Source organism: Pyrgilauda ruficollis, unplaced genomic scaffold (assembly GCF_017590135.1).
Source record: "Pyrgilauda ruficollis isolate IOZ18807 unplaced genomic scaffold, ASM1759013v1 scaffold85, whole genome shotgun sequence".
In the NCBI taxonomy this organism is placed as follows: domain Eukaryota; kingdom Metazoa; phylum Chordata; class Aves; order Passeriformes; family Passeridae; genus Pyrgilauda; species Pyrgilauda ruficollis.
In genome coordinates this window covers 552,994-696,849 of record NW_024530488.1, presented here as the reverse complement: position 1 = coordinate 696,849, position 143,856 = coordinate 552,994, and the positions used below count along the sequence as shown (strand labels likewise).

Here is a 143,856-nt window from a genome sequence, read left to right as displayed (position 1 = left end):
TTTTTTTTTTTTTTTTTTTTTTTTTTTTTTTTTTTTTTTTTTTTTGTTGTTGTTGTTGTTGTAGTGATTTAGCAAACTGGCATTTAAATATTAAACACAAAGCCCAACCTTTACTGGCATTAATGAAGTTGGGTTTTGCACTCCAACAGCCTTGTTGGTCACCAGCACAGCCCAAAAACCCCAGCTGCAGGAGCCCAGAATGAAGAAGGCACCTGAATGTGTTGATGCTGCATCATCAGCCAGGACCCAGGTGTGAAATGCTGGATGCTGGTACCAGTGAAGGGAGATGTTAAATCCCTCCCTGGTTTCCCTGCAGCTGAGGTATTGCTGACAGCAGATTTAATTGCCTTAGTCCTAGCAGGCAGCTAATGAGCATTATGAATAATGCCGTGGCTTTCCAGCCCTCCTGAAGCCTTTTGTGGGACCTGACTCATAATTCAGCTCGAATCAAAAGGCTGCCAGCTCTTTGTCGATATGGGCCGCTGTTTTTTTTTTTTTTTTTTTTTTTTTTTTTTTTTTTTTTTTTTGTTGTTGTTGTAGTGATTTAGCAAACTGGCATTTAAATATTAAACACAAAGCCCAACCTTTACTGGCATTAATGAAGTTGGGTTTTGCACTCCAACAGCCTTGTTGGTCACCAGCACAGCCCAAAAACCCCAGCTGCAGGAGCCCAGAATGAAGAAGGCACCTGAATGTGTTGATGCTGCATCATCAGCCAGGACCCAGGTGTGAAATGCTGGATGCTGGTACCAGTGAAGGGAGATGTTAAATCCCTCCCTGGTTTCCCTGCAGCTGAGGTATTGCTGACAGCAGATTTAATTGCCTTAGTCCTAGCAGGCAGCTAATGAGCATTATGAATAATGCCGTGGCTTTCCAGCCCTCCTGAAGCCTTTTGTGGGACCTGACTCATAATTCAGCTCGAATCAAAAGGCTGCCAGCCTCCTGTATTACCCTTCTGTTCATGCTTCATGCTTATTACTCAGACCAGTCTTTGGAATTAAAGGGGGGCAATGGGATAGGGAGGTGGTAGTAGCTTTTGTTATTTCACTAAAATTCCTCTTGGTTATGTGGCCTGTAATGATCTTTTGCTGTGTTTGCAACTAAACTTATTTATTAAAGGAAAACAGGGATGAAAAGAAGTCCACCAGGGTTAAACAGCCTGCCCCATGGAGAGGGCTGGGCTTTGGGACAGGAATGTGAGCCTCCAGCCCCTCTCACCCTCAGCAGCACTCCTGGGGCATCAACAGGGCATGCAGAGCTCAAAGGCAGAATGAGCCTTTCTGTCACAGGTAAACTCCCTGTTCAGAAGCTGAGTTACACCCAAAAATTCTCCTCAGAGTCACACCCACCTCCTGAGTCTATTCTTCCTTACATTTTGTTCCCCCTGGCTGTCTGATCTCTGCACCATCCAAACCTGTCCCAAGGGGACTGCAGGAGCAGCGTTTCTCACCCAGTTCCTGAGCCTCAGCTCTCCCAGCTGACTCAGGAAAGTCCTGGCTGCCCCAGTGACCTCCTTTTATTCAGGAGACATTCCTTGTTTTTCACAGACCCCCTGGGGTATGCGGATAAATACAGATATAGAGAGATACAGACAGATACCACAGAATCACAGAATGGTTTGGGTTGGAAGGGATCTCAAATATCATCCAGTTCCAACCCCCTGCCACAGGCAGGGACATCTTTCACCAGACCAGGTTGCTCAGAGCCCCATCCAGCCTGGCCTTGGACACTTCCAGAGTGGATGGAGCCCTGAGCATCCATATAGAGATGGACGGAGCTGGACAGAGCTCTGTGCACATCTCTATATAAACCTGATGGATGCTTCTCTTTGCCTGTGTGCACCCGTGTGAATTGATTATGATATCATTGTTATCATGGATCTGTAATTTAGTCACTGTTATAATTGTAGCTAATCCTATTGACTCACTTTTTAAGTGTTAAATTAGCTGATGATTAAGAGCTGCTAACCCCCTCTGCACCCTTATCTTTTTGTACCCACGTCCTTTACCCCCTTACCCTTCTGCATCTCTGGTCTCTGTGTAAATCATCCTAAATTGACTCAAATCTGATTTTCTTACATGTGCTTCATCCATGGCCTAAGTAATGGAGTCACCTTTGCCACTGAACTCTAATAAACGTCGCACTCTCTTAAATTCATGTTAAAACCTGCTTCTTGCCAAGCTCTGGCAGTGGCTCTTTGAGTGCCTCCACTGCTCATTCTCACAGGGCTGTGAGGAGGGAGCAGCTTCAGCCCTTTCCCCTAAAATAATTCAAATCTTTTCAGACCCCTCCCCAGCTGCTGTTTGTATGAGAAATGGGAGAAACAAATAGATGAGGTGGAAGCATTGGGCAGCTCCCAGAGCTCTGATATCTGATTTTGGTGAGACTTGGAATGCATCCCATGTTGGGATGGAGGGTCCAGGCTCAGGAGAGGTGTAAGGGAGAGGTTGTGATGAGGTTTCAGTCAGTGATGATGTGGTTCAGAGCCTTGCAGTGGGGACTGGGGGGATGGAAAACAGGAAATTTGTAGTGGGTGTTCATTACTGATGGCCCAGCATCAATGAGTTATTCTGTAGGCACTTAGGAGAAGTTCCTGGACCTTCATCCCTGTGGAAGATTTCAACTTCCCAGACACCAGCTGGGAATATCATTCTGCTGAGATGAGCAGGTCACAGAAATTCCTGACTTTTGTAGGAGATAACTTCTTATCACAGACACCAACTGGCAGAGATGCCCTCCTAGACTTGCTCTTTGTGGCAAGCACAGGACTTTTGGGGGATCTAGGGGTTTGTGGCTGCCATGGCCAAAGCGATCATTAAATGGCAGAGTATAAAATTTTCAGTGTAATGAGAAAAATATTCAGTGTAATGAGAAAAAAGGACAGCAGAGTTGTTAGCCTGGACTGCAGGAGAGCAAATTTTAGGCTGTGCAGGGAGCTGATTTAATGGAATCCACTCAGTCTGCTTCTGAGATTTTAGGGAACCCACAAGTGTAGGTCAGACTTTAGGAACCACCTTTTAGAAGCTCTGGAGCAGATGATTCCACTGTGGTTTGAGTCAAGCACGTGGAGCAGAAGGCCAACTTGGCTGAACAGGGAACTCCTCATGGAGCTCAACAGGAAAAAGAAATCATGCAAGGTCAGGCTTCAGAAGACACAAAAAGCCAAAGCTCCATTAGAGTTGAAAGAGAAACATCACCAAGAGAAAAAAACAGAGAGCCCTGTTTAGGAAAGGAAATGTATTTTATTGAAAAAAAAAATTACATTTCACTTATACACCATGAAAATACTGAGTTGTGTGTTATTTTCATAAGAAGAGGTCAAGACTTGCACAAGAAAACCACATTCTTTATTACAGCATTACTCCATGAGATGAGGCTCTGGTGGCATCTGCACTGGGCATTTTCACTAAACAGTAGAGCAGGGCTAAATGTGCTTTGGGCAAAAACCCTAAATATTGGCCTCTTCCAGGTGCTACTGCCCATTGAAGACATGGCACTCATTTGGTGAATACTAAATTATTTCTGAATTAGAGACAAATCTCATATTTCTCTACTCACATAGGTCCTAGGCAAATTCATAGCTGTCCCTCCCCTGCATTTTTAACAGTCTCGATTAGTTTTCCACATTCAGCCAGATAAAAGAATTTAAAGCAAAATATAGGATGCCAATGTGCCATCTCCCAGAAACACTGAAAGGGGATGCATTGCACCAGCAAACACTGACAGCCAATGGCAGGGTCACTGGATGGTGCTGAATTCTCCAGGGTTTCCTCCCATCACTGCAGCTCCAGCAGCAAGCCCGAGTTTCCTCCCTCCCACGGCATTTATTCACACCTAGCACATACCCGGCACGGGAATAGAGGTGCTGCACCAAAAGCAGGACAGGAGTGCCTGCAGGCGGCATCCCAATGCCATCTGTCACAGCTGTGTCCCAAGGACCGTGCTCCAAGCCAGCTGGGACAGGCTCCATCGCACCTCTGAAAGCCCCTGGGACCTAGAGACCTCTGGGCTGGAAAGTCTTATCAGTCTGTCAAGGAAAAGGAATATTAATGCCTCATAAATTCCCAGGAAACTGCCCTTATTTATTTATGGATTTACTGATGTCATTTTTTCCTTGTTTAAAGGGGGTGGGAAGGAAAAGAGCCGAACCTGGACAACTCTGACACCCTTCAAGTGCTGTGAAAACAAACTGGACATTTTCTCCACCTGGATCTCCCCATTACATTCCCTGTTTAGAGCACTGATTTATTCAATGCTATTTCCTGCTCTGCTAGGCACAAGCATCACACAGATCATTAAGAACAGCCACACCAAATTTTTCAGTACTATAAATATTAATAGTACTGAATATTTAATAAATATTAAAACTAATATTTTTGCTACACAGGGGATGGGATGGGTTGAGAACACCAAATCCTGACTACTGCATCACCAGCTCTTCTTTCAAGTACTTCACTCACAAAGATTTCTTTTCTTTACCACTAACCATGCAGCTGTGCAGAGTTAGGTTCTGCTCAGCCAGCACCTCACTGCCAGGGAGAGGAACTCCATTCTCCCTCCTTTTGAGCAGCTGCATTGGCCCAGACCCTCCCTAGCATGGGCACTCATCTGTTCCAGCATGAGGAGGTTAAGGGAACTAAAGAAAATTAAAACTTCAGGGGTTTTGGCTGGATGAATTCCCCATTGATTTTAGCTCCTTCGTGTCCCTTGTTATGGGGACAGACAAATCAGGGACAGCAGAGATGATGGGGGAGGCAGGTCAGGGCACAGTTTCGTGGTGTAGCTGAGATGGACAAGTTAGATCTACCACAGCAGCTGATACCTCTTTTACCTTTCTTTCCAAAAGCACAAAAGCCAAGCCTGAATCATCTGGATAATGCACTTCCAGAGTCTCTTGGTTCTCCATGGCCTGCAGGAGAAATCTAAGGGAATTATGCCATGGCCAGGAGAGCAGGGGGCTGCACACCAGGAGCTGAACCACAGCCTTGGGACAGCACTGCCCAAGAAACCCAACAGCTCCCCAGCACCCTCAGCTCCCACTGGCCCAGAGTAACTCCTCCACATTTTCCCCACAGCAGGATGCAGGCACAACAGTCCCTCTGCCACCACCACGGGGATGCTGCACCCACAGATTCCCAGGGGGAGGAAAGCCAGGCACAACAAACCCCCAGCACTGCTGTTCCCTGCCACAGCCTCCCTCCTCAGCCATGCATTATTCATTTCAGTGACATTTCTACTGCTAACTTAGCAAAGCAGAAGTGCTTCTTTTTTAACACATCCAGAAATCAGGAACTCTCGGGAGAAAAACTCGGGATAAATTCTCCTCTGCTTTCTGCAGTGGTGATTTATTCACAAGAGTGAGGAGGATGCTGCCATGTTAATTATAAGTGATGCTCAGTTTTGCCAAATCACCAACTGCTCTGGTAGGTAATGACATTTATCACAGGACAATGCTCCAAAAACTCCTTTATGATGCAGACCCTTGTGCTTTTTACAGAGACCCTGTAGTTCAACCAAAATCATTAATCTGGACAGTTGTGCTTCAGCCCTGGTCTCCCAGCCATAAGAAACAAAGACTCACTATGCTTAGCAGGATGAAAAAATCCTGTTCTGGTTTTGAACCCTGTGAGCAGCTTTGCCTTTTGACTGAATGGGATTTTATCAGTAACTCAGCTCTCCTGAAAGGTATTTATGAATTTGAATTCAGAACAAACAACCGAAATTCATCACGCTATTACAGCTGACAAACTACAAGGAAAAAATCTTTACTTTCCCCATTTGTCTGTTCAGTTGCCTGTGCACAGGTTTAGCACAAGCTGTGAATGAGCCTGGTCAGGTCCATACAGTGGAACAAACCATTTTTCTTCCATCTCTTGGCTTGTCCATGTTGCTATTAAGCACTTTTAAGACCTCCCTGTCTTATTTAATTAAATAAACAAACCCGTCCCAAATTTTTAACCTAACCTAGATGTATTTCACACTTCTTTCCAGTGCAAAATTGCAGGCTTATGCCACAAAGCTTTCCTGATTTTAAAGTGGATAAGGTAGCAATATTTAGGGTTTTCTTTTTAAACAATGGTTATCTACCATCCTATTGCCTCTCTCTACAAGGTAGAAGCCTTACTGCAGGAAGGATACAACTTGTAATGGCCAACCAGAAAAATACACAAACACTAGAAAGCCTACAGTTTCATCAGAAATTAAATCATTTGCTATTACACAGAACTTCATTGTTTTTTCTGGCACAGAAGTAGTTGAATTACTACACACACCTCAAGGACAATCATTTAAGATGTGTAAACAAATAACAGGTCCACCTAGTCAGTACAAAGCACCACACAAACTTTAAGTACATAGAAAGTTTGCTCATAAATATTTCTTTGTTTAACAATTCAGCACTAAAAAAATATTACTTAAAAAGGCATCTTTTATTAAGTTATTCAGTTTGTCCAGGGCTGGTGGGGTTGTACTATCCCTACTATATTACAGCCACCTGACTCTCTTTCCAAACCATTTTACTTCTCTGGAAGAAAAGGCTATGTGTGGCTGGGACCCAAAGCTTCAGCACAATCTATAAAAATATAATTCTTTTAAGACCTTCTGCTCACATCCTGAAGGCCTACTCAGCCAGCCCCCCAAATTCTGTTTCCCACCCCTACCACATTGCAAATAAAGCTTCAACATACACACACACACACACAGAGTACATAAATTACACTCTTCTACACACAGATTTTTTTTTTCTAAACAGCAATGCAACCACGAGGGCAATAGGTAAGTGTGATTTCAGTGGTAACATATGGCACAGCCTTCTCATATTGCTGGTTTTCTCTCTGGGAATAATGTGCTGCCTTATTCACTGCTCTGCACGCTGGGGGATCCATTACCATTATTTGCACCGAGTCAGGAATGTGTGCACACCTAGGAGCATCCCACCTGCCTCGAGGTCCTCTGCTGCCAGAGCAGCAAAAGCACCAAGCTGGTGGCTCTGGGGCTATCACCTGGCACTGGTTTCCTAGTGAAGCAGATGGAGTTTTCCCTGGCTGTTGAATGCCACACCACATTCCTCCCTTCTGGGAATGCTGAGAACTAGCTGGGTCTGCCCTGAGAGCAGCAGCCCTTGCTCAGGGCACGCTCCTCCAGTGGCCGATTGAACCTCGGGGATGCACCTGAAATCTGCTCCTGCATGCATGTGCAAACTCACTGTTTACTCGTTTATTGACAGGAATGCACTTTCAAGAGTTTTCATTTCCTTGAAAGAGCTATTTTTGGGCTGTGGTTGAACAGCTCGAAGCTCAGTTTCCATGGCTGACAAATGTCTCCAATGGAGGTGTTTTGGAAAGCTACAGGACTGCTCAGCAGGCTCTCACTTAGCAGGAACACGAAGAACATGTGCTTTCAGGAAGAACAGCTCTCTGGATGTCTGATCCTGGGATTCTACAATGACTACAGCCAATAAGCCAGCACGGCAAGGGGATGTAAAAGGGATGTGTTTCCCTTTATGAAGAAATATTTTAATACCAGAGTGACCAAAATTTGTAACGTCTCAGCTTTTAAAAGCATCCTTCACCTGGACAAGAACCTTTACTTGGGAGAGGTGTTTTTTCCTTCGGTATAAATAGAAACCAAACCTCTTCAGGACACAAGTGGAATGACACAGCACTTCCTGCTCTCCTTAACCTGGATCCCTGCTCTCCTCCTCCTGCAAACCACCACGCTGGCAGGGACACTGCTGAGTGCTGGCAGAAGCTCTTGTTCCCACATGAGGAACATTTGTTTCCCACCCTGCAGCCCTGTGTGCCCTACCCTACACAGTGAAGGTAAAAAATCAGTGAGTGGAGTGCAGTTAAACCCTGCACAAGGAAGAGATCTCAAAATGAGTTATGGTTCTTACTCCAAGCCTCTCTTCTCACCTTGTCTGCAGGAAAACAGAGGTCCCTACTTATATGTAGGACCTCAACACAATGAGGATCTACACATACAAGTAAGAGGAATGCAAGGGAGTGGTGCAGAATGCCAGAGATTTTTTTCCCATGAAACCTCTTAAAAAAATAAATTAAGACAACAAGGATGTTACTCACTTGCACATCCACATCTTTACAGTAAGATGATTACAGGGCACAAATGTGCTCTCTTCCATTAACTACCCTTTCTCTATCCTAGGACATAACTAAGGAAACATTTAATTACATCCACTTTATTCAGCAAGACTATCAAACCATTCTTGTGCTGTTTAATTCTGAAATTATTAACATATTTAAAAATAGGATCTAACAATTTGTGTGTGCACAGTATAATAAAGGTAGATGCTTTTATTACAATCTTCCTTGCCACATATTTAAAATAAAATTAATCAATACAATCACCATAACAGTCTCAGACAACAAATTAACACCATCCAATCAGACACAGTTAAGATACTCAAAAGGCAGTATGAGTAGCTGGAAACCTTGGTCCTCCAATTCTTTTGTGTAACACATGGATTATGGATTTCTCCCCATCTGAGATAAAAATCAGCACACAAACATTAACAATTCATACTGCAGGTTTCTGAAGTGTTTCTCTTGAGTGTGAGTAGCACTGATTTTAGCACAATGTCTTTGTGCAGGTCTCAGTTCTCAGCATTCTCTAATCCAGGCCCAGAATAGATGGTCTGTAAACAACTTTTGGTCTCTCCTGCACAGGTGGCTCCAAAAACGAGTGGCTGGATTGAGCAGTGGCCACAGGCACTGCAAATCCCTCCAGGAAAAGGGGATCTGACACAAATTAATTGCAGAATGGAGAAAGAACGTGAGGGCACAAAGCATTCCCCTCTCCCACACGTCCATGTGCTGCAGCCTCCTGTGCCTCTGAGCTCACACAGGTGGCACTGAAGCCACCAGTCCCCAGCAGGTGAGGGCTGCACTGCTGGCTGCCACCCTTCATGCCCCCACGATGGCCAGGGAAGATTATCCATCATTACAGACTCCATCTCTGGGCTAAAGTGCTTGCTCTCCTGTCATCAATTAGGACCTAAGCTAGTTTAGATTAACTTTTTATCTTTAACTAAAGGTTTGCAAGTCAATCAGACAATGCTGGTCAGGCTCCTCCAAGCCCTAAATAAATAGTGGGCACTGTGTGACACTGAGAGAGCTGCATGAGACAGACAGCAGGAACTCAGGAAAAGACACAGGTATAATATGCAGGAGGAGAGGAGGGGTGGAATATTAGACAGGACTGTGCTGAGCCTTTGAATTTTGTTCTGCACATGAGCTTTGTGTAACTCCAAACAAATAAAAATGCGTACCTTGACATTCAAAAATACCTGTTAGCCTGCTGTGGCTACAAACCATTAGCTACAGAATATATTTACAGATAATTTCTGATGTTTGTTCCTGGCAAGAGATGTTAAGCCCAATTCTTCACTGAAGATATAAACCTGACCTAATTTAGATCAGGTCAGTGGGAGTTTAAAACAGGTATCACATGAGCAACCCTCGGGGACTCAAGCAGATGAAGCCACAGCCCATTGCTACAGGATCCAGCTACTGTGAAATGGGAACTGTTGCAAATTGAGCACATTAGTATGAATATTCTTTTTTTTTTTTTTTAACATGGGTATGTCACAGATTCTAAGGAAGGTGTGAATTACTGAACAGATCCATCCTCTGAAGAAGTGGGAAAAGATGACACCTGACAGGTATAAACTGCTCCAACAAACATATCACTTTGTCTTTTATCTCAAGATCATGGCTCATCATGGTTTATAATTAAAACATTGTTTGCAAGGTAGCTCCAAGCTTCCCAAATTCCAAGCTTCTTTATTTCAGAGAAAACAGCCCTTGCCTTGCTCTCAATCCTCTTGTGAAGTCTGTTTAATGGCAAAATAAAATTGTGCTGTCTCACACATAGTAAATGGGCATTGAGCATTGTCTGTACAGGCAGGGAAGTTCAGGATGTTGATCCCTCCTTCCTAAGAGGATAACAGGGATTATACACTTCCACATGAAATTTTAAATTTAATTTTAAGATATTAATAAATTCATAACCTTGTTTGAAAAATGGCATGCAGCACTTGGTTAATCAATGTTAGAAACAGTTAAAATCCTTTCCATGTTCAACTGCTGAAACATACCACCAGCTACAGTATTTAAATATCTTTGCTGAAAGCAAGTATCTCAAAAGAGGCAATTGTCTTCCTGGCACAGCTGCCCAAGCAAACTGTAGCTTATCTAAAAAGGGGGGGAAATATTATTATGAGTGTTTTCCAGCCCATCTGGAAGTTTGTGTTGCAGGGAGAACAAAATTTAAAAATGCAGTGCTGCAAAAAAAGGTTGTCCAGTGTGCTCAGAGAATCATGGAATGGCTGGGGTGGGAAGGGACCTCTGGAGATGCTCTGCTCCAGTCTCTGAGCAAGCAGGGTGCTCAGGGCCATGTTCAGTCAGCATCTGAGTATCCCCAAGAACAGAGACTCCACAACCTCTCTGGGCAACCTCTGCCAGTGTTTGATCACCTTCACAGTGAATTAAATGTTTCTAATGTTTAAATGGATTTTCCTGTATCTCAATTTGTGCTCCAGTCTATTTATCACTTCCTTGGGCACCACTGGGAAGAGCCTGGTTCCCTCTTCACTGCTTCCCATCACATGTACACACTGTCAAGGTAGGTCACATCTTTTTACAGGTTGGGTAGCAGCCATGAGCTCATATCTCTGTTACTGCTGCTGATTTTAGCAACTGTGCACAACACCGAAGTTATTATTGCTAGAAAGTTATTTCATTACAGTGGATACTGAAAACTGGCAGTAGAGTCCCATTTTGTAGATAAATTCCTGCTGATTTTTTTTCCTTAAATTCTCAAGTAACATAATTTTTTTTTTCACTTGCGATGCCAAATGCAGGAGAGGAAATCAATCAGAAAAGCAATTTCCATCCCCTTATGTAGTCTGAGACAAGTAAAGATCCTCAACATGATCTGGATTTAACACCACACTAGACTTTATCTTGGGACAAACAAGAACAGGGATCCCATGGAGAAATCCTACAGGAGTGTGAGTGTCCAATACCTCTCAGCAGACTTCCCTGCTCCTTTAGTATGTGGCTATGATCCACAGGACACTGAAATGATTAAAAATCCCATTCTGAAGCCTTATCAAGCAGAATCGTGCATTAATAATAATAATAATGTATTTCTGTAATCTCTAATTGGTGTTGCTTGCACAGGCATTGTGAACAAGTTGATTTTTCTGTTTCACTGCATTTGGTAATCAGTGACCAGATCTTACTAACCCAAAAATACTACTTTTGCCACATTGCTTCATTGCTAGGGCTGCCAGCAGTGCTCACTAATGTGAAGTGCCCATGTAGCTCCTAAGTACATCCACCCACAATGAACAAACCAGGGCAGCCAACTCCAGGGTAAGAGCTGCTTTCTCTTTTGCCCTCAGTTAAAAGAGAATCAAACCTGGCCTCAGAGGCCGCCCTTCTAACCAGTGCTACTGAATAAAGACATGATCTTGTTGATGAAGATGTTTCTGGAGCAGCTTTTGGAGGAAAATCATGTGGGCACCCACAGATATGAGAAATAAGCAGCCAGAACCTGTGACAACTGAAACTGTGCAGCTGTTCATGGGCAAGCAACAGGAGCAGAGATCAGCAACAAGAATGACACCTCAAGGTCACTTCAGAGTACTGAACGTGCCAAACATCTTCAAAGTACTCCTACACACGAGCAGAGCTGTGTGTGTAGCTTTAACCCTGCTTAGTTTCATAGCAGCTGAGATACTGAATACCAGGGCAGGTAACCAGGTACCTCCAGGAAAAGGGAGCATGGAGCCAGCTCCATTGGCACTAGATGCCATCTTGAAATACATTTTCCAGTCAGTCAAGCATTCCATTAGCAAATTCACATCTACAGTCTTTGGCAAGGCAGGAACATTGCTCTCTTGCCCTGGGTAATCACACAGACTAAGTGAATCTGACAGACATTGGGATACCTGGGAATATGCTTCAATGCACACTAACTGTTCTGGTTTTAAAACTGAGCAAGGCCAGCACATATGTTTGAGAGTGGATATCTGCCTATGCTGGGCACTATTTCATGAAAGTCAGGTTTCTGTCACAGATCTAAGGCAAATATTACAATTTACAGGAAAGAAATGAGGACATCGATACATTGTGCGTTATTGGAGACGTGGAGCCTTTATAACACGGTGGCTTTCACTATGATCTCTGGGTTTTCTATGTCCTTTTTGCTTTGGACCATTCTCAGTTCCAGCTGGGCTGAGTTTGGTTTGTTTCCTTCTCCAGCTTGCACTAAAAAGATGACATCAGAATGTCATTAAAAACAGCAGTATTACAAGAAACAAGTTACATTGTTCTGTAACCCCACAATTTTCTCTGCCTGCCTCCCTTCCCCATTCTCCCTTACTGCTCCCTGCTGAAGGCTTCCAAGGTGGAAAAGCCAGGTCAGCACTGATCTCTTACCACTGTTCCACACCTCTCTCCAGGAAAGAAACATAGCTCTGCTGTTCATTAGGAAGTCACACAGACATGCTCAGAGAACCCACAGATTTCCTTAAGAACTGAAAGATGGGAACTCCAAGGGAAGCTGAAAAAAAATCACTCCTCATGTGGGCCAACACAGCCAAGAAACTGATTATTTGATAAACCCCTCTCAGTGCTAAACACACCTTCAGAGGGGCAGTGGGAGAGCTACACTGAAGCAGGAGCTCTTTGGCACACCACACTCAGCAGCTCCTCGAGTTCTGCTGGTTTTGCAGAGCTGACTCAGGCACAGTCAGCACGACTGTCACCCAGCACAAGCTAAACAGTGACATCTGCAGTCAGCTCTGGTCAAAAATGGCCCTGCAGGACACAGCAGGAACATGCAGACAAAAACACCAAGCTCTCATTATGTAAATTCTCTGCCTGCCTCAGCAGTCAGGGGATGCCTTTAGTCAGGAGACCCAGAAAGCTCCTTGAATATTTCTTCTGATGCCAATGCAGCCAGAACATGGGAATGAGGTCTGGATGAATTTACCTTTTGCACTCTTAATGGTCCTTTGCAGAACGTGCTGCATGGCTGACACAGTCTTTTCACATGCCACCTGCAACAACATATTCAGGGTTCAGTAAGACTTCAGCTACCTACTTTAATATTACTTAATATTAATTAACATTGTTTCAAAAATACTGCTATTAAGAGGAAAATGTGACTGACAAAACAAACATGATGACAACTATGCAATGCAGAGTTTGGGGAAAAAAATATTTTACTTAATTGTCCCCAAACAGGTGTTAGAAATCATAACTGTATCAAGGACTCTATGTCCTTAAGGGAAAGAAACAGAAAAATGGATTTGAGAAATTATTTTCAGTGCTTATTATGAAGTGAAGATAAAAAATGTAATTGAAAACATGGATTCAGTCTGTCTCTCTAGAAAGAACATCTAATTTGGCAAAATTACAAAATCAATCTAACTGGAATGTGACTGTTTAATGTCCCTTTTGGCCAAAGGGAAACTCTGTGGCTTTTTCTGAGGTGAGGAAAAAAAAAGCCAAAACACAAGACAGTATTTAAATAATGTCACAGATCAGAAGTTTTTTAAAAAAACTCAAGAGAAACAAGGTCCAAACTTGCAGAGAGATGAGTAACTTCTCCCCCACCTTCAAATTGTTTGGGTGCTTGTGTGTCCATGCCAGAAGCATAGCAGCAAACAAATCTCCTGTTCCCACAAAGACAGCATCCACTTTGGGAGACTCCACTCGAATTCTCTGTGTTATCCTGGTACCATCTGCTTTAGCTACAACACAGATCCACAGTTAAGTGATAGCCCCAGCCACTAATACAATGGCAATCACTAGAACTTAAAAAGAAATCTTTTTAAAAGTCATAATCAGATTTGAATTCCTTTGCTGTTTGGAACATAAAGGAGAATTGTAGATTTTGTACCAGCTCTTTTAAAAAGGTACAGCCTTCCAAAACTTGGCCAGCTTGGGACAGCATTTACAACTTCTATACTGTACATACTTCATTTAAGAGCGAGGAGGGAGCTACCTCCTTCATTTTTCATCCCTCATAACTGTGCCCTTCTCAGGTGGAAACATTGTGTGACAGTCTGAACACACAGTGAGTCCTGGTGACAGCACAGAAGGGGACACAGAGAAGAAGCAGGAGGGTATTTTATAACCTATCAAGGGAGGAACAATCTGCTAACAGGAAGGACAGAGTGAATTTTCAGAAAAGCATTCAGACATGCCAAGTTCCTGTTTTACATCCTCACTGCCAGTACCAGGGGCTGTGAGAATCCCAACAAACCTTGCCTAGGGCATCCTCCTTCTCTGCCCAGGAGCTGCATGGAAGCTCAGGACAGGGCACCTGAGATATGGTGCAGATATTCCTGTGCACAGCCCTGCTGTCCTGATGTACTTACTGAATTTTCCAGGTTAATCTCAGACCTATCTTGCTTCTCTAACTCTGGACTGTCACTGGGACCTGTCTGCCACCACCCCCTGTCCTGCTGACCTGTGGATGGGGACAGAGTCCTGCCAGGGCTATGATCACACTCAGCTCTTGTCCTCCCTCTGGAGCAGCCCCAGTCTCACCATTCCTGATATTACTGCAGGACAAGGGGCTCACTTAGGAATCTGTGCTCCTTCCATGCAGATGGAACTACTTCTTCAAGGAGTAACTGCAAGCACTGACAGGTGAAAAGAGAGCACAGGTAAGGAAGGAGCTCTTCACTTACTTTTTCTGTGGCTTCCCAGAGCAATCAGGTAGTCATTTCCTAGAGGTGCCTGTAGATCTGAGCTTGTGATCACCACAGTCTCTGGTCCCATGGCATGGAGCATATCCATCACCTTTCAGTGTGCAAAAAGGCAGGAATTAGTGACTGCAGTATGTGTGCATTAAACTTTCATTCATAGTACTGAGGGTTTTTAACAAACACCTTATTTTGGCATCTTTTGTAAAGAGAAAAAAACCCAGTCTCTATTCAAATAATCTACTTGAATTAGGGGCATTGCTTTGAACTAGGGGAATCAAAACATCCACATTTAAATGTACACGCTTGTTAAAATATACAAGCATTTCTGTTTGTGTTATCTTTGGATGCTCTTCTGGAAAAAATACTCTTGTTTCAGCTGTGATGAGAATTTTTGCCTGCATCATGTTTTCAGAACATATTGTCAAAAGAATAAGAGAATAAATATACAGATATGTGTACCTCATCTGGCATCTTGAAGCATTTTCTAGAAAGCCAGCAACTCCAGGTCATGAAATCTTATTTAGCTACTACTTTTAGAGTTACCAAAAATTAAAAAACCTGAATCAGAGGCAGAAGTGTGTCTATCTCAATCTTCTTTTCTCATTCTGTTTCAACCCCCAAACTACAGCTGTAAATTATATACCTTTGCAGATGTATTTCCACTCTGTGTGCTCCTCACTTAAACTCATTAATAATCTGCTTCTGACATCACAATTGGTTGTTACAGACAGAAGTGATTTTGATTTCACAGAAAAAAGAATGACTTCAATAATGAGTTAGTATAAAACATGGATAAAATTTTAATTCTCCCAGAAGAGTTTAACTAAAAACCCTCCCAGGCTAGCTATGACTCATGAGCAGCTGAATGATAAGGATTTATTTCTGCTAGTTTTTAATACTTTATTGCTTTTCTTTCTTGTCTAAGCCTCCAAGTTTCTTCAGCTGTCAGACCTCTTTGCACAGACATCAGCTGGGTTTTGGAGAAGCAGTAAATCCACCAGCACACACTGACACAATCAGTCTGTGCAGGAATAGTAAACTAAGTTTCATTCCTCAGTCACAGTTCACCAGGACCCTCATCTCCACTGTCTCTAGCTGTAGGACTTAGTCCTTTCTACATTAATATTACATCATACTTAATTTTATGGAAGAAGACACTACTGTCATCACAGGTCTTGTTAAGGAAAGGAAAAGCAAGCATGAAATCATGGAAATCGATGCCAGAATTCCTACCACCTTTAAAAGGAACTAATTCCAGCATGGATTATTACTCAGATGCATGTATGACATGTAGCTGGAAAGACAGATTAAAATATCCTGCAAACAACTTCTTTAAAAATGTTTCCATTTCTAAGTATAATTCCATCTCTTTGGGAGAGATTTTTTTAAAGCCCATCACAAATCAGAGCTATGGCATGAATCAGTCAGAAGACTGACTGGCAAAACTGTTTAGCACATGCAACTCATGTTTGCAGCTGAAATATGCAAATTTAGAACTAATGGCTGCTCAGCTAATTATGTTCTTCTCAAGACTGGTTCCACTGGTGAGATAAGAGCAGAAGAACTGAGTTGCAGGTTGCTGTTATTGGCATGAAGCACAGCTCACCACCCTCACCCAGCACAGGGGGCTAATGTAGAACTGGGGGCAGTGGAAATTCAGAGAGATGAGATCTCTGTAGCTGCTTCCTGCTGTCAAGGGATGGTGACCAACCCGTGTTGTTTGACGTTGCTACAGCAAAAAAACAATAAACATTTGGGCTGACAGACCCTCAGCTACTCTCCAGGGGGCCACTGCAGCTGCTGCTTGTTTGAAGATTTTGTGTTCTTTTGAAGTTCAAAATCAAACTGGAGGGAATTACATCAGTCCATTAGGAAAGCACTTGAGCAGCCAACAAAACAAAGAGCTCAGCCCTTCTCAAGACATCAATAAAACTATATTTCTATTTTGTCCTTCACCACCAAGCCCTACAGGTTTTTATTTTCTTCACTTTTTGTGAAAGGGCAAATCATTACACCTCCATGCAATATGTTTGCAGGCCATCTATCAGCTCTGTATGGCAATGACAGCATCTGTCAATGCTGTGGATTGTTCTGGGAGAATGAGGAAAAGCTGTCCTCACACTCAGCACTACTGAATGCGGACAGCAGAGCCCCAAACAGGTTCCTCATGCCTGGGGTCCCCTGGGGTCTTCACCCCAACCAAATAAAATCCACAGAGCTGGCAGTGTCTGGGTATTTGCCACGTGTGCTGCTGCCACTCCTCCTCCACTGCAGAAAGCAAATTCAGAGGGATGTACTCACTGCCAAAGTAATCCCTTTATCTGGAGCTCTTTTGGGAAGTTTCTTTGGAATTCTGACACTAAAACAGGAAACCTTTTGTGCCTGAAGTGTACAAGCTTTAATGATGAACACATGGCAAGGACAGAGGCCAAAGTGACTCCAAGGTTGAAGGCACACTGCAGCACTGCAGGCAGGAATGCAGAGAGAAGTCACACCCCACCCTTTGCCCACTCACCTCCAGTGCGTCTTTTTCTGTGTAAATCTTCCTGCCTGTGAGTAACCTGAGAATGAAACAGAAACCTTAAAAGAGCAATAATTCTCCAGGCAGTGACTGTCTGCTTGTCCTTTCAGAGGAGGAAAGCTGGGACTGCACCAAACAGGCCAAACCCATCTGTAGCTCCACGGTCTGCTGGAGCAGACCTCAGTGTTTGCAGGCGACGTGCACAGACACACAGTGCACTCACACCAGTCCCACCCTGCCTCCTCCAGAGATCCCTGCATCACAAACATTCCCTCACAAGTGTTTTCTCTCCCTCTCCCAAGCAGCTGCTCCCTTCCCTTAAGGGCACAGCCAGTGCTGCACCACCAGAGATTATCTCCTGACCAAAGAGTCACAGCTGTGTAGACAGGACAGGCAGGAGACATTTAAATTCTTAGCTCCCCTGAGATGTTGCCGTGTTGGTAATTCTGAATCTAATTATTTTTTTTGGGTGGGGAGAGAATTTGAACCAAACTATTTTAGTTCTGATATTCTGGCACGTAATAAAAATGTTCATAATAATGGGAAAGGATGGAGAAGGTACTTCTTTAACCTGTCCAAGAAACAGGCCTCTGGTGATAACAAGAAATAATCATGAAAATGAGACACTGAAGAAAACAAGAAAAATCTTTTCCTCACATAACTCCTGAGTTTTTTATTGGTTTTGACATGCAGCAATTGAGGTCATCTGAAAAACACCACTTAAAACTAACAGCTAAGACCCAAAACCCAACATATACATACATAAGACACTATATTGAGACAAATAAAATTAAGGCCTATCAGTCTTCCCTGCTTTTTTCCACAAGTTATTTGGCTAGAAAAAGAAATAAGCACTTACTCAGCCTCAAACTGGTTAGGAGTGATTATATCTGCAACAGGTACAACTTTGTCCCTGTAGACTGGCAGGAGATCCTTGGGCACATACTGGGGAGAAAAAAAAAAGTGCCAGAAGTTGTCAGCAGTGTCTGAGGTTGGGACTGCAGCTCTCCTTCCCTCAGCCACCTCTCCTGCTGTCACTGAGTGACCTGACAGCCCCAAGCTCTGCAGCTGCAGTGGCAGAGCATCCTCCAGCTGGGGACACTGTCACAGTCAGCCCTGTCCTCCCTGGAGGTGATGGGAAGCACCATTTTTAAGCAGATGGACCTAAACTGGCAGCATTAACAGGAAATGATGCCTGGGTGAAGAACTTTCAAGTTCTCTCTCACCAGGGTGACACAGCAGCATTAGGAATACAGTGTCCGCAAAATGCTTGTGTATATTAAATAAAGAAAGTATTATAATGAAACAATAAGACAATTCATGCCAAAGTAATTGGTGTAATGATATTAACACATGTTTGGCACAGGTTCTGGATCACCAGCAGTACTAACAACACACTCCAAGTGTCCTCAGTGAGGATGGAAACAGCCTAGCACTGCACTTCAAAAAGGAACATTGTGCATTGTATTAAATGATCTTTAAGCGAGATCAAAAAGCAGCACAAATCCAAAGATATCAAATCAATGTCAGTATTTCAGGAAGTTTCTATGAGTAAAAAGAGAGCAATTTGTACTACATTTTAAAAATATTTTCTTTACGTTAGAATCTATTTGTTAAACATACAGGATCTTATAAGCCTCATTGTGATCTCACCACCTGACCACTTCCTTCCTGTTCTACAGTGAGATGCCTCTTTCTGTTCATATTCCAAAAGAGTCTTTAGCTTTCACACATGGCTATTCACAAACAATTTGACAATCCAATAGTATAAATAAAGGCTAGAAAGCAACAAAACCCAGACAAGATTTCTCTGCTACATTTTGCTAATTAAGACCTGTGCTTTGTTACTTTTAAGTCAGGTATCACTGCTCAATACAACACCCTGCCAATCATTCTAGGTGTTTCCTGGCCACACTGTTTACAGAGCTGAAGATGACAGCTCAAACCATCATTCCCAGCTTTTTATCCCACTAAATCCTCACTGACCTTGCCCTATCACTCTGCAAGCTTTGCTCAATTCAAGCCTATGCTGGTTATATTCAAAATTCCATAAACACTCAGGGGAGGAAGGAGGGGAAGGGAACAAATCTTTTCTCCCAGGCTGAAGCCTGATGTGACATATTAGTGACAACAGCTGCTGGAGCCTCTTGCTCCCTGGATAGTCCTAGGGAATATTAAAAGCAGCAGAGCTAAAAAAGCCCTGGAGTTCAAGGTAAATCATGAAACTTATGAGGCAAAGCAGGACATTTCTGGGATGTGACGTGGAACCACGGCAGGGTGACATGGGAGAGCCTGTCCTGCTCTGGCTGACTTGGAAATCGAGGAGAGGCTTCATCTGCCAGCACACACAGCCTCTGAACTGCCAGCAGCAGCAGCAGCAGCTGGCTGGGATAGACGTTTTTTCCTGGATACAGACAACTAGTCCTCAATGCACACTCTCCTTTGGATGGCATAATGCAAGAACCACCCTGAAAGGCAGCAAATACAGAGATAAAAACCCAACTCCCTGACCACCTAAAGCTGAAATGAAACATCACTGGGGGCCCAGCTGGCTCCAGACAGAGCAGAAGTGTTGTGTAACATCAGAACAGTGTTGCCATCCTAAAATGTGCAAATGATGAGCACACTGAATGATAGAATAGAAAGGATTTTAATGCACATCCTTACCATACACGAGGTTAGAATTCTGTTGCTTCAACTCCTGGACAATATCCACCACCATTGCAAGAAATGATGTGTCTCTTGTATACCCTTTCAGGGAAAAAAAAAAAAAGACACCTTTGAAGTTCAATTTCATGAACACTTTTGCTGGTTTTAGTTTTAGATAGGAATACTGCACACTTCTCATTCTTTGGATAAATGCATTTTTAGACCAGAGGCATTTCAGTAGTTGACTCAGGAATAACAGGTTGGAATACAAATTCAGACAATGCTTGCACAACTACAAGTATAACCTTAAAAATCCATTTACTAAGGATGTTGTTTAGGAAAGGCTCATATAACTTCAAAATGCTGGAACATATATGAACAAAGGTCAGGTTAAAAGGAAAAACATTCCCTTTAATAAAACCAATGTTTTGATCAGTATTATTTTTCATGCAGAAAGTTTTTTAAAATTCCACATACTTTTCTTATACTCTGTTTTGATGCAATTTTTTATTATTAATAGTGTTCATGCTGATAGAGTCCAACACAATAATGCAAAAGAGATTTAACCTTGATCATTTTAGAGCAATCTCCAAAATACCAATGAAGTTTCTCTTTTTCAGGCTTAGCAGTGAAATAAGTTGGAAATAAGTTTTACTGTATTTCAAGGCCCCTAGCACAACGCTAGCACCACAATATTGTTATTTGTTCACTAGTTTTTAAATTTTATAGATGTTCCTTAATTTACATATTTATGTATTAACTTCAGTTACAACATTTATGAATTATCAATTTGATTTTTATTTATTGTAGTTCATTTCTTGGGGATGGTGCTGGGCAGGGCCAGGAGCTGGACTCAATATTTGTGGGTCCCTTCCAACTCAGTATATTTTGTGATTCTGTGATTTAATACTATTATTTTTAGCATGGCAGCTTCTTTCAATGTCCTTGGAAATGTCCACTCTAATAAAATATTTTAAAGTACATTAAAAATGGATTTTGGAGATTTTTTTTTAACTTTAAAAATTGATCAATTCTTGGATGCTGCAGAGAAATGGAAAATATTTTTTTTTTGCCAAAATGCTGGATTTTATCCATGAAATGCTGGCAATCAGTCAAAAGAGGCACACAAAGATTTTTTTAAAATGACCTGTGATGGCAGACTGGCTGGAAAATAATACTGAGTTTAATAATAATAATACTGAGTAAATAATAATACTGAAAATAATACTGTACATCACTGTACATCACAGAGGTGTTTAAAACTGTTACACTGAACTGCAATTAATCTCTTACCTTGAGTGTCTTACTGTAAATGAAACAAATACAAGAAGATCTAAAATAACTAACTGTCACAAAAAGTCCAGGGAGTGTTACTTTGTTACTAAGTGGCCTAAAGATAATAATTTTAATCTCAGCTGAGATATCTACAATCATCAGACAATTAATAGTCTGCATAAATTTTCCCTCTGCATAAAGAACTTTCCTACATGTGGAAGCCATGAAATAATCAAATCTGGTGATGTATTTCTGCTTACCTTTAAAAAGTCCCTGTTCACTGCTGTAAGAAATTGATACTGTTATCCAAACCAGATGCACAGCTCTTACAGAGGTGAAATCTGATCAGTAACCTACTTTTGAGAAGCAGCAATTGAGTGAGAAGAAATTTTTAATAAAAATTTTTTGTAGAATCTCTCCTTTCTATGAAGTATTCTACAAGAAGTTCTCTTTGCCTGTATTTATAAACACTTAGTACATAGTGCAAGCACAGGAAAACACTGCAGAAATGTATTCACTCAGATGACCTACACAGTAACAACAGAAAAAATCAAGATATATGACAGTCAAAAGCAAGACCCAGCTCTACTCATACTTTGCTCACTGTCCAAAGCACTAAGCCTTAAAAATGAAGTTAAAAAGATCAAGGACAGAAAAAAAATGTTCATAAAATCATGCTGTAGTACCATAGAGTGCAAGTACTGCAGACTTAGGAGAAAGGGTTAAACTCATGCCTTCCTAATAAATTTAAAAAAAATATTCTGACATTCCACATCCATTGTTCCAATAGAGGCACTCCCAAAATATCAAGTGAGCCTGTACATGCCTGGCCTGTACAAGTCTGTAAATGATACCGGGGGATCAATTCACCTCCCCAGTTACAACCTCCCAGCTGGGGAACTCTGGCTGCTCCAAACTGAACAGCACCAGCCAGTTCAGACTACAATACACAGCTGAAATTTTAATTGCCTGGCTTGCACCAAGGAGGGATATGTTTTACATTTCTTCAGCCCTGTTTACACCTGCAGGGAGCTGCAGGGAACAAGCTCTTCTTACCTGTGAGCACATAATCGTAGCGGTTCACCTTGTTCAGCTTCAGCCCTTCGTAAAGTTCGTGCAGCTCATCTGAATTCAACACCTGGCCCTTCCAGTGGGCATAGCCTGCAAAGCAAACAGCAGGGCATCTCTCAGGAGATGGATCTTCTCTTTCAGATCACACAGATGAGACACGTGGTGGGAGCACACCCCCAGCATCAGCACTGGAAGCATTTTCACCTCCTCTCCTGTGAAATGCTGCTGCTGAATGAAAGCTGCTGCCAGCAGAACAGGTTGTGTGCTCAGCTTCTCCTTAGCACCTCTGCCTCCCAAAGGAACTGGGGTGACTACACTGCAGTCTGAGAGTGGCTATTCACCAGCTGAGCACACACAAGCTCCTGCAAGGTTTCCCATGGAGCTTCTGCAACTATCCCTTTCCTGTGTGGAGGAGGAAAAACATATGTTTTAGACTTCACTGGAGGAGGGTGTCAGTATAATCTATTTTTGTTATCTTATACTATATATAAAAAAAGGGAAATATTGACAGTTAGATGACAATCTTAACAGGCTTATAGATCTGTCTGGGCAGAGGCCTGCACCCATCAGATAAAGCATCCAGTGGGACCTGCATGTCACAAACAGAGTGACCACAGCAGAACACTGCCATGGATGGTCTTCAAATGTACACGGTCACCTGACAGAGTTTCTTCCAAAAATAGCACAGCTTCAGTGCTGAGGATCCTGGAGGAGGAGATGAGTAGCAGAAAGACACTACGAACAGATAAATAATATCCATATACTCCATATATCCTTGAATGATCTCTAAGAATTGCAAGCAAATATGCTCTGCTGAGAGAAGCAGATGGAAGGTGGAAGTTACTTGGGATAAACTCAACTGATTTCAGCAAACAGTGGACCAAGGTCCATGGCAGCCAATTCCAAGGAAAATAAAATTGTCTTCCTTAACAGAATCTAAACATTTGTTGAAAAATGTAAATGCGCCTTGCACCTTGTCATCAAAGCCTGCCCATCTGGATGCACCAATCACTCCTTTGTATGTAAGGATGGGGCTCCCTACAGGATACTGGATGAGGAATCCACAATTTAACTCTTTCAATCTCCATAAATTCACAGTTTGTTAAAAAGATTATATTTTTATTAACTGGAATGAGGAAAAGTGGAAAGTTAAGTGAGGTATCTTCTCCCATACCTCCCCTGTGTAAAAACAATGGTATTTTGTTTGTTTTAACTTCTGCTCTTGCAGTTAGAAAATTCTGTAATGAAAACTGTTGGCTTTGATTATCACTCTAAACTGACTTATTAGAGTGACTGCCAAAAGGTGTCTAGAGCCTGGGATAAGCACATTTTTCAGCTCTCCTCCTTGTGAATGCAAACAGACCCACGGTATGGTGAGCAGATGGATCATTTTGCTCTCCTCAGCTCACAAAGGCCAAGCCTCTAAAACACAACTCGCTGCCAGCTGGCTGGGGGCCTGACTCACATCAGCCACCACCTCTCCCTCCCAGGAAAATGCTGCTCACAAAGCCCCTGTGAAGAAAGGGGCAAAGTAAGGGATTTCTGTTCTGAAGAACCCCTGAGTGTGTGTAAATCCAGGGTTTGGTTTATTTAAGACAAATGCAGATATTTGTTCTGTCACATCTGCAGCATCACACAGAAATAATCCGTCCTCTCCTCTCCCCCAGCCTCTGTAGCACTGAAAAGCCAGTGAAGGGACACAAGAGAGTCCTTCCATTGTGACCATCAAGGAAACTGGGTGCCCTTTTCACCCTGAATCAAGGCAAAAAATGCTGACATTTATCTTAGACATGGCCATAAAAATAACTATTATAGATGGCCCAGGCAACCTCGATACTTTCAGGAGCCATTCCTACAAAGACTCTGCAAATTCACTACTTAACCAAAAGTTCACCTTCCCATGTCAAGCTGTCTTAAATGGTCAGTGCACAGGGTTCATGTAACACTGATCCTCCACTGAGGGAGAGAAATAAATATAAAAACTCAACTTTAGGCAGCAGCCCAGCTTATCTCTGGAGTTGGTGTCACCCACACGGGGTAGGGACATTGTCTGAGCTCTGCAGCAATGACTTCCACAGGTAACTTGAGGATCCTTTTAATTACCTGGTAACGTGTAATACAACCTAAAGTCTAACTACACGACAGCCAGAGTTAAAAGCAAAGCCCTAGGGAAGCTCTCAGGGAAGCCCCAGCTACTGAGATATTAAATAAAAAAGGGGAATGCCTTCAGTGGAGCTGCAGAGAACTGTGATGTCACTAGGAACTGAATTATGTTCACTTAATAACCAAACCAAATCAAAGCTGGCAGCAAGATGAGAACCCCCTATGCCCTTTCCCCAGAGTAATTTCATGTAACATGACAAACAGAAGGGGCAAATCCCATGACCCTGCATTTATCCTACTTTCCTGGCAGAATGTAACACAAAAAAGCAGGAAGAGGAAGAAAAAGCCAGTTACTCATGTTCAGAAAGGGTTTCATGAACTGGAGGATGGAGTCCCAGGAAGAGGGACTGTCTTGAAAGGGGAAAGGCAGAAAGGAAGAAGACTGAGTCTTCCTTGTTTTGGGTACAAAACCACCAAATAATTCCCCTCAGTGCTGCTCTGAGAGAGCAGAGAGAGCACTGCCAATCATGACACAGCTCTTCAAAACCCCTCTTGGCTCAGACTGCATTAGTCTCCCACGTCTGTAATAATTTTAAACACACAGATGAACATAAACACTTAAATAACCTCACACCCCTTCTGCCTGGGTTATTAGCTTTTATTGCAAATACAGGCTACCTATTTGCTTTTAGCAGATAAGGCAATGACAAACAAGCAAGATACAACACCTCATGTCACTAAAATGATGAACACATTCATCAGTCTCCAAGGAAACATCCTGGTTCATTGGTATGAAAAGTAAATAAAGTAACCAAAACCACAACCAAGAGAGGCAGCTAATACTTCCCCCAAGATGAATTTATGTACTTTCCTTCCTCTCCTTTTTTTCCCCCCTTTGGAATGTATTGGAATAATCTTCTTAATTACTTTCAAAACCAGGGATGAAAGAGAATGAAAGTACCAGGCATATCAGAAGGAAAAAAACAACCCAACTGACCAACACAGCAAAAGAAAAACAAGCTACCACTTTAGTATAGCAAAGCATGTACAATTGCTTTGTTTTCCAACCCAGAACATTCTGTTCTTCCTGTGGTGCTCCCTGCAAAACTATTCCAAGTGACTCCAGTAACAAAGAAGTTCACATGGGAAAAAGGAAGAAAGTTCTAGTGTTTAAGGCTCATGATGGACAGGCAGTCTGGGCCCAGCTGTGTCACAAAATTCCCATTGCACGCTCCAGCAGACAACCTGGTCTGAACACATGGCTCATCTGCAGCCACCAGGAGGCCTCCAACAAAACCAGAAATTAAGTACCAAATTCCCCAGTGGGTTTTTTATAGCTGGTCACAGAGTGGGAGTAAAATGTTACCAGTGTCAGGCACAAGTGGAGATCTTTTCTTCCTGCCCTGCACACAGAGGGGTGAATGAATCACCTGGGTGGGCAGACTGTGCACAATCACATCGAGATTTAATTGTAATTTCTCATGTGTTAGACCTACCAGCCAGCCCAGCCACCTACTACACACCCACTAAGTGGAAGTCAAACGTGCTCAAGAATAAAAGGAAAAGTAACAGAAAAAAACCCTGGCTGTTTGTTCCAGAGCTGTTTCAAAGGCAAGATTTAGATGGCAGAGTAAGCACATTATTGCTTAAAATTAACCTACAAATGAGAAACAAAGCTGGAAGAATTAAAAAGGCACCTCCAAAAAAATAAATTCTACAATTAAAAATAAATCTAGATTTTTATTTTTGCACATCATATGAGGTGATGCTTCTGCAAAGAGTATATAAGATAAAGAGCACAGTCTTAATAGGCTGCATGACAGCTTCTTTAATTTCTATGTGAAGCATGATGCCACTCAAGTGTGAGTCACTCTAATCACTGAAGTTCCTCACGAAGCAACATGACAAACTCTTCTCCCAGGGGCACTGATTCAAAGCACATTTTCCAAATTTCGGGATTATCAGAGACTAAAGAAAGCTGCATTTTCTGAGCAGGAGTCAGCAGAAAGAGGCCTGTGGTATCTTACTAATTTGTAGACAGGGCAAAAAAAAAGAGCAATAATGATTCACCCAAGTCTGTTAGTCATAAATTCTCTCTGCATTTTATTTGCTGCTAGTTCCAAATTTAAAACAGGGGAAGAAGGAAAGAAAGCATACCATGTCCAAAGCCCACATTCTTTCACCTGTGCTCCTCTGGCATTCTTCCAGAAACTAAAGTTCACAGCTAGATTTTGAAGAAGGAATTTGTCCCCAGCTTTAATGATGAAGGCAGAAATGGTTCTTGTAAAATTTTATTTTTATAGGAAAACCAAGTTACCTTCACCCATTCACCCAGCACACCACACCTGTGTATTGCAGGACAGTGCCAGACACAAGCTCTGCTTCCCAAAACCATGAGGTTGCGTGGCAAACTTTGGGATTTTGTAACAGATTCAGTTAAAAAACAAACAAACAAAAACCACACAAAACCCAAAAAACCCCAAAACCAAAACACACAAACAAACAAACAACCCAAAAACCAAACCAAAAAAAAAACAACAAAAAAAAAAAAGCAAACAAAACAAAACCAAACAAAACAAAAACAACCCCAAAAACCATAACAAAAACAAAAACATAAGTGCCTCCTAAACATCAGGAGTAGTTCCAGTATTTTAAAGACCTGTGATATTTGAGATATTTTTGGGCTTGGGATGGTCATTTCGGTCTTCATGTGGGTGGAGGAACCACAAATTTAGTGTTCCTTCCACTGTCTGCCAAACCTTGAATGAAACACTGGTAACCTTTCCTTAGCTGTGATATCATTAAAAACAAATTTTAAATCATCTTTTTGTTTTAAGAACCTGGTCACCCTACTGGTAATGTAATTTTCCCACCTTCAGACACATTTAGTTTATGGACAATAAAACCTCTATTAAGCTCTTGCAGTGAAAAAGCTGATTTAATCTTGAAACAGAAAACATCAAACAACATGTGCTCATGCATTTCAAGTGTCAAATAATTTGACATGAAAAAATTGCTTAGTTTCTGGAAGATTACAACAGTTTTACCCAGCTATTGAAAGCAAACAACCGAAAATCCCAAACTCCAAAACGAAATAAATTCTTTAAATAAACAGAAGTCACACTTAAATATCTTTGAAAAACACAAGAGAACCTTTGTACTGTGCCAAAGGGTGCAAGCAAAATAAGCAGATTTTTGCCTAAGCCAGGAAAGGCCTCATTCCCTTGTTTAATTATTACCTTTTTTGTGCCCTTCCTCAACAAGCAGAGATAGCTTTCAAGCCACCTTTGAAACATTAATTTTTTCTTCCCAAGGTGACACTAAATTCCCTCCTTGACAGTCATCTTACGATCTTTTGAAAGCTGCGTGAACAGAGTCTGATCTCTGTTTCCAAATTAGTAGTTTATTAACAGAGCTGCACCTGTAGAGATATTGGAAAAGTACCTCAACTTTTGCCTTCATTTTCTTTGTCAGAAGCAACTTTTTGCTCTTTTCCAAGATGTTGAAGCCAGAATTTGCTCCCAGATTATTTTCTGAAGACACCTATAGATTTTTCTCTATCTAGAGTAGCTCCTCTCAAACAACCTGCCACCACCACGACAGCACATGAGTCTCCAGTGATCCTAAAATAGCAAGTCACTTGGAACTCCTTTATGGGTGAAAGGTATTACTAAAATAAACATAAATTTCAGCTTTATTTTAAAAAATCAAGTCCCCTAGCACTGTGAGTATTAGGAGGTCTGAACATATTAGGTGAGTGCACTGCATTCAAGCTTAGAGCTTAAATAAAAATACAAGGTATTAAAAGGTATTAAGGCCTTTCTCCCCACCAAAATGAGATTTTGGGACACTTGATAGTAGCTGGATGGGCACAGAGTGAGGAAACATTGCATCTACTTCAGTATTTTTCTGATGTTTGGGTTGGTGACTATGTGACTGTGACTCTCATAGAGCCATCATTCACAGAAAACCATTTTGAAGACTCCCTTATTCACATGCCTGGCTGTGTAAATGGCTATATTTGTATTATTTCGCTATCTGACTTAATTAGATTACTGCCTAACAAGAGAAACTCACACTCTGAAGGGCAGAAATAGACATTACCACATCTATCTTATCAATGCCCTACTCCCATATTCAGGTTTCTGAGAGATTTGAATCAAAACATGAAAATTACATTCCCATCCTATATTGTGAAAATGTGAGACCAATAAGACCAATGTCCTCTTTAACTGGTTTGTGGCTCCCAGAGTCTTAAGTCTTTCCATAAGACCAATGTCCTCTCCACCACCATGGGATGAGGTGAGCCCCATGCCGAGTTCAGTGACTGTGGAGCAGATCTGTGAAATTTTACCTGTGTGGTTTGAAAACTGGACAGAGTTCACCGTGTCAACTTCAAATCCCAAAACCTGTAACAGAACACAGGAATATTTATTTTACTAGCACAGCTTTGTTAATACATTACCCACATCACAAAGCAAGGGGAGGAACTCCTGGATTTCCAGCGCATACTTAAAAATCTTGGGAGCTGAGTCAACAAATATGCAACATAAACAAACAGCACAGTGCTCAACTACAGCAACAAACAGGGAACAAAAGTGCCACTGGCAACAGCACCAGAAAAACACAGCTCAGGATGCTCAGGCTGGAGTTCATCTGGGGATACGGCCAGAGAGGCTGCTCCAGCAGCAAGCACTGAAACCTTGAAGAAAGCCTTGGCCGGCCTTTCTTGGCAAGAAAAGAAGTACAAGGTACTAAATTAATGCACAATATGGAGGGATGATGCTGTTGGCATTCCAGAAAACCAATTTTTCTAAAAGGAGGACAGAGAGATCTTAAAAAGGATCAATATTACAAGCCATACTTGGATGTCACAACCAGTTCCTTTACAACTAAAAGAGAATAGAAAGAAGTCACGGAGAATTAATTTGGGGTATGATTGGGCAATAAAGGGGAGGAACAAACACAGAATAAAAAAGCCTAAAGCATTCTCTGAAAACCACCTGCTACATTGCATTAATAGCAATCCAACTACTGAAATACCCAATAATTTCCTGGTGCAATCAACAAATATTCTTGTTGCCCAAAAATATATAAATAATATGAAAATAAGAACATCCAATCAGTAGAAAACTAATGAGGATTTTTAACCTGACAATACCTGTTTAACACAGACAGGCACTGCTAGTCAAGCCATTTTTAGACATTTTTATGTGTCACGCAAGGAATTCTAATGCAAAAGTGACATTAACAGTCTGACAGCCGAGTCTTTGTTTCCACATCCAGCTTGCTCTGAGTAAGAAATCTCCTCAAAAGAAGTGCTGCTATGTATGGCTCAGTGAGTCACACTGGGAGATAACAGGAATGATGCACCACTGTGCATGATCCCCTTTCAGGCAATTTGCTGGGAGGGGGGAGTGAGCAAATAAAGCTTTTCCAGTCACGTTTTCCAGGCAGACTCACGCCTCTCCCTTTTCTGTCGTGAAGGCAACTCCTTCTCACAGATTAAAACCCTTTTGGGTGTCTGGTGCCAGATATCAGGCTTTCCCTGTGCCTGTACCTTCCCTGTGATGAGCCCTTCATTCCAATACCTGGCTACAGGATGAAGCTACGTGCTGTGACAGGTTGTTCCTTCTGCCTGCAGGTGCTTCTCTTCTCTTGTTTCACAGCTCACATCCACACAGGTCTTCGTAGAATCAATCTCTTATTTCAATAGTTAATAAAGGTTTCTGTTCCTTCCTCACCAGAAAGCAAAGTAATTTTGGATTAGTGGTACACAGAATGGTGCATTACCTCAACCTGACCAGGTTCAAATTAAGCTCAGCACCTATGCACCTCCCAGGTTCTTGTTTCACCTTGGTGGATTTTGTTTTAAAGTCCCAGAAACCAAACAGTTGGGAACATGACAACACTGTTATGACCTTAACCTTGATGTCTGGACATGCTTTTCAAGCAAATAAAAGGGAATATGGCCTCTAACCAGACAGTCACCCCATAATCAATTCCCCTCCCTGTAATGAACAGACCTAAGTTGTTACTTCCTTAAAGTACCTTGGCAATAACTGTGAATTAATCCATTTCTCTGCAGTATTCAGATCACGTCTCTCCAACTACTTAACCCCTGAGACTACAGAACACACGTACAGTGATTTACTGACTAATCAGGTTTAGGGAAGGAGAGCAGGCACAGCTGCTGCAGGCAGGGCAGCCCTACAACACGGGTCAGCACTGTGCCAGATGATGGACACCAGAACGAGCAGACCTTCTTTTGTGTTTTCCCCACCAGTTATCATCTGATTTCTCAGCCAGGTTTTCCACAGGACTAGGGATTTTTGGTTTGTTTTGGCCAGCTAATCTGCTTCAACTAAAAGATGGAAAAGTAGAAGGGAGACCAGCTCTCTTGGAGGGTAGCTTGGCTGTACACTTGCTAAAACATTAAATAAAATGCTTTGGAGAATGGATGAAAAGCCACAGACAGCTCAAATTCTGCAAGGGACCTTGATATTCTCACTTTTCTCATCAGTCCAAACCAGGCTAAAAAAAACCTTTCAAGGTCTCAATAAAAATCACTTACTGGTGTTAGTCTACTCTGTCACAGTTTCCTCCAGAGTTTTGTTTTGAATAAACACGTATGACTGAAATCTAACACACCTAATTTTGAAACCTGATTCAACCCTTAAAACAACTCACAGTTACTCCAAAGCATTTCCTTTTATAAAGGTGCTTACTAAGCCCTAGGCTTAGGATTAGCAGTAGAATAATCAAAAAGAATGTTGAAGCCATGATAAGCCAAATTGTGTTTGTTTTCAAGGCAAACTGCATTTAAAAGTCCTATAGAATTTAGTCACCAAAAGACAACCTAAAAACAAGACTGAGGTGATAAAAGCAGCTTTTCACAGCAATCACCTCTTCTAGGACTAGAGAAAAAACTGTGTCTTTATTTTGGTTTGCATAATTCATTTTAACAACTTGATAGTTTCCAGCGGATAAGGAAATGTTGTTTTCTTCCTCCAACCAACAATTAAAAATCAGTGTTAGTGACTGTCATCCTTCACACCTAAAGGACATCAGAGACAGTTTCTGATGCACTGAATGATGGACTTTCCTTGCTTACAAAGGGAATTTTGTTCCAAAGATGTCTTGTTAATCCTTTTTAATACATACTCACACGTTTAATTACTTGGGCAAACCTAACTAAAAGCACTGGTTTTGAAGGTATTTTAAATTAATTAAAAATTTCTGCTCAAACCAGATATTTAATAAATATTAAGTGCAAGCTAACTAATTAGAAATACATTATTTTTGTACGTACAGACCCTGAAAACTGAGATCAGAACAAATTAATTGAATGAGACAAATCATACTTTAAAAAAGAGTCAATCTCTCATATTTCCACAGAAAAGCAGCAACTATGACCTGAAAATATGTATTTAGTAGGAGATAACCATCTTCCTACTGTAATAAACCAGTAAGAATCAACCTTTTCTTCAGAAAACTACCAGAAAGTAAAAATTTCAAAACAGAGGTAAAATCAATATATAACATTTCTTGCCTGTGTACACACACATGTGTTCCTTGTGCCTATGTGTAAATAAACTGAAGGACTCACCCCACTTGGAGTTTGCCTGTGGCAGAACAAGTCGTATTTGATCAGCATCAGGACTGAGCATACAAAGAAATGCACTTTTAAGGTTTAATTTTTGCTTTTCTACACCAGCTTTAGCCCATCCCTGTGCTCCCCACCCTGCTCCTTACAGCAAGGGTGCCATGGTGATATTGCTGCCTCTGGTTTGAGAAATGAGGTGACATCAGACACTGCAGGTGTCCAAGGGACACACATGCCCTGACCTGGATGATCTGCTCTCCCACAGGCTCTAAAGGAGAGAACAATTCCAAATTCCCATGCTCTGCTGTTCACCCTGTGTAGGTATCATTTGCCCACAGAACAGGAAACCTTGGGCAAATCTAATACCCAAAGCAGCATGGGTGAGGATGATAAGTGCTCTTCCAAGGAAAAAGGTGGCTGAGTCCATCCTAAATCTCTCAGCCTGCAGTCTAAGCACGTGTCAAATGTTGTTCTTCCTAAGACCCAAACCGTAGTTGCTTGGATCACATCATAAAGTGATATTTGCAATTGAAATCCTGAAAGAAAATGGGCAAATTCAATGTATTCTTCAAGTACCTTCAAATAAAAGAGGCAGAACTGTTATACTTCTAAAATTAAATCACAAAACATTAAAACTGGAGGAGTTCTGTGCTTGGAAGGCTCGGCTGGCAGATCTGAGTGACACATTTCAGAAAAATATTTGCAAGACTAAATCCAAGTACACACACCAGAGCAGAACACATGAGAAGAAACAATCAGCACGAAGCACATTATTCATGACATCAAATTCAGTTCTTCATCACAGGTAACTGAAGGGAAGGGACAAATCTCATCCAGTTCTTCCCCCAAGTGCTTTCCCTGCCTTGCAAAGAGAATGTGAGACCAGGGCAGGGATGTGGTATAGAGAATTACCCAAATGCACCTCTAAAAATAGAAATACTCAAAGGAAAAATCAACACACAAGACGGGAAGAGACTTCAAAATACATGGACAGCCTCTAAAGGTGTTGGCTCTTTTGGAAAAGAGGATAGACAGCCAAGTTTTCCTAAAGGCACTGAAGTAATTTAAACTTATATCCAGCCATTATGCCTTAAACAAAAAGTCAAGAAATGGGTCTCCTTCAGGTTTAAAATTTTAGAAGAGATACCAGTTGTTTCACTAGTGGAGCAGCCTGAAGGCCCAGACAGACAGAAAATGTCTTGAACTGGGTAAATTACATAAACAGCTGGATCTCAGTTATTGTTCACTCTAATCATGAATCATGCACACTAATCATCACACTAATCAATCACACTAATCATGTAACCCTTTGGACTTTGCCACTGTGCTAATTACAGCTTTTTTTAAAATTTACAGTCTCTCTTCCCATTCCTTCCAGAAAACATTTCAACCACATAAACACTAAAATGTGTTACTTCCTTACCATGACAAACCACTGCCTAAGATTGTTAGACATCAAATATTGCAAACATACATTCCAGAGGAGAGCCTCAGTTGTTATGCAAAAGGGAGGCTGAAAACCAAGAAGAAAACCATTTCACAGTATGGAAAATTGTGAGTGTAGCAACAGAGAAACGAGCAGGAAGATTGTGAAGCAAATGCAACATCTGAAATTCAGTTTTAATGATTGCCAACCTTTATGTTTATATTTGTGTCATCTACATTATGTACCAATGGCCTGGAGACAAATAAAAGTACTCATTTCTACCTCCTAATCCTATCTGGGATCTGATTATTAATACCACTTGAGTCAGAAAACTGTTAACTTCAAAGATTAGCTCTGCCTCAGAGTAAATATTAATATAATTTCTCATTTAATAATTTTATTTACTCTGAAACGTGAAAAAGCTGTTACTGAACTGCTTCTGTTTAAATTTGCACTGCAGCTTTACCATGCTCCTGCAGGGGAAAAAGGTGTATTTTCAATGTCACACACTTTGCAGTACTCAAGAAATTCTCCTTTTTTCATTGTTTGTATGCAGTTTGGGGAGGAAAAAAAGTATTATTTTGTTTTAAGAGAGAAATATCTTATATCTCCTAAGTGTGTGAGAAAAACTGTCACTTGAATTACAGAAACATCTGAACTGAACTAGGTTTTAGTGGTTTTCAGGGTACAAAATGTTACAAAAACAAGAACAAAAATACTTCCCCATTTCCAATGCATTATATGTACATATTCAGAGAGAGGGGGCTTAGAGGGGGCTGAGATGCTCTGGGAATTGCTGTCATTGGAGGTTTACAAGACCCAAGGAGGATAAACCCCTGAGCAGCTTGGGCTGAACTTAGGGCTGCCCCAAGCTTTGAGCCCGAGGCTCCCAAGGGTCCAGCCTGGGTCACTCCATCTTCCAGGGACACAATTACCTACAAAAACCTCAGTTTTATCCATTGTAAAGCTCCATGTGTAAAACCACACAAAATACCACCACCAGCTCGCCAGCATAAAGTTCTGGTTCTAAGGATAAAGCCCAGAGGTACTCTGTGTTTACACTATTAACTATGCCAGCTTTGACAGTAAAAATAATACATCCTTTGCTGTTAAATGACCAGTGGCCCAATTTAACTAGAATGCTTTAGTTTGTACTTAATTTAAACAACCTTAGAGAACAATGACCTAGTTCTGCAAGAATGAAATTCAATTAAAACCACCTCTCTATTCTGCAACATGACTGGTATATATTGCCCTCTTAGGGCACTTGTTTTGTGCCTCCAGTGGTATTTCATTTTAAGGTTTGAAATTAAAACCATGAAGCAGTAATGCAGCTCAAGTTAGAGGAAAAATCTGGAATGAGGAAAAGGCAGAGGGGAAAAAAACAGAACAGTGTAAGAAAAAAAAAAAAGCCAAAGTTTGTTTAAAACCACTCTGTGTGGAGCTGCATACGTGTTTCTTCCATAGTATTTGTGTTCCTGATGCATGGTGAGTTTGCTATCTACATTTCATGGAATGAAGGCAAGACCTCCATCCAAAATCTTCAGGTCCTTCAAAGTTCTTAATTTTGGAAAACTACTAACCAAAGTTAGCTTTACCATACCAGAACACATCAAAATCAATTTTCTCAGATGAGTCCCCACACAAAACAGTCTGTAATCACAAATCCAGGAAAAGTGTCAGTAGCTGAAGTTGTAAATCAAGCTCAACCAGTCATTCATACAAATTCTCCTATTGTGAGCACAAGGCATCTTGGGTTTTTTGTTATCTGAGCTATAAATATGCCACAGGTAAAAATCTCACAACTCTAAAAGATGAGTTTATCTCAAAGGGAAACACAGTTTGACAGGAAAAGGGCACAGAAAAATGGTTAAAAGGTAAAAAGGAACAAGGTTCTGCTGATCAGGAGAAGAGAACCTTTGAGACTCCACTGCTGAAAGGAGGATTTGACTTTCATGCATCCAGTTGTCCCCAAAATAAATGGAGCCTTGTATTATAACACTTAAATATTACATCACTTAAATTCAACTCTTCTGCTTTGTAGCAAGATACTTGCAAGTAAAACTTTTATGGAAAAAGGATGACTCTTCTTCTAATTAATATTCAAATGATGAAACATCCAAGCCAAGCATGTCCCATCCTTTGAGCCAACAAATGGTAACAGACTGATGAATTAAAGCACTAGGAGTAAAAAGTAAAATGAGTTAAAGTAGGAGTAAATAGCAAAAAAAGCAAGAGGAAGTATAACACACATCATCAAATGAACCAAAACCTCCCAGCTCCCTCAGCCTGTCCTTGTAAGAGAGATGATCCAGTCCTCTAATCACCACACTGTGAAGCTGCCTCTAATTTTCAAAAATGAATGGCAGCATATGGCAAGCCATGAAGCTCTACAGAAAGAAAAAAAAAGTCCTCAGCTTCAAAATCCAGTCAAACATTCCAAGCACTGGGGAGTACCTTGATTTATATCATTTAAAGCACACAACAGCATTTTAAAAGACAAGGGAATATTTAAGAGCAAATCCTACATCTCAAATATATACAAACACACAAAACACAAATATTTCCCCCCACCCCCAATTGTTTTATTAACATCCTGTGAGTTTACCCCAACTGTGGCATCAGTCAAAGGACAAATTTTTATAGCACAAAGATGTACATAAACCATGGGGGTTACCAAGACTTAGCTAGACACAATTTATGAGGAATTGTCAAAAAATCTTGTGGTAAGACTCCAAATTGCTGACTTTTAGCAGAGCATGTGTACAGTTCATAAACTGAATTAGCCAGGAATTCCTGTATTTGTGTAAAAAAAATTGCTGTATCACATAAACCAAATCCATTCTATTCCTTCCAACTTTTATATATATATATTAAACCTGATCTTAATTGAAAGACATTAACAGAATTAACTTTATTGCCGCTGTTAAAATTACCCTGTCAAACAAGGTAATTGAGGTTTGGGGTGTTTTTTGCCAAGTAGTGGCAGCAATATTTTGCAATAAGAAAGCCTCAGTGTCAGGCCATGAATTGCTCTATGTATCCATTGTATACAAGATGTTTGCATTAATGTCCTACAGTTTGAAACTTCATCTCACACAGCCACTCACTGCAGCTCCAGTGAACATCATTGCTGCACTGTATTCCTCTGGAGATGGCATAAAGGCTGAATTTCTGTAATCAAACTGATTTGGAGTGGGAGAAAAAGAAAAATTTCCCAACTGCAGCTTGCACCTCTCGCTACATGCCAGCTCTTTTACTTAATTACATCTCCTTCCATTTGCTGCTGAACAAAAAAAAAACATACATTGTACTGGCTGCAGAAAAGTAAAAACATTAATTCAGTTTGAGAAATAGGAACTTGGGAAAAAGAAAAGGCATGTCCTGACAATTAGTGAACAGGAATAATTGCTGGCGTGGGCTGATAAACCAAACTGAAACTGCTATTGACTAACCCAATCTCTTTTTTCTCTGAGCTTTTAATAAGGCACACCAAGTATCTAAAGAGAATTCTGTACTTATAATGTAGTTGTGGTTTTGTGCAGCATTTGACAAGGCACTGCAAAGAAAAATCATTAGGATACTGGGGATATTGTGCCAGGATAAAAATACTAGAGCAAATAAACTGGGGACAGAGATGCTGGACATATTATTGGTGATTTATGAACAGACCACTTCAAATTCTGAGGTTAGAAATAGATAATTACAAAACAGCAAAAATATAAACCAGATGACCTTGAGAAAAATGCACCATAATGGAAGAAGGATGTTAAGCTATTAGAGAGCATCCACAGGAGGGCTACAGATGGTGATGGGTCTGGAGGGGAAGCCTTGTGAGGAGCATCTGAAGGGACTGGGGTTGTCCAGCCTGGGGGAGACTGAGGGGACACCTCAGTGAGGGGCAGGGGAGGGGCAGGCACTGATCTGCTCTGTGGGGACAGTGACAGGACCGAGGGAATGGCCTGGAGTTGTGTCAGGGCAGGTCTAGGTTGGATATTAGGAAAAGATTCTTTCCCCAGAGGGTGGCTGGGCACTGGAACAGGGCTTGTTTCTGCAATGACACTCCTTTTTTACCTGTGATCAAATCCATAACCATTTTCAGGATTTATAAGCTGACTTCAGCACTGGACACCACAGAGGGCATTGTAAAGACTGGAGAAGAAAACAAATCCTCTCTCTTCTGCCAGAGCAGACTACAGTTTTTGTCACAGAGCTCTGGCAAAATTGGTACTCACTGAGAATTTGCTGATGGGCTGATGTAGCTGTAATATCATGACCAACTGAACAGAAAAGACTAGAACAGCCTGAAACTGCAGTGAATCTGTTCTCAAATAATTTCTTGATTTTTTCTGAAAAGGCTTGCAATGCAAGTGCAATCTGAATGTTAATTAGGCCAAATTCAAGATTATCCAGTAATGCCTTGAAGATGCTTTGCCAAAGAAGTCTTGGAGCCACAGGAACACTTCAGAGCAAATACCACAATGTCACTAATTTTTCTTTGCACCTGGACAGACTGATTGGCATGCACTACTAACTGTTCAATGCAAGATACTCAGACAACACAAAATAAATCCCTTTATCAAAATTCCCCTCAGCCATTTTAATCAGCACTAAGAAATTCCTTGTTCTACATCATGACCATTTCCATAGGCTACTCAAACAAACAGCCTCTTGTGCCTGCAAGGCACACACCCTCCTCAGCACTACTCCCTGCATCACAACAGCTCTAGTTTGGGATTGAGAGGACTGCAGGGTCAAAAGATTTGTGGCAGAGCTGCTCTCTTGACCTTTCTATGGGCAGGAGGCCACTGCTGCCATCTGGAGTGGTATTAAGTGATGGATCTGCAAGACACCCATTTAAAAAGGTTAAGGCCAATGACAGACAAGAAAAAAACTTGTTTCTGCTGCTGTTTTCACCTTCATTCTTCCCACTAAAGGACAAACACAAAAATAACAGAATGAGGTGGTGCTGGGGGTCTCTGCCTGCCTTCTACCCAAGAAACACATTCGTCACTGTCAAGCAACAGTGACTTCAGTTGCTGATTTCAGATGGAGAAGTAGGTTCACTGCAGATTTCAGATTCATCATCTTCCTGCTGCTTCCTACTACACTTGGATGTAATTTGACAAAAACACCATACTGTCACTGCAAACTCCTGCCAGCTGGAATCCTGCAGTGCTACACGAGGAGGTTTGCAAACACTGATAAGGAGAGGCAGACACAGACAGCAGCAATAGGTTCAACAGGCGTGGGAATTATCTCTTTTAGTTCTGTGAATGAAATGGTGGAGGAGGATCCCACAGCACATTCTTTTCCTCTGATTTTTTACTTTATTTTTAGTCCTGCTGTTGATATTTTGGCCAGGTCCCTAACCACCAGTCCATTAGCAAGGTGTGGGCAAGCACATTTTGTACAGCTAAGGTGGAGTTATCCTACGAGGGAGATTTGTTTTATCCAGCACATTCTTTATGTGGACTCCTTAGGTAAATTGTGAATGGATCCCACTCTCCTACCAAAGATTCAGACATTAAATTGCATGGTAAGAGATACTTGAAGAGGAAACAGCTCCCTGAAGGAGGTGCCACGTTATATGAAGATCAGACCAAGGCCACACGCAGGAAGAATGAAGCTAGTAGAGAGTGGATGTCTCACCACTTCCTTCAGGACAAGAAGTCTTAGAGAAGAGCACTCTGAAAAATGTTTCCTTCAGCAGACACCAGGTGCAGGAGCCTGGGGCTGGCTCCTGCCCTGGCACCTCAGCCATGCCAAAAGAGTCTGCAAGGCTATGTATGGGAACAGGATCAGGAAATTGGCTCACTAAATAAACCCTCACTTTCTTCTTTTCCATTTTTGCCAAGTCATTTATAACCTGGGTGGCTTCTCAGAGCAGTTTAGCACATGGCCTCACAAAATGACTTTCCTTGGAGCACTGAAGTGGACCCAAAATAGTGCAGGTGGAAGGACCAGCTGGCAATAAGGCCAGAGCAAGCTTTCTCAGTCTGGCTTCTCTACTGAAACAGCAGATTTCAGTACCCTGGAGGACAGGTGACAATGTAAAACTTCTCAGATTTAAACACTAGCTTGCCATGGATTTGTTTGGTTGTTGTATGAATGGACAGAGCACAATGTTACTTTTATTAACTACACTGAAAACAAAACATCTGGGTTTTTTAAAACCTTATGTTTTCATTTTTGTTAAATGCTCAGAGTTGTGCTGATGGTTTCCCACAGGTAGTGTGGTGCTCACCCCTGTGAGCCAGGGGCTGTATCCTGCCAGAAAAATGAGAGTAACCACAGTGAAGACAGATGGAAAAAGAGTTCGTTTTCCTTCAGTATAACCTTGAGCAGCAGTACTCACCATCCAAAAAAAAACCAAAAAAAACACAGATTTGTAAGGAATAGAGATTTGTAAAATATATATATTTATTTTTTCTAGATTTAGGCCAGACTTTACTACATACACGACCATAAGCTCCAGTGTACAATTCTGCAAAACAGTAATAAATTTTGAGAATTTAGCCAACAACTTTTTTTCTGCTGTAACTCATTTTCTTTTTCTTTCCTCTCAGAGAAGATGGAGACAGAATTACCATGTTGAGCAGCTATGAAGAAACATGGTAAATTTTAGGAAAAAAAACCACCTGAATTACTTAGTATTAAAAAAAAGGGGAGTATGAAAGATGGCACTCTTGGCTTTATTGGCCAGCAGTCTGCCAAATAAAGTAAGAGAAAAAATGTTGCTGTATTCTGATATTGTGGGACAGACGAACTTTTTTTGATATTTCCAATGAACACTGTTCTTGTAGACTGTCGTGGATTTCTCCTTTCAGCTCATTAATGTCATTGATAGCTGTGCCATCCTTGCTGGAGATTTCCACACAGATCCCCCTGTGAGAGGTAAAACACGAGGGGAGAAGGGGAAGGGCTGTGGCCAGACTGGGAGAGTTCTGCAGGTCAGGAAAAGCATTTACTGCTGGTTTTGGGAGCTACTGAACCCACAGATCAGAAAGCAGCTCTCCAGCTTTTGTTTTGCCACAGGGGAGAGACTTTCCATTTTCCCAGTGTGTGCTCCAGCACCTCCCCAGTCCCACACATCCAGCTGGCAAGAGGTGCTTTGCATTCCCAAGAAAGCAAAGTTAAATCACCATGCAAGTATTTCTACTCAGCCCAAACTACTCCATATGCTTAAAATTTACAAAGGTTGAAAGAGGGTGAAGAGAAGTTTGTTTTGTTTTTAAATGAAGCACAGAAGAGGTTTTGGTATCTCAGTTCTCTCTCCTGCTCTATGGATAATTGCTCCAGATGTTAAGGGAACTGGAGCTGGGAGGTGTCACGGATGAATTAACATGAACAAATACGAGTCCTGAGCAAAGGCTTGAAAAATTTCAGGTAGTTCAGCACAGTAATATTTTTTTAGCTATGATAAGTCACCCCACTGCTGCCAAGCCACAAGATGATGAACAAGTCTGGCTTCTCCTGGGGCTCATATTATCTACCAGCACAGACCTTCCTGGCATGTTTCAAACATTAGGCTCATCATATATACATTTTTTCTCCTCTGTACATATTACTATGCAGCTGAACACTCTAGTGCATATAGTAATTTCAGAAGAATGGACATTTTATGTCCCAAGACTAATGTCCAGCTCCTCACATTAACCTTGCCTCACCAACTCCAGCCTGTTTTCCATACAACACAAGCAACTCAAGTGGAACTTCCACTGCATCCGATCAGCCTAAAGAAGCTAAAAATACCTGCCTGGTATGTGTGTTCAGTCAGCCATGGATAATGCTGTATCCCTTATCTAAAATGACTAAATATGCTTTTCAAGGAAAAGTGACCATCAATTTTTGAATATAAATAGAAAAAGTGAATAGTAAAAGACAACAATTTACTTAAAAGAATATTTTAAGAGAGCTATCAGTAACTTTGTATGCCTCCTGTTTTTCTCAAGTGTACCTTTGTACATTTTGCATATATATCTAATTAAAGATTCATTTTATTATTTCAAATTATACTTTTGTTTTTAATACATTTCCATACATTTTAACATGAAATTAACTTTAATTTGAAGTTTTTTTTTCTTTCCCCAGAAACCTGATCACACTCACTCTGTTATCTTTGTTTGTTTACACAAAAAAAAATATTCTCTCATCTGGAGATTTAATTTGAAGTAGAAATAAGACATCAAATACTCAAAAAATTAAAAAAACCCAAACTTCTAAGACTTAAAGACAGAAAATAAGGCCATTCCTAATATAAAAATGCCTTAAGCAAGTAAACACTTGCTACTGAGACTCTGAGTACATTATACTACCCACACAAACAGTGCAAATCCACCTCTAGGCAAGGTTTTCCAGTCTTTTAATAAGATTTGCAATTTCTTGACAGCTCAATTTTTTTCTTCCAAAGACAGTGGGTGAATCAGGGTAAAGTATTTTTGCTTCCTCTGAAGTCAAATATTTGCATGTACTTGTAGGCACCAAATGGGATCCTCCTTCATCTTTTCCCTTTGCTTGTTGAGACAGATGAAAAGATTAAATTTCTGTCAAAAACTATTTGTTCACTACACATCACTACACACACCCCAGTCTGACTATTGTGTCAAATACCAGCACATGCACCTGCATGGCTCAAACTTTCACCGTTTACTATGAAAAAGCCAGAAAATTATCAGAATCATCAATCACTGTAAATATTTATCACTATCTTTTTGAAAAATTTAAAATGCCACCTGGTCAACTGGCGCCATACACACACTGCACAATAACTTTTAACAAGTCTTAAAATGCTTTTTGCAGCTTTACAGCTGGGTTATACAATCAGCCTGCGTGGACACCCCTCAGCATTTCTGTATTTTCATGACTTTATTTTCAAGACAAAGGCTTATTTAACAAGCTGCCGCTGCTGAGTGGCTTGCAGGCACAGTCAGAAACCACACAGGCACACAGAGCTGACCCTGGATGAGGATGGCTCACTCAGTCCCACTCTCTGTCCATCAGAGGCTCTGCCCAGCCCTTCAGCGTCCACAGCACATCTGCAGCCCCAGCTGCACTTCTTTTAGGCAGGTTGAAATAACTCTGATTTTTTCAAGCTGATTATTTTGCATTAGTAGCTGAAAAGATTCCATTTGGAGTTCAAAGAGAAAATTGAGGTCTCTTCGTTTAGAGCTGTGCACAAACATGAACTCCTATTGCTGGTAAAAGGGAAACCCCAGCAGCCTCAGTCTGGTCTATCTCAAAGCAATGTTAGGAACTGAAATTAACACAGACACCCCTTCTTGTTGTTTGTTGTTGTCTTTTGAGTAATCATCTACTTTCTTATCCCCTCCCAGTCCTGTCCCACTCGCCTTCCCCTCCCAGTTTACCGTGCAGGTGGAAAGTTCATCTCCTACAATCTTCTGAGAGGTTCTAAGTTCTCTCAAGTGCATCTGAGCTGGGTTTAGCTGGTAAAGCACTTCTGGAAAGGTCTGGTAAAGCCTTTCCCCAGAAATCCACTCTGCCAGGTTGGGGGAGCCACCTTGTTTGGACTTTTTGGATTACAAGTCTTTTTCAGGGCCTCACCTTGTGTAAGACTTTTACAGCTACTTGTGCTGACATCCACGTAAGAAGCAAATGCTCTTTACACAGCTTTGAACAAGCCTTCCCAGAGAGGTTTTCATTTTTTTATGTCTTGGGTTGGTTTTTTTTTTTTAAATTCATTCACCCCTTATCTACCTTTATTAAAAGAACAAAGTCAGGGGGAAAAAGCATGCTTCCACAAGCTTCATTTGAAGTATGGTTCTAGAGCAATAACTGTTGTTTCAGACGTGCAATTTAGGACAGTCTTTGGGTATTACAAAGACCAAATACATTCTTTCATCTTTGTATTTATTTTTTGTTTAAGGTTTAGGTTTTGTTCAGCCTTTGATCTGTAACAAAAATAAGGGCTACCCACTAAGAACATTTCTTATTGTTACTCTGTAAAGACTTTTGATTGATTCATCCTTCTTCTGACTCATGCTATTAACACAATAGCAGGGTTTGAAAAAAAGTCATCTTAAATAAGAGATGCACTTTATCTTTGTACACAATCCTTAAGCCATTTGACTATACTTTTCACCAAAATAAAGAAAAAAGATCTTAAACTTTTTTGCTATGTATATTTAGCAAAGATCTACTGATACTGGTTTTGGTCATAGCATATACTGGACAAGACAGTTCAAGACTATCCATAAATATCAAAGAAATTACCACCTGTACTGACCAAAGTTGTTTTTCCCATCTTTTCTACAATTAAGAAGGAGCTAAAAATGTAGACTTACTGTTTTCTTTCCAGAGTAGAATTACTGAGAACTGGTCTGAGAGCCATCAGTCCTTTTTAATACCTGGACAACTATCTCCATTTAGCAGAAGGAAAAAAAGTTAAAAAGAAAAAAAAATTGAACAGATTTTAAAAGGCCATTTAATCCGGTATTGTAGAAACTGTTTGTGTTTCTTTTAGGACAGACAATTTCATTCTCCACATACAAATAATTAATGGGGCTTGTCTCAGCTTTTAGCTCCCTCTTCAAGGTAAGGAGATATAAAAGGAAGTCAGGAATTAAATACTCAAAACAGAGGCATGATTTTCTCAAATTCTGTGAGTGTTAGGGAAGACAAAACAAACAAACAAATCCACCCCAAACCATCACTGCTACTGAGACATAAGCAGAGATCAACATTTTCTGGTTTGCAGACAGGGGTATGAACTATTCCAGTGGCAACCAAATGCAAATGTCCAGTGCCCAGGTAAAACTGGCTGGGATCTTCTCATGCTCCTTCCTTATACTTTCAAAATCCTTTCTTGGAAGCTCATGGAGATCCCAGGAACTAAGCACACAGACTGAGACACTGATTCCCAAAAGCTGATTTTGTCATGGGTGCTGTATATGAATCTTAAATTCCACTGCCTACCGAAGTTTTCCTGTTGGTCAGAATGAGGTACCTCTGCAGAGGAGAAATCACCTTGTCCTTCTGGATTCTCTGTGGTTTGAGAAGGACTGTAACTCCCTATGTGCAGGTCTGCTCCCTTTACTTATTGCCACATTCTGCCCGCTTAAAAGTTGGGGCAGGAAGCGCAAGATAAAATTATATTTAAAATTAACAGCTAAGAGATGTCTCTAAGAAAAAAAAAACAAAACACATATGATAAAAGTGAAATTGAATGCCATGACGATAATAATGCAAACCATGACAAATCTTAGTCAACATTAGAAACATTTAGAAACTTAGAAACTTTTTTTTGTGTTTTAAAATAATTTATCTGACTCCCAATGGCAACTCCCCAAATTAATCTACACCCTACTGCTCTTAGTCTCTTAAATGCTGGACAATCCTGAACCAATTCCTGATACTGAAAGCTCAGAATACACAGTTGTGGAATAACTTAAGACTATTCTAAAAATAATTCAGAGCTACCTTCAGTAAGATCATGCAAGTAGAAACTATTTAAACTCTTGACAAGGCAGAATTCAAAGCAGTGCTGAGGGAAGTTCACTCTCTGGCAAATCCAGGTGCATGTTTCCTCTATGACCTATTAGTTAAACTAGACTGTCTAATTACTTAAATGTATTTTAACCTGAAATGATGTAAAGAGTTCTAATATTTCTCACTTAGCTCTATTACTTCCATTATTATAATTGCTCTAATATATGGTCTAACTCTGTTTTGCTCTGTTTGCCATATAGCCTCCACAGAGGAAGCCCTTCCACATACCTACATTTTAAATACTTGAGCTTTTATTTTAGTAGAAGCCTGACAAAATGCAACCAACTGATGAAAAAAGATCTTAAAGACTTCTCTTCTGTGCAGATTGCTATTGATACTAATGTCACAGATTTCCACCAAAGATCAGGTCATGCAAACACGAGTGACGTTTTTTGGATAAGTCTGCAAAGAGCAGGTGAAACCATGCCAGGTTTTCCATTTGGATGCTGCTGTCCAAATGCAGATTCCTGAACTGTAGTGTCAGGATTTCAGCCCATCAGACCTCACAAGCACACAGACACACATATCTACGTACACCCTGCCTTGCAAACTCAGTGCTGATGAGCTCCAAAGGGAGCCTCACTTAACTGGTCCAGAAAACCAAAGTAAAAAAAAAAAAGAGAGAATGGGAAATAAAAGCATGCCAGAATAGCACCCATCCTCAAGAACAGATACAGGTTATAATTTTCATGGCGACATCAAAACAATATAAGAGAAAGACTCAGGTTTGTAATTCTCTTAATGAAGAAAAGCAAAGTTTTTCACTTTGGAGCACCCTGCCCCATCTGATGGTCTAGCAAACCAAGGGTTTAGGAAACTTCCCAACAAGCACAACTTCACTAAGGGCTGCCTGCATAGGATTTGCAAGTGCAGTCAGCAGTGGCAGGAGTCTGGCGGCTCCCCAAGTAAATTTCTTTTCCTCCCACTCCAGAAACTGCTTGTTACACTATACACTGAAGAATACTACACAGTGTGAGTGCAACAGCCCCCTGAACAAAACCCAGCTACACCATCAACAGGGTTTTTTAAACTCCAGCAGTATTTTATACCATCATAGCAAAGGAACTAAAAACACTTTCCAGGAACCCATTTGCCAAGTTACACAGCTCACCTGTCACAGAAAGGTTAAGCTACAGAAAAGTAAAAAAAAACCCTTTGACAGGGAATTAGAATGGAGAGGGAGAACAGTTTAAGAGACTGGAGATTTCTGGAATATGTACTACTGTGTTTTCTTCTGCTACACAGAAATTGAAGGGAGAAGTACAATTTTGAGATCATTTTGTTAGGAAAGGAAGGACAGGTGGCCTGCAGTTCATGATCACCTTTTTGGCCTGGAGCTCTACATACTGGTATTTTTCCACAATACTCGGATTATACACGTACATCACCCTTCACCATACATTAATTTTCAAGAGACTTGGTTCCATTATAACTGGATGGTGATATGGGGGGTGTGAGAGTGGCTTGTTGCAGACCTGATCTCACTTGCATCATTTATCAGAGTACATAATCTCCCCTATCTAGTCAAATGAGTTACACCATCGTGTTTGGTAAGCACACACCAAGATAACCAGTGTCACAACACAGCGTGTGCTGGTAATGAGCTTCTTAGAGAGCTCCATACCGACACGCCTGTGTAAAGGCACAAAGACCTCCCGACGGGCAGGCCCCAAATTAGCCTTTTAGGATGCAGACCCTCCACAAGAGCCAACAGTGCGATGTGCAAAGGTCCGCCCAATGCTTCCCCACCACCGGCGAGATCCAAGCAAACAGCTCTGAAGGCAGCACATGACAGCCACGAAGGCCAAGATCCAATTACACCCTGGAGCCCCGGCCGTGTCAGGCAGCTCCTCTGGCCCTGCCCTGCACACGCATTAAGTGGCCCCTACACCCCACTACGGCTTCCCCAGACCATCCGGGCTGGGGGATCACCCAGCCCCACCGCCCCCGAGGGCAGGCGGGGCTGAGCCGGGTGCCAGCACAAGGACACCGCTGCCCCGGGTCCCCAACACGGGACACGGCGATTGCCCTGCCTGAAGGGGCAGGAGCCCGGGCTGGACGCGGCTGCTGGCGGCAGCGGAGCCGCCCTCAGCTCGCAGGCAGCGCGGAGCCGCGCAAACCCACGGGCAGCACCCCCGGCTCCCCCTCCCCTGCCACAGCCCGCCGTGCCACAGCCCAGGAGGAGCTGCGTTAACGGGAGCGGCGCGGAGCCGGCGGGAGGCGCAGCCGCAGCGGCCGCGGGGTGCGCGGAGCCCCGGGACGGGCACTGCCGCCAGCACCGGGGCGGGCAGGGAGGGCGCCCGTGCGGGCATCTCCCCGCCGTGCCCTTACCTTACCCCGGCTTGGCAGGAGCCGCTTGGGCACCGGAGCTCGCCGGGCAGCGCTGCCGTCACACCGCCCGCCCGGCTCCCCGCGCCGCCCCGCAGGGAACAGCAGCGGAGGAAGAGGAGCAGGTCCGCGTCCGCTCACCTGCAGGGGGAAGGTGGCCGCCTTGTTGCCCACGTAGCCGCGGACGACGTGGCTCTGGATGGAGAGCACCCGGCACTCCGGCTCCATGGCTGCGCCGCGCGCGCCTGCCCGCGCCGGGCCGAGGTGGCGGCGCCGGGAGCAGGAGCGGGGGGCGGAGCGCGGGCGGCGTGACGCGCTCGCCCTGCCCGCCTGTCACACACCCCCCGCGGCAGGGAGGCAGGCGGGGAGGCGGGCACCGGCCGGCTCCCAATGGCCGCCTGCCGGCGCGCCCGCTGCCCGGGGCTGTGTGCGGCGCGGAGAGAACACGGCTCCCACCCACCCGCGGCCAGCCCCGGCGCGGCCCCTCCGCCCCCGCACAGCCACCGGCGTCACGCGGTCACGCCTCCCCCGCGGCCGCCCCGCCCGGCCGGGCCAACGGCACCGAGCGCCGGGCCCGGCCCGCTCCGCTCCGCCCCGGGGCGCGGACACGGCGGGAGCGGCGCGGAATGGGTCAGGCTGGAAGGGAGCACGGTGGGTCACCCGTCCGGCCTCCCTCGTCCAGCAGTCATCCCAGAGCACATGGCACAGGGTGTTACCGAATGGCTCTGGAATATGTCCAGGGAAAATGGTAACCTTCATACTCTCTCTGGGCTGTCTGTCCCAGTGCTCGGTTACTGCACAGTGAAGTTCTTCCTCCTGCTCAGGTGGAATGGAATTTCTGACCATCAGTTTCTGCCACTCACCTCCTGTCCCCTTGCTGGGCACCACCAAGCCGAGCCTGGTCCAGGCTCTGACAGCTCTCTTTTAGATATTTATACCCATTAATGAGGTCCCTCTCAGTCATCTCTCCTCGAACCTGAACAGGCCTCAGCTTTCCTCATAAGAGAGATGCTCCAGTCCCTGACTCGTCCTGGTTGCCCTCTACTGGACCTGCTTCAGGAGCTCCATGCCTCTCCTGTCCTGAGGAGCCCAGAACTGGACAAAGCAAAGGAGCATTTTCTACCTGAAAGGAGATTGTAATCGAGGGGGGGCAGTCTCATCTCCCCAAGCCTACGTGAGAGGACTAGAGGAAATGACCTTAAGCTGAGGCAGAGGTGATTCAGATTTTTTCACAGTTTTAGAGTGCTCAGACATTAGAATAGGTTGCCCAGGGAAGTGGTGGAGTTACCATTCCTGCAGGTGTTTAAGAGACATCTGGATGTGACACTGGGCAATGTGGTTTAGGGGTTGCAGTGGCACAGTGGGGTGGACAAACCGTGCTCCCCTGTGCCCTGCCATGAACCACCCACAGCTGCCCACTGGAATGCCAGGACTGGCACAAACATCCCAGCTGTGTGACAGCTTCCCTTCCTCAAGTGTTCAGAAATTCTTGTGGAGCCACAGAGGGCACAGGCAGCCCCAAAGGCAGCAGTGCCTGGAGGTGGCACGCTGGCCCAAGCTGTGGGCGCCCTGACAGAGCACTGCCCTTGCAGCTGGGTTCTGAAGTGACTGCAATTGTATGTTATTGATAAAAAAAAAACCTTCAGAGAGGTGCCAAAGAGTAAAAGAAGATGTATGCGTTGGCTGGAAAGTGCTACAATACATCAAGACTCTGCTGAGACGGGACTTGGTAATGTGTTTGGGAATTTCATCTTCCTCTGGCCATTTGTCATTATTGACCATCACAGGTCCAGTCACAGCTCACAACAAGAAGTGGCACCTGATGCCTCTTGTTCTTCTTTATGGATAGCTTTGAATCGACTCTTGAAATAGCGTGATTATTTCTTAAAAATGTGAAGGAGTATTTTCCTCATCATAAGTAATCCGTTGGAAAATGATGGAACATACTGTTCACTCTTCAGTTGTCACTTGCATTAAAAAACTTAGGGCTTATTCTAGGCTGGCCTTACTACCAAGTGTTGCTTCAGCTCTTCAGTACATATTTTTTTGAATTGCAGAAATCACTGCATCTCCATGGAGGGCCAGAGGAATGAATTATCTGCATCAGATACGCTCCCACTCCTCTAGCTTTTGTTGGAATTGTTGGAATACAGATTTTTTTTTCTCCCCTTTTATCTGGTTTCCTTTGCTCAGCATTAGTGCTTATTGACCACTTTGCCCTTGTAAGCAAAGATACACACATACCAGTTCTATGCAGGATTGCTGCTTTCTTCCTAATATCCTGAAATGTCCAATAAAAGCCATTCCTAGGAAATTTTATGCTTTCCCCAGAGGAATATCTGAAGCCTCTCTTGATGGTTTTTAATTAAGGATTAAGGAGTAGAGCCTGCATGCACAGAATGTATGTGACTCAACAGTATCCAGCCCTAACATTTTCAAAGTATGGGGGAATTATATCTCCATACACTAAAAAAGTTGCCACAAGCAAAACAAAGAGCAGAAAACAATTCTCCTTTTCTTCCAGAAAGCAGCTCATCTAAAGGTGAATACACAATTTCTGACCAGTGGGTTTTTTTACAGACTTTGCCATATTTATTCTTTAAGAAGTCAGGCCTCTCCCTCATAAAAAGGACTATGTGTCTTAGAAAAAAGTGAAGCTAAGCTTCAATTTCATAGTTATCATGCTTCCTACTCAAAAAAAACCCCAAAAAAACTCCCAGGTACTCCTCAAAATTTGGGGATTACTAAGACTGTTCAAGGAGCAAATAACTGTTCAATGGATGACAGAAAGACTCATTAAGAGAAAAAGAAAAAGGCAGGGTAGGTTAGATTAAGATGTCAGCAATAGAGCAGCTGTTTTCAGCTTCCTACAACAGCTGCTGCTGTAGAGCTGCTTGGATGACACCTCCTGAAACTCCTGGCCTCTCAATGGACTGTGCATAGAGTTGTACAGTTTATTTTCTTTAAGATAACTTGACCTCTCAAACCAGATCCCCTTGGTCAGAGCAGAATATTTGTTGGAAATAATGAAATTTGAGAAGTTTATCAGAATTTGATCAAGAAAGAGTATAGTCAAAAAGACCACAGTTTTTATTAACAACTGGCAATCTTTCTACCACAGTTTTTATCAACAACTGGCAATCTTTCTTCCACAAATATTCCTCTTATGCTCTCCTTCTACAACTCACCTGAATGCTTCTCACATCTCCCTCACTCTCTGCTCAGCCTGGCAGTGCACCACAAACACACCCTGTGGCAGACCTGAGGCAAGAATACACATGAGAGTTGTCCAGCCAGCAATTCTGGAAGATACACATCTTTCCCTGCCCTCCTTGCTCCTGGGCAGACAGGACAAACACCCTTCTGGGCCAGCTGTTGCACAGGGTGCTGCCTTCCCATATCTGTGTTGTTACCCTTTGGAATTCCAGCTCACTGTGCATGAAGAAATTGTGAGATTGCAGTGATTAACAAGCTTAACATGGGTCTACAATGTCACAATATTGCAATAAAGGTCATCACCTTTTGGACTGCATAAACAGCAGCAGAGTCTGTCAGATATAGGAAGCCATCCTGGGCTCCTCCAGTCATGCTCAGCACTGCTTGGGTCTCTGGGAAGTCCTGCCAAGTTTCTGGAGTGGTGTTTTATTCAAAATGGAACAATGGCACAGTGCAAGAGGCTGTAAGAAGGGTCCAAGGCTCAGGACACACAGCCTAGGAGGAAATGGTTTCTTTAGCTTAATGAAAGCTCAGCTCTAATCACAGCCTACAAATACATACAACACAGAGCTGTGAGGGAGCAGAAGGGAATAAACCAATTTCCATAATGGAGGGCTTGCTGCCATTATGAAAGGGATTATGAAATACACAGGAAGAGATTGCTTTAAAAGATTGAAGAGGGTTCATTTTCAGTTTGTTTGTTTTTCATGACTACTGGAATAAATATTTTATAAATATTGATAGTTATGTGTAAGCTTGTTTTGAAACAGGGGACAAACTTTACCTGACAAGGTCTCCTGAAGCCCAGATTTTTGATATGAGCACAATGGGAAAGATATGAGGGTGCCAAGAATATGATACACTTGACAGAAGATGCATAGAGAGAGGGCCTTAAATCAGATTTTGTGCATTGTGTATGGATTCTATAAATCATCGTAGATGTGACAGAAAATAAAATAGTCATGGTTATGTGAAAACAGTATCAATACTCACTCCACAATAAGTCTTGAAGGTGGCAGAATTGGACCATCAGAGAGTAATAATTAGGATCATAGAATCTTTTAGGTTTGTAAAGACCATTAAGATCATCAAGTCCAACTGTCAAGTCCACCACTAAATCATGTCTCTAAGCATCACATCCCATCTCTTAAATACCTCCAGGAATGGTAACTCAGCCACAAGCAGCCAGTTCCAGTGCTTAACAACCCTTCCAGTGAAGAAATTTTTCCTAATACCAGTGTAAACCTCTCCTTTTGCAACTTGATGTCTTTTCCTATTGTCCTGTTGCTTGTTAGTTGGGAGAAGAGACCAACTTCCCCTACAATTTCCTTTTAGGTAGTTGTAGAGAATGATAAGGTCATCCCTAAGCTTCCTTTTCTTCAGGATAACCGCCCTCAGTTTCCCCATACTTCTCACAGGGCTCATGTTCCAGACCCTTTCCCAGCTCCAGTGAAGAGTGTACCAGTCCAAGCCAGGTTTTTTCCAGAAGAATTCTGTGGGAAGTGGTGTCAAAGGCTTTGCTCACATCTAGACAACATCTAATTGTGCATTCCTCAGTCAGCTGGATTTAAGATACTAATTGTTGCGTTTCAGTTGAATGTTTGCTAAGACAGATTGTAAAGTACCAATTTATGATTGTGATAATTGCCATAAAGGATTAGCAACATTTGATGTAGGAGGGCACTGTTATGCTTGTTTCATGCCAAATTTTCCCTTGGCCTCATTAAAGTGGTTAACTTTGTCAGGAATTGTCAATATTAAGGGACGACATGATCAGAAGATAAGTGGGCTATGTATTCACTTACACTTTGACTCAAACCTGTTCTCTGTCACTGACTTGCCAAAGCTCCTTGTGTTCTGAGCATTCCGGCCTCCAAATGTCAGGCCCAGTCTTGCAATCCTCATATCCATTGTTTTACTGAGGTAAATGGGACTGCTTGGGGTAGCATCCAAGGGGCTGGGTGTCCTGGTGAGAGATGGGCCAGTGATAAAAAAGTTCTGTTTAAAATGCAGCTGAACAACACTGTGTAGCATGGCATTCTTGAGCCTTATCTCCTTCAGAAACTGAAAATACAGCTTTTTAGAAAAACATGCAAGACCACTATGCTGGGCAATTCTAAGCTAAAGCACTCCTTACTCTGGTACAACTCCCCATAACTATACACAAATATTTTGGCTGGTGCTGATGTCTGCACATATTGGTTCCAGTGTCCATGTAATAAAATAGTCAAAGTTAATGAAAACCAGGAAGCCTCCTTTGCTTGGCTGAGGGAGCTAAAGTTCTTTGTATTAGCTTGCAGTTTTGTCCTGAATGCTCATGCTTGCACCCTCAGGAGCCAGTTCTATTGCACTCAGTATCCACTACCTAATACTGGGGAAAAGTAACTCATTGCCAGGAGTTTAATTCCAGTTATCTCTTTTTGTCCTTGAATTATAATAACTATAATTCATATAATTTAAGGGGTAGCTGAGTAAGTGGAAATACCCCTTTGTCAACAAGTGTATTTCCAGCAGCCAAGCAGAACCCTGTTCTGGAAAGCAAAGAAGTAGGACATTCAAGCAGTTATGGGGTGACACAGTAGAACATGTGTCAGGACACCAGCTTTAGAGAAATGCATACAAATGTTTTTGTTCTGCTTCATTTTTAAGGCACTTTTGGGGAAAACATGAAGAAATTGGTGATATTTCATTGCCTTTAATTCTTTAATTTCATAGACAATTCTGTACCTGGTTTTTGCTATTTAACCTTGAAAATTGTTTGACTTAGATTTTGGGTCAGAAATTCTGCACACACTGCATATTTGTTTTATGAAATGTGATAACAGCTGGAAAAGAACAAGGCCTTTCCTGGCAACGGGAATAAACCTCTCAGTCATGAACTGCATCTCTCAGCAGTTTGTCCTGTGTGTGTCTTGCATCACATGCTGTCGTCTTGCAGTCATGAGTCACTTGCTTCAGCTCCCTCTGCTCTGGATATCAGCTTGGCAAAGCTGCACAGCTTATTCCCTGGGGAAATGTGCACACAAAGCAGTGGGAAGCCAGGCCACTGCAGTGCTGGAAACAGAACAGATTTGCATTTGAGTTCAAGCTGCAGGATGTACATGCTAAGTTGACTAATACCACATCTATTTCTAGCCCTGTTACCTGGGTAATGGTAATTTCATTTTGTTCTTTTCCTTCAGTGATTACAAGGAGATTTTTCTACTTTAAATTAACCTTTAAAAATCTGAATGAAATACAGTAAGTTCAGACATGAGCGACATAATTTTTACAGCTGTTGTAATTTCACTAATTAGCAAAATAGTAGTAATAGAGGACAGATTTCAGGAGTCTGAGAGATGGTGGTTCTGTCGCAGGCTGGAAATTCCTTCTAATTTGCTCTTGTTTTTGCCTGTGTTATTAGGGAACAACCCTCCCTACTCCTGTCACTTTGACCATTGTAATTAGTAGCAAAGTCTAACCTATGTAGTTCTGAAAGTTTCCTGGGTTTTTCTCCGTAGAACAAAAATAAAATGGTAGAATTAAATCAGCAGACATTATTAGGATTTAATACCAAACTTTGAAACTTGCATTCTCAATGATTTTTCTCCAGGACAACGATCAATCTCTCCAATTAAATAAGCTAAACTGATAAAAAAAGATACAAAACTTGCATGAGATAAATGGGCAAAAACGAAGGGTTGTCATCTGGTTCTGGCAGATATTTGAACTGTCCAACATTATCAGCAGCAGTGACAGGTTCCTTGGGCAGATAACATCATTGTCCACAGCCAGTTAGAGATAATCAGCAAAAATGTGTGTGCAAGCCCTGAACGTGCCAGTGGCCAACTGCAAATTCCTGTGCCGGGCATTACAATGCAATACAATACTTCCTACTCTTGGCAAGCAACTCTGTACAGCTCAGGCCCTCAGTGGCCAATTTGCAGCTTGGGAACAACAAAGCAATTTCTTGCCCGCTTGCCAGAACAGGTACCCAAATGGATTTCTAAGGGGAAAGTCAGCGTATTGTGGTCTGCTGGAAGGCAGTGCAGACCTTGTGAGTGATTCCTGTCCTCCTTTTCAAAGGGGCTAATTAAAGAGTTGAAGGCTTTATTTTCAGAAATAAAATTATTCCATGACAATATTCTGCAAAGGCAAGTACACATTATTGGATTAGACAAGTGTTTACAGTTCAAGCCTTAATTTTATAGTAGATGTCTCCCAGATGTTTACCATAGTGGCAAAACCTATAAAAACATGGGGCAGCACTGGAAGGAGATCTGCTCCCTAAACTGAGACTGGAATTCATTTTCCTGAAGGGTCTAACTCCTGGCACTTGCAAGTTTTTTCACAGACTTGTCTCAGTGAAGTAGGATTTAGTCAGGGACTCTCTCCCCATCCCCATTCCTTACTAAAGAGCAAAATTTCCTCGCAGAGAGCTATTTTAATATTATATCCTCCTTTGAGCATGATCACTGAGAAGGGTCCAGGCTGGAACCTCACCAAACCTTCATTGACTGAACAGCAGAAGGAAACTCTAAGGAATGACACAGTCATAAATCTTACTGGACTTAGAGAAGTCTGGCTTTCTTGTCATTAAGAAGATCTTGAACAATTATTTTAATCTTTTTCTGTTCGGTTTAATTCTTTATCTCACTGACCTAGTATGCATGTTTTTGTGCTTCTCTGCCCACAGGAGAGCTGTGGGTTTGGAGGGTGAGCTATTCTGGGCATGAGGAATTGGCTGGATGGACACGGGAGTTGTGGGCAGTGGCTCCGTGTCCAGCTGCAGGTTTGGGATGAAGGCTGTCCCTCAGGGCTCTGCCTTGGCCCCAGGGCTCTTGCATGGCTTCCCAATGACATGGACAGTGGATCCAGCTCACCCTCAGCACATTGGCAGGGGATGGGAAGCTGAGAGGGGCAGGTGACACTATGGAAGGATGGGGCCATGCAGAGGGACCTGAGCAAGCTTGGGAAGTGAAACCACAAGAACCTCACGAGGTTCAACAAGGCCAAGTGCCAGGTGCTGCACCTGGGCCAGGGCAGTCCCTGAGTCACAGAATCATCAAGATCGGAAGAGGCTAGCAAGACCATCCAGTTCCATCATCATCCCACCAGCAGCAGCAGCATCACCACCCCTAAAGTACATCCCAAAGTGCCACATCCGTCCAGATGGCCAGGCACAGGGGTTGGTGCTGCAGGGATGTGTGCGTGGGATGGGTGTGCTGGGCACAAGTGTGAGAGTGCAGAGGGTGTGTGCAGAGCAGGAGGGTGAGCACAGGTGGGGTGTGCAAGCAGGGCACCATGGTGAGTACAAACAGGCAAGGCCTCGTTGCAGACAGCTGAAGCAGCACTGCAGTGTAGGATGTGCAGGGCACCACTGGGAGCGTGCAGGGCACTGCCCTGAGCTTTGGATGTTGAACAAAGGCATTCATGTTCATTGGCTACCAGTTACATGGTTCTCTCACTAATTTCACATATTATTTCCTTTTAAAATTATCTTAATATTTTTATAGTATAATTACAAACACTTATATATTACATTCATATATATTCACTATATAATATTCCATATAATATATACATGATATATATTATGAGATTTAAAACATATTCATTATGAAAAATATGTAGATATAAATATTAAATAATATGGAATATTTAATTTGTATGTTATAACAGTATTATGGTTTTGCTATTTGTTAAATATTAATGTAATAGTTTCTATTATTAGCTAATATTAACTGTAATTTATGATTAGCTAACATGAATATCTTGATATTTTTTATATTGGATATAAGATTCCTTTGCTTCTTGTGCTAACCAGTCTTTCTCTATGCTCAGTGTTTCTTTTCTTTTGAAGAGGTTCCTTTTTTCTCGCTGGGTTTCTGGGGTCACTGGGCCAGGAGTTGTGGTCGCCATCTCCCTGTGCCAGAAGTACCTTTTCCCCAGCTGTGGCTGATTTCAGCACAGTTGCTGAGGCAGCTTTATGAGTTTTGTCCTTATCTGGGAAGTCGTGCCGAGTGTCCTTGTGGCTGTCACTCCTGCATCCTTGGTGTCCCCTCTGAGCAGGAGCTCCTTCTCCCCGGGCTTTGTGCACCTGCCCCGGGCTCTGACATCGCCGGTGCCTCTCAAGCCCCAGGCCTCAGCCAGGCCATTCTCCCGACAAGGAACTGATGTCCCCGACCCCTGGCCATCAGAGGCAGCCCGTGTGACAGCGGGCAGGCTCCGGGCCCCGATTGTCCGGCTGTGCCCTCAGGCAGCGCCAGCAGAGCAGCGCCCGCAGCGCCCGCCTGCAGCGGGCCCGGCGTTTCCTGGGGGGAGCCGGCTGCTCCCTCAGGGCCTGGGCTCCCGCCTGGGGAGCTGAGGGGCCTGCGGGGCAGCAGGGGCTGTGCAGGGCAGGGCCCTGGCTCTGTGCCCCTGCTGCCTTCACCTGCTCAGCCAAGGCAGGAGAAGCTGCTGCCGTGGCCGAGTCCTGGGGAGCAGCGTCAGGGTCCTGCAGGAGCTGTGGGTACTTGGGGTTGATCCAAATGGTGTGGATGGTGATGCATTCCAAGTCCTTCTGTAACTCCTTTTTGTCACTGTCGCCTCTCTCTTGGAACAACTTTGGATAGTGTCTGACTTCTCCTTCAGAGAGCTCTTGGTTAATGGAGTGTTCCCATTGGGGAAACATTTTGTTGCTGTTTTCTTCTTGGGACAGCTCTTGGATTCCCATGTCCAGCCACTTGTATAGCTCTTGGTGCCTCTCAAATTCCTGGCACAGGTCTGGGTCTATCTCACCTTCTGACAGCGCTTGGTCTCTTTTGTCATCCTGCTTGTACAGCACTTGGACATTCACATCTTGCTTTTGGGAAGGCTCCTGGCATGTCACACCTTCTTCATGGGACAACTCTTGGTCTCTCTCAAATTCCAGTTGAGATAGATCTTGGTATTTATCTTCCCTTTGGGACAGCTCTTGGACACTCTCCTGTGCCCACTGGGGCAGTTCCTGGCCCAAGTAGGGCTCCCACTCTCTCTCCCGCCTGGCCAAGTCCCACTCCACAGTCTGTGGCCGTGGCAGCCCTGTCCCCCCTACTGCCCCCTGCCCCTGCTCCCTGAGAGCTTCCAGCCACCCAGGGCAGGGGCTGGAGGGACGGCAAGGGCTGGGGGAGCAGCTGGGGCTGGGGGGGAACCCAGGGCTGGGGGAGCAGCTGGGGCTGTGAGGGGCAGGGCCATGGCCCTGTGCCCCGGCTGTGAGGGAAGGAGGCGACTGCCTTGGCACATCAGGGGCTACAGGGCCCTGTCCTCCAGGCAGCTGCTCTCCAGCCCCATCCCAGCTCCCTCCATCCCCTCTCCCTCCCGGGCTGGCCGTCACCTGGGCTTTCATGCACAGGCCCAGCTGTTCCGTGGAAGGAGGGGAGTTGGGGTTCACCTCATCTGTGAGAGGCTCCATCGTGCTCTCTCACAGAGGCTCCAGGGGAGCTGCTTCCTCCTGGCAGAGCGGCTCTCCTGGGACTGGGCACCGCAGGGCTCTGCCCCGCTTAGATACCCTGTGGCAGGGCAGGGCTCTGCCATGTCACAAGGGGCTCTGGGCACCATCATGTCCTGCATCAGCAGGGGCCCTGCACCACACACCCGTGTCACAAAGGGCCACAGCCGACATCCCTTCAACAGCCGACCCCACTGGAACTGGCATGGAGCAGGCAAAGACTTGGCACTTGCAGCCCCTGATGTGCCCAGGCCCCTGTGAGGCTTTGGACAGCCCCACCCTGCAGAGCCCTGGCTCTGGAGGCTGCACCACTTGGGGCACGAGCCACTGGCCAGATGGACGCAGCCAGGGAGTCGTGGGCAGTGGCTCCATGTCCAGCTGCAGGTTTGGGATGAGGGCTGTCCCTCAGGGCTCTGCCTTGGCCCCGGAGCTCTTGCATGGCTTCCCCAATGACACAGATTTGGCCACAGACTGCAGCTGTTTCAGTTTCTGAATTTCAGATCTCTGCTGCTTTCCCTGGCCCAAATGGCTCCCACGATGGACCAGGCAGAGGCAAGCATGACTGGAAAAGCATCTTTTAATGTGTCCATACTGAAGCCACCCTGTGTTGCTCACTCTGGATGCTGCACAGGCTCTGGGCCAGCCTCTTTTTGCACAACTTTTCTCTGAAGGAACTCTGTTGCTGTTTTACCTGAGTGTGGCATTCACACTCTCTGAACACGATTCCTTCGCCCAGGGTTTTTCTCTTGGGAAGCTGAAAGGCAGCGAGAGGCCTCAGAGAAAAGGGAAACAATTCTTATCTCATTTGCTTCTCCTGTGTTGTGCTCATGTGGAATGTGTTTGGAGATTGTTTACCCACGGTGATTACTTAATTAGATTCTACTGTGAGTTGTTTTGGCCAATCAGTGCCAAGCTGTGTTGGGACTCTGGAAAGAGTAATGAGTTTTCATTATTATCTTTTTAGCATTGAGTATCTTTTCTGTATTCTTTAGTATAGTATAGGATTCTTTAACATAATATAGTATAATAAAGTAATAAATTAACCTTGTGGTAAGATAGAGTCCTCCTCATCATTCCTTCCTTCATCGGTGACCCTGCATTTACAATACCTGAGGATTCATGGTTTAACTTTACTAGTGACACTGGTAGGGATAATCAGTTTTCTTTGTCTGAATGATTACTTCTACAATCCTGAAAATTATGTGCCTGCAAAACACTGTGATTAATTTTAATTGATCCTGAGCAGGTGCAGGGCCTGCCACTGCCTGAGGTGGGGCTGCAGCACCCTGCGCAGGATTTGTCTGTACATGAATTCTTTCAGATGTGCTGCTGGTAACAAGCAGGCCAAGAGCTTTCCAAGTGTCCATCTCCCACCTATCCTGGCACATCCTGCCACATCATCACTTCGGTTTTCAATTTTCATCACCAAGCAGTGACAGGGTGTGATCTACTAATTTCTCCTGAGCAATCTTTTAGGTGCTGCTATCTCTTACCCAGTTCCAAAGGTATAAAGTTCAAGGTGTATTAATAGCTCTGTCCTGTGCCAAGCCTACTCCAGAAGTGTCTGAGTCTTCTTCAGTTTGGGCTCTTTATACTATCAAAGAAAAGGAAGAGACAGATAGCAGGTGCACACCAGCAAGAACAACTTCCTTTGTGCTTTCAAGTGGCCCCCCCAGATGTTACCCTCTCCAACCTCCCAAATTCACAGATTTACCCAAAATACAACATCCACAAAAAATATGGTTTATTGGACTAGATTAAATGATGTCATGCTTAGACATTGTATTTGTATTAACAATGCTCTTGCAGAGGAACATAAAATGATACTTTTTTCCCTGTCTCTAATGAACTCTCAGAGCAGGTAATTCATGACAAAGGGCACTGGATACTCTCCAAGTCACACAGCTTTGACAGACTGACTATGAGAGATCTTGCATATCCAATAATTGAAATACAATTTCAACTTTTTGCCTTGCTGAATTAATTCTGTGCTTTTGAGTTCTCTTGAAACTATGAAGAATTACAAACTATTAGAGCCTGACAAAGTTGATCAGATTTGTAACAAAAATACAAAGACAATCATTAAAAAACACACTGAAAGTCCTTTGAAAGTGAGGCCACATTATTTTTTACTCAGAGCATGGCTGGCAGCTAGGGAGCTGGAAGAACACTGAAAAAAATCCCATGAAGTGACATCAAACAGGTCAGATGAGTTTTCCTTTCTCTTTTCTTACCAATACATCTCTCCTCAGAGTACCATTGTGTCTGTGCAGTGGATATTGCGAGTTACATTCCTTTTTTCTATTTTTTTTGGTCTTCAATGTTTATTGGCATTGTCACTCTCCAAATAATTTGGGTAATGTATTCAAATGTAACCAAACAATGCTGAATAAACTGCATTGACAGTGGTCAGGTTTTGTTTGTAAAGTTGTCCAGACCCCACTGAAAACAATACCCACCTCACAGGTATATTTACAAAACACTGCACCAGTTTCATGGCACAGATGGATTATGGATGTACTGCAACAAGCAATATCATCACTAAAATTTTAGATAAAAACCTGACTGCCATTTCTGCCCTCTCCATTTAACACTGTGGACAACAAAATAATTGGACAAGCAACAGGTTCAGTGGATCTACAATCAACAGAGAAAGACCCAGAGAATCAATACATTTCCATAATATGTTATATGTATTCAAACCAAACTCCAATGTGTTTGGATCCTGGATTTTTCTGTGCACACCAGATCCACTGAGTGACTGTTTGCATCTCTATCCTTGGAGGAATGAGGCATCTCCAACCTGAGGCATTCACAACCATGCACATACAAATGGTTTTATGCATATTCCACAGGAGACTTTTCACCCACAGGACAAAGTAACAGTACAACATATTGAACAGGCTGTTATACCCTACTAACCATCATCTTGTCAATAAAATCCATTATGCTAATATACAATGAGTTTTTTAAAACATAAATGAACTATGCTTGCATAAATGAATATAATTCATTTATCAATGTATTCTCCAGAGTTCTTTATTGATCACAGAAAGAGCTGCAGCCCAGACCAATACCAAAACCAAATGAAATTCAGTCCTTCACTGTAAATGGGAAAAGTCAAGAGCAAAATTAATTTCTGGCAGTACCACAAACCATGGACTGCCACAAACTTAGTGAGAGAACTGGGACGGATTAGAATTGAGCAGCTGAGACCAACCAGCCATCTGGAAGTACCCCAGTATTTTGAAGCAATTATAGATGAGGCACAAAAGAACAGTTTCAATACCGTTGCTTATGAGGAGTAATCTGGCAGAGGATTGGTAAAAAACAGCACTGAAGTATGCAAATATGTCACAAAATGTACTTCTGCTGGCTGAAGTAGCTAAATAAACATTTATCAGTTTATTTAACTGATAATCCAGTTATCCTAAGAGAAGGTAATGAAGCAGGTTCACCCTCTCTCTTACAGGGTCACAGGAATAACTGGTGTGAAGTTTCATGAATAACTTTGCTCTGGCACCAGGCTGTGCTTCCAAGCTGAGCTCTAATGTAGAGATCTGCTGCAAAGCCTTTGCCTCATTCACAAAAGGAAAATTTCCAAAAAAAGATTTCAAATCTTCCAATTTATAAAAAAATGTTTTATTTTAATTTACTCTTCCCCTCCTCCCTGTTCCCATTTAGATTACATAAATAATCTCTTGCAGCAATGCACCTCAATCTTTACCAAAGAAGCAAATTAAAAACAAAACACGCAGAGTAGTAATAAAATATCCAAATAAAAACTGAACTCCAAGAAATGCCAAGTGGACATCTGATTCTACATCAAAACCAAAACCAAGCTGCATGGGCTATAAAGTTTCACCCTGTACTGAGGGGCACAAGGCTTTCAGAGAGATGTGAACTACCCAAAGATGCACTACACCTTCTAGCTCATTTCAGTCCAGGCAGAGGTTCATGCACTGAGTGAGAGCTGAGCTCTGGCTCAATGTGGTGACACCAGCTGCTGAAGCAGAAAACCAGGAGTCCTGTCAGACCTTCAGGAAAGGCAGCAGAGGGGGCTGGGGGAAGACCTGGAAATAGCAAAGATTTCTCCTGCGCAAGAGCACGAATTTCAGTTCAGTGAAGAGAAGGAGCCAGCTCACAGTGTGACAGGCTGAAGCCAGCTTTGGCACTTGCATTACTGAAAATAATGGGGTGAGTTGTCCCCAACTCAGCAGGCAACCAGCTGTGAAAGTTTATTTGCACCAGTGAGCACTTGAGCAACAGCTAAGGGTTTCTTATCCCAGGGAAAGCTCACTTGCTAGCTGCAAAGCTACCCAAGTCCAGCTGTTATTAAACAGACACACAAGGTAATCATTATTTCCAGAAGAACTAACAGGATGCCAGGGGTGGCACATGATAAATGACAGAGTAGAATTTTAAAATACTTGATCAAGTAGGCTTAAAATTTACATTGCCTTTTTCTAATTTAATCTCTGTCTAATGAAAGACAGTTTAACAGCATGAAGTGCAAGTTGTCTTACACTGGCTCAAAAAAAAAAAAAATCACTGGAACAATCAATCCCTGAACATTCCTTAATTAAATGGACAAGTCTCTTGGGAATGACATGGGCAGAGACCATACTTTTTGTAGACCAAACCTGAGCAGAGATTGGGTTTTGTTTCTTTTCTGTAAAAAGATAAAACAAGTATTTCAAGGTAGAGCTGAAGTGGTTTCAAAATAGCAATGACCCAGGTCATAATCAGAATTTTGTATATACAATTTGTATTAACTTAAAAAAATAAAGAAGTTCAAAATACCTCCAGAGAACATTCTAGGTTAGCAAAATGTCCTGTACAAAAGTAGGCCACATTTGTTGGTTTAAAAGAAGTCCACAGCAGTTGGTCTCTTCTTAGCTGACATAGTAAATGGTCTCTTCATCTGGGGCTCTTTTGCTGGGGTTACTGTGGGTGACTTCAGCACCCCATGATGAGGTTTCTGTTCAGGATTGAAAGCCACACGGGAGGGTCCTTCTGGGCTCACTAATATACTTTTGTCAGTCTTTTTAAATTCTGTTGAAAAACAAGCCAACAAGTTACAAAGAAATGCAACCCCTGCAATAACTGGGCCTGTCAATCAACTGTGGAGTTTCCCAGCCTTAGAAGTCTGAGTCAGATCCTCAAGCCCAGCAAGGTTCAGAAGCCTTGGCAGAGAAAAGAGATGGTGGTGAAGCACATCTCTCAGCAGAGCCCCTTGGGGAACAGGGTCTGCTGCAATCCACCGTGAACCCTCCCCGTGATTCCACAGACCACCAGAGACCCTGGGCCTTTTCCTCAGACACAAGTGTTCCAGCTATCCTGAAAAACACCACACTGGACTTTAAAAGATGACAGTGGGTAAGCCGTGTCTCTACTCTGACTGCTGAACACTCCAGAGACTCTTGGCCATCCCTTCAGCCAGCAGGGAGGCACCTATTTTTCATTTTTTTCAGCTGTTACATTAACATGAAGACATTTACCTAAATACATTGTTCTCAATTTGAACTTTACCTTTTGCACACTTCAGAGAGTTAAAAAGTAGCTAAATGAATACATGGAATATAATTGTATGCTATGGAGCAAGACATTTATTTAACAGGGAAAACACCGCCTGCTTACAGAAGGGAAGTGACCTTTATCTACTCATGATCATTCATAAGCCACAAGCAGCCAAAATAAAAAGCAAACTTTGCTACTACAAAGTCTGATTTTCTCAGCATGTCAGCATCTTTGCCTTGGGAAACAGAAGTGAGCAATGAAGACTGTGAAGTGCACGTGTTTCCAGAGGAGCTCTGCAAACAGGCAGCTCAGGAAGGAAAGTTCAAACCCTGCTGCAGCTTTCCACCCATGAGGCTCCTTCTGCAGGTCACTAATGCAGCACCCTGGAATTGCTCAAGCCTAGCTGCAGGGCTGAATGTCCTAAACCTTACCATCTCCTTTGGAAAGGAACTTGAGGAGAGTTTGTAAACTAAACAAATAGTGAGACAGGAACAGAACCATCCTGTTTTAGAGGTGTTCCAGAGGTACGTGAGTGTGTACAACTTCCCCATTCCTCAGTTACCAGAGAGACAGTGGACAAACACACACATATCAGACTCACCTGCAGTCATGTTTTTATTCAAACCAAACGTGACTCTTTTGGAGCTGGGTGTCTGCAGTTTGTTCAACTATAAAGCAAAATAAAGACATTAAATAAAATAAGATTTTTGAGGCAATGCTTTGAGTTCTTTCACTTGCACCCACTGATGTAAAACAGCCTACCTCTTCCTGTATTTTGCTTAGAACTACCCCAATCCTCTGGCACTGACTGCTGCTAAGACAGCACTGTTTTCCTAGCCAAAAGCAAACATATTCCATTTGTGCAGAAATCACATACTCTCCTTAATGTCATTATGTAAGTCAACAACGAACAAGAAGATATTTGTGTGTTAAACAGACTGGCCCCACTGCACTCGGGCCTCAAACTGCTAAGAGGACTTGAAAAGCTTTAAATGTTAAAAAGGTCTAGAGAAGAGGGCAGACTTTTAAAGCCCTGCACTGTTTCCACTTTCCACAAACAAGAAATAGAGGCTCAAAGTCCCTTTGCAAGACTGAAATCAGTTTGTTTTTGCTTTCTTGTGAAATGAGCAGATCCAGAATGCTGTGTGTTCAGCAAGAAGGCTGAAAGCAGAGGGCAGGGAGAAGAGATTTCAGAGACCTCTATAACTCATTTTCTGAAATACCATGTGTGACTCTGTCTACAGCATCAGCATTTCCAGTTATATCTGCTTATGTTAGGAGACTATCAGGGAGTGGAAAAGACATCATGAGTGATGAGGAGATTGCTTGGGAAGACATTTGTTCCCAGACTCAGCTACCCTTTGTGAGATGACCTCACCTGCATGGGTGTCCTGGTGGAAGAGATGGCGCTTCTGGCTTTCCTGAAGAACACTGCCTTTGGTACAGTTGATTTTTCAAATTTTACAAAATCACTTCCTGGTTTTGCTTTCTTTTTCTTTAATGGTGACAGAGCAGTACTGCTTTCCTGTCAAGGAGGGAAAAGGAAAAATGCTTCAGTACAAAGTTCTGCATTAACTAATACCTAGTACTGTGACCAGTGCTCACATCACATCAGTTAATCACCATGTTTAGCTCCCAGCAGGTAATTTTGCAATTAGCATGACTGAAAGCAGAAGTTTAAGGCAAGCTCTGTGCAGAAATAGGGAAGTCATTGCAAAGCACAAAAGGAAGAATTTGTAATAGATCTGCCAAGCCCAGCAGAGTGCAAACAAACACGTTTTCTCCATGTGGATGAGGATACTTTGCAATTGATCCATCTCTCCTGCACACAAGTGATCATTTTTTTTTTCCTTCACCATAAGCAAAAACTCTTCTGTGGCACCCCTGGATGAATAAGATAACTCATGAACAAACACAGCTTTGGGCTAAGATGAAGACTTTGAAGAAAAAAAATGGAGAATGAAATCTGACTATACTTTCAGAAATTCAGCTATTGTGTAGTGCTACTGGTTTGCTGATTATAATTCACAGTTTTATGACAGTTAAAGCAATTCTTGTCTCCAGTACAAGGCAATTCTTAGGACTAGCACTGGCAGAGCTTTGTAACCTGCTGTCTGTGGACTGTGGTGAGGGGAAGTTCAGTTATGCTTCTCATCAACCTACAGACATGGAATTCCAAAGGTATTCACTAACAAACTGTGAGAAATGTACAGCAGATATGGCCTCTTTTGATCTGAAAATCACTTCTGCTTCAAACAGAAGGAAAAACCACAAGACTTCTCATTTTCTGAATTGTGGAGACAACTCTGAAATAATGCTGATCTCGTCTGGTTTTTTCCCCTTCTCCTCCTCCTCCTCTTTCCTCTGAATATTTGAAGCTAATTTTCTGGAGGTGTGTGTTGTCCTTGAAATCAAGAATCAAAACATGCCTCTCATTTCTGGGCACAAGGCCAGGATTACATAACTAAAACAAGGAAAGAAAACAACATGTTATTTCTCAAGCAATGAATACAAAATTAGCACAGCTTAATTTCCTCTGCATTTGTACATTTTAAGCTTTACCCTGACCTCTTCTTTCTTCCATCAGTATTCTCCCTCTCCTCCTGACTCAATGTCCAACTTTCCTTGTCTCCACCCCTTTTAACACACACAACCATGTGGACTGAGCAAGAAAAAGCAAATGCCATAATTTCTTTGGGATTCCACATGAAGAGTGACCCAGTAGCCCATGCCCTGCCAGCCAACAGGCCAGTGCTGGGGTTGTGCTGCTGCCTTTCCCTCAGTCCTACACTAAGCTGTGCCAACAACTCCCATGAAGTCTGCAGGAACTTCTTATCTTGAATCTGTCACAGGTCTTGGAACCTGTTGGTCACCTGCAGCAAACTCTCACAGAAAGAGATGGGGGTGTCATAATCATATTTTCTTAGAAATTAAACTTTTATAGGCAAAGAAAAACCAGGTGTGAAACATGGAATGTTGAAGTAGGAGACAAAGCCAATGGCTCCTATTTTGGAAGCCCCACAGTGACAGAAATAGTTTGAATAGTGGGGAGAGAGAAACCTTTTGGCTCCTCCCTCTCAGCACTTCATCAGCAAAACATAGAAAATGTCAATTATGTTATTAGTGTTTAAGCAAAGTTTCAATATGAATTTTTTCTCCTGTGAAGGACTGAGTAGTTCTGTCTCCATATACAAGGCTGCACTACTTAGCTAATCCTACAGGTTTAAACATAAGTCAAACAGAAGTGAGCTCATAGGCTCAAAACATGAAGCTTCAACTCTTTTTTGTACTCCTAAACTCATCTGTGCTTTATGAATTTTTTTTTCACCAAAGTAAGACTGTCAGCAACACTTCCAAGAATGTACCTAAACTCCTGAATGTGTTAGGGTGAATATGCATTGGAAATGAGCAGTTAAAAAGAAATTCAGTAACAGGAGAGGGAAGAACACCTGCACTCTCTTTTTAGCCACACTATCAAAACTATACAGTGCAAAATGGTTTTTGATTCTCAAATCACTGAGAAAAATCAACACTATTCTACCTATTACAAAGAAGAAAATGGCTGTGCAAGGTAGAGAGATCAAAAAATAGGTTGTTGCCAAAATGCAAGGCATACATTTTTGAAGAAGACGACGTCAGACCTTCCTAGTGAACAAGCACAGTGTTGTGTTTATAAAAAACTGGACCATTCATAAATGTGATCACACAGCCTGATGACATTAAAGGTCACAGTGTCATATTCTCTATTCCAAGGTTCCAGTGTCTATTCCCTTCCCCAAATCCTTTCCCCAGACAGTCCTATCAGTTTTGTTAAGATAGAGCAGTGAGCAAACAGAAGAAGCCACTCCTGGAATTGCTGTGGGCAGCTTCACAAGGAGCTGATCCTAATCTTGTGTGCTGCTGCTGCAGAAGGAATGTTCCATCTTCCCATTTCTGTTTTGCCAAAATATGATGCCCTTTGTCAGCATGCTCTAAAGCTCAAACAGAGACCCAGTGCAAAATAATAATTAACCCAGAGACCAAAGGAAAAACAGACAAAAAAAGACAACCCCATTTTGTCCCTAACATCCCATTTTTCAGCTAGATGGGTTCTTCCAGCTGAGTGGCTGGCACAGGATTTAGTGTCATTGTACAGGAGGATGTGACACTATAGCAGTGTGTGGATTTCTGGGGAATCATTCTTTTTTGGTGATAATGCATGATGACATCAGCAAGCAGCCCATGCAGCCCCATGCTCAGAAAGCTAAAGCCAGATCAGAAAATGAGCCTGGCAGTTCCTGAAGCAGGCAGAGAAAAGAATGAGATGTACATACCACCTTCCTGTTTTTCTTGCATACAGTCTCCAGAACTCCATTGGCTTCGACAGAGTTTAGCACCTCTTTCACTTTTCTCTTCTTTTTCAGAGTTGCTCCATTCTGACTGGAGACTTTCATCCCTTCCAAACCAACTAACTTTGTCTTCAGTGTGACCTTTTTGGAGGGTGCAGATTCAGCCCCTGCCTTTCTTGGCAGGGTCCCCAGCAAGCCTTCCTTGCTGGGTTTCAGGTCAGTTTGCTGCACAGGGGGATCCCCATTGACCAGGACAGCCCCTGCTTTCTGCTTCTTTTTCACAGCCTTGGGAGGTAACAGAGTGACAGAAGGGCTGACATCCTCTGCTGCACTGGCAGTGGCTGGTCCATTCTGACACGCTGGTTTTGCAGGAACATTCTGCACTTTTGGATTCATTTTCTTCAACTGCCTCTTTTTACTCTGTTCTGCATCAGTCAGACTGTTCTGCACACAGATACTGTGATTTTCTCTGGTGTCAGTTGCTACATCTGTGGTCTCACTGGCCTCATTTACTAGCAATTTCTTTCTCTTCCTCTCCTTTTTATTTTCTGGCACCTTTTCCTGGCTAGAAGCATTGGATCCAGATGTTTCAGCTTTTCCCTCCTCACAATTTCCATCAGCTGTTCCAGAATCAGCACTTGGGCTGTCCCTCTTCTTCCTTTTTTTCCTCTTCCTCTGGGGAACTGATGGCACCTTCCCACTTGACAGCTCTTCTTTATCCTCTAAATCTATCCCAAAAAGAACGCCATAAGACACATGTGAAACACAAAGGTACTTAACACAACTGAATTCTATTCTATTTTTGTTCTTTTCTTTTAAAATAGGTGCACCATTTTCCTGTTATCAGCCTGCACAACAGTTTTACTGTTACAGTTGCTCAGGACACTGCAGTCTGATGACACCTGGCCTAATTAATATTTTGCTAGTTTTGCCTTGTCACAGGTAAGATCTAAACCATTCCCTGTGGCAACCCTATTTTTCATAGCAACATCCCTAAAAAGAGTTATTATTACCCACCTGTTAAGCCCATCACAAGGGCAGCTCAGGAGTTCAGTATTCCAACATCCCCAAATTCTTATATTCTAACACTTATCTTAAGACTGACATGTTTCTGCTTTCCTACAGTAAAAGCACCTGCTCAAAGGAGCAATGCAAACAGCTGCTTCCAGTTCTGCTTTTGACTGAAATTTTTGAGGTGATGCTTGCCTCAGAATTAGGAAGAGAACTCCCCCCACTTTCAACAAGAACTGAATTTCATATTTAACCTTCATCACAACAGGATACAGATCAGCACATCCTGAGCAGTAGTGTTGCCTTCCTCAGAACAGCTTTTATCTGACACTTTGCCAAACTGTACAAGTCTCTGCAGATTGTCTGTCTCCCAAATATTGATCTTGCCTTACCTTTTACTTTTTCCAGCTCATTTTGCTGCCAAGGCTTGACAGCTTTTTTCTTTCGCTTTCGCCTACCGGATTCATCATCATCATCTTCATCTGTAGAAACATCTTCAGGAATATCTTGGGGGAAGATTCCTGTTGAAGAAGGATAAGGTATGAGAAAACAGAGAGTCCTACTTCTATGAATAGTTATGCTGTTCATATACAGCATAACTCCCACAGAAAGAAAAAACTTCTCTTTCTCTACACAACATTAAAGCAAAGCACACGACCCACTCCTATTTGTTTAAGCAAAAATAATCATCTTTCATTTAAGGACAAAGTACAGAGTTGCTCAAATTGTGAAAGGAATTTGGCCATCTCCAAAATATGTCTAATGTGTCTTAATGAGATTTTAAAAATCCACAAACCCCCCCCCAAAACAATATTCTTGAAATGCACATTAAAAAAAGAGGAGAAAAATAATTCCAATACACATTAAATGAGAACATTATATACAATTTAATGGAAAATAACTACTGTTTCTGTCTGCTGCTCAGTCCTTACCTTCTGCTAAGTCCTGGAACCTGCAGGTGAGAGGAAGGGAGAAAAGAAAAACCAAAACATTGTTACTCATTCAGTACCAATAATAACACTAGCAGAACAGCATCACCGCACTTACTATGGTTTTGTCAAAACAGGAACAACATATTTTTGCATAGGAACTTACAAACTCCAGAAGAAATCCACCTTAGTAACCTCCCTACTCAAAACAAATCACTGAAAGTATTGAGAAAACAACAATTTAACACTTTTCCTGCATCTGTTCCTTGCCCCACATCCAACCTATTGTTCCATCCTGCAGTTCAAACCCACACTGTGCACATAAACTGCTGGCTGCAGCTGTCTGGTGCCAATGGGGAACAGCATGACAATGGTGCCAGGTCAAGACAGGTTGGGCAGAAAGAAAACCAAAGTAGCTTAGGACAAGGTGTATTTCAGCAGAACTCACTTTTTGACCAGCTTGTACAGCCGCTTTCTGTTCAGGGAAGGTGTATTTTTCTTGCTTGCAAATTCAAAGATTTTGTCAGCAACAGCCTTGTAATCAAACTGTTGGAGGAAAGTACAACACAGCTGTTCTTAGTTTATCCATGCAAGATAACCCAGTGCAACTTGTGTTACAAATATATAAAGTATTAAGTTCAATAGGTAACTTGTAAAGATACACATCTTGAAACAGACACCTCCTGTAAAGCCCAAATGTTTTCCTCTGTTGAAATTTACACCCCCTTCACACACTGACTTGTACAGATGGCTGCTTCATTGACAGAACAGCTGAACTCGGTGTCACTTTCTCAAATGTTCCTAACCTTAATTCTTACTCAAGAGAGAAGCCAACCCACTTCAAAACTCCCAGAAATATTTAGCTAAATATCATTTTTAAAGTGTGGCATGTCCTAATTCTTGCTTAAAAGCCACAGATAGGTGAAGTGTATCCACCTGCATGTGTGTTTGATGGGAGGATCTGTCAGAATCACTACACTGCACTGGCCCTGGGTTTAGAAAACCCAAATTGTAACATATTACCCTCTCTCCTATGTATCCCATCATCCATGTTCAATGAAAATTAGGCTGATTGCTTCCCCACCCTCACTGACTTAGCTTTTAACACACACATTTTTTAACTCTTGAAACAGGAAGGGAGGAGCAGAAAAGAGAAGGGAGAGAGGAAAGAGGAATTTAGACATGGATTTATTTAATTACCACTCACAGAACACACATTACATAAATACCACCTTACAATAAAACACGAGATTAAAATTTTCTAACATGTTTATCTATTAACACACTTATTTCTGCACCTCTTGAAAGGGATGGGGAAAAAAGAGAGCAAAATATCAGTAAAAGAGCAAAAGAACCACAAACCTGAAGAACAGTCCCAATCCCATCATCAGCATTTTCACTGATATCCTCTGTGGTTTCAGCATTCTGTGCTGATTTTCTTGAAAGACATCTGTCTGCTATTATAGAAAAAAGACTGAATATTAATGCTTTGTCTGAGTGACTCCAAAAGAACAAGCTTTATTAAGCACATCTGAAGGGAAGACAGGAAAACACAACTAGTCTCACAACACCCTGAACATGCTGATTGGTTGAGAGCAGAAATGTATTTTCAGGAAACAGGCTCTTCCATCCTAGCAACTTTTACCAGGGCAATTTAGAGTTTCCTCCTTACCTTTGGTTTTAAGCATCTCTTCATTTTCCTGTTTGCCTTCTTCAGAAACGTTCTCCTCATCGCTGTTGGTACCCAGCTCCTTCATCAGGTCCTCGATGGCGAAGGGGGACTGATCCACGATCATCTCAAAGACACCGGTGGCCACAGCGTGCAGCACACGGCGACTGTCACAGAGAGCAGGGTGAGCAAAAGGCAGAGCATAAACACCCTCCCTCCCATGTTAAAAATGTGGGAACTTGAGGGAAAATGGATGAGAAAGAATGTGGAAGAGCACTGAGCTCTTCAGATGATGAAAGTGAACCTGCTACTCCCTAAACAGAAATCCTTTAATCCAAGCAGTGTCCTGCTAATGTGCCTCTCTTAAATTTCACTCTTCATATGCTGACCTATATTAGACTGCAAAGGAGCAGCTCAGCTGCTCAATGCATTAAAAAATTAAAGTAACTGGACAAATTAATCAACAAAGGCTGATATAGCTCTTATAAATCCATGGAGACTATCTATGGTTTTGATAAACACAAGTTATCCTCAAATGACTGTGCACATTGCTGGTAAAATACCCTTCTTTCTCTACATTCTGAAATTGTGATTCTTTGATCCATTTATTACCATATTCAGAGTTTCTTCATTCTTAAAAAATATTTATCCTTTCATCAAACTTACTCCTTTGATTTGGCAGCAATTTTGCAGAAAGGTTCGATGAACTTGAGATTCTGGTCTGCTGTGAGCTGTTTGATTGAAAAGAAAAAAAAAAGTGAGTACAGAAAATGCTGTATATGTTCACTGAAATTCCTTGAATATTGGTGTTTGTACAGGAATTGGTATTGGGGGATCTTCTTTAACAGTCTTTCAGCATATTATCTAATTCCAACTGGCAGAGATATCCAGGGCCTTTTTGTTACCACTAACTTCCAGATATTCCCTGGAAGTACTATCAAAACACTGACTGCCTTGCAGACTTTATTCTGCTGAGTACAGAAATACAACAAAGCTTCTTACTTTAGATAAGGAACCATGAGGCAGAGGAAGCTCAAATAATTTTGTACTTTCCCAAAGGTCTGTAGCAGACAAGAATAGGACTTGGGTTTCTCTTAACTGGGCTGCTTGCACCAAAACCCTCTCAGCTACAGTAGAGATAAAGACCCTTCCCTTTAAAATATAATTTATGAGCATCATCTGTGATTTCAAATAGTCTGGGGGACTCACTCCCCTCTCCAGGCTCCCGCTTAGCTACAGTTGTGTGACTGTGGAGCTGCAGAAATGATTTGGGCTCCAATTCTCTGGTGCAGACTTCATCTCTCTCGAGCCACAATCCAGAACCTCAAAACCTGCAGGCAGGATTGGTTTGAATACTGACTGCAAGGAATAGGAATGGAAAAGTGCTGAGAGCTTTGTCCATTGCAAGGAGAAGTATCAGAGGCCAGAGGCAAGGGGAGGTAACTGAGGAGGAGCCTGGGATAAACATGGGGCAGCAGGAAGGGTGGAGGGACAGCAGAGATGCTCCTTGGCTTTGTTGCTGCAAAACTCTGCCCCACTGGAACAGCAGCCAAAATTAAGGGCCACAAATTAACTGTCACAGCAAGACACAGCAGAGCAAGACAGATGTCACCAGCAAAACAAACATCTGGATGTGGGGGGTAAACTGCACAATGCACTGACAACAAGAAGCAAATATTAAGACAACTGTGAAGGTTCAGTTTCCTCCTCTATTTAGGTGCTACACAACGAGCCAAGAGCAGGCTTTATGTCAGCCTTTGCAAAAGCAAAGACTGGAAAACATGCTCACACAAGGGAAATTACACTGAGTCCCCTCTGAAACAAAGAAATGAGAATACTCTAACTATTTTATTGCTATTTTTCCAACCTCAATTTGGAGCAGCATAGTAGTACTCAGGAACTTGACAGAAACTACCATATTCCCACTGTCAAAGACATGAACAAAAGCAAAAGCATAACTTGTGGTAAGTCACTTTCTTCATGCTTACTCAGTGTTGTTATATTAAAAAACATTAAAAAGTAAATAACTAAAAATTAAATTTCCTCTAAGATGCTTCATGCCACAGTTAACGTCAATCAGGAATAAAATGATAAAGTATTTTCTAACCTCCTTTGCACCAACTTTAGCTAATTCATCCAGATAGATATCAATGAAATGGAACTTTATCCCAGTGGGAGAATTGCTGTCTGGGTCCATAATTTCTTTCATTAATAGCTGCAGCAATGGTTCAACTAGACTGAAAAAAACAAAAAATAGGAAAAAAAAAATGAGGTATTAGTACTCAATTGCTCATGTCTTGTTTGCCTTGAAAACAAACTCTTGTCTTGAAAACAAACTCTACTTCTTTACAGTTATGGACAGCTACCCAATTTGAATTTTTTCCTTTTTTTTTTTTTACCCTGTGGCCTATCATTGCTGTCTTTCAGGAAAATGAAGTTTTGTGTATTCCAAGCTTTGACCCTGGCATTCTTTAAGACCTGCTGCAATTTTGCCCAGAACAAACATTTCCAGTCCCAAAGAGAATTCAAAACACTGAAAACCCATAAATGTTCTTTCAGTTTTACTTTAATACACCTTTCTTCAAAAGCATTTTAAAAGACAAGAGGGAAGAAAGTCATGCTAGGGAGCTTCTTGGCTCCACTCAGGAGGGAAAGGCAGTTCTTGAGCTCGCTCACTCTGCAAAGAAAGGAATCATGATCCTCTCTTCCCACACTGCCTCCTTCCAGTGAAAGACGGAGGCCAAAGCCATAAGAAGCCTTGTCAGAAATCAGTTTGGGTGACCATGTGTGTGGGAAGGGCTTCAGCTTTATCAAACCTCCTCCCACACCTTCTGCTCCTGTCAAGCAACATCTTCATCTCTTCAACCTGAGGGCATTTACCCAGTGCAAAATTAAGGTGGAACAGCAGGGATGGGATGTCCTTTAGCTCTGCATTCCTTTCTGTTTCCACAAAAACACGCCTGTGTGCATCCCACATTTCAGAGGGTGAGAGAGAGAAAGGATAACCTTAACACTGGGTTATCGAGCACTTTTAATGAAAAGATTTAAATCTCTTCATCACTTTACAGACAACGAGCTTAGAAGTGGCAAGAGCTCTAGACAGAGCAAATTACTGCAATTATTTGCCTTTTAATAGAATATGGAAGAAATACAACCAAAAGAACTGAAGTTTACAACAAACAGAAGGCTAGTTTGCAATTAAGGGGGTCCTGTCTTATCAGAAGAGAAGTCTCCATGATTAACCACAATAAAATAAATACTTTAAAAAGAAAGTCAGAGCCAGTCAGAAAACCATCAACACAGAAAAAAATTCCTTTTCTGTATTTTCTGGGATGTAGGTGCCCTGTCAAGTCTCTCTGTAGCTGATATTTCATTGATAGCTCTTCTGGCTACATCAGAAAATGAAATACATTAAATAGTGTATTTAATTTAATAACGTGTAACACATTACTATGTTACTAAACAAAGTGATGTGAAGAACAAATAAGCCTTAATATTAAGACTTCATGACAGTGGCATCTATGGGAAAGAAGAATCTATTAAATGAAAATATATTTGAATACAGACATATTGAATACAGGTCTATTGGGTGACTTGTTTATGGTGCAACAACATTCAGAAATCTGCTTACCCCTCATCCCATTCATTTCTTTTCAGCACTTCAAAGGATTGCCTCAAAATCAGACGCATCAGCTGCAAAGCACAAAATCTGTTAAACATGTTGCTTATGAAAACAGGTAAAGGAGCCACTGTGACTGTAATATGAACAGATTTCTTGGTCAACCTCTATAGCACCAAGTGGAAGCTGCCTCACATGAATGTTTTGACAGATTGTCTATCATGTAATGCAACAGAAGGGTGCTGTGAAGCAAAAAAGACATCAAATAATTCTCTTATGCTAAGCACAAAACATCCATGATCATTTCTACTATACAGCTTTCTCTTGATTGACACCCCTGATTTCTTCATTAAGTACTGCTGTAATCTAAGAAAAGCCACAGCTTAAACTGGACACAACAATATGGGACAGATGATAACAATAATAATTTAATTTACTTGAAAATTGCACTAAGATACAGTCACATATAAACCAGCCATATTCAGCTGGCTGGTTTACATGTGACAAGTGAAGTGAAAACACTTCACTTACTGAAAAACTTCTATCTGCTAATATTGGGAAAGGAAAACCACCAGTGAATGTGCCGCAATTAACTTCTTTCAAAGAAGAAGATAATGGGATTTTGTTCTTTATAAAGGTATGCCTTTTAAGATTTTAGTTCCTGTTTTAAAATTCTGTTTCCTACAGAAAAAATTCTGACTACTGAATGTACTACAGTGGACACTTTACTGGTGGAAAGTTGGGGTTCTAGTGCAGAGTCATAAAGTCTTTAAACAGTCTGATCTAAACTACTGATGTTGATACAGGGTCCTGTGAGACAGTATTTATATTCCAGTATAGAAATCAATGAGAAAAATCACTATGTTAGAAGGGAAAGCACTTGAGCCCAACACAAACTGTGCTGGCTTTTAGGTTCACACAGTGGTGAGAGCAAGCCTTTAAAACAAACATCTCCTGCAGTGTGTCAAGAAGATGATAGCTTGTCTTCTCTTACAATACACACCACTGACTGTGCAGACAGAGCTGCCTTCCAGCACACCAGCACCACACATTTTCTAGGAGAAAACACCACCAGAGAGGTATAATTACCTCTTATTAATTACCTATGATTAATAATACCACCAGAGAGATATAATTACCATGTAGTACTTGTCCAGCCGCAGATTGTCAATCCCGTTCCACTCCCGGTTCATCGTCTGCCAAAATGTCTGGATGAACAGGTGTCCTGCAAGGGAGCAAGGAGAAACACCTGCATGTGTGGCACAGTGGGCTGCTCTGCTGATCTGAAAGGGTCTCAAGAAAGGGATGCACTTCCCTAGGATTCTCCTAGAGACAGGGACAGAGCTGTGGGAAGACAGGCTTGACACTGCTACAATAATCAATTAAACTCGAGAGCAATACAAGAAAAGGCACACAGCCACTTTTTAAAGCAAGTTTAATTACAGGGACAGATTTGTATCTATTTTGTGTTATATACACACAAGCTTGAGCAAAATATCTGTTCTGCACCCGTTTCTACCCAAGCATTTTTGGCACTGGCTGAGTACTCAATTTCATAAGCATTTTGAATACCAGTGGCTTAATAGCTCATTCACAAGGCTGGTTTTGAGCAGGAAATACACAGAACAGTCTATGCAGAATGGAGAAGTAAGAGGACAAGTTTGTTGTGCTATCTGTCCTCAAAAATCTCACCTGTATCCCACTGAAGACACAACTCTTCTGCAACAGGCAGAAAAAATCTGCAGCTGCTGCCTTCCCTTAATGGAATCACCTTGACCAGTTGGATAAAAAGGAAAGAAAAAACCACCAAAACACCCCCTGTCTGTCTGTCTTTATTCTGGCACTGTGATAGTGGAACCACCAAAGAGGGAAGCACCCTACAAAGCATTAGGTAATTAAATAGTACTTACGAGTCTCTGTATTCTGAAACACGTGGATAAGCTGGGAGATATTGGCTGCAAGTTCCTCCTAGAAGTAAATAAATACAGTTAGTGGAGCATGTTTTAGTGTTTGGTCTCCTCACTAAACATATGACCAGCAAACAGCAAGAAGTATGAATTTCATGAAACATCTCTCAAAATGAAAAACATTCTCTCAACATCTGCTTTGGTACTGCAGTTATCCTTGCACTGGTACTAGGTCAGCTGGAAGAGAAGTTTCAAAGGTACCAAAACCTGTCCATTTTACCAGATTTCTGCACAAACCATCTTTCTGACAGCACACAAAATTAAATTAGGAGGAGAAAAACCCCATGTATTTGAATTAACAAATGATGCAAAACTTATGGGGCACTGCTCTCATACAGGTCTCTGTGGAAGGGTGTGAGCTATGTGTGAGGCAAACCTTGCTCATGCAGACAAGTGATCTGAAAATTGAGGTTACTGAGAGCTGGTACTCCAAAACCAGTACCTTTGGAAAGCAGGGAGACAAACTAGTAGAAGTTGACAAAAATATGCAGTAGGGACAAAGCTGTTAGTAGAGGAAGTGCTACTGAACTAACAAAGGAAAAGGAAGTGTGGAACTTTCACACTAAAATTGCACAAATGTCGCTGCAGTTAAGGGCAACCTGCTGTTACAGTTTTAGCTACACAAAATCAACATTTCATGAGGCATCTATTTTAGCTCCCCTTTTGAAAGGTAAACAGCTACACCAGCCCCTCAGAAGGTGACTCCAAAGATGATCTGTTCATGTTCAGATCACTGAGTTACCTGCACCTGCCACAAATGGGCTGCAGGGGAAGGGTAAGAAATTATAATTTCCCCCATTCTAAACTAGTATGTCCCTAGAGTGTATTTTAGAGGGACCCCCTCAAGCAAATAAAAACTCAGTTACTATACCTGAAGCAGAGGTTTATCCTGCATCCACATACAATAGAAAAGGCCCTTCCATATTTTCAGCAGTTCTTCCAGACTGAAGCCACCTACAGTACAGAACAAGTCTGAATGAAAGGAAAAAAATACCAAGATACCAAAATATTTTCATGCAGTTCCCTCTGCTCTCTTCTTTGTTTTTGTTATTGTTTCTGGGTTGCTCCTGTAAGCACATTAACTGGAAGGCAATTTGGCATAGAACAGTGATAGAAACTGTAACCTTCTACCTTGTACTGAAACAAAAACAACAAAAATTTCAAAGCAATCACAGGTAAGATGAATACCAAGATAATTCTGATAAATGCCTCTGGCATATTTTTAACACCAAGTCTGAAAGAAATTTTGAATGAGAGTATCAGAAATAGTTTTACAAGAGACATGATATTTTTTATTTTGTTGTTTTTAACAAGTCTCACTCTACCAATAGTTTTACTCCTTACTAGGGGTTTGTTTTGATAGAATAAACTTATAACAATCAACACATTTATTTCTACATTAAACTTTACAGTCAAAGAGCCTGATCAACTACAATGAAAGTTTTTCTGATAGTTAGTCTTGGGATGTAGTAACACCTGAATTTTAACAGCAAAAAAATATTTTCACATTCCAGAAGTAAAGTACTGCATGGAAAGTCACTGATACCTGCTCAAGAACTGGGTTTTTCATTACATCAGCAAAATTTATGCAAAGTAAAATTGTAACAGTACATTGTTACAAGGCAGCTACAGTGACCTACTACAGCTATTTTCAAACTACGGCCTATTAAATACTCCCAAGAAATCTCATGAAAAATCACTTTGAAAAGGGCATCATCTTCAGTAAGCTCAAATTTGCTCCAAAAAGATCGCTGTCTCAGGGGTCTGCCAGTCAAAAAGCCTGAGACCCAGTGCAAGATATAAACTGTGCACCTTCTCTGTGGACCAAGTCATTTGAAAACAAAATTTATTCAGACAAAAACACCTGCTTGCGTGAAAAGAAAGGAAGTGAGGGGATATGCAAAATGCTATGTAGGAAGCAATGTGTCCAGTAATATTAAGCATTAATTATAAATTTAACTTAGATTTGACAGTACTGTTATGATAAAATATGAAACAAATTGATTCACTGATTTAAGATTCATTGAAATATTAAAATTAATAACATTTCTTAAGGGGATTGTGTGTGACATACTGAGTGGTAAGAAGCAGTTTTAACCTCACAGGCAGCATTAACCCTAGAGGCACCACCAGCTACCCATAAATGTGGCTCAGGAGTTCACAGAATTTAATCATAGCATTATTCAGGTTGGAGAAGACCTCTCAGATAATCACTGCAAGGCCATCACTAAACCATGTCCCCAAGTGCCACATCTACACATCTTTTAAATCCCTCCAGGGACAATAACTTCCTGTGCTCTGAGGGAAGAAAATACAGACTTTCATGTTTGTTTTTTTTTTCTTTTCATACACACAGGGCTTTTTTAAAGTGTCCTAAGCAGTCCTGTGTCCATTTGACAGAAGACTCTGGCCAAAAAATAAAGCAATTTTCTTATCCCAGTGCCTCAAGAGTAGTTTCAAGATTGTGTTTTCTGTTGTTCAACTTTATGTGCTGTCCCCCAGCCACAGCTGGCAAATAAAACCCACTAAAGTAAGGTTATTTTAAAACCTGAATGCATTATATTAGCAACCACAGTGCCCAGAACTGAAGGCTGCCTATACCTTGAACCTATCCTGAGAAAGATTTTGGCTTTAGGGCTTGAATTGTAACTGTCCCTGTGCACAGTAACTCTGTTCTGTGTATTGTGGAGCTGGGATGAACATGTTACAACCCCTCAGAGCTACTTTAATGCAAGCTTTGCCAGCCTTTCTGACTGGGAGTTGGGCTGCTTTGACACTGCTATCATTGAATTTGTTACAATTTTTCCTATTCTAGATAATTGTAATTAACTTGTGTGGACCAGATCCACACAGGCACATTTCAAACTTATAAATTGGAAATTATATAAATTGGAAATTATATAAATCCCTTACAGATCCAGGCCCAAGTAAGTGCAGCTCTGTCACACAGCAAACTCCCCTAGCAATCTGCCCTTTTTTACTATAAGTAATTTCTGTTTACTATTCTTTCACTGATTCATTTGGTAGTTCAGTGCTCTCTAAGAGTTTAATTTCTTGCTGAAAATGAAGAGCTCTGGCTCTTTGAAGAAGCTCCCTCAGCCTTAGCACAGACCACACAGAGCAGCCCTGTCCACCTATAAAACACCTGACAGCCCTGAACATCAGGTGAACTCCAGCACTTCTGCCAAAAGTCAGCACATTCCCAACTCCTCAGGTCAGGGCATCTTACCTGGGCTGCCTGATGTGTGAATCCCTCTCAGAACATTGGATGGGTATAATAATATATAATATAATTGCTAATTAATAAATAACAGCTAATAATAAATAACTTTATATATATAACTTTTTTATATAATTATAACTGCTAATTAATAAATAACTGCTAATAATAAATAACTTTATATGCTTTATATATATAACTTCATATATATAATTATAACTGCTAATTAATAAATAACTTTAAAAAACCCCTCTCTCCTGAACATGCTTTCTCTCCAAGCCCAAAGAAGTTAATCTTTGTTTTAATACTACCAGTCTGGATAGTAGCTAACAGCAAACAAATCTGAGAGCTCTGGAAATTAATCACCCTTGGTTCCTACTCATTTGCATTCCATGGTGTGCTGATTTTAACATGCAGAAGGCTCACAGCCGAACTGAGCTGTGGCTTTTCCTTGTGGTTTCATGATGTTTTACAGCAGTGCCTGAACCTGCAGCCCCTTCCCTCAGTTAGGGGCACCCCTGTCCTTCCTGTGGCTGCTTCCACAAACTCCAAGGAATCTGCACTTTGCAGTGAGATGCTCAGAGCACTGCTGAACACACAGCCCCCCTCAGAAAGTCTCCAGAGCTAAAAAATAGAAAGTACTTGGTAGGTACATGATGTACACCATCCTAGTCCCCAGGCAATGCCTAGATCTGTGTTAACTGCCAGGAATGGGATAATGCCTGTTTGGCTCTGTGGCCTGACCCTGTAAGGCTGTGCTGGGGGTCCTTCTCTCTGTCAGACGTGGCTAATGGGTCAAATACTACTTGGAAAGGCAAGAAACAATATTCACTTTACAGTGAATACAGGAAGTCACAGAGGTTCAACCAGCACTCCAGTTTAGCTCTTGAGGTCAGCTCTAGGCTGGTTCCCCAAAGCCATATACATTATATATTCTAATATAAAAAATATAGATGTAATATACAATAATAAATAATTTAATATAGATAATATATCAATAAATAATATATATAAAAATATATAAATAAATTAATATATAATAAAATAATGTATAAAGCAGCTTATAAAAGATAAATTTTATATAAAAGAAAAATAAAGAAATATATAAAAGAAATATAAAATAGAGATTATACATGACATTATATATATTATATGTAATATATAACACACATCCCTGTGGAAAGTGTGCACATGAGGCACTTTCAGACACAGGGAGATTCAGACTGGCTTTGCCAGCCTCAAACAGGCTCCAGGAACATCACTGAACTCTTAGTTCTAAGGTGCCAATATACAGCTCCAAACAGAATTTTTGGAAAAACGTAGAAAAAAAGCTTTTGATACCATGAAGTGGAGGTAACAGGTAACCCAAATGGGTTACACAGAATCAGCTGCAATTACACACGTGCTGAAACATAACTTAGCTTTCCTCGATTCCCTCCGATTCTCCTGAACATCAGTCATGGAAACAGACAGACACCACCTCACAGAAACAACAGAAGACTAAACTTTATGCTGCATATACCAGATTGTTTCCAGCCTGGATATTTTCAGTGCATTTACTCCTTGTTCCTTGGGACCGAGAGCACACGAGCCATCCTGCTCCCAGCCCGGATTTGTTAATGCTGCCAGCGAGACCCTCCCTCGCCCCAAGCCCATCCTTCCCGAGCCCCTTCCCGAGCGAGGATCCACGAGTGCCTGGGCTCCCGGCTGCTGGGGCAGCACCGGGTAAAAGAAAACAAAGTAATAATTAAAAAAAATTAAAAAAGGCAAAATGTAAAGTGAAATGGAAAAAAAAAAAAAAAAAATCCCGAGAGGAAGCCGCGAGGAGGCGTGCCGGGCTCGGGGCGCACACGTGGTGCTTCCTCTCCTCCCCACGCCGTCCGGCCGCCGGGGCCGCCGCTGCCCCCGCCAAGCACCGGAACCTGTCCCTGTCCCTGTCCCCGTCCCCGTCCCCGTTCCCAGCCCGGTCCCTGTCCGGCCCGCCCCGGTCCGTACCGCCGGGCCGCTGGGTCCGCACGCCGATGTAGCCCCGCAGCTTTTTGAGGGCGCGGTCTCGGATGCGCTTCTCGTTGGCGGCCAAGCGCTGCGCGAACTGCACCTCGGGCGGCTGCACGGCCGCGGGAGCCATGGCCCGGCCCGACCCCGTCCCTGCCCCGCTGCCGGCCCGGCCTGACCGCGCCGTGCCGGGCTCCGCCTGATGCCGTCAGCGACGCCGGGCTCTGCCGTCACCACGGGAGGCGGAGCGGGGGGACGGGCCGGGGCATCGCGGAGTGCCGGGGCATCGCGGGGTGCCGGGGCATCGCGGAGTGCCGGGGCATCGCGGAGTGCCGGGCATCGCCACCCACGGGAGGCACCGGCCGGGTCCCCCTCAGGGGCTCTCCACCGGCCCGGGCAGATCACAGAGTCATGAGGGCTGGAAAAGAACCTCTGGGATCATCGAGTCCAGCCTGTGACCGGTCACCACGCTGTGGAGCGGCCCATGGCCCAGAACAGGACACAGCTCCTGAGGTGCGGCCTCACCTGTGCCTGTGGTGAGGCATGATCATTGTCCTGGTCCTGCTGGCCACGCTATTGCTGACACGAGCCAGGTGCCATTGGCCTTGGCTACTTGGTTCAGCCTCTGCTGACCAGCAGCCCAGCTCCTTTTCCTCCGGGCAGCTTTCCAGACTCTCTTTCCCCACGCTGGAGCTGCAGGGGCTTGTTGTGACCCGAGTGCCGGACCCAGCAGTTGGCCTTGTTGAACCTGCCAGCACTCGGTCCTTCCATCCAGCCTGCCCAGATCCCCTGCAGAGCCCTCCTCCAGCAGACCAATGCTCCCTCCCAGCTTGGAGTCAGCCCTCCAGCCCCAGCGGCACCACGGCAGGGCCGGCCCGCAGCTTCGCACAACCCGGTGTCGTCCCAGTGTCATCCCGGTGTTTTCCCGGTATTGTCCCACTGCTACCCCAGTGTTATCCCGGTATTGTCCCGCTGTTACTCCAATCTTATCCCGGTGTAGTCGCGGGACTGGGGGCGGAGCCTAACCATCAGACTACGCCCAGACCACGCCCCCACAAGGCGTCTGCCCAATAGGAGTAGGCGTGACCGCGGCGGGGGCGTGGCTGTAGCCTGTCCCTTCCCGCCCTCACGCCGTCCCCCCCCCGCCGCACGACGCCGCTGTCGCGATGTGGCGCAGCGCCGGCCTCGCTGGCGACGCGCAGGTATCGCGGGGGGCCGGGGCCGCTCGGGGCTGGCCTTGAGGCCCGGCCCAGCCCGGGGGTCCATGCGGGCGTGGGTGCCCCGAGGAGCAGAAGGAGCGGGGGTTGTGTGGTGTCCTGGGCCTTACGGGGCCCTGAGGGGGCGATGGCGGGCCGCAGGGAGAGGGGAGCGCGGTGGGGGCCGTGGAGCGGTGCCAGAGGCGCGCTGGGCTGGGGGAGAGTGAGTGGGGACAGGGCTGGCAGTGATTCCTGGCTGGGGGCTCATGGCCAGCGGGGAGCTGTGCCCTGTTCGCCCCCCCCGACTGGCAGGGAAGGGAATTCCCGTCCCTGGGCTCACCCCAGGCAGGACAGGAGCTCAGGTGCGGTACTGGGTGACTTCACCCCTGTGGAACAACTCGGTGAAGTCAAATTTCCTCCATCCAGGCACCTGCTGTTACTGTAAGGGCTGGACAGAAAACTCCTGTTCTCCCCGTCTGTATTTGCCTTTAACACACTCCTGTAGTGCAGAGGGATGTGGAGAAGGTGTTTAATAGGGAAAATAAAACTTGTCTGCTGTAACTGCAGTGCTGCAAGGACCTGTGCTTACAGTGGGAACTACAAAGGAGAATTTTCTCCTTACTGCATATTTCATATCTCAACACCAGTGATTCACAGCGTGTTTTATTTGAATTCAGCTTCTGCTAGTGAACAGAGCTATTTTTATGTACCAGATTTTGCTCTGTAAGTCTGAGCAATGCTGAATTCTCTCTGTCATTCATGGCTGCTCACACACAGATGGCATTCCTCTAAATACTCCTCTTCCCATGTGTTTGTTCCATGCTTTCTTGAGACCTAGATGAGTGGAATTTTTCTAGAGTCACATCACGTGGTGCTACTTGGCCTTAAGAACCTTGCCGTAAGCAACTCCTAGATGCAGCTTAGAGCTTACAGTTCAAATTAAAGCAAAATATTTCTTGCCTACCTTCATTACATATCTGAACCCACAGAGGTGGGACTGACCTGTCCTAAAACTATCTGGATTTCAAAGACAGCTGGGAAAGAAATAGAGCAGGAAGCAAACCTGAAAGGAAATGTTCAGTGTGAGGAAGAAGGGAAGCAGAAAGAATTGTAGGGAATGGTTGGAGAGGATGACTCCCATTTGTTTTGTGTGTCTGCTCTTGAGGGGACTGTGGGGATGGCACATTTTGAAGCTGTAGATGAGATTTTGGTTTGTTAGCCTTTTCCCTCTGCAATAAGATGTGATCCATAAAACATCTCATTTTGTCAGCACTGTTCTCAGTGCAGTGCAAAGCAATACTAAGATATAACTTTGCTTTCTGAAAGCCTATTAAGTGATTGATGTTTTAGTCAAAACATGTTAAAGCTTTCCTTTTGTTTTTATGTGTATCAGTCCTTTTAATATCCAGCAGAGTGCACATGTATGTACATCAGAAATTGGACTTCATGGGGTTTTTTTTTTACAGAAATTGCTCTGTCATTTTAAAATTAACACACATTCTGCTGGAATGTTGAATGAAAATTATTCTATAGCTGTAGTTTGGCTGGAAAGGAAGCTAGTAAACATTTCTGTCATACCTTGGGGTTAAATTATTTATGTGAGATTGGATTGCAGATGGCTGCAAGTAATTTTTGCTCTTCACAATAGATAAATTGGATTGAAAGCTGTGCAATTCCTCCAAAAGAGTTGTTGTAATTTAGGACTGAGGATCTTGCAAATGTTTGAATTAATTAAAAAGCTGAGTAATCATATCCTTTACAACAGTCATGAAACAACAGCTTGGTGTGTGCTGCTCACATTTTAAAATGTGAGTGTTAATTTTCGCAGCATTCCCAGATGCAGTGCACACATTTTGGATGAAGAAACACATGAAGAGATGTAATGCTATTTACTTAAGGCCACAGTAGTAGAAATTAAGATTACAGTCAAAGGATCAACCTCAGAGACTTTTGATTGTTGGATAGTTCTCTTTAAAAAGTTACAAATTGCTGAGATGATGTCATAGAGAGGAATATTTTTGTCCAGGAAAAGAAATGGAAGCAGAAAAGCACAACAGGACTGTAACAGTGTCTTTGGTTGGTTGTTGGTTTGTTTTTGTTTTGCTTTGTTGTTTTATTTCAGAAGACTGAGACCAAAGAGGAATTCGTTAAAGTTAGAAGGAGGGATTTGGAAAGGCTGACAACTGAAGTTATGCAACTGCGGGATTTCTTACCCAAAATAGTAAATGGAGATATCCTGGGGACATTCCAGAAGCTGGATGCTATTGAATCAAGTGAGTAGCACCATCTTACAAGCTCTTGCAGTTTCTGCCAGAACTGCTTAGAACAAACTGTTGTGCTCCAGAAATAGCTGTACATTTTGTGGAGCTATTCCAGATTCAACTGTGTTGTTCAGTGACAGCTTCAGTAAATTAATGTGTTTGCAGTGAAGAAAATTACAAGCTGCCTTAGGAATAATCAGACATGTCAAATTAATCTTTAAAAATATTTGACTGTGGATAAAAACATATGTAGTTCAGGCAGTAAGGGAAGCTGTATGGGGAAAAATTTGTTTTCTCTTTGAGAAAAGGCAAAAACATTTTGTTTTTCAAAAGGTGACTTTCACAGAAAAAAAACCCCAACAAAATAATGGTAAATAGCAGTGGGTAAAAATTTGAAGGAAGAGTGAGTTAATCTCATATTTGGCCTGTCTTGTTTTTTTTTTTAGCTTGTATGCTTTACTAATAATAATAAAAAAAAAAGATTCTGTTATAAAAGTATTTTTATTGCTGTCCCCAAAGTCCATTTTTTCTTTCCAAAAATAACCCCTCTCCCAACATGCCATCAGGGCCGAATAGGAGTCAGCTCCATCCCTGGTCTGTAGCTTAGCTGCAGCTGCACAGTTTACCTGGATGTGGGTTTGCTTGAAAAGGCATGGTACAAGAGACTGATTACAGAGGGTGTGTCTCTTCTAGAATACCAAGTGATAAATGGAAAATTAATTTGCAACAGGTAGCTAAGGAGAAGCAAGGTAGGGCCTCAAGGCCTGTGTCTGACAATGTAATATATTGGGGCAGAGCTTCCACCTGCCTCAGTGATCCACTTTTTGGGAAGATTCTTCCATGTCACAAGCAGTGGATAGGATCTGGAAGTGTTCTCTGTGGCAAGGCATCAGGGACTGTTTCCAGTTACATTAAGTGTTCAAGATCCTCAATTAGTCGTTACTTACTTGTCTTGGGATTCCTCTCATTGATCCTTCTTACATTCCTTGTGCCAGGCATCAAGGAGACACTGTCCATCCAGAGCAGGCTCATGGCATCAACATGGGGATTTTAAGACTCCTTCAAATGTTCTGCTGGCTGTCCAGAATTTTCTGGGTCCTCGAGGGTAGGACCTGAAGCTGAGACAGCTTTTGAATTCTCTGGAGTCTTTCTCCACAGTGGAGATTTCTTTTGCAGGTCATGAGGTCATCTGTGTATTTATTCAAGCTCTGGCCACGGTGTGCCCCTATAACTGGACAAGTCAAGTGGAGATTTTTGCTGCTCCAGTCTTCTCCTACCTCTGCAGCATGAAATAAGGCAGACTGAAAGGAGGCTTTGGAGCATACAAATCACTAAAGGTGGGACATCACAGGGACACAAACAGCCTTCACTCTCAGAATGGTGCTGTTTGCTACATACAGCTTCTTGGTGTGGCATGTGAAGCTCACAGGAGTCCTGGCAGCTCCTAGAGATATTTTTTAATGTTCTTACATTAAGCCTAATGTGTGATTTGTACATCTCCAGACTTCCATCAGCTGTTACAGTTTTCTGGGTACTTGAGCAGCAGTCTCCATTCCCTCAAGAAGTGCAGATTACAGTCAGAGGCTTTCAACACCTCTAACCCATTCAGTCAGAGTCTTGAACAGCTTTGAGAAACCTTGAGATCTTTGCACATTTCCCTGGTGTGCAGGCCAATAGGACACCCATTCCTGTGGCTTCCCGGGGGTGATCTCTCAGATCTGAGCTGGCAATGCTCAGTGCAGCCAACACCTGCTTTTCAGGCTGCTGTCAGGGTCTTCATTAAGATTTTTGCCAGGGTAATTCTTCATTTCTAAAAGAAGGTTCTGTTTTGTTCTTATTACCCTTCTCAGGAAGAGTGCTTGGCTCCAGAAGTTTTAGAAATACAGCTCCAGCAATTTTTCTGTATTATTATGATATGTTTAGTGGAACTCACTCCACTTGGGAAGTGTTAAAAATAGCATTTAACATTGGTCTGGCATTTGGATCACTAGAGTTGGAGTTCCATCACTTGTTGGCATTCATTCCTATTGTACTCAGTTGTCCACCTTCCAGAGCTTTGAGATTAGATCTGTGGTCCAGAAAGTCTCCCAGTATGACCTATAACTTTCTGTGGATGAGACCAAGTGCACCTCTCATCTGAAATGGGGGCCTTCTCTTCTTTCCTGTGCCCAGTGTCTTGTTCTGCTTTGGAGTCTCTACCTAGAGAGCAAGTGCCACTTCTTCCCAAAGTCTGATTTACCACTGCAGTGGTGAAGTTACGTATTTCTTCTTTGTGTGAAGGCACCATTTCAGGTTTTTTGTTGCTCATCCAAGTTGGTAGTGAAAGCTGCTTCTTTCTCTTCAGAGCAAAGGCACGGCTGGGAGAGCTGACTGGGCATAGCAGGGAAGTTTCCACAAATAAGGAAGTAAGTCTCTTTTCCACAGCTTCCTCTATTGTCCTTTTTTGCCCCTTCTACATAAAACATTGTGATACCTTAGAGGATGTTGGCACATCCTTCTTTTATCTGAAGCCCTTTAAAAAGTCCAGGTTCATTGTGTTAACAATAAGTAGTCATTACTATTCCCCTTCTGGCTCAGGTTTGGTTCTGGGACCTTTGAAGTTTGCTGGAGAAGGATGTGGCATCTTTGTGTGTCTGCTGGATTCAGGCTGGATCCATCCTCTCAAAGACTGGAAGTGATTCTTCTCTTTCTGGAGAGCTTGTTTCCTTGCAGGAACAGAGATTTTCACTGAATGAACTTATCTGGCAAGGCTCTTGGCCTGCTGTAGGTAAGCAGAGCATGTTCTACTCCTGCTCAAGACATCTTGCTGTCAGCTTCTTAGGACTCACAGCCACATAGTCAGAAGTGCATGAGACTGAATTTTCTTCACTTGACAGAAGGGAGGTTTCTTGCCACTGACCAGAGTTATCCTCAAAAACTCAGTTTAATCCATTTCTCCCTTCATTCTTTTCCTTTGGACTGCGGATTGAAAAGAAGCAAGTTGCTCAGAGAGCGTGTCCTGGCACAGAGATGTTTGTCAGCAGTGAACCCTTGCCTTGCCTCTTTGCTTTCTGCTAAAATGTGTTGCTGGCTTGGAATCACACAAGGGCTGAGTGGAAATATGTTCTACCTCTTCAGATAAATCAGCCACAAACAGCTTTTCTCCTTTTATACAGGCTACTCAAAGCAATGTGTGTATACTTAAGATGATAAACTTGTCAATTAGGACCAAAACAGGAAGGTATTTATTTTCAAATCATGTGGAACTACTAAATAGAATGCCAGAAGCCAAGTCCTTTGTTTAATAAGAACATATTTGGATAGTTTTTAATTATGTTGTCTTTTTATGATAGAATTTGATATGATTTTTAGTAATTACATTAAAAAATTCTGTCACATATTGGGGAAAGTATTTCAAGTATGTTAAACTGTAGACCAAGCTGTCATGTTCAAGGGTATGGTGTTTGAAGTAGGGTGTAATTCATTTTTTTAAACTAACCAAGGTTACAGTAGATGCTGTTTGGATTTTACTTTTTTGAACTACTTAAACATGTTTCCTTTTTTCAGTATAAATGCTAAGCATCCACAAGTGTGGTTTTTTAAAGTAAGATACAATACACATCTATTATTAAAACTGTCCTTCAAAGAGAAATTTTTTAAACAGGCATCATGCTGGTGAAATGGAATACTTTTAACTTGATTTCTGTTCACTAAAATAAAGTGAAATTAGAATGAATTTCTGATAACATCAAATTTGATAATATCAGAAATTAATTTTATAAGGGAATAATAAAATTTGCTTGTAACTGACAAAATGTTTAAATAGTTTATAATCATGGAATCACAGAATGTGTTGGGTTGCTAGGGATCTTAGAGATCATCCAGTTCTAACCTCATTGCCATGGGCAGGGACAGTGTTCACTAGCCCAGGTTGCTTATACTACTTTATAAATACTATTTTAAAATATTTGGAATAGTTGCTTTTCGTTCTTGCTATCCACGTAAGTTGTAAATTGTAGATTGAAACACTCACTTTTGACTACTGTTGGTGTTTTTCTTTTGTTTTTAATATAGTCACTGACTTAGGTGAAATTTCACTCATGGAGTTTTCATGGAAACCAACATGAAAACAAAATAGAAAATAGAGTAAATTTTAAAAAATCTTCTCAACCCTGAGTATTTAACAGCCAGATGTGATCCTTTTAAATCAGACATTGGTTTGCTTTTTCAGAGCTGTTACCACACAGCAAATTGTGAGATTCCCGTTTGGCCACGGGGAGGTGATCTCGCACAAGCAAACGGCTGAGGCACCTCGGTAAAGTCACACTTGGTGGATTTCTTTGCTTTAATGCAGGCCCGATGACCATAACGTGTTCCTTCTTTCTTTTATCTGATTTATCCTGTCACAGGCCTGGAGAAGAAGGAGGAGGAAACAGAGCAGCTGAGGATGGATTGTGAACACTTTAGAGCCCGTTTGGAAACGGCCCAGGCAGATTGCATGAGAGAGAAGAAGGTAGATGTGCTGCCAGAATATTGATAACTGTGTGTTTGAGTTCTAATAACAAAAGCAGAAGTGATAAAATTTTCATTTTCCTGTCACAAATGAATCCTTGGTCTCAAATCTATTTGGGATTTCTATCCAAATAGTCATCCATATCCATATTAACATGTTGAAGTAAAACACTGGGTATTTGGGAAGATTGTGGCATAGCTAGAATTAAAAGGTCCTTCACAGAACCAGTTCTTGTGAATTTAACATTGCTAGAACATATTTGCAAAGAGGACAATAGGAGATAGTTTCAGCAGTGCAATGTACATGAAAGCAGCCTCTCTTGGTTTGCTGTGAGCTGTGTAACTTTGTTTAGTGTTAATAATCTTTCTCAAAGCACCTATTGATCCAATTGCCATGTACAGCTGAGAATCAAGGAGCAATTTCAGGGCTCCTCTTGCTCTGTCAATATTGTATTTAGTGATTATGAGAGGAGAGATTCTTAACAATTAAGGAATAGCAAAGACATCGACTTCTCAGTCTGTGAAGCCATTTGGGTTCAAATGATTCTCTGTGAGAATCAGTGGTGATTATTTCCTGCAAAAGTTCACTTCCTTGGAGCCTTCCTGCAGTAGTTAGCAGTTGGGGTTGTACAGCTGGCATTTGCCAGCCTTGGGATTGCACAAAGACAGATGAACCACAAAACTTACTTCATTTTTGAAAAGGAATAATGAAGAGTTCAGAAATGCACTTTCAGTACATATCTGTGTAGATTAAACACTCTGGAATAAAGTTTGGTATGATGGAATAGTTGTCAATCTGGATATTCCTTATTTCAAAATAAATGTCTTCTGGGATCAATGTTGCAGTTCAGCAGTAAGTACAGAGTTCATTTTGCTGTGCACTGAGGTCTTTAGTTGCAGGATAAAATTCCTGTAAAATTGAATGCTGTTGCTTTGGATATTAATGAAGCAAGTCCCACCCATGCTTCTTGTTAATACTACAAATAAAGGGCAGGTGGTTTGAGTTTATGATTTCTTTTGGATGAGTTTCACTTAAAGCATTCGTAGTTTACTAGGAGCAGTTTTGGTGTTTCTGCTCAAAGCTCTTCTCTTCATGTCTTTGTTGTGCATGTGTGGCAGTTGTGTGACTGGGTTCTGTTCAGTGCCAGGAAGGTGTATTTCAGTGGACTGTGCTCATGATGTTGTGAAGTCCTTTAGCTTTCAGGATACAGCAAGATGGTGTGTGTACATGAGTGATTTTTGTTCCTGTTAGTCACTTTTCTGGTGTTTTTCATTTGGTTGATATTCTGCTTTAGGCATCCTTGTGTGGAGTTTCTGAATTATTTTCTACAAATTTATCTTCTGAAGGAGAAGAAAATTACTCACTGAAACAAACATGGAATAAATGCATTTCTGGTTGAGCAGTGTCCTTTTCTGAAGCTGTCATAAATCAACATTTTGCATTCCAAATTCTCTGTGCAGAGCTGTGTCACTGATTAGGGAATTGCTGTGCTTTCTGAACCTGAGCAAAACTTGAAGTGCAGATGTTATTCTTGGCTGATGTCTCCTTTGTCTGTCTTCTTACAGTTCCATACTTGGGCACTGCTGTGTTCTTGTGCCTTGACCTTTTCCTGAAGATGGTGGTGTTGCATAGCACAGGGATTGTTGATGATGTGAGCCCTTAGGAGTGTTGCTTCCAGCCAGGTTATTTGCTTTTGCAGGCTCCATTTATTTTTCTGGCTCTTGCATGTACTATTTTGTTTTCCTTGCTTCATGTCTTTGTTCCGATGTTGCTTTTGATCTATTAAAAATTCTGGCATTTTTTCTGCTGGCTTTGCATGCTTTTGGGGGATCTAGATTTGGTATTACTGGGTTTTATGTCTTACTCAGTATTAGCATCCAAATGCAAATAAAATGTATTAAAGATACATTTCCCTAATACTAGGACAGTGTGGAAAAGACAGGGAGAATATAGGGATTAGGCAGGAAGATGCCTGAGGACATTTTGTGGATGCACATGGTGGCAGAAAAGCTGATAGGCCTGGCAGTGAGTCATGTAAAAGATGGAATTTGGCTAATTTGCTTAAAAGTGATCAAAGTATTAAGAAATAAGAGACTTTTCCTGAGAGTTTCTGCCTATGGAGTCAGCAGCAAGTGTCTTTTGCCTGTATAGGTGAGAGAGACTCCAGAGAGTAAACACACACAAAAGTCTGCTTGAGAAATTAAAGTTGAACTTTACAAATCCTCACCTGCGTGTTCCATCAGCAGCAGTGCAAATCAGGCTGGTAGGTGTGATCAGGAGGTAGTTGGTGAAAGAGCACACACAACTCTGTACTGGTTGACAGCATATTATTTAAATTTTCAGATGAGTTTACATTTCTATTCTTTACAAACCCTCAACATGAAGCGTTGAGGTGAACCCCAAAATCAACAAGATACTTAAAGTCTTGATGACAATACATGATTGAAAGTCTTGTTCTGTTTAGCTACTTTCAAAATTGACATAGAAAAGATTCCTTCCCATTTCCCCATACTTCATCCTGATAGCCAAACACACTGGGAAGGCTGAGCTGAGGAAGGTGTTTTCTGCAGTGAATTTGAAAATATCATGTCTGTAAAATGGGCAGAGTAAGATCCTTCTGTTTTTTGACAGTGTGCAATCTGTGATTCTCTCTCTTTTAATACTTGAGTTAGCATAATTGTTCTGGACTGGCCTTGATCTTTCCCTGCAGCACTAATACCACCCTGCCTGGTTAGCTGGGAGTCCACATCCACCCTGAGACACAGGCTGCAGAATTCCTGCCGTGATCTCCCTGTCTGTGCTGGCTCTAAACCAAGAAGTGCAGCAGCTTTGCTGCTCCTGTGGCAGCTGGTAGGAAGCCAGTGAGACCTAGAATCCCGCCCAATTCCATGATATTCTTCCAGCCAGCTTCCCTTGTGATTGGAGAAAAGTACTGCCAAATGGAGGTTGTGCTCTGGTTCTGTAGGGTTGATCTATTCTCTCTTTATGCTTTGTGGCAAGAACCACTTAGCAGGTCACTTAAGTGATCATAGAATCATTGTGTTACAGAATAGTTTGGATTGGAAGGGATTTTGTAGTGGTTTTACCTCATTCCAGCCCCTCTGCTGTGGGCAGGGACAACTTTCACTAGATCAGGTTGTTCAGAATCTCATGGATGCACAGTGGTACCTCAGCTTTCTTGCAATGGAAGGTTCTCCAAACTTCAAACCTTAGGTGTGTGTTTTGGGACTCTGTCTTGCTTTACCACTGCTGCTCAGGACTACGCCAAGAGAAAAGAGCTGGAAGAGACAAGAGTATTTATCCTGGATATCCAGCAACTGTTCCTTCCACGTTGGCTAGAACAGAAGCCTGTTTTGAAAAACAAAACAACCCTCCCCTCCTGTAAGATGTTTCCTGTATCTTTTGGAAGGTGTCAGGGAAGGCTGGCCCCTGATGCTGAAATCCCCTCTCTCCTGAAGAGACAATGGAGCTGTTTGCTCAGGGGGAGATGTCTCCTGCCAGGCTTCTCTAGGTGCCACTCAGTCTCTGTGGGTCACTTGGTTTGACCTTGTGGACAGTTTCTGGTTCCTGTCAGCCTGCATACTTAGAGACAGCTCAGGAGAGAAGGAATGTGTCTGCAACAGCTCTGGGTTACCCTCCCTTTTCAGAGATGGCCATGATTGTGTTTCTGGTTCTGTCCCTTAGCCTAGAAACTTGGTGTGGCAAACGTGAAGTGCAACCAAAATTTCCTTACGCTGTTCCAGGAGAAACTGGACCTGCGGCAGCAGCTGAACGAGGCCAAGCAGCAGCTCCTGCAGCAGGCAGAGTATTGCACAGAGATGGGAGCAGCAGTGTGCACCTTGCTCTGGGGGGTGTCCAGCAATGAGGAGGCTGTGAAGTCCATTCTAGGAGGAGTAAGTATGGCAGGTGAATACTGACTGCTGGGAATGCCCTCAGGCCTTTAAAACAAGGACCTTTAAAATAAGGGCTTTGCTGTCGAACACACTTAAAGGATGTATTTCAGAAACTGACTGGACAGCAAAAATGTTTTCTGGTTTTCATGTTCTTTGGGAGCCATCAATTCTCTTTTGAGAAGGGTTGGAGCTGTGAAGTGTTATGAATAAATGCAGTAATTATTTCTTTTGTTACCAAATGAGGGTTATCTGTTTCCCACCACACACTGGAAGCAAGACTACAGTTAGTAGAATGTAAATATCTTCACAAGCTAACAGAAGGAGAGAATAGTTCCTGGGCACATGCAGGAGTTTCCATGCCTGTGGAGAGCTTGGAGGAGCTATTTCCATGAGAAAAGACAGATCCATTGTTTCTCAGCTTCTTAAAATCTTTCTGCTGCCTTAATACATGAATGACTCTTGGAAATTGAGACCCTCACTGCTCGTTCGTCCTATTAAATCATCAATATTAAACATGGGCAAGTAGACTATTAAAAAAAATAAAACCCAATAACAAACCAGAACAACAACAGTTAATGACAATGGCATTATTGCAGCTATCACAATTTCACTGCCAAGTGCAGCTGATGGAATTAGGAGGGACTAAGGAAACAAGCCTGATAAAAATATGATTTTCATTCTTGACACAGCCAACATGAGAAGGAATTGCTGTATTTAATCTGAGTGAACTGATGCCACAGTTTCTTTTGGCTTCATTTTTCAGCAGCATGATGAGCAGCTGAGTGAATAGGATTAGTTCATTTTAGTAAGTGGTAAACCAATGTGTTTGTAAGAGTTGTTCTAGCTGGGTGTTCCAAAATATAATTAAAAGTTTATATTGGATATTAGAAAGCTGTACAGTGATTCCTTATTAATGATAACTTCTGATTCCAAATCCAAGCAGCAGTTACTAGGACAAACATCTGTAAAACACTGTATAAAGCAGTTAGAATTTAAAGAACAAGGCTGGTTGTTGAAAGCAGTCTTAAGTATTAATATTCAGTTGGATTAGTTAAAAACCGTTGCCTGAGGATTTGTTTGAAGGTAAAAAACCCAACTGTTTGTGGGTGAGGTTGGTTTGAAATGCAAAATGCTTCTCCTAGTCATTTCCAGCAATCATTAAAGCCTGTTGAACTGCTGTATTTCTGGTGAAGATCAGAAGAACATTTGGAGGCATCATTTTCTCGGGATGGTGCACATAACACCGTTAGAAACGTGCCTGGGCTTGGAACAAAACTCCTAGGAAAAGCATAAATGGATTGTGTGGCATTGTGTCAACCACAGATTGCAACTGGCAGTGAGTCAGGTCATTAAAAGATGATGGAGATTTGTCATACAACATATTTGGTTTGGGTTATTTTGGGACAAGTTGTACAGCTTGTAGCTTCTTCCCTCCTCCCCTGAGAAGGTGCTGTGAACCACGCAAATGCATGAGAACATCAAGGGTGCTTTGAAACAGTTGCTGATATTTAAGCACATGGGGAAGGTGGCATCAATTCAGAATCATGTCATGCCTTACAGAACAATGCCCAAGCTTTTTTCAGCCTTTGAAGCAATACAGAAGTAGGTCTTTCTTCCAGTCCTGTAATGCAAATGGACTGAAATGATGTTAGTGACCAATATTGTTTTGTGTCCCTAAGGGTTGGGAAAATCAGAGCTTAAGCAGCAGATTTGAAATGTGACACAGGTAGTTCTCAAGGCAGTGGGGGAGAGATGCCTGCTGGTTTTGCCCATGTTCCTAGAGAGAATATGAAGAGACATCCAGAGAAACACCATGAGAGAGTTTTCAAGGTTTCCTACCTGCATGCACCAAAAAAAGAAGTACATTAATTTCCATGAGATTGTTTTGGATGTCTTTCAAAAAGCTTCAGCCAGATATGACAGGTTTCTCACATGGAAATACAACCTGGAGGTTTGATTTCAGAACAGCATCAAGGCTTGCTTCAACTTGAGAAATTTTGGATCCTACAAGGTGTTTTGCTACTTCAGTTGTCTGATACGGTGACAAACGACTTTATATTTTGTGGCAGCAAATTTTCATGTTACCTGGAGCTTTCACACAGGAGTTCCACAGACAGCAGAGGGTTCATTGCACCATCTGAGCTCAAGCACCTCAATGGCTGCTTTCAGAACCGTTCTTATCTCAACATGTGTGGGTGAGACATTCTTCAGTCCCATGAAAATGCCATCAAGTTAATAAGGGACTGTGCAGAGTGTGCAGTGTTTGCTGTTTATAAACCTGATGGGTCTCTGCTGGAACTCAGCACTAGTTAAGTAGTGGCTGTGTGGAAAGGAGGATCAGCAGAGAGAGCACCAGTGAAACCTCCAGGGTTGGCAGATAGAAGATTTTTCTTGTTTTCTGTGCAACATACCAACTGCTCAGGGTGCTTAGTACCCTCATGTTCCCATGTGAATATATATTTTCATAATGACTTCTTGGGCTCTTCATTTTCTCTCACACCCTCTTGCTTCTTGAGCTGTAGTCAGTGCTTCTGTTAAAAATGCTGTATTTGAGGAGTGGTGTCCATATAAAAACTACATCCAGCACCTGCAGTTTTACCTTTCTCCTTTTTCTCCATGATGCCTTCATTCCTGTTGTTCTGGGGCCACAGCATCATTTGTCAAGATACTGTGTTGACTGAGCCTGCTTTTTGTCCCCCCTTGCTGAAGTCATCCCACAGGAACAGTACATCTTTAATGTGGTGAATTTGCAGCAGTGGAGGAATAAATAGATGTTACCACTAGCTTTGCACATACTGTCAAAGCAGTAATTTTGTAAAAGTATGAAGATTTTCAGCCGCTTCACAAAATGAATAAACGTTCTGGCATTTCTTGAACTCTCCCATTGGGTCACTGCTTCATGAAACAATTGGAAAAATTGTTAAAGACACTGGGAAAACTCAGCATTATGGGCTCTCTGCCACACAGTTTTGGTTATGAAAGCCTTCATCGTCTGTGTGAAATAGAGTTCCAGCAGTGTTTTACTAGTCAGAATTACCAATAAACAGAAACAGGACTCTCCATCCTTCTCTGTGGACTCTGCACCTCAGGCCAGGCTCTTTGACCTGAGCTTTGTACCAGGTGGTGCTCCGTCAGCTGAGATACCTCCAAATGGAGCAGGATTCCAGCTGAGGGGAAAAGACTGTCCCAAACTACAGCTGTGCTCCTTTCATGTGCTCTGCTGTGGTGATTATTTTTTCTCACATGATGTGGTTGACTTAAGTTCAACCTGTGACCCAGGAGAGACCTCAATTTCCTTTTCCAAAGAACTTCTGCATATCTTGTTGCTGTTATTGAGCAATTAATGAGTGCTATTAGGATCCATTTGAATCCTGCTTTTTTCTTTCTGGGGACTTTATTGTTTTCTCAGGAATTTCATGTTAAGTTTACAATCTTCAGCTGACTTTGACAAAAGCTACTGCAGGAGGCCAGGTGAATGTGAAACACGTGGTGCAACTACTGCAAAACAAAGAGAAAACATTCTTACTTCTGATAATAAGCTTTCATTCTGCTGGTTGATTATATCTTATTGTGTGCTTAGGAGGTAGATATGCAGTAGTTCAGTTTTATGAATAAACGTGGCCTTGAGTGGTTTCCTGTTTTCTTCTAAGGTAATGGTTTCAAATATTAGGGGATCAAACATGTCACTCAGTGAATACATGGTATTTTCTGTTGTTTATTTGAAGTAACTGGATGTTTTAGTAATTTGGAAGATTGACCAGTTCTACTGTAGCATCTAATAATTATAGTTGCTGTAGTCTGTGTAATCTTTCTTCTCCTCCTTGCTTGCAGAGTAAAGCAGTAAAGTTTTTCACAATCACTGCCCAGACCATGGAGAGCTTTGTGAAGTCATTAAGTGAAGACATGAAACAGCAGGATTTGGATTCTGAGGAAAATCAGTTTGTATTAGCTTTGGCAGGGATTGTAACAAGTAAGTTAATGTTGTGTCTCAGAATAGCATTCCACACCTACTGGGAATGTGTATTGCCTCATAGGAGCTGCTGTAAATGCAACTTTTCAAAGTTACGTTGTCACTGTTGATATCTTGACTGACTTTCTGGTTTTCCAAAGTTTTAGCAAATTTTGTTACTGATAGTTCTGTTACAAGCACCTCTGTGCTGCCTGTGGCATTGTTAAGGACTAGACAGGTAAGAGCCACTGAGTTCTGAAATTCCCTATTGCATCCCTCAGCCTGGAGTGAAACAAGAACCATTGTACCAGTCTTGTATGCTCCCATAGTTTGTACACATTGAGCAGTTTGCTTTGTGAATCACCAGTGATGTGAACATCTACAAGATTACAAACTGCAGATGATGCAGGTAGATCAGCCCCAACTTAAGGCATGGATTAAGGATTTTGAAAGTGCTTAAAAATTTTGTTACTGTCAGATACACCACACTTCCACTGTATAAGAGAAGTAGAAGATTATACATCTGACTGCCATGCTAAGTATTTTTTTTTAGGTCTAGAAAACAAGTAAAAAGCCGCATATCTGTTGGAGAATGACTGTGCTTGGTTTGGGAGGCTGTGAGGCTGATACATCATCTGAATTTCTGTGAAACTGTAGCTATTAAAATTACACTAAAGACGTGATGCAAGATAGACAAAGCAGTGGATATTAGTATAAATAAATGATTCTTGAATGAACAGCTTTTCTGAATGTGGGATTTTTAGATGTTGGGATGTCAATAAAGATAAAATAATAAAATTATTATGTTATGCCACTGCTGAGTAGGGGGCAGGTATAAGGGAAAATAATAAAGGAAAGTCTGCTTTGGAACAGTAGCCTTTGCAAATAATTTTGTCTTTTGGTTTGTGGTTGAATAATGCCACACTTGCTGAGAGGTAGGAAAAAAACTTGTTTTGAGTAGATGTTCATAAGAGTTTTGGTTGTGTGATGTGCCAGGTATATTGAATTGAGTGGTTGTAAAACTCTGCAATCCTGTTCCTTTAAAGTGGAACCTATAATGATCAGCTTTGTTGCAGTCAAATGGATGTGGATGAATATAGCCTTTTGTTTCACAATTTACTGTGTTGCTACTGGGACACTGGACATTCTGAATAAATGCTTTGTTTACCAATGCAGAATTTTGAAGGAGCTTGACTAGTGTTTGTTGTTCACTATTTGCTGTATAGGTGAATGTAGACTGAAATTTATACCAATGCCATAGTTCATTCTTCACAGCTGACCAATCTTTTTAGTGGTCCTGATAATTAGCAGAAACTCTTGTTTGAAACATGATTTTTGGTGATGTTTTGGGCTTTCCCACAGATGTGGCTGCGCTGGCGTGTGGCCGTGAGTTCCTGGTCAGTTCCAGTCGGGAATTACTGGACACGATGATGCATCTCCTGGGAGACATGAAGCCAGGACTCTGTAACAAATTTAAAGTGTATGTTGACTTTTCTTGCCCCTTTCAAATGCATTATCTTGCAGTGCAGCTCAGGTAATGACAGCAGTTTTCCCACTCTCCCATTATTCCTTTTCTGGAGAGGAAACATAATTTTTGGAAGCTCTTTTCCCAGTAGCATTCCTTGCAGATTGACTACAAAGGGGTTGACTAGAAAGCTTTATCCAGGTTTTGTGTCTCTTGGGAAGTCTCTTAAGCACCATAAAGGTGAGCAGGGATGCCCTCTTCCAGCCTGGGAGGGGGGGTCATGAGTTTGGTGTGAAATAAGGAAGGTGTGGGGTCAAGTTTTACAACAGAGAAGATGTGGGAAATGTGAACTCGTTTTTATTCCCTCCTAATATGAAGTTTAAAATGTCACATGTCCTTAGTGAAGAAAGTGAGTTATGGAGCTGCTAAGAGCAAAAATTAAATCATTTTAGGCTCTTTAGCAGCCAGACTCACCACACACTTCAGTTTGTAAAAGGCAGTGGCTGTAAAGTGACCTTGCAATACAGCTCTAAAGGCAAGACCCTGTTGCACAGTTCAGCTACTGTAAAAGTACTTTTCAGCTGATGGAGAGATTAAATAAACAATTGTCTTTGCCTTTTTCTCCAAGACCTTACAAGCTGAGGATATATGGCCTTGGCTGAGCAAATTACTGTTGCTTAACGAGTGGCTCATATGCTGAACCGTGGGCACTGGTCCTGTACACCTGGTTCATTTGTTCATGAAGGTGGTTTGAGCCATTGTGGTGGTTTTTCCATAAATACACAAACAGTTCATGCCCCAGGCAGCTGTCCCAGCTCAGCTGACAAACAGCAGCCCTGTCAGCTACAGTAACTTGACCACATCCAGGCACACATTTAGGCAGGTTGGATGTGATAGTCATGAAATCAGGCACGGTCTCACTTTGGAGAGGTTTTATCCTGCCTAACCTCAGTGTCAGAGAGGGGGATGTCAAGCATTTGCTGACTGCCTGGGCTCCTTCCCACACTCACTGGGAGGAGGTAGTGCTGTCAGGTGATTGCTCATGTGAGGGGGAGCAAGGTGCCCTCTGAAGGTGTTTGTCTTTCCCTGTTGGGTGGTGAGGGGAAAGCTGAACAGCCTGTGCTGTAGATAGTGGCTTGATGATTTGAGATCAGTTATTTACTCTGCTTCCCAAGCACTGGGCTTGAATGTCAGTGGTAGGGGTTTTTTGAGAACATCCCAACTGAAAGAATTGTATGAGAATTTCAGTTTATTAAATAAAAGGTAATTTGTGCCTTCCTGTGTGTAAAAAAAAATCAAACCAAACAACCAAACCCAAAAAACAACCCTGAAAAGAGGATCCATGCTGTTTCAGAATGTGTGAATGGGGGAAAAATAGAAGAGGACTTTGAGAGGAGGAGGCAAGGTGTTCCTACACACACACTCTGAATTTCAGGTGGATATGTGTCTATGGGTCCAGATAAACTCTTTTTGATCGCTTCATATTGTATTAATGTAATTGGATTTGAGGGCCTTTCTTTAGAGTTTATATATCTTGGGTTGCTTGTTATTATACTTCAAAATCTGCTTGCTTTGCAGAAGAATTACCCATGGTGTTGTAAACTTGGCTGCCAGTACAGCACTGCTGGTAAAATATTCACAGAACAATCCCATGAGGTGGCAGGGAATTCAACAGGGGCCAGCTTGGTAGGCTAACAAATGGAGGGAAGCTTGGAAAAGAGGTTGCTCAAAGTGGTTGATAAGTGAGAAATATTAAGCATATGTTACAATAGCTTGAGTGCAGTGCAGTGATGATATTTTCTGATCCCCAAAGAACCAACTTTTTTTTCCCCTTACTCTGAACTTGCCATTGGATTTTAAAAAAATGCTGTTTTCTGACATTAGAACAAATGCCAGAAAGGACATTTCTTCATGGCCTTGACAGAGAATGAGGGAGCTTGATTTGCTCAAATGTTTTAGTGCAAAATGTTTCCCTGTGTTTGTCTTTCATGTCCATAATTTAAAAAAAAAGCCCTTTTTTTATGAGCTCTGTGTGTGTCTTGTCGCTGTTCAGTTTGGAAAACCTGTTCCTAACTAACAATGTATTTTTTCTTATCCCTTTGGAGAGTTTTACAGTTTCCCAGCCCAGAAAAGAAGGGTTTTGGAGGGTTGGTTGATTTGTTTTTAAATTGTTCTTTGCGTGTAAGGTTTTTTAGCTGCTGGTTAACCTTAATCAGCATTTTCATAAGCAGATGTGTCAGAAGAACTCAGTTTTCTTCTCCCATAGGGAGCATAAGCCAGGGCAAAATGAAAGACAACTGTGAGACAAGGAGATGAAGGTTGCCATAAATTCTAATGCAATTTCAAAGTTAGGTGAAGATGGACTCTGCAGTCATCATAAATAATGTTTGCACATGCATTTATATACATATTCATACATTCAGATACCTTTTTAAAACTACACCTCACAGATGAAAATGTCTGTTCATTATTCTGGGAATGCAATGTATTTTTCTTAAAGTATCACTATGGTGTTGCATGGGAAGACATCAACTTAAAATCCAATCAGTTGAAGAAAAAATTTGGCTTTTAATTTTAAATGCTGTAGTTGTCTTTTGCTTAGTTCTGAGGATTTACGATTCTTTTCTAGCTTTTATTTTCAAAAATATTTTTCTTTGCTGTGTGACAAATCAGGGGGCCAGTTCTACACAGAGCAGTATCAAACTAAGCTGATAAAGAGAGGAGTTCTCTTTTCTTGTTCTAGCAATCCTGTGTTCTATTTGGATGAATATATAAACAAAAAAATTACAGGGACAACTTGTTGCTTACTCCAAAACTGCTGTGATATCCAGTGTAGTCTGTGAGTATGGAATAAATATATCCTAGGCATCAACCTGAGTGCTGAGACTGAAATCTCAGGGGTGTCCTTGCCTTTCTGAAATAGCAGATGTGAAAGACTTTAGGTTTTCTTCTCATTGGTGTAGGGTTTGTTCAATCTTTGTAATTGTTACACAGTCAATAAACATTTGCATAATTGCTTGTAGCTGTAATTAAATGGTTAATTGCTTTTGTGGCAGTTGAAAGTAGCCAGTAAAAAAACATATTTAAACATAATAGTACATTTTATATACTAATCCCATGTATTACAAGACAAAAAGGGGCTTTAGCTGTGTATTTAGTTCTAGATTTTAAAGAAAGCATTGATAGATACAGTAGTACAAGATGTTAATTAAATTTGGCTTGTCTAAGATTATGAAATGCATAATTAAGACTCACTCCACATTTTGAAAAAAAACACCAGAAAGTATTGTTTATCCAGTAATCATTTGTGTCAGGTTTGCTTCAATAAGCACTTTTGCAATTATTGTTGCAAAAAATATTTACTAAAATGTGCTGATACTGGGGGTGAAGGTGGTTATAAAGGGCCTGGAAGTGCTTCTCTGTTGTGCCCAGGTGAGTGTGTTTAATTAAATATGCTGTTATGTATTAATGTGCCACTGCATTGGCTTGTGGGGTGTTCCAGCACTCCAAAAACCTCAGCACTTCCCTGGATCACCAGCACCAGTCCCTTTTGTCTGCACAAAGCAAACAAGTGAAATAAAAATACAAACACAGCAGCGCCTTTTTACGTCACTTTATTTCTAACTGCAAATGTCAAACAGATTAAGGGTAAAAGACATTCTCAAGAAATGTTAACATTGCCATTATAAGATGATGGTTTATTGATCATTTCCATTCTGGCTGATTATAGGTTGTGCTGTGCTCTTTTGTCAGGGCTTGTTCTGAAAGCCCAGAGCTGCAGGGGCTGGAGGAAAAGCCATGTATGGCCTTTACCAGCTGCAATTTGAGATCCAAAGCACCTCTCCCTGCTTGGCAGTGGCCACTGGTGCAGTAGTTTTAATAAATCTGCTCTTCCTTCTTTCTTCTTCTTAATAATAAAACTCAGAGCACATAAATGACACCTCTGAAAACTCAGTTTAGCCTGCAATGGGTCACTGCCTTTTCTGCTCTCTGGAGGTGTTCACAGAGTGTCCAAAAGTGTGCTGGTAGCACAGGAGCTTAAGCCATGAGACCTTGTTTGAGAATTGGATGTGAGGTGTGAAGCTCCATTTGGAATTATCATTTCCCTTTTGTTTGGACATGGTGGCAGTGCAGTGACACACAGGGATAAGAGAGAGCAGTAGCCAAGCTGGCTCCAGAACAGAGAACATTCCAGCCCCTCCCTTACGAAGAGTAAGAGACCTTCTTATTCTTTTCCACGTGTTTGGAGTATGTGATTTAACAATAGAAACAAAGGTTTGCACAACATTGCTTATATATAGTTTGAGATTTATCTCTGTTACCAAAATATAAGTTATTAGCACAGGCTTCTGCATTGGTACATGCTTGACACAAATGGCAAAAGGTGCTGAAGCATGCAAAGAAATCAAAGGGCCTCAGATCTCCTTTCTTTCAATTCTAGGCTAATGCTAATGTCACTTTACAATGTGAGTATCAACTTGAAAGGCTTGAAGTACATCAGTGAAAATCCAGGTTTTATTCCCCTGCTTTGGTGGCTGTTGAATGGTAAGTTGCTCTAAGAACCTTGTAAACTTTGACTTTCAGGATTTTGAAGACTTGCAATAGATTTTGCAAATAACAAACCAGAAATTTATATCTGTACCCTGATTAGTTTTTGACAAAATAAAAGTAAGCATAAAGGACAAATAGATGGAGGGAGAAGATGTGCATTTCCCACAACATTTTTGACACTGTATGTAATATTCCATTAATGTGAAGTTTAAGGCTGGTAGGTTTAAGAATAGGGAATGGAGAAATTTGATTAAGTAGCTTTAAAAAAAGCTACTTGTTTCCTGCTGCCAACTTTAAAATAAACTTTAAGGGGAAACTACATATCAGTTCACTACGATTAACACAGGAAAATGTACACATTAGGGGGAAGCAGCCAAGTCTGTAACTTCAGTGACCTATTGCAAAAGTGTCTGTTTCTGAAGAGAGGCCCTGTGCTCTAATGGGATTTGGGGCTCCAGGGCTGGAGAGCTGTTCCCAGCTATGCCTTTGGCCAGTGCAGGACTCCAAGGACGTCAAGGACTTGTGTTGTCACTGTCAGGTGCATGAGTGACATCAAGGCTCTGCTCTTTGGGAGGCTTCAAATCCCTGAGCAGGAGCCAGCAGGGATTGACGTTGGACTGGGCTGGCAGCTGCGTGCACAGCTCGTGAGGGACAGCAGGGGGACAGAGCTGTGACACTGCCCTGCCTGTGCTTCCTCAAGATTTATGAGGAGATTTTGGTGTGCAGACAGGACTGGGGAGGTTAATTATCCCTCTGTGCTGCTAAAACCTTGCTGGAGTATGACTGGTAAATACTTAGAGCAGCTGAAATGAGAGAGATTGCATCTGCTTTTTCCAGACATTATTTTGATGCTGAGTTTTTGAAAAAGCTGTGGTTAGGTTTGGTAAACTTAAAGCTATTTGTATAGTTCCTGGTTCCCTTAACTATTTTACAGAAAATGTAGCTGCTCAAGCTTTTCATCAAATAATTTCCTGCTGTGAAATGCCACAGGCTCTCTCTTCCAAGGTCTCAGGAAATTAAGTCATTCTTGTAAGGGAAAACACCATTTCTATAGGGATTTTTAATATATTTTGGTAAAAATGGGATCCTCAGAGAACATCAAGTACATGGTTCTTTGTTCAGCTGTGCTTTGAAATTTTACATGTCTTAGTCCAGGTTTTCCTTTTAATTGATGTTGGCTAATATATACATAAGCTGTTCCAGCAAAAAATACCAACCCAAAACACCCTCAAAGAATCGTGTCTGGCTGTGAGTTCCCAAATATGCCCTTCCAATTGTTGTGATAAAACAAACAAGGTAATAACTTGATGCAGTATGTTGTCCAAAAAAGGCTCCTAGGTCAAGTAAGAGGATGAAATGGGAAACATTTATAATTAATTTGCAGCTACTAATGGAAATAATAAATAGGCTACTCTGCAGTTTGGAAGTGCTAATTGCTTATGGCTGGGTTGTAGAAAGAAGGATGATCATGGCTAATTCTTTGACTTTTTGATAATAAACTTCTCCAGTTACAGCAAGGGAGGAAGATTCTCAGATAAAGCAGTTCTGCAGGTTCAGATTCCTGAGTTCAGAGGAAATCTGCTTTCTGTCAAGAGAGAGCTGCCTGGTTTGGATATCAGATGAGGGGTCAGATCCAAGACCTGATCTTGTTCCCATCATTTTGTGTGAGATCTCTGCAGTTTTCCAACATTTAATCTATTTCTAAATGTCTCTGCTCTGAAAATTCAGCAGCTTCCTCCCGCTCTTGCTCATCTCCTGTTTCCCTGACCAGCATCTTCAGGTTCTGGTAGCCAAGATTCAGCTCATAAATACCTGGAGCTGCTACAGTATAAGGTCCTGTTTTTCCATGCAGGAGAGTAGAGCACTGCCCTGTGCTGGCAGAGTATCTTGGATGTGCTGCCTGCCTGCAGGAAGCTTCTTCAAGGCCTGTTTTGATTAAGGCTTATGACATGACAGCTTTCCAGTTTTGTATGCTTTTGTCACCATTCCCACTAAGAGAGGCCCCAGAAATCATCCTCTGATATATTTTTTTAAATTATTTTCAGAGAATCATCCTGTTTGCTTTTCCATTGTCAATCTCCAAATGTCCATGACCTCAGCCTGTACATCAGGCCCATCTTTCTCCCACTGCCTTGTATGCAGCTGATAACTCCCTCAAATTCCTTCCCTGAGTTCTTAGTCTCTGCCTATCCTTGTTCCCTGAAGAAGAATGTCCTTCCCATTAAATGAAGAGAGGAAAATAATTGGCTTGATTTTCTTTATTTCTCTTTGTTGTATCTGAGACAAAGAGGAATTTGATTCAAGTTGTCTCACAGCATTTTTGAAGAGACAGAAATGTGCCTCGATGTTGAATACAGCAATTGGAAAAGAAAGAAGGAAAAAAATCTAATAAAGGTTCCAGTGGAGTAAGAATGTTAACAGCAAACTGTCCTACTGTCTTTGGGAAACTTGGATGAGCTGGTGTGACTTCATGTTCACTAAGAAGAATTCTTAATAGCTCTTTCTGCTGGAAAAGATCATAGGAGAAAACCAAATGTTTCTACTGCTATAGGGGAAAACCAAATGTTTCACACAATTTTTGAAGATAATGCAGGTATCTGTAGTTTTCTCACTTCATGAGGTGGGCTTTTTCTTCTTTTTTTTCTGCCTTTGTAAAACTTTCTGAAAGATGGACACCCTTTATTAACCAACACTGCTCACTGAATCCTCTGTGTAGGTATCAGCTGTGCCTGCCTACACCTTCCCAGCCTGGCACCAGCATAAAGCACATGAGTGATGACTCAGATTTCTGTCCATGGAGCAGCTTGTGGGATCAATAGAGTTCTCTTCTTGTGGAGCACCATTTGTTTGCAGAGCAGCTGTTCCCATCTTGGACAAAATAGGCAGCTTTAGTTTCCTCCATCAGCTGTTGTCCTTGTGTTGGTGTCCTGGCTGAGGGTTTCACATAACTTAGAGATTTAAAGAAGCCCTGTCCTCAGCCACAGAAAAAGAAGCCTGTATCATATTGGGTAGAAATCCACCTGAGATTTGTCAGTATTTTTTTTTCTGGTGTTTTCCATCTAAAGATGCAATAAGATCTCCATTCTGTAACTTTCAAAGAAGTGGATGGAACATTACTCTGTCAAGGATCTCTTGAAGAATAAGAAATAACAATCAGCTCAGGTATTAATAATAAAGACTAAATTTAATGGTTTTTGGTTTTGATCATGCAGAACATCTGCCAACAAATGAGTGCTGGAGAAAAGGAGTATAGACTCTTCTCTGCTTTCTGTTTGGTTGAGGTTTTTTGATTGGTTGTTTTTTTTTTAACACTGTGTGTCTTTTGTGTCTTTATTTTGGTTTTTTCCCCACTTTCCTTTTCTTTGAATGCAGGCAGTTTAAAAAATTTGTCTCTTTGGATACTTGAGAAAGCATGGAATTCAGAGACACTTTGTCAGTGACATTTCTTGTCCATAGCTGGGAAATGGCTCCAGGTACTTCATTAAACAAAACACAAAAAGAGAAATAGGACTAATTTTAGATCTTGCCCTTCAGTTTCCTCCACCACAGTTCCATGTGGAAATCCAACCTTGTTTATCCAAATTCTTTGCAAATGATGGTCTCTATTAGAAATGCTTGTATGAAGCACATTCTCACTCTGCTGCCTACACCCTCAATATTTGCTTTTCATTACTAACTCTGAAGGTTTTCTGTCTGAATTCGTTATGGCTGCGAGAGCTTTTGAAATTGCAGGTTATTTGCATGGCAGCATGTTATTTAAAAAAACATCTGGACAAACAGAACTGTCATATTTATAAACTGATGTCTGTATTAAAACAAATTTTGGGTTATAAATCAAAACCAGTCTTTCAAGTGCTCAACAATTTTATCCTCTTGTCATAGAACCATAGAATATGCTGAGTTGGAAGGGACCCATCAGGATCATCGAGTCCAACTCCTGACCCCACAAAACATCTCAAGAATCCCACCATGTGCCTGAGAATGTTGTCCAAATGCTCCTTGAACTCTGGCAGGCTTGGGGCTGTAACAACTTCCCTGTGGAGCTTTGGATGCTTATTCTAGTGCCCATCCACCTTCTGGCTGAAAAACCTTCTGACATCCAGCCTAAACTGCCCCTGATTCATCTTCATGGTGTTCTGCAGATGATGAAATTAATCTTAAGGGGGAGCATTGCCCTTTAAGACCACATCCATTTGGGTAAGTGCAGGGATGTCAGCTCTGACACAGTGTTCCCTGAGCCTCAGTTATCTGTGAGGCTGGAAGAGTGGCCAGGGCAAGTCTGATGGAATGCCTGCCCTTTTCCATACTCAGCTGCTTGCCCAGATGGAGCTCTGGGCTGTCCTTGCCATCTGAGCAGGAGCTTCTTGACAGGGTCCTTGCCCTGCCTAACAGCTCATGCTGATTGATGTTCTGTGAGGAGCGCTGTTACCCACCAGCCACAGAGCTCTGTGCAAACTCCTGTTCACTCTCATCCCCTGAGTGGAGGCCAGGCAAATTGGGACTGAATTGCTGCTTCAGTTTGGATTCTGGGAGTCTCTCTCAAGGATTTCTCTGATAAAAGCATGACAAATATGTCTCTGTAGGAGAGTGGGGAATTCTCCTTAGCTGAACTCCATGTGGGAGCAGCCACCCAGCCAGGGAAGAGAAGAAGAAACCCAGCTGTAACTCAGGAGCTGGGGCAAAAATTTTGCAGAGAGAAAGTGCATTCGTGTCTATAAGAATTGCAGCAGCAAAGCTTGGTCTTTTTTTCTACTTTGGTGTTCTCCCTGCTCCTTCTCCTCAGAGCATCTTTACCACAACATTTCTTGTCTCCTCAGACCTATCAACAGTATAGAAATGTCTGGAAAACTGCTGCTGCAGATGCTGCCTCAGCCCTGCCAGCACTGGCAATGCAAAGAGATCTTACTCGGGGGAAGCCGTGGCCGTGGCTGTCTCTGTTGGATATGCTGTGAACACAGAGAGTCTGACAGGCTCATTACAAGGAAAGGCTGAGAGGCAGATTGCTCCTTCCTGCTGGAATCAGACAGGAATTGAATTGAATCATATCTACAGCAGTGGTGGGAAGCTTTTGAAATTGTAAAGTCATAGAATGATTTAAATTGGAAGGGATCTTAAAGAGCATCTCATTCCAACCCCCCTGCTGTGAGCAGGGATATCTTTCCACTAGACCAAGTTGCTCAGAAGTGCATCCAACCTGAATTTGAACACTTCCAGCAGGGATAAGGTATCCACAGCTTCTCTGGCCAGGCTGTGCCAGTGACGTATCACACACATAGTGAAGAATTTCTTCATAATATTTAATCTAACCAGCCCCTCTTGCAGTTTAAAGCCATTGCCCCTTGTCCTGTTACTACATTCCCATGTACAAAGTCCCTCTCCAGCTCTCTTGTAGCTCCTTTAGGCACTGGAAGAGGCTCTAAGCTCTCTCCAGAGCCTTCTCCAGGCTGAACAGCCCCAGCTCTCTCAGCCTGTCTCCATAGCAGAGGTGTCCCAGCCCTCTGACCATCCTTATGTCCCTCCTCTGGACTCACTCCTAACAGACCCACACCTTCCTTATACTGTGAACTCTGGGGCTGGAGGCAGCTCTGCAGGTGGGGTCTCACCTGAGTGGGGCAGAGGGGCAGAATTCCCCCCTCCCCTGCTGCCCACGGTGCTTTGGATGCAGCCCAGGACAATTTTGGCTTTCTGGGCTGTCAGTGCACATGGCCAGCTCATATCCAGCCTCTCATCCACCAACACCCCTGAGTCCTTCTCCTCAGGGCTGCTCTCAATCCCCCAGCCTGTGCTTGTGCTTGGAATTGCCCTGACCCATGTGCAGGACCTTGCACTTGGCCTTGAGAACTTCTGTGCTCTTGTACACAGGCACAGCTGTAAAGAGTGTGCTGGCAATAAATCTTGCATTCAGGTGGCCAGGGGATGGTGTGGCCACGTGTAAATTGAGTTCACTCAACTCAGAGCCAATTGTGGATAAGCTGTTCAGCATTGATGTAATGCAATTACTTAAACACTGCTGTAGGGGACAGTTCATCTGAGAGCCTGGTGCTAATGACAGATGTGACTAAAATCCATCCACGTTATCAGCTGCCTTTTGTCAGTGACTTAAAGCCAGTGACATCAAACTGAGCTGGCAGCTTGCAGGACGTCAGCCTGCTCCAGCAGTTTCAACACCTTGGTAAAATTACATCAGCACCTTATGATGGTTTGTGCTACGCCTGTGATCCTGGCTGAGGCAAGCAGCCTGATTTCTCCCCCTCTTCTCCAGAAATAATGGTGATAGTTTTGAAATTGTCGTTGGAGATGTGTGTGCTGGTGGTTGGGAGGATGTGATGCACTGATTTGATTACAGCTAAAGGATTTTTTTGATCTTGTACAAACAAAATGTTACGCAGCTAGTGTAGAAATGACTAAATCTGGAAGCTGTTGACATAAATATAATGCTGAATAATGAAGATTCCTTACATTTCTCTGAGTGCTTTGTAGACAGGGCTTTTAGAAAACGTCCCTAATGATATCAGAGACAAGAGAATGATTTCTCTGCTATTTTTTTTAAATCGTCTTAGGAAGCATGATTATCCTCAATAAGTAGTATTGTCAAAACCACATGTAATCCTCAGGGAGCGTATTTTAAGGCATATGTATTTATTTAACTCAGAACATCTCAGAATACATTCAAAACAATGGCAATCTGAGGTTAAATGTGTATTAAGTCATCTTCTGGTGCAGGATCATTTCCTTCCTTTGCTGGATGCCCGCGTGCCTAATCTGTTCTTCATTTGAGTGACTCAAGCTTGAGCTTCCCTGGCTGCTGCTGGGGATTCTTCCTAGAACCTCTCTGCTCTTACTGGAAAACATTCTTGTTTGTCAAGCTGGAAATAATTTCCTGATCTCCTACAGATCCTCATTTTCTTGGCTCCCCTGCTAAGGCATCTCCCTTGATCGATTCTGTAATTTCTACAGCCTTTAAACACTTGCAGATAATACTAATATTGATTCCTGTAACAGTATTAATAACAAAGCTCTTTTCATCTTACATATATGAAGCTTCCCAGCAGTACTGCAAGCCATTAAAAGTATTAGTGGCTTTATTTCATGGAGGAATAATGTCACACAGAGGAAGATTGTAAATGAACTACATAGATTTCACTCCCCAAAGCTTCTTTCTTCTTACCTATTTGGGCTATAGTTTGTGGCTGCTATTTCCAATTAATAAATGTAGAATAATACTAAGAACAGCAAAAGGGGGAGGTGATTTGTGCAGAGTTTGAACATTGTATCAGGCAAAAAAATAGACATTAAAAAATACACAGTGTGAAAGTCATGGAGGCAAAAATGGAAGGCAAGGGAAGACAAATTCAAGGCTTTTAGTCATATTTTGATTAGGTCAGAATAACCCTGAAAAGCAAAACTTGTACCTAGGTTTTTTTCAGAAGGATTCACTGAAGTGTTGCTGGCCAGGAAATTGGACATAAAGTCTTGCTGTCTGTGAGGCTGAGCTGCAGCATTTCCCCAAGAGTTTTGAGTGCTCATCACTCAGAAAGTTGCACCTGCAGGTACTGCTGGAGGTGATGATGGAAAGGGACTCCTTAGAGCCTTCAGCCTGGGTGTCAGCAATAAGAGTGGCTGTGCCATGGGTCTGCAGCACTAATCACAGGGCCTTTATTGACCTGACGTGTTTAAAATTGTCCAGCATGCCCAACAGCCAGGATTTGCATTGAAAAGGAGAAAATGCGCGTTATTTTTTGGGTGTGGACAATACCTTTGTCCTCAGATTATACCCCATTCTGCTGGTTTTCCAGAAGAAAGTTGAACTTTCTTAAGAGGTTAACACTTGATAATTTCCATTTATGATGGAAAGTGGGGGAAGAGAGAGAGTGCCCTGCTTTTGGGTGTAGATCAGATGGCACAATCTTTAATATTGTTCTTCAGCTTTGTGCTGTTGGGAGTTACTTAAAAATCCCCATCTCAGCAGTGAGTTTCATGCTGAAATCCAGAGTCTTCTTCAGTGTCCATCACATCCTGTTCTCTGCCCCCCTGGGTGCTTTCAACCCTTATGCTTTAATGAATAATTCTCCTCAGTCCTTTTTCAGGTCACCAGTGTTACATGTGAAATAAGCCAGGAAAGGAAAGAACTTGCCTCAGCCCTACCAAATACCTCCTCCAAACTCAGTGCACTCCAGTTCATCACTGCTCTGGTTTTATGCTCCTTCAGTGAGATTTTGGTCTCTCTGGTGATTTTGTGCTCAAAGTGATCTGAATTAATTTTTTCAACCTTTCTGCAGAATCCTTTATCAAAAGCTTGCTGAAGACTAGGTATGCTAATGAAAAACACATTAAAAATGCATGGCACGTGGGACAAATAACTGCTTCAGCTGTAAAAATATATTAGATGTTTTCATTTGGAATATGCAGAATAGGGAAGTCTTTCTACCACATGCTTTTGATAAAGCTGTAAACCACTAAATGCAAATGGGCCATTGCAAATGATTAAAATGTAATGCTCCTAATGTTTCAGTAATTAAAAATGCATTCTGTGTTCTTAGCAGTGGAGTTATTACATGTCTTCCTGGCTTAAGTCAGTCAAAGGTCTTTGCTGCATTTCTCTGGCACATTCCTGAGCAGCAGTGCTTCAATACCCATTTCAATTTTGTGCAGACTGAATTAAACACTCAAAAGGTTGATATGTGGTTGCTAGAAAGTTTTATTAAGATTAATATTTTATTGAGCTTTGAGGAAATCCAAAGCCTCATATAAAAAGAAATTAAAGAAAAGCCTGATGATTTACTGCAGATTGTTAGTCTGTTTGTTTTTTTAAGTCTGAATAATCACGGGATACAGTTTGTTCTGCTCTTAAATTGGACTGCATCCAACAGTACATCCTGGGTACTGACTGGATAAATTCAGGTTGATAAATTCCCTGCTTTACTGCAGTTTCAACATCTGAAAAACAAGAGAAAGGTTCCTGATAATCTCCCTCACAAACACTGCTGGGCAGAACCTGCTGAGGGAGGACAAAAATGTGGTTTTCAGGTACCTCCCAGAGCCAACCAGCCAGCAGCAAACAGCACCTGGTATTACGACACCTCTGTTGGGAAAGACGAAACAGGAAAGCCTTGTAAATATGATTGCCTGGCAAAAGATTTTGAGAATATGGAAACTGTAAGCAAGATTGAAATGAAAGCAAGCTTTGAGATACCTTAGTTACTGAACAACTGGAAAACAATGGTATGGCTGGCTGAAGGTAATCCCCTTTGGATGGAACAATACCCTCTGCTTGCAGACAGGTCCAAGGGTCAGAGCAGACCCTTCTAGCTTGGCAGAAGGGGTCCAAAGAGTAGTTTTTAAAATGTAACACAGTATGGTAATGTAATGATTCTTGTAGTCTGTATGTAAATGCTATAGGATTTGTATCTTGTATTAGATTGGTTAGTGAGAATTAGAATATTCAGCACAGGAAAAGATTTATGGTATTGCAATGGGAACTTCACTCTCTTTTACTCTTCCTCGCTCTCTCATCCTGTTTACCACGCTCTTGCCTTCTTTCTCTTTACCACTCTCTTTACCTCTCTGTCCCTCTCTGGGGCCTGCTCCGAGCTGTGGCTGGCAGCTCCCAGCAGGGCCCCTGCACCCAGGCCCTTTGCAATAGGGCCCCAAAGTTCCAAAACCTGCCTGCAGAGATCTCTTGTCTCCGTCCATCCTGACTGTCCTATCCCCCGTCGCTCCTACACACCTCCTTTATTCCATGTCTGCCTGGTGGATCCTTTCAGACCCGCTTCTAACAAGCCCTGGACGCTTTCCTTCCTTGCTTTCAGACCCAGACACAGAGGTTTGCCTGCACACCCTGCGGCTGCTGCAGTCGGTGCTCCTGGAGCCGGAGGTGCTGGCCCGGGCGGGCGCCGAGGTGCGCGAGACGCTGCCCTTCCAGCGCATCGTCGCCCTGTCCCAGAGCCGCAATGCAGAGCTGCAGGCGCTCGCCAAAGAACTCCTCGAGGATCTTAAAATATTTGAGTACGAGGCGTAGAAGAGCTCTACGACACCAAATGCTTACGTCTTTACTATATTTTTATGCTGCAAGAGTTGTTGGAGATGGGCTTGACTGAAAAAAAAACCAACCTCTGCCTAAGTTCCTCTGACAAAATCCTTTTCGGGAATTCAAATTAATCCAAGTAAAATCCAAGTAATTCAACTTGGGAAAACCTGTTGGGTTTTAGATACCCAAATAAAACCTCGGGTGGTCTGGTAGAGATGGGACTGGCTTAATTTCTTTGAGCAGAATTTTATTGACAATGGGTTTCCAAAATGGTCTGTGGTTATGTTGTATATTTGTTGTGTAGACGGGGTAAAATTTTCTCAATCCTTGATAACAGTTCACTGCAGAGGTAAATAATCCTTTTGGTGCATCCTTAAGAATTACTGTACTGTAAGGAAGACTCTGTTGCCTTTCATAACTTTTCTGTGTCAGAATGCACCCCAAGTTCCAGTTTTATTGTTACTTCTCACCTCTCTCTTTCTATTGTAATAAAAGAAGACTGAAATTCTGTAGCATGTAACGGATTCTGCTTTCAAAATTTGTATTCAGATTCACTCTTAACTGCAAGTCAAGCTGATCTGTTGCTGCCAGGCATGCTAGAAATTGGGCTGTTGTTTTTAGAAAAGCCCTGAGAAGGGAAATAAATTGCTGTTGTCTGTGGTACCCAGTTGTGTGCTGAAGAGGCTAAAATGAGCTGCTGCTCTGTCGTGAGCAGCATCACATACCCTCACAACCCTGGGGCTTGTTGGAGCTTCTGAGAACAGCTTTCTTATCTCAGGGGTAAATGCAAACACTTGGTGCTAGATATTGGTAGAATTTACAATGTATTTAGAAAATAATAGCATTCATTTCTATGATGTCAGAAACAGAGCCAGTGTAGTGAGGCTATTCAAGGGAGCAGCAAATGAGAAGTGCAGGTGTGGTAGCACCTTTTCCCATACTAAAGTTATTGCAGCTTATCTGGCAACCCAGTGTGTTAACAGAATACAGTGTGGACTTGAAATTACAGAAAACATGAAGCAAACTTCATAGGATTTAAATATTATGATTGGCAGGCAGCTTTAGAGGGAGACCACGGTAAAATGTGTAAGTTAAGGTATAGGGCATCTCCCTTTAGGCTGGTTGCAGAATGATGGATGTTCAGAGTTAGAAATGTAATAAATCAGCTTGAAATTACTTGGCTCAGATGCTGCAGATGGCAACAGTCTGGTTTGGGGCTGTGAAATGAAGATTAAGATCTCACATACACGGGTGGATTGCACAGGGTTCTGCCGTGTCTGATTCAGCACTACACTGAACTTACCAAGTGCAGATTTGTGGAAGGCTTTAAATCTTCTGTAAAGTGTGCTTTCTTTGGATTTGTTTTCTTATCTTGCTATCCTAGTTAATCCTCCTAGAGTTTAATCCTAAAGGGATCAAAATGATAATTGGTAGTTTTCTGGAACATCAACTCATGAAAGTGTTCGATTTTAAGAAACACTGAAGGGCATCATCCTTTGCATTGAATTATCTGCTCACAAAGGTCTTTCATCAAACTTTGGAAGCCAGTAAATAACAGGAAAAAAAAAAAAAAAAAGTAGTTCTGTGAGCAGAACAGCTGATGGAGCCTTAGCCCTATGGATTTAAGATATTTCTTGAAAATTTCCCTGCCCTTCCCAACCTGAAACCAAGACCTTCCGAGGGTCAGTGTGGTGTGCACAAGCTGGGGGTGACACAAGTGCTCATGACTAGGTCAGTAAACTGTGGTGATGGGCCAAATTCAACCTTATGAGAGGGACTGGCAGTGCATCTGCACCTCATTTCCATGTGAAATCAGGAAACAAAGCAGTCAGGACTGTTCATCTTCATTGTGTGTCCACTGGCATGGTCAGCCATGCTCAAAGTGGTGATTTGAGATACAGTTTTCCCCAGCAAGCTGCTCAGATCTGATGATAAGTTCTTTCAGTGTTTCCCAGATGACTTTATTTTCAGGTATAGCTTGCCAGGACTGTTTATTCAGAGCCAAATCATCAGTGACCCACCAACCTCGAGAAAGATTTTTTTCTGTACAAAGTGTTTCATTATGCAAGACTGAAAAATAGGAAAAAGTCACCTCATCTGTGAGATACAGTGTATATTTAAAATTACTAGAGGGGAAAAGTATCAGAAACATCAGAGAAGAAACTGTGTCAAGCAGTTTTCTAGGAAAGTCTTTTCCCTAAGCTTACTTTTTCTAGGTGTTCACAATTAATTGAGTTTATGGGAAAGGAAAAGCATTTAAGGGAAACTTACCACAGGGAAGCAAATTCATAATACTTTTTTGATTGGGAAAAAAGTGTGACTGGAGTCAAATGATGCTGAAACAAGGTGAGTGGATAAAAGCCAGGGATAAGCCTGACCCTTAAACATTCCAGAGTATTTGAAATGTTCAAGATGTCTCATATGTTTTAGTGAAATGAAATGGACATTCATAGTTGCAGATTGCATGATGAGCTGTTAGATCATTCTGCTGTTTTTCAGGTTCCTTCCCTCCCTAATTCCCCATTTGATGGAGCCAGGGACCAGCCCCTCCTGCTCCTCCTCAGGACTAGGGCTGTGTACAATTAATTGAACCTAGTCTCTGTGCAGTGAGGCCTGCATGCTCTTGGACGTGTCATAGTGGGATTCTCCCAGACCTTGGCATCTGTCGTAAACTATTGATCTGTTCTCCCCCACCAGCAGCATCAAAGCCTTCTTTGCTGTTCCTTTTTCCATCCTAAAATAGGAGGGGATCTCATGCCATTGGCCATGGAGGAAGCTGCAGTGATTTGATGAGATGAGATGGCAACTATTTAGATGGCTTAAATTAGGTGAGGTGAATCCTACCCTTTGGTGTCTATTTTGCAATAACAGATAAGAGCAAGTTTTCAGATTGCCCTACTGTTTGCAGACAGCATTTTATAATCGTGTGTGTTGGTAAACTCGAGAGATCCCTGTTGGAAGAGAAGAGTGTCTGAAGGCCTAATTTATCTTCGTGTGGTTAGTGCTAGAAATTAGGCCATTAAGTGACTGTGGATCTCCTTTGAGTCTCCCCTTCTCCTGAAAGACATCTTTTTTTGTCAGGTTATGAATAAAATAAAGTCTTTGAATAACAGAGACTCTGAAAACTCAGAGTGTGCCAAAGCTTTATGTATGAAGTTGAACAACGGGTGGCACACAGGACTTGGTGTGACACAAGGGGCTGCTGCAATTAAAGACTGGTCAACAGATGCATTGTAAATCTCAGCTTTTATTTTGCTTCAGATGTGCTTAATTCTGAAACTCAGGACCATTAGGAAGCTTTATTGCTTTAAAATCAAGAGTTCAGCCTGTACTGTAAAAAACACTGGCTTTGGAGTGTTGCTTTTTTGGATCCTTTTGAAAAGTTGGAATTCTTCTGTGTAGTAATTTATTAACTGAAGTACCTAATTGATTAACTGCATTACTTGATTAACTGGATTGCTAACTTACAGGAGTAAAGGGGGTTCACACACTCAAAGCACGAGTTTCAGTAGCTGTGTTCAAAGTCCAGAGTTAGTCCAGCTTTGCCATTTCCTCTGTTGCACAACCTCAGAGTTCCAGTGGAGGAGAAAACGTGACTTTGGTGCTGCTTTGAGATTATCAGTTCCTCCAGACTTAAACCCATATAACCGAAGCTAAAATTTGACTCAGGCTAAGCTGTCCAAAAGATGAAAAAAACTGTTTTAACAACTTGTAGAAGAAAGTTCACAGTATCAGCTGCACAATTAAAAGTGAACTTGGCTCCTTTCAGTCTGTATACACTGTACAGAGCCCTGGAATGACGCCTGTTTGCTGATGCTCCAGGGAGATACTGGGAGATACAGGGAGATACTCTTCATAGTTGATGCTGCTGGTAAATTAGATGCAAAGGAAAAATAAATGAGGATCCCCTAAACTTCCTGCAACTGGAGAAGCTTAGCTGTGTAATGTACTGCCCCACCAGTTCTTTGCACGGTATCTCAGGCTGGACCATGATCTGGCAGACCTCAGTAGAAGAAAGCAAGCTGGTGGCTCTGTACCCTGTGCTGAGGGACAGGCATGGCAGCAAGAGGGGCCTGGCATCTTCTGAAGGGCACTGTGAGAGCTTGGGGGGGAACAGCAACCAGCTGTCCTGAGGGGAGCTGGTGTTTGGTTACATGAGGACACTGGCCCATTCCCAGCACTCATGAGAGAGGCAGTGAACTGGAGTTCAAGGCACATCATCCTGTTGTGGCTGCTTAAGAGAGGGAAATAAGTCCCTTTTAAGGAAGAATTGGAGGAAGAATGGGATATGTGACAATTTGGTCTCGTGGCCACAAGTGAACTTCCAGATGATTCAATTTCAGCTGGTTGCACCAGTCATTTCACTGCTCCTTTGAGTTATCATTTGCACTTGCGATATGTGCTGATTAGCACAAATTGGCTTTCAGAATTGATAAGATTTTACAAGTCTTGCAAATATTGTATGATTCATCTCCTCTACCGCCTCCAGTCCTGTGAGGACGCTGGAGGTGAGGAGAAAGGAGTTTTCCTGGGGAATAAGGAACCTCTTCTTTGCTCTGTTATCCCTGCCCAGTGCTCGTACTACAAGTTATGAGCTATGCAAAGCATGGCTGCCCCTTCATTTCTCTTCACAGCATTTAATTTGCAGCTGCATCTGGCCGTGTCTGTGTTGTTTGTAATTTTCTGGTTTCTATGCAGGAACTTTTGCAACTGCTGGTTGCTGCTTGAATATGTGAGCTCCAAGTTGAAGCTGATAAAAAGTCATTAGAGAGCTCTGGAGGTCATAGAGATTTAAACTTCTCTGATGCTTTACGATGACCTTTACAACATATAACTTGCTCAGTCGGAAGCCTTGAAAAGACTTTGACCAAATTGTAGTTGCATATGTCATTTATGGGAACTATAATTTTTACTGTGGGCGTGACTGCAGTGAAAGCACTTCAAATGCCAGGTCCTTCCAAATGCACGTGTCTGTCTGTGCTGCTGGGCTGCAGGTGGGAGAGGCAGCAGCCAGGGAGGGCAAGGCTGGCATGGGCTGGGGATGGGAAGGGATTGTGTGACCAGGGGTGGATGGAGAAGGTCAGCTCTGAGTGAGCTGCCTACGTGGCTTTTGTGCCACCTGAGTCTTGCTTTGAAGTTGTGTGAAAAATTTGAACTTTGAGTCTTGCTTTGAGGCAGGGGATTGGGTTGGGTGTTAGGAGAGCAGGTGAGCTGCTTGAAGCTCTCTGCAGAGATAAATCCCTCCTTGCTTCTGTATCACCACCAGGGGTCAAATAAAGTGCAGCAGTCACCCTGCTGCAAAACAGAAAATGGAGAATGTAGGGAAAAAAAGCCCAGTTCTTGGATCTGCACACCTTCCTCCTGAGCAGGATCTGTGGTGTCCAGAATCAGTTTCATAGAATCCCAAATGGCTTGGGTTGGAAGGGACCTTAAAGATAATGTCATTCCAACCCCTTGCCATGGGCAGGGAAACCTCCCACTAGAACAGGATGCTCAAGGTCTCATTCAGCCTGATCTTGAGCACTCCCAGGAGTGGGGCTTCCCCAGAATCACAGTAAAGAATTTCTTCCTAATACCTAACCTAAATTTCCTCTCTTTCAATTTTTGCCCATTCCCTCTTGTCCTATCACTACAGATTCTGACAAAGAGTCCCTCTCCAGCTTCTCCCTTGTCAGACTGGGCCCTGCTGCCTGAGAGTGGGCTGGGAGTCATTGCTAAGGGGAGTGAAGTCTCTGAGGCTGCTGGAGCAGGGCTGGAGGCTGGGGCAGGCATGCCCAGGGTTTCAGCAGTGCTCAGGCTCTTCTCCCAGCAGTGGGGCAGCATGTTTGTGCTCAGGCTGGGGGCACTGGGATACACAGTCCTGAGTGAGTGTCCTGAGCTGCCTGACTTTGGAGAGGGGACCGAAAGCACCAGGGGGAAATGGTGCTGGCATTTTGTGGGATGCCTTTTCCAAGGAATAAACCTGGGCAAAGGACAGGGTGACCAACCTGAAGGGCAGCCAGCCACTGAAAACCCAAGCACAGGCTCTCCTGCTGGCCTCCCCATGTGTCCCCTGGCAGCCCTTGCTGACCCTGGAGGTGTGTGGGTCACAGGGAAAACGGGACTTCTGTGGGATCTGCAACACATCATGGACCCACAATGAGGGTGGGCAGGTGGTTACCTCTGCTCCACACATGCAGACCCTCCACAGGGCTTGCAAGCTCCCCAGCAGGCGCACACAGAAACACACATGCTCTCATCACTGTGTTCTGCACTCCCCAGCCTGGCAGGGTGCAGCTGCATTTTGGAAAATGCAGTGGGTGCATCATCCCGTGGCTGACACAAAGGGACCCAGAGCTCTGCATGCACTCAGAAACTGTTCAGCAGCAAGCAGCTACCGATAGCGACTGCTCTTCCCAAACATCCTCTCTCCCCTTCATATTGCAGCAACTGTTTTTTCCTAGGGGTTTTCACGAGCATCATCCCTGCCCTGGTGCAGCAGGAGCGTGATCTCTTGGAGACAAGAGCGGCTGAGTGCGGTGAGTCACCCACATTCCAGTAAGGAAGCCCCTCCAGGAAGCCTCTCCAGCAGTGATCCTGTGCAGCCCTGCTCAGCTCTAACAATGCTGACAGAGTGTAACACTGCCCCGGAAACCTGCCCAGATTGCTTGTCAGGCACAGCCAGAGCCTCCAGTGCCCAGGCAGCTCAGCCAGCAGCAGACACATCCTGGGAAAGGACGCCAAGGGAAAGGAGGTGCCCTCTTGGCTGTAAATGGCAAGGGACCAAACGGTGCTGGAGTCATTTCATGAGCACTGATGGCAATCTGGAGCACAGTCAGAAAAAAAGGGATGGCCTCTGGGGATCCTGAAGTCAGCTGAAAAGTTGAGCTGCTAAAAACAATAGTGCTGCTGTCAGTGGCTGAGGGAGAGGGGAGGTTTCAAGGGCAGATTACAAGCATGAGAGCACAGCGACAGCGATGCGGGAGCTGCCACGGAGCCTCTGACGGAAAGCGTTGGTATCCCACAAGCTTTTGTCCCCGGAATGATACACATTTCTCAGGACTGAGAGAGGGAGAGAGTGCATTTGCCATTAATTTTTAATTATAATGGAGTGTTCTGTAGTGATAGGGAGCTTCTGCTGTACAGGCTGTCTGCGTCAGGGGTTGACCCACTGGCAACCTTCTCAGTGATAAAGCTGTCACAAGAGGAGAACAGAGGGAAGGACAGGAAAGAGGAAAGTGCTACTAAGGCACTGCTATAATGCCACCAAAAAAAAAAAAAAAAAAGGGAAACATTACTACACGAAATAAGCATTTCCTCTGAAGTGCCCCGCTGCTATTAAATTTCAGATTCTTAGACCTGCATTCCAGTTTCTGTGGGCACAAGAAGATTGTACAGCTTGTGCTCTACTGGTGGCCCGGAGATGTTGGCTCCATGGCTCCTGCTGGGGCAGGAGATGCAGCCCTGGGGTCTGAGATAAACTGCTGGGCTTATCTTGGGCTTGGGGGATTCAGTTGGATTCAGTTCCCTGTGCAGTCACAGACCTCCTGTGTACACAGGTAAACCACACGGAGCAAATTTGCTGAGGGGCTGAGCTTCTGTTTGAGCATTCCTGATTTCAGAGGGAGTGTTCTGGAGTGTTCAGTCCTCCAAATCAGTTTTCTGCTTTGGTTCTCTTTTCATTTCCCCTCCTTTCTGCCTTGGCCTGATCACTTTTACCTGGATTGCAAAAGTCTTTGGGGTAAGTAAGTGAAGTGTCTGGCAGGCACAAGGAGAATGATGCTGCAGTCCAAGTAATGAGTGGCTGAGGGAGGGAGAAGAGGGGGCCTGAGGTGTTGAGGATACCCTGTCCTGCTCCCAGCCAGTTGTGTAGCTGTGACATGGCTTCTGCTGTCCTGATGGTCCTCCTGTGGCAATCAGTGATATCAGAGACCCCTGCAAGCTGCTAAAATAACCCATCTTAAGTCCTATAAGTCCTTTCCAGCCCAGGAGATGTTGCTCCTGCCAGGTTACCAAGAACCCTGAGGAAAAAGAGGCCCTGGGCTTTCAGCTCCTGCCTATCTGCAGCCCAGCTTGCTCGCAGAAGTCTCAAATTGTGTGAGTGAAACTCTCTTCAGCTCATGCTATGAAAGCCTAATGTGGAAGGAGCCAAAAGGAGCAGCCCCTCTATTGCCCAGAGTGCTCCTGCTCTCACCACCATAAATTAGGGGAAGGAGAATTTCTCCTCTGCCTTTCAGAAGGGAGACTGCTAAGATCCTAAATAAGGATCCAAAGATCCTAAATTAAATGCTAAAATCCTAAATGAGAACGGAACAATCCCTCCTGGAGATCTGAGGGAAGACAAAAGGACAAAGGGCATTCTGGAACTAAGAGGAGAGGAAAAAAGAAGCTTGCTTCCAAGGACTCAGCCCTTAAGCACAGTGACGTAGAAAGAAGGAGATTCTGTTTACGGAGGAAGTGAGAAAGGAAATGAGGGTGGGGGAGGGATAAGCAGTCAGCCAAGGAAAGCTTGTCCTTGGGGACAGAGCAGAGAGGTAGGCTTGTTCCCTGGGGAGCTCTCCCTGGAGCAGAACCTCGGTGGGTGGCTGCACTGCCTGTGGGCCAGGCTTTGAGGAGACCTCTGTGGGCTGAGCTCTCCTTCCTGCTGCAGCACAGCAGAGCTGGCTCCCTGCCCTCCCCTGGGGGGATCCTGCCTGGATGCTTTTGGAATGCTGAATCTGTTCATTCTTGAAGAACACAACTTCCCTGGAACATAAAAAATATAGTTAAGGAGCAGGCAACCTAAGATTTGGAGTGTGTCTTAGGAACTGGAAAATGTCCCATGTGTTTGTTTCTGATGCTAGTGGGAGCCTGGAGAAGCTGCTTGGGTCTGCAGCATTGTTCTGCCTGTGGATCAGCACCTCCCAGGCCTTCACCAGGCACAGCCTGTGGTAGTGCTGCTCCTACACCTCATCCCCCAGTCAGGTCTCAAAACATTCTTTCCTTTCACAAGGAGCAACCTCCCCATCCTGCTGAGCCACTGGTGCCTTTGGCCGGTGTGTCTGGTCAGCTGGCAGCAGGGAAGCTGCAGTGATGCCACCCCTGAGGGGCTGCAAAGCCTGTCTTCACCAACCAGGCTGGTATTTCAGCTTCTCTGCACCAGCAGTGAGCACGGATTGCAGCAGGGGAAGAAGAAGGGAAAACAGCAGCAATAGTGCCCACAAAACAGCAGCAATAGATATAATATATCTATTACTATATATGATATAATATATAATAGTGCTGCCTAGAGTTACCTGGCCTGTCTCGGGCAATAGGGGCAGGGCACCAGGAGCTGCCCAGCTGTGGCAGGGTGCCTTCTGTCTGTCCCATGGCCACAGCCTGCAGAGGGGAAGGCAGACAGACAGGTGAGTGCTGGGAGCTTCTCTTTATCCAGACCCTCTCCCAAGGGCTCTCTGTGGTTCCCTTCCTTTCTCTGCCCTACAGGGGATGCTTTGTTTTTTTTTTTTACCTTAAAAATCTTGCTGTCCTTGAATTCAGAATAGTAGCCAAGGCCAAGGATACAACAACAGGGGCAGGGAAGGTCTCTTCCTGATTGCTGTCTGATGATGGGAATATTTTTGCATTTCTTGCCCTTTTTACTCTTTTCCATAAAGACAAGCTTCTTCCTCTGTTCTGCTCTCTTTCCTCCCATGGCCATAAGCACTAGAAGAGGTGGATGAGTCTTTGCAGTGGAAAAGGCTGAGAAGTGCTGTGTTGGCTCTGGTCAGCAGCACCTGATGCTGGTGTGATTTGGAGTTGTGTGATGGGCTTGCAGAAAGCGCCTTCAGCATCATGTCCTGCCAGCTATCAACTGCAGGGCTTCAGGAGCCTGTGCCACAGGGGGCCAGGACAACATCAACCTTGAAATGCTACACGAGTAGCCCCTCATATGTCCTGTTTAACAGAATTTCTGCCCAAAGCCAGAACCAACCTGCAGCTGAGCAGCAGGGGAGCTGTGTGCAGGCAGCTGGCTGGGTTTGGGGGTGACTCAGCTTGCTGAGCATGTGTGCCCTCAGATCTGGTCACTTCCCGCCTCCTGCTTGATTTCTCTATCTTACAAAAATATTTGAAGAACTAACTGAAAGTATGTGCTCAACAGCATGACACAGGGTATGGGTTTCTGTAGACAAGCCAGGTAATTCTCTTGAGAAAACCAAGAATGGAATGTTTGGGGAAAAAAAGTTGGATTAGGTTTTACTCTTTCTCTTTTTTCTCATTTGCGGTGTAAGACTCACGATACAGAGCAAAGCCAACAGCACAAAAGGACAGAAGTGGGACTTTGCCAACAGAGAACTGAAGCAAAATGTAACCTCAGCACTGATGAATGTCATTTTCCAGATGAGAAGCACTGAAAGGCATTCCCAAGCCATTACAAACACTCTGCTCCTCACCTATCACTTAGGCAGAGCCAACCCCTGTGCGAGCACTGCAGAGCAAATCTCTGCCAGTGTTGCTGCTGTACCACGGGTTCTGCATTTGCCTGTGCACCCTGGAGTGTATCTCTTGGCTCCTGGGGCTGGGATGCTCTGGAGTTCACTCCCAGGCAGTTAAAAGGAAACTTGCCTGTCCTTCCAGGAAAGTCTCGGGGAAAGCAGTGGGAGGTTTTGAAAACTGATTTCTTTCCGCAACTTCTCTGTGCAGAGCAGCAGCTCAGGGCATCACTGTTGCCCTTGACCACACCAGCTAGTGGAATTTCCCTGAGCCAGAGTCCTTCTAGGTGGAAAGATAGTGGGGTAAGAATGAAACTTGTATGTCTGCAGAGAAAACAATTATTGGTGAGAAATACACTTTTTGATGGGCAATTTTTTCCCCAAAACCTGGCTCCTTAGAGTTTTTCATAGTAGGTAAAAATATATCCCTGTGCAATGAGTGCAAATGGGCTTCTTGCACCTCTAAGGTGCCTCTCCCTGCAGGTGAGGAAGAATTTGAAGGCTTCTGTAGTGTATCTCAGTGAGGATGTGCCACTGATCCTTGCTCCAGCAGAATTAATATTTGCTTCATCTATTTAGAGATGAATTGGAAATTCCAGCAGCTGCCATCTCAGAGGAGCATTGCAGAAGGGTATGGTTAAAATCCAACATTATGTGGAGCTCCTGGGAAGGCATCTCTCTCCTAATGATGACATTTTTAAAAACACTCTAAAGGTTTGATCTTGGTCCCAATGGGCATTTTGCCATAGATCTTAATGGCTCTGTGGCTGATCTCTTAATCTCCAGTGCACCTGTGCAAACTTGACAGTTTATTGCAATTTCATGCTTTTTGGAAATCGTCTCACACTAACACCATCAGAGAGAGCAATTTTTAAGGTCATTAGCTCAGGACATAGCAAATAAGTACTGAGAGAAAACAATCTGTAAATGTCATATTTGTTTAACACACAAAGTAGCTCCTGAAGAGCAGTTATCCTTATGGCTGGAGACAGCATGAAAATTGCATCCTGTGGCTTGAAAATGTGGATCTGTTGAAAGAGAGAGGAGTATATATAACATGGCTGTTTGTCTTCACTGCTCTCTTCCCTATCTCCTCATTGCTCCCCGTGCATCTGTTGTTTGACTTGTTCAACAATATTCTTAAATTTTTGGACTACAGACCAGGGCTCGAGGAATAAATAAAGACCTTTAGGTTCTGATGCTGAGATTTTGTAAGAGGGTTGGGGTTTTTTTCTTCTTGAAGGATAAATAGTACTTTTTTACTGCTATTCCCAATAATAGAATTGTGGTGAGTGGGAAGTGTTATCCTTGCTCCACATCAGTATAAAAGACAGGTCCACTGATGTAACCTGATGTAAATGCTCTCTGAACAAAAAAAAAAAAAAAAAAAAAAAAAAAAAAAAAAAAAAAACAGAACCAAAAAAACTGAACACACACACACACACACACACACACACACACACAAAGCCACCAAAAAAAGGGCAGAAACAGATGAAACTTTTATCAACTGAATCAAGCCTGTGCCATCAATAACTCTACTTGCTCTATTGTGTTATGATTCCATGGATAAGGGGCTTTGTTCTCTCTGTCACCATCTAGCCTTCCTCTCTCCCATTCTCAGCACAGGATTCATTTCCCAGTAGTACTGGAGCATCTGCCTGTGAGACATCACAGATTTACTGATTTAAAAGAAACCCTGACTTTTTTCTGGGTAATTTTTGGACTATCTGTGGGAAGTCACTTATAGTTCCCATTAGTGAGACTGGAAGAGGGCAACCAAACCCTCAGCTCCTGAGATGAATATTTAGTAAATATTCACCCTGCCCTGCTATAGCCATCTGACTTGATACATTTTTCAGCTCTACAAAGACTGACTGCAGCCCCAAGTGAGTAATTTGAAGCACCCAAGTATTTCTTGGTTGATAGACTTGGGCCTCCTAGGGATTAAATACAGTGGTGTCCAAGATAAATGGGGTGAAATATGCACTGCTTTATGTGCTACAGGAACACCAAGTTATCAGCAAGCCCAGATAAGCTTCAGTAATGGATGATTATTGCAAGGCATTGTGTCACACTTGGGCTAAGCATGACAAGAATTTCCCCAGTGTAAGAAGATGTCAATGTTTGCTGAAAGTATGTGCATTTTTCTTGCCTGCTTAAAATATTTGTTTGTTCATTCTGGAGTAAGTTAACACTGTAAATTTACATTTTACAATGTAAACATTGGTCCACTAGCTAGTTTTTCTTTTTCTGGCCAAGTTTCTTTAAATATTAGCAACATGTTTAATGGTTGCTTTATTCATTTCAGTTTCATACATTCCTCTAATTAATCTTATAACTCAGCAGGGTGGTTGAGGCTTGAAGCAGGGCTTCACTCCTGTTATGATGACGTCTGTTTGCTTTTATCAAACCCAGTGACTCAGTTTCAATTGATTTGTACATCCAGAGTTTCAGCCACTCAAGGGTGTAGATGCAATTTCAAATCAAGAGATACAAACAGAAGTGAATATAGAAATGCTGTTGGTTTCGCCATTGCAGGGGATTCGGCCTCTTTGAAAATTCAGCTTCTGCAAAAGGCTTGAAATTTTGTCCAGTGGAAGTGTGAAATGCCAGGACTGGCTGTTCAAGTGGCAGGTGCAAGAAGTCAAAACCTTTTGGATGCTGAACGACCTGACACTCTGCCATAACTCACCTCAGCAGCAACCCAGACATGCCCACCCGAAATGTGAGACAACAGCAAGAGCAGTCCTTGCACAGGCAGGTTGTTTCCATGTGCTGGGGCTGTGCAGGCACACTGTGTCAGGTGGAATCACAACCCATAAACCAGATTCCTGTCTCCAGCAGGGAACACCACCAGCTGCTCTCAGGGAGAATGCTGAAAGTCTGGGAAATAGAGACTTTTCTTGGGAAGTGGAGGGGAATAGGATACTTGTTCCTGAGCCCTGTTGTTTGCTCTGGAGCATGAGCTGACCTCTTGGCTTTAAACAAACATTCCTTGGCCACTGCCCCACACCCTGCCAAGAGAAGACCCTGCAATGTCTCTCCTGCCCCAAAACAACCCCCACCATCCTGCCCAGTGTGAATGGTGCCTTTTCAGGCTACCTAAAAACAGACACCAGACAAAATTATGGAATAAAAAGCAGTTATATTTTTTGAAGGACCTTCAGGTACATTTAGGATAGACAAAGACCCCAAGGAGCTGCACCCAAAATGGACAACGGGTCACGGGTTTTCACACTTTTATAAGTTTGGTCCATTTGCACATTGGGGGTTAATATTGCAATTACAGTTTCAGGTAATAAAGTCATTGTCCCCAAATTTGCTCCCCTCCAACTCAGTTTTGTTTACATTTCTCAGGGCCTGAGACACTGAGGTGTCCTTGATTCCCAGGCCTAGAGAGGAATTGTGTTGTCTGACCAAAATGGGCAAGCAGCTAACACTCCGTATGGAGCTTAGAGTTATACACTGAAGAATTACAGCATTACAAATAGATGAAAAATACAAAAGCCAAAATCCTAAGGCACCCCGAGGGGCCAGGCTGCCCCTGCTGTGTGCCCACAGCCCTCAGCAGGGCCCGCTGCCATCTCTGCCCCTGCCTGGGCCCAGCTCTGCCATGCCATGGCTCGGCCAGGGAGCAGCTCTCTCCCTTAGCGGGGATGTAGATGCTGAAGTTTGTGTGGATCCAGGAGCAGCTTAAACAACTTTGTGGAGGGAAATGCACTGAGCATCACCAGAAGGGTTGTGGGCAGTGCAGCTGGCTCAGGAAAGCTGGGACATAGGTGTGTTTTTAGGCCAGAAGGGCATTCAGGAGAGGCTGCCCTGCTCATGGTGGGCCAGGGGAGCTCAGCCAGGCTGTGCTTTTGTACTGTGCCCTCTTTGGCAGCACAACCAGGGGTGCACATCCTCAGCTTCTCCCCTCTGCCTCACACTGGGGCTCAGCTGTCTCCTCCTGTGCTGCCCACCTGCTTTTGTCCAGCGCTGCCATGACGCCTGAGCTGGGTCAGACCCCAAGGATTCTTTGCTGTGGGTATTCTGCACAATTTCCCTCCTTGCTTTTCTGCTGGATCTGTCCCCTAAGCCAGTCCCAAAGGTGGTCCCACAGCCAGCAGGGCTTGGTGATGTGAGGGAGTGGCACAGGGGACAAGGAGGGAGGGCAGTGTCAGTTGTCTGAGCCAGAATTGCTGCTGATGCCCTTGCATGTGGAACCACAGCCTGTAAGTCCTGGCACCCTTGTGCCCACAGGAACCTTTGCAGCTGAAACCTCTGCTGATGGTAAAAGCTGTTTGGTGAAGTTAGGAGGAGAGTTCTAATTTGCAGCAGCAAGCAGTAATTTTAAAGGCTATCCCATCACTCCAAATATTCCACATCAATACAACCCAGTCTGAGAACAGGTTGCTGTCCTGTGGCAATGAGTTCTGCAGGCTGCCAGAGCTGTGCTGCATCATTTGTAGTCCTACAGGTACAGATCTGGAAAAATATTTTTTCTCTCTCTCTCTCATTATTCACATGAATAAAGCTAAAAACCTTCAATTTTCCAGATTTGAATCCAAGGTTTTATAAAATGCCTGTGGCTTTTTTAAAATTTAATTTCTCTGTTAAGAAAAACAGAAAGTAGAAAATGTATTCCTACATATGTATAGACATGTGAAAATATGTTTATATATAACTGCTGAGAAGAATAAGTCCTGCTATCCAATTTTAAGCAAGAAATGGTTCTGTGAAAAGCAAGGAACACATCAGTGAAAGAAATGCTGGTATAAAACAATTGCACAGATTCTCTGTGAGCTCTGATTGCTGTGCAGCTTTCTGGGAATTCAATATAGCCAGAAACTCAGCTTATGGATGGCAGTTTATGGCTCAGAACAGTCACTCTGAATGTGTAGCTGGATTGGTAAATTAGTTCCCATAAAATGCAGAGATTTTTCAAGTGCTGAGTGCAGTTCCTGCTGCTCACAAATCTTCCTGTGTGTCCTGTGGAGACCACAGCAATCAACACGTGGCACGTGGGAGCAATCCTGCATGGATTGTGTATCTTGTCTGCTGTACAGAGTGTGCATCTCCCCTTCTGCAGCCCGACATCCCGTGATTCATCAACCCTTGGGGGCAAAATTCCCCTCTGGAAGAGGAGTAGCTTTCAATGCCTCCAAAAGCACTCTGGAAAGCTGACACGTTTGTCCTCCTCATAACCAAAATGTAGGTCTGAGGTGTTTGTTGCACCTGAAAACCCCAAACCAAGCAGCCACATGCTGTAACAGTGCAGGGCCCCGTGTAGGGGGACAGGGTGGGACTGACATCCTGGCAGCACATTCCTCTCTGAATTATGGGCCTGAGGCAGAGACCTCATTTTCTCCAGATGACTCTCAGGAAATACCCTCCCCATCAGCTATTATTGCTTAAATAATAGGGAGGGAAGTGCAACTGGCTTGAGCTATATCTGAGGTACTCCACAGGGCACATCCCAAATCTGGTACAGGGCAAGGCAGCTGAGACGACTGATTGTAAAGTCACTCAGTGGGTGTATACAGTTCTCTTTTTGCCTCAGAGTTATGAGGTCATGTGGAAAAATACAGATACTTGTTTAGAAATAGGTAATGCACTGAAAAGAAACGTTACAAAATCTGTTCCTGGTCAACATTTGTGCATTGATCTGACTTCAGTGATGGGGCCTCTAGGTAGGAAAACCCACGTACAAATGTTTGCAGGATTAGAATCTTAAATGTTAAGTTTCCAGAAAGTCCAGTCCAGGAAGGGAAAAGCCTGTCGAGGGAGAGGTCTGCTGGGATTTGATTTATGAACAGGACATCCTGCTTAGTTCTGAGATCTTGCAGATACTATTCTGTGAGGCTGCTGGGTTATTGTGATGGCAAAGAAAAGGAGCTCACCCTCTCCCTTGTCTGCCAAAGGCACTCAAACCTGTCTGGGCATCATATCAGTGCTAAACATTTGGCATTTTTTATCATGTTTCATCACCACTGTTTACTGAGGGATGTTAAAAACGCACGGCATGTGTGCAGCTCCCTGCTGGGAGGCTGACATGGCTGTCATTCATTAGTGACATGCTGTCATCTGTGCAATTAAGATCAGGGTTGATTCCATGACCCAGCCACAGAAGGTGACTGCCCAGAAAGTTGGGGCAAAAGGCAAGGAGCTCTTGTGAGAGTGTGAGGAGATGTAGGGTTCTTAGGAAGATATTTTCCAGTTCTTCTGGATCACTGCAGCTGCATCTGCACTTTCCACATGCTGTGACATGGGTCTAGCTCAGCCTGTGCACTCAGATTTCCTCTGTGTGGGAACCAGGGTGCAATGGGGATGTGAGAAAGGATGTTTCACTCCCACATCATTCTCTAGTAGGAGCTAAGAGACCTCCAAGACATGCACTGGGGCAGTGATGTTGACACATCTTTAGAAAGCTGCTTTGTTCCCTGGGATGCTCCAGCCACTGAAGGGCTGGCTGCCAGGGGCTGCCTGAAACTGTCCCCTGGCTTTGGATGGAGCTGCAGCACTTCAGCACCTCAAGCTACTTCTCTGCTACTTAATTAAATGATGCCAGGGCACATTCCCAGACATTAAGGCTGAGTCATCTATACTGTCCAAAGCACATCTGTGGTTCCTTCAGATGTTTCTCAGGCATGGCTTGGAAGCCAGCAGAGCCTGGAGACCATTCTTGGTAGACATTTGAGATGAAACTGCGGATGATAAGGAAGTTCAGTAGTTCAGTAGACTGGAAGCATCTCATGCTGGCTGGCCTTGGTGCCAGAGGACAGACCTGGGCATGTCTGAGACACTGTTCTGGACATGGTCTGGGTGTCTCCAGCTGCCTGTCCTTAGGATAGAAGGCTCTTTTGTTTACATAGTGGTTGGAAAGGATTTTATGGTGCTTTAAAGGTCAGTGCTGGAGCTGGATGTTCAGGATAATACAGTGTAGTCTGATGGGAGCTGGGAGGGAAGGAGCTGGGTAAACTCACTTGTCTGGCTGCTCCCACATGCACCAGGGAAGGAAATATCTGCATTGGAAATGGCTAAACTGTGCTACCTGTGTTACCTTCTGGCCTTCTGACCACTGGCAAAGCTAACTCTTTCGCTTGTTTTATTCCTGATATGTAATTTATTCACCTCATTCCTTTCTACTTGGCCCCACGACCCCACAGAGGAGTGATGAATATTGTACTTGGTTGGACACTGCAGAAAACCTCGAGCCCACCCTGTTGCCAGTGGATAATTGGGAGGCATAATTCATCCAGCTGCAGATGAACAGAACAGTCCTCCAGTGAGAGCATCCTCCCTACCTCATCCATTACCTTGTCACTGGCTGAATCCCTGCAGTTCATCTTCCTGCTTTGTGATTTTCCTGGGAGTCCTGGCACTTCACTTTTACCTCCAGACGAAGGGAGACCAAAGCAGAAACCCTGAGCACTAGCCTCCTAGCTGCCTTCTGGAGCTCTCTCTGTGTTCCCATTGCCAGGGTCCAGTTATAGCCATGTCACCTCTGGAATGAAGAAACTCAGGGTGGGTCTGGCTACCCAGTTTTCACTTGGAAATCCCCTGTTTCTAACCTTGTAAGTAGCCCCGAAGGTATGTGGGGCTGCTAAAATTAAGAGGCTGACCCAGGACTGGGATGGGTGACATGACAGCTGCAAAGTGGCCTTTGCAGAGGTTGTTAATCTGAGGAAGGGTGATTGAGCTGTGCCAGCCACACACACATGTGGGATGTGATCAGAGGCCCTCCCCAGGGCTGGGACCCCTTCCCAGGGCTGTGTCCAAGGTGGGCACAGCCTCAGCTCTGGGTCGGTGGCAAATTGGGTTTAGAGCACTCTGTCCTGGGTGAAAGAGCACTTCAGCTGAGTGACACAGAGTGCTTCACAGAAATAACATTTCTTGGCTCAGTCAGAGAGGTGTGAAAAATTCAAGCTGGTGTTTGTGCTGCTCTGTCCCTTCAGGGCTCCTGACTCTTCCCCAGGATTTTGCCCAGTCATCCCATCTTTCCTTTCCCAGCTCTCCAGAGCCATGGCTGCAGGAGTGACCCACACTTTTGTGAGAAATGATACTCACTTCCAAAAATTTAAAAAGGTTTATTAAAACCTTATCAAAAATACAAGAGAAGACTGACTTTAGAAAATATTATGGTGCTAGGAGTAGAGGATCTTTCCCACCATGTGCTCAGCAACACAATGGAGGTTTTGCCTTTTAACCCTTTAGCCCCTCCCCAAGTTCTGTCCATCGACTCCTTCACCATCCAGTGGTGGAGTTTTCTTCCTTAAATCTTGATTGGATCAGGTGCTGCCATAGTAATGAGCCAAGCCTCCCAGATGTTCCAAACCCAGGCCAGCCCCTGGTAACAACTCAAGGGGGGTAAAACATAACTATAAATCTATAAAACTTCTCTGAACATATATACATTATGTTTGCCTTTTAATTGTGAGAGATAATCATGGCATTACTCATCTATGACACTCTTTAAGCAGGTTTATGCTCATGCACATCTTCTTCCACCCAGGTGCTCCTCTGACTCAGGTAATCCCTTGCTTCCAACTGTTTGTGCCAGCCTCCTCTGCAGCCCAAAACTTGGCTCTCCTTCCACTTGGTCTCATTGTACCCAAACTCTGGGACACATTCTGATGTCTCTACCCAAAAGTAGGCACTGGGGTGCAAACCACCTCTGCCTTCAAAGCTCCAGATGGAACTTACAGAGTGAATTGGGATGGGGTAGGTCCCACCAGGGAGGCCATAGAAAAACCCCTGTGTTCCCAAAAGTGGATGCACTGGAGAGAGGGTGGATGAGAGGACAAGCTGTGGTGTCAGCGCTGGGAATGGGCAGTTGAGAGCCAGAGGGCTCAACTGTCCTCCCTAATCTCATGCAGGGAGCCCGTGGCAAATTGAAACAGCAACTCAGACTACTCATGTCTGGGTCCCAACCACAAAAGAGCAGCTTTTGGTGTGATGAATGAGGAGAAAGCCCAGCACATGTTCTTTATCAGCTGTCTCTGTCTGGGACAGAGTGGATCTGGCCCCACACAGGACGTCCTGGGGCAGTGTGGGTGGGAGCTGGTGTGGGCTGGAGGGAAGCACTGGGCACTGGCAGGGACACATGTGTCTGGTGACAGGCAGAGGAGCTGCCCCTCTTTGTTCACAGGTGATTTTAAGGTGACTTTGAAGTAGTCTGTGGGATTTTGAACAGCTTTGTCTGATTTCTGAGAAGAAACTTCAAGTGTCTGCCAGTGGAGAGTCCAGAAGTGAAATGACATGCCTGACAGCAAAGCTCCTGAGGCAGATCCCCTGTGGGTGTAAATCAGCACCGTCCCCTTGGTGCCATCAGAGCTGCTCTGGCTCCCAGCCTGTGCTCCCAACCATCCTGGGTGGTCAGCAGCACTGGAACAACTTCAGGTATAATTGCTTCTCACAGAAAAAAAACCTCAAAACTTTGAGGAAGGGCAGCTGGCTTAGTGAGGATAAATCTAGGCCTCACTCTTTTCTTTTCCTTGAAGGAAAGCAGAGTTGTGATGCAGAGGCAGCAAGACAGGAATGCCATAAAACAAGCAAATAAGGGTGGAAAAGGATTTGCCATCTCAGTCTTTTTTTTCCCTACATCCTCCTGCCACACAGCAGCTACCCAAATGGACTTGAGGAAAACCAGAGGGGATGGCTGCATGAACAGCCTTTGAAAGAGCCTGGGCTAGTTCTCATCCTCATTATGTTGGGGGTTTTTTTCCACCAATGCTACTACACTGATTTTGACTGCAGTGACACAGCTGTGAAACAGGCTTAATGTAGTGGAGAATTAAACCTTATGTATCTAGATTTGTTTTCAGAGCTGTGCTTTTCTTACAGGGGGAAAAAAAAAGTGCCTTGAGTTTAAAGGTAAGCTCCAAATCTTCACTGCACCGTGAAGATTTGCAGATATAAATCCCATTTAGATGACTTTTATAAACCACTGGAGTGCTCCCCAGCAGTAGGATTTAACCTTGGGATGTTCACTTGCTGTAATGTGATTAATGAGCCTTTCCCCATGCACAGCAGATATCTAAGCAATTTTTTGAGTATGGAAGTGGAACAATTGTCCAGCTTTACGCAAATGAGGAGCTACTTCAGTGTCTGCCCTGTGAAGAGACTTCAGTTTCAATGGGCTTCAAGATTGCACTTTTGTGTTAAGTGGAGCTGTGATCTTTTTCCAATGAGTGTTGCTATGCAGGGCCAATTTGTGACGTCCATTATTCTAAAATAAGTAACTTCTACACAGCAGAAATATGCTCCACTTGCACTGCTAATCTCTCATACAAAGGCGTGTTTGGAAGAAAAGTTATTTATTGCAAGTAATAAATGCAGGTTCTCAAAAGCATTTATAAGTTAGTTTCCAGAGCACTCCAGTTTGAAATAATTTCCTTTCAATTTTCTGTATTTTCAATCTCTTTCCTGGCTGTTTTAGACCATATATTGCATACTTAATTATTCTCTGAAGGAGAATCTCAGCCGTTGAAAATGGGATGTATTTAACAAAATTCCTCACACAAGAATCTGTTATTCAGAGTTCAACTATGACCTGTTATACAAAAGGAAACGTGACTGTGTTAAATATGAATGTTATGTCGAGGTCTCCTGTCTCACCTACTAATGGTTATAGATCTCACCTGTGTAGTTCATGAGCTCTTCTCAGTCATTGATATAATTGTCCTTTAAATGTCCTCTAGTGGAAAATGTAAACTGTAGTTAATACTCACACAGTTTTTCTGAAATTACAGAAAGCTGGGGTGCAAGTGGGATTTGCAGTTGGCTTATCTGGTTTTTTATACTTTATGTTTTCCTCTAGATAAACTGCATCACTAGGAGCAGAATGGTTTAAATTTGTGCTAGAAGGATCCAGAAACCTTAGTTTCATTGGAAACCACGTGAGTTACCAGCTACTGAATATTCCACTTACTTGAGGAGTTTGCATGGTTTTTTTCAGGCTGTTCTTAAGTAGGTAAAATGCAAATATATCAATATTTGGGAGAGTTTCTATGATTAGTTCGACGGTTCTTTGTAGCTTTGACCACCAGGTGCTATGGGACTGGGAAGTGCAACTGAATAACTTCATGGCAGCAGTAAAATGAGTGTCTTGAAGTCCTGTTTAACTCCTGTGTGAGGCTGGCTGAGGGATCCCAATCCTTTCCCCTGCCCTAGCAGCAGCTGGCTGTGGCTGTGCAGCTGCACAGTGGGACAAGGGCTGACTCCATCCTGGTTGTGCAAAGGGTTTGCATACAGGATGAACTACAGCTGCATCCCTCTCTTGTTTCATAATCATGAACGAATTTATAGTCCTCCAAGTAGGTCTGAGGATAATTAGCCAAGTGGAAATGAATGTTTCTAGCAAATAATTCATGTGCTTAAAATCCCTGCTTGTCCTGTGTGTTTGACTTGCTGATGCCCCTTAGGAACGGGAGGAGCTGCAGGTGTTCCTGTCATCTCTCCGCCTTTGGAGGGAGGGAGAAGTGAGAGTTCAAAGGCAGAGTTAAACCACTTTGGTTATCCTGAAGTCACAAAAAAAATCTCTGTGTCTCCAGTGGAAATATCCACATTTCCCTCTCATTTTCAAAATGCTTCCAGGATTTCATTCTTTCTGGCAGACTGTGTTAGTCAAAAGAGACTTTTCTCTGTTCTCTGGAAAACCTTGTTTGACTGCTTTGTCATCTGAGGAAACACTTCTCCATAACAAGTTTTCCTCGAATTGGTTTGGTTTGATTTTTATTTCATCTTACAACCCCCAACAAAACTTTTACCCCAGTGTAACCAATTTTCACGAAGTTCCCTACGAAATACAGGGCAAGCTGTGCTGACTGCATGCTGTGGGAGTGGGAAATGAAAGACAGCCAGTCCCTTTGCAAGGTGCAAAGCCTGCGTTGGACTCAGGTTCAGCAGCTGAGCTCATGGAGTGCAGGCACTGGGCTGTGAGATGGGAATTGTCCATGGCAGATTGTAGAGCACGAATTTCCATCTGCAGCCAACTCCAAGGCATCCATACATTGCTGGTTCAGCCCATTCTGACATGTGTGATGCTGCCTGGCTGGGATGTGCTATTGCATTGCTTATAGAGGCAATGCAATAGCACACCCCAGCCCGGTGCCTCTGGAAGTCAGAGCTTTCTGGGGATCGTTCCCTCCCCAAAAACCAGGCTGCTCTGATCACAATTTAAAGGAAGGCTGCAAAAAGCTGTGAACTAATCTGTAAAGTCGTGGCTTGCTTCTCTTTCACCGTTTCATGAAACGCCCGTGTCCTGGGGGAGGCACCCTGAAATGAGTCAGGCATTTGCTGTGTGTGTGCTTAGCACACTGCAGCCATGCCTGCTCCGTCCTGCTGTCCTCAATTTCCATTTGTGCCTCTGGGAAGAGAGGAGAAATCTCTTGCCCTGGTGCTGTCACAAGTAATGTGATGTCCAGACTGACTGCATGCAGGAGGAGAGGGAATGCCTCCCCTCCCCAGGGCTTGTGCTGTTCCCTGGGGTGCTGATCAGCATTCATGCTGAGCTGGATACCTGGGAATGACACAGAGGAAAAACCTCACCGAGGTAACTGAAAAGAAAAAATCCTTTAAGCATCACACTGTGGTCACTAGTTGTTCCAGGAGTGGTTTGAACCCCATGAGCAGGGGCTCCACACACCCCCATGAATATCTGCAGAATTGCTGAATTCCCTCATGCTGCCAGAGTTTGAAGTTAACTCACCAGAACGTTTTTGGGCTTGTTCTGGAGGCTGGAAATTCAGCTACGCTCCCAGAAAGCTTGAACTCTTACCTAGGATTGAATTAGCAAGTATAAAGAATAGTTCAAGTTGGTCGGCTGATCCATTGGAGAGGTGCTCTGGTTTTTTACAGCTATTTATGCAAGAGTGTGGACACATGTATATACACACAAAGAAGAAATACGGGCTGCTCCCTTGGCCTCATCCCACTTTCCATGAGCAGAAGTGCTGCCCTGGGAGCTGTAGCCATTCGCGTCTGCAATCTGCCACCTGTCAGAGCAATCTGAGATTTGCTGGTGACAACTGAGTGCTAATATCTGCCATCCTTGCCCTGCAAATAGCCGAGGCATTCCAAGTCCCAGGCCCCTGGCCCTTGCGTCAGCTCTCCTCCCCGGGATTAGTTCAAACTCAGCCAATCACCCAGTGGCCATTTGGAGTGATTCACTCTTAGCAGTATCTTCAACACTCACTGAAACTTCAGGGGGAAAATGAGTCATTTCACATTATAGAAAGTCATATCTTGCCCTTAGTATTTCTATGTATACATGAGTGATAATCATTTATTTTTAGATCGATTTCTCTAGCATTAATGCTGCTTCCTTTGATAAAGGCCGTCTTGAGAGCCACTGCTAATATTCTGCTTATTGCAGAAAAGCTATAGGAGTTCATTTATTTATTCATGCGGTTGAATGACAGGGAGCCACAGCAGTGGCTGATTGTTGGGAGTCAGCCTGCAGACAGGGGCCCTGTTGCTAGGCTTATCTGCCCAATATGTGTTCAATAATGCAGTGAAATCATCCCCTTTCTGGCATTTGCTCGCTGCTTGAATCACCCGGGTCTGCCTCCGAGACCGTCTGGCGATGACGCAGAAAATCCTGGCTTTTCAGGGGGAGCCATTAGACAAGGTATTTGTCACGGTGTCCTGGAGAAGATCTTGGCACTGGATAACCAAGAGCAAGCAAGGGGATAAAGCAGAGCCTCAGGCCTCATTAGCTCCTGTCAGCATCCCAAGGAGCCAAAGCGTTCACCACGGCAGCTGTGGGTGGACATGGTTTTGGTCCAAGCGCACCCACTGTGCCTGTGCCACCTACAGCACAGCAACTTATGGCTGGTTTGGGATGTGCCAGGTCTGATACTGCACCCAAAGCTTCACCTGCAGCACTCTCTGGATAACAGCCTGGCTTTCTCTGTACCTAAAACAGCAGCGCTCCTGCGCTGGGGTCATCTGGCCTCACCTCACACAGTTTCATCTGTGGCAGGTTCATCCCCTGCCGAGCCTGTGTGAGGAGGGCAGCACAAATTCCTTGGTAATTCCCAAGGGGTCCAGCCCTTGGGCAAGCACAAACATCCATCACCTTCTCATGCATCAGCAGAGAAAGACAGGGAACACCATCTGGCCAAGAGAGGCATTTCAGAGCCCTGCCTGAAGGGACACGGGACAACTTTCTGCTGCACTTCAGGGTCTTTACAAAAAGTCTCCTGGGTTTTATACACATATGTGTGTAAATGTATGTTTCCATTCCAGATAACATGCAAGATGATATTTAAAAATCCAAATGCATAGCTATGTGTCACAGAGAGGAATTTGCAAATTTGCAATTTGTTGAGATTTTGCTTGCTGCCCCCGCACCCCAAGAATGAAGAGGATTTGGATGTAATTCCATAGTGAAGCAGCTTTCAGCCCAGTCTGAAATAATTTTATTAGTGTACCTAAAATAACAGCAGCCTTTGCATGAGGGGATCTGTGTGGATCAGTAGCCAGTTGCTGAACACCTGGGGGAGTTCCCCCTATGCCCATCTGGCCCGTCAGCAGCGTCTCTGGAAGCAGGGATCAGTCCCTCCAGCTGCAGTGACAGGATCCATGTCACAGCCCCCAGCAGGGAATGTGTTCCCTCCGTTTGAAGCCTGTCCCCTGGGTTTGGGCTGTGTCCCTGCAGAGGAGATATGCAGTGTCCTCAGGCACACAGGGGAGCAGGGGGGAAGCTGAGCAGTGCAGGCAGGGTGTGCTGCCTGTGGATGAATTCCTGTCTCCTCCCAGAGCAGCACAGTGGGTCGAGCTGTCTCCTGTGCCAAGCTTGGCCAGTGCCCTTCTCACATGAGCCTCCTGCCCTGTAGCATATATTTTTTGGGAAATTCTAAGTGCCTTTGCCCTTCTGTATGGAGATGTTTTTCCCTCCCCACTCCTCTCCTGCCTCTCCCCTGGCCTGCAAGGCCAGAGTTCATCCCTGCTCTGGAGCCTCCCTCTGGGTTTTGTTCCCCAAGAAGTTCCCCAGAGGCAGTTCCCTCTGCAACCAATAAAACCTGGTCCAAACTGTGACTTGCCCTCCTTCCCATCCTCCGACTGTTAAGTGCAATTTTGGATATAAACCATCCAGATTAAAGAGACAACTGAGACATTTTACTATCATGCTGGCTCCTAAGTTAGATAAATACTATAAATTGTGGAGCCAGACTCAGCTCTGACTGAACTTTCACATCCAGCTTTAGTTTGATGTTGAAATAAGGTGACACCACGATTTCAAGAGAACTGACTTATCCCCTATTGGTGTTTATGTAAAGAGAGTTCAGCTCATGGCCTCCTTCCTGCATCATGGAAATACTGCCAGTGTGACTCCAAGTAGTGTTTTCCTTCTCTGTCTTTCACTGTTCACCAAAGATTTGCCGGGAAAACGGGGCTCAGGCAGCATCTGTGTAGGAGCTGTTTGAGCACGGTTGTTACATCACTTTGGCTCAGGATGACAGAACATAATTATCAGAAAACATTTCTAAGTAACAGGCTCATTGTCTGCTCTATTTAAAATGATTTCTGGCAAATGATCATATCACAGGCAAAAGACCAGCCATCTTCTTATGGCAGGAGAGATGTGTGTGATGAATATGCATGGGAAGGGCCCGAGTGAGAATCAAGTCTGTGAGATGCCTGTCTCCTTACAGTGAAGATTTCTTGCTACCTCTCAGAGAAAATAAGGAAAACCAAGGGAGCAGTCAGGCTGTGGATGATGGAAGATGTGTGCCTGAAATGTGACATTCAGTGGTTTGGCCGTTTTTACTGCAGCAGCAAAACATATTCTCAGCTGGCTTAGGAGAGGAAGTAAGGCAAGTACTTTGCATGCCTCCATTAGGACATATTTATGTTTTATGTGACTGGATGACATAAACCACTGGTTCTCATCTCTTTCTGGAGCTGTGAAATCTGGCTGAGTTCACTGCACCAGGCCTGCTGGAAGTCAGCACATCAGTGAGGATCTCTGTTGTTGGCAACCATGGCCATAGAAATTACCAAAACAGACAGCACAGTGTAGTGCTGCTTGATATTTTCCCTGCCTGCAGTCCAGCTGCAGAGCACACTCTACCATTCTCCTTCTCCAACACTCCTGGAAGAGACAAAAGTTTTTCAAATCTTTTAAATTATTGCTTTCGTAGTCTTCAATGTTTTTAAATCCTTCATGACTGGAACGTGTTGCCCAGAGGACCTGTGGATTCTTCATGTTTGGAAGTGTTCAAGGCCAGGCTGGACAGGGCTCTGAGCAGCCTGGTTGAGTGGAAGGTGTCCCTGCCCTTGGCAGAGGGTTAGAACTGGATGATCTACAGGATCTCTTCCACCCCAATCCATTCTATGATTCTGTGATGATTCTATGATTCTAAGATCATCTTGCTTGACCTTTGTATGATGGAAGACTTCGAATTTTATCCTCCAGTTCCAAAACCAAGCGAGCTTTTGGTTGAACAGGGTCTCCTACAGAAGTTTTGTCAGATGTAAAGGAATCGAGTGAAGGCATCGTTAATGAGTCCCTTGACTGACTGTTCTCGGTATTGGATGTCTGCCAGAACACTTTCCCTCCATTTAGTTTCTCTGCTCTCTTGAGCAGTCCCTTGCCTGGTTTGATAAGGAACTATCTCCACTTTGTACAGCTCCCTTGGTAAGACTCCTGGATACTTCCCTTTGGGGAGGCAGGGATCCTGAGCTCTAATGGGTCATTTTTGTGGGACATAATGTCACTTTGACAGGACCTATTCCCACCACAACTTTACAGATCAGGGTGTGCCTCTGTGACTGGAGTTCCACAGAAGGCTCCATGGCCATGTGCAGGCTTGTGTTCTTAGGGCTGGCCCTGGAGGTGCTTACCTTGTTTGTGTGGTGTGAACACGCTCACCTCCTGTGGACGTATCTGCTGGTGGAGGACATTCTGTGTCCCTCAGGCAGCCTTGGGTTGATCAGCTGGTGTAAAAGGAGTTTCCTGACACCTGCAGTGACCTGTCCCTGCCAGGCAAAGGGCTGCTGTGTTGAGCAGGCCATCGCAGGGGTTGCCTCTTGGCCAGCCAGCAGCCAGTTTGAAGGTAATTAAGGAATTCTGGGCAAACTGTAGATGATTTGTTGGGCACTTGTGATGGAGTAATATGAGGGAAATGGAAGGAGAGAAAGGGGACAGTATGCACTTAGAAATAATCCATGTTATTTATTTAATTAAAGCTTGTTTGTTGAATTTTGTTGTTTGGGGTGTTTTTTCTTTAAAACAACTCTGAAAGTCTTAATTGCTTAGAAGCACGATGTATTTATCAACAGCAGAACACAGAACTGTTTGTTGAGCTGTGGCATTTTTAGCTTCTGCTCCCTCGAGCTGCTGCTGAGACATTGAGAAATACTTGTTTAGTGGCCTTAGAGTTGCGTGTTTTAGTCAACAAACTTGGCTGCTCTGTCAAGTTAAGGTGACCTTAAAATGCAATAACATTAGACTATTTGTTTTTGCAATGTTAATGTAAGTACTCTTGCTTATAAACAAGAAGCAGCTATAAAAAGGACTCAGTCTGTCCTGAGTGTGCAATTGTGCTCCTTCCACAGGGACAGCCTTTTACAGAAAAAACCCCTAAATTACCATCTGGCTGAAGCCTGTGGAAATATTTCCATTCACTTCAACCAAATCAAGATTTGGCACAACAACAGAATAAGTTCTGGGTGTCCACATTCCCTATCTCTCCCAGATGCACAGACATGAATTTTGGCCCTCTATATTTATTAATGTAAATCCCCAAGCACTTCTAAACTCTATAATCAGAAAATCAAGGTGCAAACCCTAAAGCTCTCCCATTAGTTCAGATTTCCTTTTTCCTGCGAAAGACAACTGCCTGCACTATGGAAGCATGTCAGCACCTTCCCTGTTGTAAGGATTATATCCTCTAATCTGCATAAATATCCTTAAATTTAGGTCTCTTTTCCCATTAAAGCCCTGAAGAAGGAGAAAGAGGAGGAGGTCTCAGGACTCTAGTGGTCGGAGCAGAAAAGCAAAAACAGACACAAAACAGGGAAATCTATTCCCCATGGAAAATTATCAAAATGTAAGTTTTCCAAGCCCATTCCTGATGCATCCATAGTGACTGAAGAGATAAGAGGTATATGTGTGTGAAGGTCTTGGGAGGACTGAGGTAAAAAACAAACAAAAGAAAAAGCCCACCAAAACCCCCATAAAAAGCTGTATGCAAATGACTTCAGAGCTATTTGTGACATTGACAGCATTTCTTTACTCCTGAAACAATAATGGGAATAAAGTGGGAAAGTGGGTGGAAAAAAGAGGAAATGAAACAAATGGAATTTTGGCAGTAGAATATATCAGGAGCACTTAGGTACTTTTGAAAATGTCATTCAAATTTCCCAAGTAGCTGAGGCCATGGCTCAATGAGATCATAAATCAACTTTCAGTGCACTTAGCACTGACCCAAATCCATTACAACCACACAGCACAAGACATTGAGCTGCTACTTGAATCCCTTTGCTGCATCTCATTCACCAGACAGCACAGCTTTGGATGGGTTAATGCCATTAAAACAGCTTTCAAGCAAACCAGGTGCTTTGTGTCCTCCTGAAGGTGGCACGAGGCCAGGGTGACAGGGTAGAGCTGCACAGACACTGGGCCATGGGTTGTGGCTTATGCAATGGAGAGGCAACAGTGTGAGTGTGAGTGCTCAGCTCAGCTTTCTCCTGCCAGGGGAGAGCAATGGGGCTTTGGGAAGCTCCTTGGTCCCCAGCCTCCACTGAAATAAATGCATTGGGAAAGTGGGATCCCTTGAAAACCCCTTTGGGTGCCTGTCAGAACCCAGGACATCCCTCTGGGTGCCCTGGATGGCTCAAAATCCTGGCAGGGGCTCGGAGACCCCGGCAGGAAGCCAAAGACTCTTGGGAATTCGACCTTAACCCATGGAGCAAATTACCAATGTTATATGAAGAATTACAAGTCACAAAAGTTTAAGTAGCAAAACAGAAGTTGTCACGGGGTGAAAAGTGGAATTTTGAAGGTTTTTACTATGGGGGTCTAGGGGACAAGGTGGAGGAATTTGGGCGTTGTCCTGTTCTTCTTCCTTCTTCTTCCTAGCCTCCATCTTCTTGGTGATGGTGGAACTCTGGGACTGATGTAAAGTAGAAAGTCACTGTCTAACAGAGGTGATAGGTATTGGAACATAACTGTAAATATCAAATACATAGTTTATAGTATAAAAGACAATGCCCTCCCCGTGGGAGGGCAGTGTGCCTTGGACTGACCTGCAGAACAGACCTTGGCAGGCCAGACAGAAAATGTTTTAGATAAGAAATAATAAACAACAACCTTGAGAACGACAGCCGAAGACTTCTGACTCTTTCTTCGACAGCTGGGTTGGGGAAAAGAGACTTTTAACACACCTCGGGGTCACCTTGACCACAGGAGATCCCAAGAGGTGCCCTCACAAATGTGCCTCCTGGT

The 143,856-nt window shown here is 43.1% G+C and overlaps 3 protein-coding genes across 6 annotated transcripts; 1 reads left to right on the top strand and 2 right to left on the bottom strand.

The window, feature by feature from the left end:
* Positions 1-3,222: 3,222 nt before the first annotated feature.
* On the bottom strand, positions 3,223-47,722 carry PDXK (pyridoxal kinase). The gene is made up of 12 exons (XM_041487849.1): positions 47,375-47,722; positions 28,720-28,774; positions 22,248-22,352; positions 19,927-20,018; positions 19,579-19,596; positions 19,214-19,237; positions 18,127-18,212; positions 17,262-17,307; positions 14,729-14,840; positions 13,647-13,783; positions 13,021-13,087; positions 3,223-12,293 (listed from the first exon to the last, which is right to left on the bottom strand). Exons 1-12 carry the CDS (start codon positions 47,459-47,461, stop codon positions 12,181-12,183), a joined length of 942 nt encoding a protein of 313 aa, XP_041343783.1. The 5' UTR covers positions 47,462-47,722; the 3' UTR covers positions 3,223-12,180.
* An 11,901-nt stretch (positions 47,723-59,623) lies between these two features.
* RRP1B (ribosomal RNA processing 1B) lies at positions 59,624-82,347 on the bottom strand. The gene is made up of 16 exons (XM_041487886.1): positions 82,155-82,347; positions 77,811-77,893; positions 76,883-76,940; positions 76,112-76,197; positions 74,985-75,046; positions 73,461-73,590; positions 72,020-72,084; positions 71,357-71,520; positions 71,047-71,141; positions 70,133-70,230; positions 69,688-69,707; positions 69,148-69,276; positions 67,730-68,472; positions 64,795-64,941; positions 64,018-64,084; positions 59,624-62,951 (listed from the first exon to the last, which is right to left on the bottom strand). The coding sequence occupies exons 1-16, from the start codon at positions 82,285-82,287 to the stop codon at positions 62,761-62,763; spliced, it is 2,271 nt and encodes a 756-aa protein (XP_041343820.1). The 5' UTR covers positions 82,288-82,347; the 3' UTR covers positions 59,624-62,760.
* A 172-nt stretch (positions 82,348-82,519) lies between these two features.
* Positions 82,520-114,492, top strand: LOC121364568 (heat shock transcription factor 2 binding protein). Of its 4 annotated transcripts, none has more exons than XM_041487949.1 (8): positions 82,520-82,667; positions 85,473-85,623; positions 90,000-90,103; positions 93,847-93,996; positions 97,828-97,966; positions 99,308-99,425; positions 103,852-103,955; positions 113,771-114,492. In XM_041487949.1, the coding sequence occupies exons 1-8, from the start codon at positions 82,566-82,568 to the stop codon at positions 113,977-113,979; spliced, it is 1,077 nt and encodes a 358-aa protein (XP_041343883.1). In that variant the 5' UTR covers positions 82,520-82,565; the 3' UTR covers positions 113,980-114,492. The 4 variants fall into 4 exon arrangements, with proteins under 4 accessions (XP_041343883.1, XP_041343886.1, XP_041343885.1 ...); XM_041487951.1 differs by having other exon boundaries at positions 82,537-83,356; positions 85,476-85,623; XM_041487950.1 differs by having other exon boundaries at positions 82,537-83,356.
* The last annotated feature ends 29,364 nt before the right edge of the window (positions 114,493-143,856 follow it).

Bases quoted from the DNA above. Each gene is read 5' to 3' on its own strand.
- PDXK (XM_041487849.1), bottom strand. From the start codon at position 47,461: ATGGAGCCGGAGTGCCGGGTGCTCTCCATCCAGAGCCACGTCGTCCGC. The intron at 17,308-18,126 runs GTAAGTGCTTAT...TTTCATTCTCAG, and splicing joins CCTAACCAGTTTGAGGCTGA to GTTACTCACAGGCAGGAAGA. The intron at 13,784-14,728 runs GTAAGTGAAGAG...TCTGTGTTGTAG, and splicing joins TCTGGGAAGCCACAGAAAAA to CTAAAGCAGATGGTACCAGG.
- RRP1B (XM_041487886.1), bottom strand. From the start codon at position 82,287: ATGGCTCCCGCGGCCGTGCAGCCGCCCGAGGTGCAGTTCGCGCAGCGC. The intron at 77,894-82,154 runs GTACGGACCGGG...TCTGTACTGTAG, and splicing joins GCGGACCCAGCGGCCCGGCG to GTGGCTTCAGTCTGGAAGAA. The intron at 76,941-77,810 runs GTATAGTAACTG...ATTTACTTCTAG, and splicing joins AGGATAAACCTCTGCTTCAG to GAGGAACTTGCAGCCAATAT.
- LOC121364568 (XM_041487949.1), top strand. From the start codon at position 82,566: ATGAGGGCTGGAAAAGAACCTCTGGGATCATCGAGTCCAGCCTGTGAC. The intron at 93,997-97,827 runs GTAAGTATGGCA...CCTTGCTTGCAG, and splicing joins TGAAGTCCATTCTAGGAGGA to AGTAAAGCAGTAAAGTTTTT. The intron at 97,967-99,307 runs GTAAGTTAATGT...GCTTTCCCACAG, and splicing joins TTTGGCAGGGATTGTAACAA to ATGTGGCTGCGCTGGCGTGT.